We start from the raw sequence: 121,896 nt of genomic DNA, 5'->3' as shown, positions 1-121,896 counted from the left end.
ACTTATAAATTGTATGAAGATTTGTAAATAATATAATATTTAAATTATTATATAGAAATATTAATATTTAAAAGGTAAATGAGGAAATTACCCTCTAAATTTTAGGTCAAGTAGCACTATAAATTTTAAACTTATTTATTATATAAATTATTCTTTCAACTTTAAAAAACAGTGCAATCTAGCTTTTATTGTTAATGAAAGTTAACTTTAATTAATCATTAATTGACCAAAAAATGATATAAAATGATCTCAAAAATTATAATAAAAGATTCAAAAATTAGAAACAAGGACCCAAAATAGTATAGAGACGGATAAGAAATTTTTTTATTTTTGAAATCCCTTCTTGTCATTTTTTAATCAATTAATAGTCAAAATTAACTTTTATTAACAATAATAGATAGATTGCATCATTTTTAAAAGTTAAGAGAATAATTTGTACGGTAAATAAAATTATGGCCTACAGTGCTACTAAATTTAAAGTTCAAAAGTAATTTGTTTATTTATCCATATTTAAATAAGATATTATTAAAACAAATATAACATTCTTTTAGTTATTTACGGATGTTGTTGACCATAATAATGATCTGATAACCACCCAATAGTTAGTCAAAAGTGGTTGGATAAAATTGTATTTTAGTCTTTTATATAGGTAAGGAATAACATTAATCTCTTGCAATTTAATAAACTTAATTAATATTAATTTTTTTTGTATGGTGCTTATTGTATAATTTTGGAGGCATTTTCTCTAATTGTTTATATTAATTGTTTGTAAAAGTTAACTTTGTTAACTATAATGATCACATTGTATTGTTTTTAAATATTAAAAAAGAATACTATATAAAAAAAAGAACTTGACTTGGGTATTTCAGTTTTCTATACTTAATATAATTATATCTAATTAAATTAAAACAAATGAATTTTAATATATTAATAATATTAATAATAATAGTTTGTTGTAGAATAAATAATATATAAATAATCTAAATATCTTGATTTAATTGAAAATAAACACTTTAAATATAAAATCACATAATTTTTTAATAATTAATGTTAATATAATTAATATAAAACTCTACCAAATCACTGTATTTAAAATATAAAATAAAAATACTAAGTATTTTTACTATTTATTCCCTCCAATCCTCCATTTCTTTTTACATGATGAAATTATCTAATTCTCACCTACCAATTAAACTAGCTTAACTAATTCATGTCTTAAACTTACACCCATTTTGCCAAAAAAAAAAACATAGATTTTTTTAAAAATATTAAATACTTCTCAATTTTAATTCATCTGATTAATGGAAACAAACTATTCTTAAAAAAAATCAAAATTTTGTCCTATAAATTAAACAAAAAAGGTAAGAGAATTAGATATATTTTTTATTTTTCATAATAAAAAATAATAATACTGTTACTATTTAGCAGTATTTATCCTTTCTCCCTCTTCAAGCCCAACGTCATCAACCTTCGCTTTGAACGGAGCGCCGAGCAATACACAAAGCCCCCAACACCTCACTCGTTTTCAAGATATTTTCTCAATTTCTGAATTCAGAGCATACTTCACTACCCTCTTAGCTTCAAGAGAGCCTTATAGAGCTTGCCGATAGGGAAAATCGTTGCTTCATTGTTCATTGCCGATAGAGCTTGCCGTCACCTGCCGTCCATTTCTCGCCGTCGCCGTTTTCCTTCAGGTTTCGTCGCCGCCCCCATCTGTTCTGTTTTTCTCCTCTACTGTTGCTGCTCTCATTCTTGCATTATCATTGTTCGCTATGCAATTTCTCTGGTTATAGTTGAATAATGGTAGTGCTGCTGAACAGTTGTTTGTGGCTGGAAGAAAATTTTTTCTGTTCTTGCGTGGTGTTCGACTGGTATTATATATAAGGAAAGAATTTGATTTTCTCATGCAATGGGTTTAGTTCATATAAGTTCATATAAGGAAAGCTTGGTCCACATTGATTCTTTAAATTCTAATTCACAGCATTTATATTATAAATTACTAGTTCTGTCCAAACACCCAAAAAAAAAAAAGAAAAAAATATTTTTGTTTTTCCAGATTTCATGAGAGAAAATAAATATCATTTGTAGAAATGCTATGAATCTGATTTGTGTATATCTTGTTGCAAAGCATCTGAGATTACTTGAAAAAATTATAGCTATGTAGATCTCTGCAATATGAAAATGTGATTCTACGGTTCTTCTTTCTAAGTCCAAGTCCTATGTAATGTGTATGTGATTGTTTTAATAAAAAGTAGAAGAATCTCACATGAAATCTGTGCTTCAATGGATCATTACTTGCTTTTCTATAATGACAGTGCATCACACACCCTCTTTTTCCTCTGCTTTTCTGACATTTTTTGTGATTTCACATCTGATTCCTGGAGATAAAAGTTAATTGTCCATGAATTATTATTTTCCCTCTCTCCCCTCTTGAACTAGATAAGGTAATATTAAAATCCCTCCCCTCCATTAAAATCTTCTAAATTTGAGATTTGGATTGTTGCTAAATTGTGTCTGCTTTTCTAAGTCCAAGTCCTATTGGGTCTTTGATGCTTGCTTTTGGTTTGTTGAAAGTACCTACAGTAAGTAAGTAGGTCCCTGAAACAATAACCTTGTTAACTTTTGTCCTTAGTCAAGTTGGTGCAGGAGTTACAAACTTTGAGGATTAATCTTGTAGAGTTATAAATTCAACGAATAAAATGATAGGAGTTATATTTTTCAGAGGCCAAATTGTGTATTTACTCAATGTCAAAGTTCTTCCCTTTGAATAATGCATGGCTTCATGTTATTATATGTTCATACATCATTGGCTGTTCATGTTTGCGTCAGGATGGATTTTGTGCTCAGAGTTGTGCCCTTGTTTGTCAAATTTTGTCTTTTCTGTTTTGAACTACCTTTAAACATTTTAGACATAAGTTGGGTTAGATTCTTTTAGAGGATTCCGGTCTTATGTTTCTTAACAATAACACATGGTAGGATTTGAAGTCCAGTGTGGAAGATGGTTTATCATATACTATCATTTTGCTTGATCATTACACTCCATCCAGTATACCTGCCATAGCTGATTGAAGATGGGATTTACATTGTGAGTGACATTGAACATAATATGGTTGATTTTAACAGAAATAATTCAGCACCATTTTCCTAGATGCTACAAAGCTGTCTGCATGATTGGACAGAGCTTTGTGTTGAAATTAATGGGAAGGCTAGGACATGATCTTATTACTGCAAAGACAAGATGTTTGTTCTCCCTTGCTTATGGACCTTGTGAGCTGCATCCATTCTTAAAAAGATTCCAAATTCATAGGGGAAAATCCTTCTTTTCATTCTCTGATCTCCTAGAGAAAAGAGATCAAATTGTGATTGCAACTGCACTTTCGCTTTCTGAAGACTTGAAATCATGTTCTCTTGGTGCTCAAATCCATTCTCATGTCATCAAGTTGGGGTTTTCTAATGACATTTTCTCACAGAATAATCTGATTAAGACGTATTTCAAAGTTGGAGCTTTGTCCAATGGCTGTAAGGTGTTTGAGGAAATGGATGAAAAGAATCTGGTGTCATGGACTATAATGATTTCAGGTGCAATTCAAAATAGTGATTTTGAATTAGGTTTAAAAATTTATCTGGAAATGTTACGAGCTGGGATGAAGCCAAATGAGTTTGCTCTTGGCAGTGTGATGAAGGCATGTGCTAGTCTGGGAGGGCACACACTTGTTGTAGCCATTCACTGTTCTGCTTTGAAAATTGGGGTGGAGCAGAATCCATTTGTAAGCACATCAATTCTTAACATGTATGTTGAGTTAAAGGATATTGAATCTGCTGAACTGGTTTTTCATTGTGTGAAAAACCTAGATGCTGGTTGTTGGAATTCTATGATTGGAGGATATATCAAATGTAAACGTGACTTTAAAGCCTTGCAGTTGCTGACATTGATGCCATATGCAGGTTTGAAAATGGACATGTATACCTTTGTAAGTGCTCTTAGGGGATGTTCAAGTATGGGAACTTTGCAATGCGTAAAACAAATTCATGGATTTATTATTCAAAGTAAAGTGGAAAGTATTACTTCCATAATGAATGCTCTTATGGATGTGTATTTTAAAAATGGTGATGAGGACTCTGCTTTGAGGGTTTTTAATCGGATTCAAGAGAAAGACATTATCACATGGAACACTGTATTTTCAGGCTTTTCTCAGGATGGAAATGCAAGAGAGCTTGTTACTTTATATCATAATCTAATGATAATAGGTGGGGAACCTAATAATGTCACTTTTACAGTGTTGCTTAGAAAATGCGGAGAGTTGCATAATCTCAACCTTGGGCTTCAGTTCTATTGTGTTTCCTTACGTGTTGGATTATTTGATGAAGTCAGCATCATAAATTCAGCAATCAGTATGTTCTCTAAATGTGGGAAAATGGATATGGCATACACTGCATTTTGCACTGCATCTTTTATTAACGTAAATACTTGGAATGAATTAATTTCTGGATGTATTATAAATGGTTTTTACGAAGAAGGAATTAAAAACTTAAATAATCTACGAGAATTGGGTTTTGAAGCAGATGAATACACCTACTCAAACACTCTAGAAGCTTGTTGCAGATCTGAAAACCAAGAGATTGGCAGACAACTTCATTGTGACCTCCTCAAATCCGGATTCCATTCTCATAACTATGTTTGCGGTTCATTAATTAAATGTTATAGTTCGTTTGGGCTACTAGATGATGATTGCTACAAGTTTTTCAGTGAACCTGAGAAATTAGATTTAATTTCTTGGGGAACCATGATTTCTTCACTGGCTCACCAAGGCCTTAATCATGAAGCTATCAATTTTTTACAACTGCTTATGAAAGCTGGTGAAAGGCCTGATGATTTTATTTTGGCCAGCATTTTAAATAGTTGTGCTAATATTGCAGCTTATCGACAAGTGAAATGTTTTCATGCTTTAGTTATAAAATTGGGATGTTGTGTGTATCCATTTGTTGCAAGTGCTCTAGTAGATGCCTATGCAAAATGCTCAGACATAGAGGATGCAAGAGTGGCTTTTGACCAGTCTTTCAAATTGCGTGATGTTGTTATATATAACACCATGATCATGGCTTATGCACACCAAGGTCTTGTTGTCAAAGCTATGGATATCTTTGAGATGATGAAATCAGCTAATATACATCCTAGCCAAGCTACATTCATCTCGTTGATATCAGCTTGCAGTCATAATGGTCTTATCAATCTAGGCTGTTCCCTCTTTGAATCAATGGGTTTAGATTATGGCTTGAGACCATCTCCTGAAATTTATGGTTGTTTAGTTGATATGCTCTCAAGAAATGGTTACCTTGAAGATGCTAAATGTGTGATCGAAGCGATGCCATTTCCTACTTGGCCAGCTATTTGGAGAACCTTAATCAGCGGTTGTAGGATATACGAAAATAGAGCATTAGGGGAATGGGCTGCTGGGAGGTTACTTCAGTTATTTCCAGAAAATGAGGCAGGTTATGTACTGCTAGGAAAGGTTTACTCTGAAGGTGGTAGTTGGGAGGATGCTACTAACTTGAGGAGGAAAATGACTGAAGGAGGTATTGCAAAAGTTCTGGGGTATAGTTGGATTGAGACATAAACTGAGTTCAGAGTTTTTGAAGAAGCTAGAGCTGTGTAGGCCTGTGTCATTGCAGACTTGTGAGAAGGTTGTATAATCCTTTCTATTTTTTCAAGGAAATTTGTTAACAGTAGTGTGAGGAATTTTAGAAGTCATACTATATGCTATTGTAATCTTATAGGAAGAGGGGATGGAAAATAAGACTAGTAGGATATTTATAATTTAAAAATTTCTGGTAAAAGTATTTCTAGATTGGGAACAATCAACTGGATAAGTGGTTGCTTAAATCTATATATGATTAACCTGTTAGGTGCTAGTTTCGTTAGGACCATGATTTAGATCACCAATCCTTTGACTTTTTGGATTTTGATATTTTTTTCAATTTTATTCTTGATTTTTAAACCTCTTAGATTGTGCGGGTTGGAATATAAACCATAAATGCTGTTCAACCCGGGGACAGGGAAATTGCATATTTGTCAAACTGACTCAACCACAATGGAAATTGGTAGAGGTTTGTGCTTCTATTATTTTTGAAACTTCAAGATATCTGAAATTTTCAAAATTTATGCCACTGTTTTGGCCTTCCCTAGCTGTCTATTCCTTTGTTATGTATCCTCATCTATTGAAATTTTGAAAATTGCATCAGAGTGAATGCGGAAAAGTGATAATTTGATCAAAGTTACATTTCATTCATTTTTCAGCATTAATGTGGTTTCTTTGTGTAGCACAAATAATCATTAATCAATGATCTGATAAACTTATTTAAATGCCAGGGAACAAAGCGGCTATGGCTTCCTATTGCTGTAATTCTTTTCCAACAATATCTCATTTCATTCCATCAGATTTCTTCAGTCCGTTCAAAGCTCCACAGCTTCTCTACGGGGTAAATCTCAGTTACTGATATTCATTCTTTGGTTAACTTATTGTCCTTTCATGTTATTCAACTTGCTTTACCTTAAAGCTACGGACAATTATTGCACTAAATGTATATCGTCAGTATTTAGTTCTCATGTTTCATAGTTGTCTTTTGACTAGTATTGGTAAATGGAGTTTTGTGTATTTTTTTCAAAGAATACAATAGTAATTCAGCCATTTTTAGTTTTTTTTTTTTTTAAGATGTAGTGTGAAGTTGTTGAACAAGATCTCTTGGTTAGCAATATTCCTAAAAGCTTGGTTAATGATTGAGCACAATGGTGTCTTTCAATACATCTAGCTTACCCCACCTAGTGGAATAAGGTTGGTTGTTGTTGTATATAGTGTGAAGCAATCTTTATGTTTTGCATGACAATGCATGTAAAATTGTTTCATGTCATAGAAATTTAAGTTGTTGGGTAACCCTAAGAAATTAGGATTTAGAAGTGAAAATTTATTTTCATGGGCAGGATTTCTGTTATGGAATTTCTACAATTATTGAAATCAAAAATTGTTGTTATTTTATCATTGAAGGAGAATAAGTTACCAATAAGCATTTGCTTTGAGAACAGTGGTTAATGTTGGTCGCTAGTTGACTAGTGCACATGGAAATTTTTTAATATTGGGAGACCATATTAATCTTTCCTTGAAAATGAAATTACTCCTTGAGGATTTACTGCAATGGTAGTTGACTGAGCAAAGTGGTTTTCTGCATTTGCTCTGGACTACTGTTATATCAATAAAATTATCTTTATGTCATATGTTATGAGAGAATCATCCTTGTGGCAACTTCCTATCTAGCTTGTGCTTATTTATTTCCATTTTACATTACGAACACAGGCAAAAAGAAGGTTTGACATATCTCCAAGATCTTCAAAAGTCACTGCATTTTATGGCTTAAAGACCCCTCCCTATAAACTTGTGAGTGAATAATCACAGTTATTTAAATCTTGTTTGTGCATGTACATGTACGAAGATAGTTATATTGTGCTGGCGCATGCATCAACTGGCACTACAATGAGCATATGCTTTCATTTTACACATGATTTGTTGGCTGAGGCGTTAATAGTTTACCCAAAGTAGAAGTGTCTTTATTTGGTTAGAAAATTATTATTTTAGATAACTATCTCCAACTTTCTCTCCGCTTATTTTTTTCTCCCACTCTTCTATGCATTGTCTCTCTCTCTCTCTCCTTATTTTCCACTGTTTGTTTGCACTCATTCTGAACATCAAAACTTAATCAACCTGCGTAATATTTCTTTTCTTTGACTACCATATTAATAATATGAAATTTGATATGTTTAGGCGAGGTGTTTTCTTGTTTGGGTTATGGTTGTTATTTTGGTTTGAGTTTTGTTCGTGTTCACTTTTTCCCCTGTCTTGTAAGTGATTTTATCATCATCAACATCATCATTATTTTGCTGCCTTTTAGGTGTTTGAATGACGATAAAAACTTAAATGTGACCTGACTTATATTCATCTTCAGGCAACACCTTTCGACAAACAAGCTAGTTCTTCTCCCAATCATGCATTATCTGCTCAATCAACCAATTATTTGCAAATATCAAATTCAACCTTGTACAAACAATTGATCAATCAATTCTGACTTGTTCATTTACTTTGCGGCTTCAATGTTCTTAGGATGCATTAGAGCCATATATGAGTAAAAGAACAATTGATGTACACTGGGGGGAAATTCATCGGAACTTTGTGGAAAGTTTGAATGAGCAATTGGAGAAGGATGACATACTATATGGCTATACCATGGATGAACTTGTCAAAGAAACATACAACAATGGAAATCCCTTGCCAGAATTCAACAATACAGCCGAGGTACTTATATTACATTTAGTATATTGGCTTTGATGAATTTTTTAAGCTGTTTGAGGCTTATCCCCACCTAGTGGGATAAGGCTTGTTATTGTTGTACATAGCTTTATGAGCTTATTGAAATTTGATTCAATGTATTTTAGCCAAATTCTTTTTTAATTGCCGTAGGACTGTATGAGTTTACATTTCTAAAGAAGATATCTCCCTTTTGGTCTTATTTTAAAATTCTCTTTAATTACAAGGCTGTGATTGTTACGTGGACTTGTAAGAGAGAACTTCTCCCTCACATCAACGTAATGAATTTGTTTTCGCTCCATTTTCTGATATATCTGTTAGCATATCTGATACTCATAAAAGGAGAAAATAGGCTAAGAAAGTAAAATATAATTCACTAGATGGGGAATACATATCTGCTGGCCCTATTTATGGAGAATATAATTAAATTTCCAAACTACACTTTTACCCATAATTCCCCCAATTACCTTACGATTCCTCATTCCCGTGTATCAATATCCTATCTTGTTCATCTCATCGACAATAAACAAAAGAAACCTTATTTACTTTCCACAATATCTAGTGAGGAAATTATGACTGAGGCAGCTATTACAATGTCTTATCTAGGATTAGTGTCATTAAGACGTGAAACTTACGTGGGGCCTTCATACGCAGGTTTGGAATCATGACTTCTTTTGGGAATCTATGCAACCAGGAGGGGGTGAGATGCCCAGACTAGGTCTCCTTCAACAGATTGAAAAGGATTTCGGTTCATTTACAAATTGTAGAGAGAAGTTCATTGAAGCTGCCCTCACATTGTTTGGCTCTGGCTGGGTTTGGCTTGTTTGTAAGTCCCCTCCAAATTGACTGCTTCTTCTCAAAAAGAATGTGTGTGTGTAGTACGTTCGGGGAGAAAAGAGAGAGAAGGAGGAAGCCAAACAAAATTTATATTATTGAAATATTATTATTATATCCTTCTTCTTAAAATTTATAATATCTATACTAAACTAATATAGCCACACAGTACTACATATATCCTTTTATTTTGGATGTACGACAAGTAACTATTTCTGAAACCTACTGGACTTTTCCTTATTTCTTTATATCTCTTGACCAGTCTATTTTTTTGAACCACATTTTCCTTAAGACGCTATTTTCTATGTAAGAAAATTAATGTTCAACATGCTTAATGAATATGAAAGTTTAAATTCAGTGTTGTCTAATGCTCTAAATAATATAGGAGTAAATACTTTTTTTTTTTAAATATATCTCAAGCACATAGCACAGACGCCTGAAAACGGAGCCACATACATGTTCGATAGATGTAGAACAGTCTTGCTGGACACAAAATAATTAAATTATATTTAGATATTTCAGATATGTCAGCATGTCCATGTCTGTGCCATGTTCAATGTCCATGTCAGTGTCTATGATTCCCCAAAAGCAGATGTTGAGAATTTCCAAGTCCTGGAAAATTAAGATATTCACCATTCAAATGCCTCCTAAATCATCAGTACCTCTTGAAACTTATAATCCAAAATTAAATTGTGCCAAGAATTATAGCATGTTAAATGCACCTCTATTGTCAAGTATTTTGCTTTATGCTGATGAATTTTTCTAATCTTTATGGCATGGTTGTTTCAGTGAAGAGAGAAGAGAGACGACTCGAAATCCTGAAAACATCTAATGCCATTTGCCCAGTTGTGTGGGATGACATAGTAAGTCAATTTTACTTCCCTCCATCACTTGTTTGAGTTGATATTATTAGTATCAGAGTTGATAATCTTTCTCTCGTGCAGCCCATAATCAATTTGGATTTGTGGGAGGTATACTCCTCTCTCTCTCTCTCTCTCTCTCACTCATTTTGTGATTTGTAGCCATCATGAGCTGACTTTGCTTCCTTCTCTGCAGCATGCATATTATCTGGATTACAAGGTACGTTGCAATATTCATGCCTGGTGGAGGAGCTACACGTGGGCTTGACCAGCCCATGCGCATACTTAACCCTATATGATGAATTCTAGTCCATCTCATTTATGGTCAAGTTGGGCTTGGCCCAAGTCGATCAACAACATTCATCAATTTTTGTTACCTCTTTTAAATTTGCATTACCATTCATCATGTATCTTCATTCTTCATATCCTTTTTGTCATTCCTCGGTTTTCAATTTTCACCTAAGGACAAAAGTTCACTTAGTTTTAAAACTGTAACTAAATTGACTATAAACTTTTATTTTGGTCATTTCTTATATGGAAGAAGTTACTTATTTATGATACATGTTAAATTCACTTGAGCTCTTTTTCTCAAATCTGAACAATACAGTTATGACACTACAGGTTCATATTAAAGGCTATGTGCGATGCTCAGAGGACCCGTATCTAGTTTTATTTTTAATGTATACTTGTGCCTTACTTTCCTTTGAAGATATCTTCCTTACAATGCTTGTGTAACCTGTTGGACAGAATGACAGAGCAAAGTATGTGAATGTCTTCATGGATCACCTTGTCTCTTGGGATGCCGCAATGGGGCGCTTGGCGCGAGCCGAGGCTTTCGTGAACTTGGGAGAGCCTGAAATTCCTGTTGCATGAAATGGTTCAAGTGGTAGTTGATTTGAGCATGTTTGGGAAGCTTTGAGTTTGAAATGAAGGACTTCTTAGGTTTGGATAAGTTAAGGTCATTATTTAAGTAGAAACATGATTGTGGTGTTGCAGAGCCCGCAGAGCCCCCACATGATGCTTCTTTTTGTTTATCCAGTTTTGGTATATTAATGTGGGATTGCAGACAAGTTGGCATCTGGGGAGATTTTGAGCGTATACAGAAGCAGGAGGCAAACAAGTAGTTCAAACCTTTACTAGAGAGAAAAGGAATTAAGTGTAGTATGTTGGATTATATTTAACCTCTAAATTTATGCCACTCTTCTAATTTTTGTTTGTTCTTGTTTAAAAAAATATAATCATTAGTCCTTATAATTTCATCAGATTTTATTTTTAGTCTTTGTAGTTTTTTTCAATATTTTCAATCCCTATAGTTTTATCAAGATTGGGTGGCATTTGTTCTTTAAGTCCCCAATGATGTTAAATTATGGAGATTATAAAAATTAAAAATATTGAAAACCAACTACAAGGATTAAAAGTAAAACTTGATAACCTTTTAAGGATTAATGATTGTATTTTTCCTCCTCCTTTTTTTCAAACTTCTGTAATTTGGTATGTAGAGGATGGAAAGAAATGAAATGAAGAAAAAAAGAGAAGATTGCAAGAGTGAAAAATGGTCTTCGTGTCTCTGCTTTCAACTATGAGCCTGGATTTGGATGGTGTGCTCATATATCACTGAGATAAAATGTGAAATTTGAGATTTAAAAATTTTTAATTTTTATTTATATTTTTTAAGCTTTAACGTAAATTTTTTGTACAATGACCATTAGAAGATTCATTGGAACAAAATATTTAAATTATTTTTACTCTATATTTTATTTTGGATTAAATAGTAATATATCCTTCAAACTATAGATTCAGAAGCATTTGTAATTTTAAACTCATATTTTATACAATATTTTTTTATAACTTTTAAAAATAGTGTAATATAATTCTATCATTAATAAAAGTTAATTTTAACTTTTAGAAGATCATAAAATGATAAAAAAGACTTTAAAAATTATAGAAAGGAACTAATAAAATATTCTTAATCCTTTTTTATAATTTTTGGATTCTTTCTATAATTTTTTTGTCTTTTTAATAAAATATTTTTAATCCTTTTTGTAATTTTTGGATTCTTTTTGTCATTTTTTGGTCCTTTTCTGTGGTTTTTTTAGTTTTTTTTTTGTCATTTTTTAATCAACTAATAGTTAAAGTTAATTTTTGATATAGATTATATTGTATTATTTTTAAAAGTTAAGAAAGACTATTAATTAAAAAATAAATTTAAGATCTCAAACGCTCATGAACTTATAATTTAAGAGCCAAATTATTATTTAACATTTTTATTTTGATTGTGGTAAAAGCTTAAAATTTCATAAATAGAATGTAATAAATTCAAACCATTTAATTTTAATTTAGACAATCTAAATTTATACTAATTCTGGTTCTATTTGTAAGGTAGGTAGAGATGATCCCCCCTAATTATGAGGTATGTTATTAATTTTTATCACAAGTTTTTTTTTTTTTTATCCTCTTTCATTAAATGTTGGTGTGTATTATTGAAAATTCATTTAGATTCCTCACTCTTTCCTTTGTGAATAAGGACAAAATTAAAAGCTCATTATATTTTTAAATAGAATTAATAAATTTTAATATTTTTAATTTTAATAAAATATGTTATAAATGACTTATTAACAAAATCGTGAAAATATGATCATTCCATGCTCATCTAAGCATGGGATTGAATCCTAGGCATCAAAAGAGTCATTTGTGTCTATTGGTTGAAAGATTTAGAGCCTGTTTGGATTATCATATTAATTGATTTTGAGGCCTAAATAATTGATTATTGAAGAAAAAATAGCCAAACAGCAAAAAAAAGTCAATAATTAATTATTGAACCAAAATCATTTTTTGAAATAAGCTCCAGAAGGTTACTTATAAATTTAATTTTATTGTTAAATAATATATTTTACTTCTAAAATAAAGTTGAACAAAATTAATAATATTAAATACAACTTTATCAATAATTTAATTTTAAAAAGTAATATCTTTTATGATAATTTAAATAACTAAAATTAATTTTAGTATTCAAACAGATTACATTATAATATAATTAATTATAATTAAAATAAATTATATTAATTAATTATTTTTATAATCAATTATATTTAATTAAAAATTCAAACGGGCACTTACAGAAAAGGAAAAATAAACCAGATGTTTTTCATGTGAAATGGATGATCTAATAGATTTTTTTCCTGAGTGTGTGTATGAAGAATTTTTTTTGGAAAAAAAAAAGAATATGAAAAACTTTTCTTAAAAACAAGATTGAAAATGCTACATCAATGTTGAGGCATGTTTACCTCCCCCGGGGTCTAGTACATGGTATAAAGAAGGAAAGGTGACAATAAAATTTTTTTAAAATATATAAATGATAATTTAATCCCTTAAAATGTCATAATTTTCTTAAAATTTTTAGAAACTTTTCTGTCATTGATGAATTTATATAAATTATCAAATTATCCTTGTTAAAAATAAAGGATTCACAAGTTTTTTTTAAATATTCACAACTTTTCTTCTTATATTCGCAACAATGCAATAGCAAATGAGAAATTTAACATGCAAAGTGATTTGCTGTTGTATTGTTGCGAATATAAGAAGAAAAGTTGTAAATATTTAAACAAAACTTGTGAATCCTTTATTTTCAACAAGGACAATTTAGTAATTTATATAAATTTATTAATGACAGAAAAGTCACAAGAAACTTTAAGAAAATTATGACATTTTAAAAAATTAAATTATTATTTATATATTTCAGAGAAATTTTATTATCATTTTTTTTATAAAAAACAAAATCAGATTGGTTGATTGAACTGGTAACTCGATGAACAGGTTACCTGCCCAGTCCTGTTAATGAGTTGAACCAAATAGGTATCGAATTGATCAACTCAAACTTCAACCTCGTCAGCCAGAATAGGATAATAGGTTAACCTGCATACTTTTATGATTTTTTTTTCTTTTCTTTCTCTCTCTCCTTTTCTAAATATTAAACCGTAAATCAAATCCAAATTCCTTAATTAATATTTTTAATGTTGTTGTATTTTATTATTTTTATAAACTTGTAATTAATATTTATATAAGGCATGTATAAGATGTTATTTGTATAAGACATGTATAAGATGTTATTTGTATAAGACATGTATAAGGACTTCTTTATTAGAATGTTACTGTTTTTTCATAATTAAATATGAATACTTTTGTATCTTTAAATTTAAATATGTTATTTTAATTATGATCAATCTAATTTTAGATTGACCTCTAGTTAGATCACTAACCATTAAATTATTGTCTCAATCAGCTTAATGATTAATTTAGTTTTCAATACCTTAATATGATGGATCATGCGTGTTTGCTTTTCAAAAGTTAAAAGAATATTTACTAAGTTAACAGTAAAAACAACTCTTATTTATGACTTTTACATAATTTTTAAGACTTGTGGATGGACTTTCAAAGCTCAAAATAATCTTTTTATTCACGTAAAATTTTTAAAGAATGTATTATTTAACGAGATTTTTGGATGTGTTAGAAGTATGTCTTAGCTTTGGTGAGTTTCTTATGCTCAACTCATTTAAACTTTTATCAATCAATCAAGAGATTAGATGTGGTATCCAAACACCTTCCATGTCTACATAAACTTGAAAAAAATAAAAAAAAAAAGAGCGGGAAAGGGCTAAAAAAAATGAAGAAGAAGAAGAAAGAAAGAAAGAAAGAAAGAAAGGCAACAATTATACTGTTTATAAATTGATTTAAAATTGTTGGCCAAAAAAACTTTTTTATTATGTAAAATTAATTTCAGAGTGTATCACTCTTTTCATCTGTATAGTTGTCTCTCTATAATCCTAATATTCTATTCAAAATTAGATGAAGTGTAAAAAGCAAATATGTTAAAGTAAAAAAATGGGGCAAGTGGTGAACCAAAAAAAAAAAAAACCTTGGGGCAAGTGAGTTTTTAAAATGACTCTTTTATTTTAACATATTAACTTTTTCTAAACAACAACTTTAGAAAAATAAAATTGCAAGAAGTAATTTTTTTTTTTTGGAATCACGCATAAAGTAAATTTTTCCCAATCAAGTTGTTTGGTTGCATGTGACTATTCAATCTACCAATTTCTAAACACAATTCAGAATCTAGAAAACCATATGGAGTATGTTTCCTTTGCTTTGTTATTTTAATTTCAAAAAGTTAAAGAATTAATTTTGTAGGATTTTTCTGTCCCAATATGTAGATTTTCAAAATATAGCAAAATCTGTTGCATTAAATGCTATTATAATTATTTTAATACTTTGTAAATAAATTTTTTCGTCAAAGCTAAATCTTCATTCATTATTCACTTTCCAAAACAAACCAAAAAAGAAAACTTACAGTTATATTTTTTCACTATAAATATGTACAAGATGAGCCGAGCCAATATTGCAGAAAGCACAATTACTTCTCCTAGTTTGGCATATATTTTCCATAAATTCTGAGAAAAAAAAAACTGAAACAAGTTTCCTTCATATCAGCTGTCTTTTTGGTCCTTCTTGCCACATCTGCATGTCATGGTAAATATTACTTTCCTTTGACAATACTCTCTCTTGTCCTATTTATAGGGTAGAAAGAAAAAAAATTATTTTAATCTTATTTATAAGTCAATATCATTAAATTTTTATTATAAACTTTTTTTACCCTTCATTTAATGTTGAAAAGAGAAATATATATTATTAAAATGTGTATATTTAATAGAGACAAAGTTAAAAATTTATTAAATTTTAAGATAGAATTAATGAATTTTAAGATTTTCCTTGATATTAATAAAACACGTTGAAAGTGACTTATAAAAAAAACTAGAGTAGCACTAGATATACACTCCTCTAGTCTTTATTATAGGGCGCTTTTAGAATAATTTTATTATCCTTGATATAAGATACTTAATGAGTGTTAATTACATTTTCTCAATATTACCTTTATTTAAAATTATTAATTATGAAAGGGGATGTAATACAAATTTAAAATTTTTCATTTAAATAGGGGTAAAATTAAAAGATTTTTTTATTTTCAAACAAATTTAATGATTTAACCATCTCTTTGGAATTAAGGAGAGATAATCAAGTCATTAACTTTGCAACAAAATCCTTAAATTTTCATAATCATATATAATAGGTCCTTATTTTGTTATTTCCCTTCACACCATATGACTAATTTTGTATGGTTATGAAATTTTAAAGACTTGACTGATAAATTTTAAATTTTAAGAACTAAATTCTTATTATTGATATTAACGGGGTGTGCATATGTATATTTTTTTATTGATTATACTATTCAATATACTATATACTTTAAAACCTAAAGTGAGACATGTATTGTACAAAATTTAAGATAGACCACGTGGGTCATCACTTGAGAATAGCATGGTTTTGATATGTTTATATTTTAGAAATTTTTAACCAAATCACGTATATTGAGAAAATTTTATAAAATCAGTTAGTTTACCCGTCTTGATTTTTCAAAAATCGTCAGAACATTTCAAAACTATTCTTACTCCCTATTTTATTGGATAATAATGAAGGGGAGTATATTTTAAAAAATTCTAAAAAATAGATAAATGAGGTTATAAAATTTTAATAAAAATATGCAAATTAAAACAGTAGGTAAAATTAATTAAAAGATCATTTTAACCCCACTTCTCAATTTCTTTTAAAATAAAAATTTATTAGAATCTCCAGTTCAATCTCTCCATTACCCTCCAATCAAACAGACTCACAATTTCTACTGCGACGTAATTTACATACCCTCTCTTTGAATTTGTGTTGAATAGGGAAAGAACATGTTAAATGCAATAGCAGTACTGATTGCAGTAGGCTTAATTGCATAGAAGGAGCCATGTGTGCTGGGGGGAATATGCCAATGTATTGGACAAAACAAACACAAATTAGTAAGGAATTGCACAAATGCCCATGATTGCCATCATTTAAAATGTATTCAACAGCCTTGTACTATCAAAAAATGTACCAAACAAGGGTATTGTGCCTGTGCCTGCTCTGCCCAAAACTAAATCTAATTCCAACTGTGTCATGTATTGTGTTCTCTCACACTTGTATCAGAACCATGAGTTCAATAAAATAGTCATGATTATAATTGGTTTTTAAACTTTTTTTTAATATGAATATCAATGCCCACTATAGGTTGTTTGTGAATTGCTTTCTTTTCTCTTTTTTTGTAATATAATGGGAGGCAAAAAGCCTAAACAAAGAAATAATATGGATCAACCTAGATTTGTGGTGGGTTCATTGCTACTATTGTAACCTATAATAGCTAAACACTCTACAGGCTTAGTTGTGGAAACACATAAAGTTTATATACATGTTAGTCACTAGTAAGTTTTTAGAGTCATACTTAAAAATATAAATAAATAAAACTTATAAATTTGAATTTGAGTCAAATCTATTGTTTGGGTAATTAAAAATATATAGATTTAAATTTGACCCATATTTAAATTCAAGTTATATATCAATCTGATCCTAGTGGAAATCGGCTGTCCAGTCCCAATCCTCACCAGTGGTACCGTCTTGATCGGTCCTTCGCTGTCTAGTCTTGATGGAAGTTGTTGTTCGAACTGTCAACTTTGACTAAGAACAAATCATTGACGTCTTCCAAGTTTCTTTTAAATTCAAATATAGATTTTATAATTTAAAATCTTACTTAAGATCCAAACCAAGAATTTTAATATATCATAAAAAAAGAATTTAGAATTTATAAATTTCAAATGTAATATTTCAAATACTCCCTTTATTAAAAAATGAAAGGCATTTTTTAAGGAGTTTGATGTTTAAAAATGTAAGGCATTTTGAGTCTTTCGAAGTGTAATCATTATCTTTTTTTCAAAAGTGCCTCTATTGATAATGGTTTTATATTTATTATAGGATATTTAATAGAGGTAAATATGAAAAGATAGAGTTAGTTTGAAAGTAAGTAAATAATTTATTGGAGGTAAGATTCAGTTAAAAATGCCTTATATTTTTTAATGGAGGGAGTATGAAATTTCAAATCTAAATTCATAACTCAAATTCATTCATCCAAATGTAACCTTAAAATTTAGAATAACAAAAAGAGCACATGGACTAATTAATGTGAAAACACATTAAAAAGTATAGGGATTAGTATTTATTTTTTTTCCTTTTAATTTAAAAAAGTTAAGGAATTAATTGTTTAGGATTTGTAGATTTTCAAATATACGAAGATCCGCTGCATCAAATGCTATTATAATTATTTTCTTAATTAAAGCTTTCATCAAAACTAATTAATTCATACATTGTCCACTCCCCCCAAAATAAAAGCCAACCATATCTATTTATGTTCTTTCCCTATAAATATACTCCCCCTCGTCCTAAGTATATGAATTAGTTGAGTATTCTAAATATAAAATATTAATCTCTTGTCTTTCATAGTATATTTATTATTTTTTTTTTCCCAAATTACCTCTATTGATCGCTAGCTTGAGGCTTCTAATGTCTTATTCTCTTGTGTAGTGACCCAATCCACTAATTGGTTTTTTCTTTCGATCATTAGATTTTAAATATATTTTGAATTTCTTGAAATAATAAAACGGTATAATTTTGTATTTTCTATGATTTTTTAAAAGAAAAGTATCCAAAAATTGTGCATTTTTTATTTTCTTTGAAAAAAAGTAATAAATTCAAAACTTTATCGTTTGATTACTGTAAGATATCAAAATATTTTTTATTTTATGTAAAAACTAATTATATTAAAAAAAAGAAAATTGAAAAATTGTAACATTATGAAGCAGATTAGAAGTCCCATGCTCATTGATTGCACACATTATGTTGAATGATTAAAAGAAGTGACATTTTAAGGAAACCATCAAATTTCTTTTACAAATGGATAATTTGACCCATTTTCTTAATCTATAGGAATCAGTTATTTGGCTCCTATATTTAGTAGCATAGAGAGTAATCATGTATAGAATAATCAAAATTGAAAAAATTTTTTGATAGACTCGATGTACTATGTCATCCATAGTCTAATCAATAAAATTACACAAATTCAATTAAAGAAAATATAATGTTTCATTATTTTAAATAAATTTATTTTTATAATAAAATGTCTATTTAATTTCTTACATTTTCTTTATTCACTATTATTAATAGTAAAATTAATTTATATTCAATATTATTTGAATGTTATATTTTTATTAAAGATTGACCATGAATGAGGTAGCATACCAAATTTACCAACAAGTAAAATTGATGATGTGATACACTTTTTTCCAAATCAGTCAACCCATTAGCACAATAATACATGATTGATAGTGAACAAAACCAACATTAAGCCTTTAAACTTCTCTAGCCAACAAATTGGAATTTAAGTTTTTTTCCCCAGTGACAGCCCAATATCGTTATTTTTTTCTGACATTATTAACCACAGCTATAGTTAAAATCACAATTATAATTGCCTTTTTATCCAATTAGTTTCACATTTCAATGGGACTTATTCGAGTTTGGTATTCTTTTTGGACCGTGAACTTCATATGTTATCCATGGTTCCGTTCTGTTTGGATACTTAAAAATAACCGATCATTGGAGGCTAAAAGTCATAATTTTATAAAAATAAATCTAAACACCTTTATATTTATATGTGTGTGTGTCAAAATCAACTATGAATCCAAAATTATAATTTTTTTAATAATATCTAAATGCCCCTAATATATGTTAAAATCAAGGGTAATAGAGTAAATTAACTCTTAAATTATAGGTCAAAGAGTATAGATTCTAAACTCATTTTTTGCCCAACGTTTCTCTCTCTCTCTCTCTCTTTTGAAAACAATGCAATTTGACTCTTATCATTAATAAAAGTTAACTTTAATTATTAGTTAATTAAAAAATAATAGTAAATGATGACAAAAATTACAAAAAAGGACTAGAAAAATTTTCTTGGTCCTTTTATGTAATTTTGAGATTCTTATTATTTGTAATTTTTGGATTCCTTATTGCAATTTTTTGTTCTTTTATGTAATTTTTATTTTTTTTCTATCATTTTTTGATCAACCAATCATTAAAGTTAACTTTTATTAACAATAAATTTAAATTATATCTTTTTTAAAAGTTGAAGAAAAACATTATGTTAAAAAAAATAAGTTTATAATTCCAAACTCTCTTGGATCTATAATTTCCCATTTAACCATAAAATCAATTATAAACCCAAAATCACAATTTTCTTAAAATATCCAAACACGCTTGTATAAGATATTTATGTACATGTTAGTCATCGTTAATTTTTTATAGTCATAATTAAAGGAAAAAATTAATTATTTAGTGTTTGTAGTTTTGACTCAACTGTAACTTAATTTTTAAAATTTGACTCATTATAACTTAATTTTTAAAGTTTTAACTTAATTATAACTCAGTCTCTAAACTTTAACTTTTATAACTTAGTCCTTGTATTTATTTTTAATTAGTTAAATATTGGTCCTTATATCTTAAAAATAAAAATATAAAAATTAAAATTATGTTAAAATTTATTACTAATATTTTAAATTAATAAAACCTTTTACTCTTTGTCAATATTATAAATGTTAAAATGTTAAAATGTTAAAATATTTTTAAATTTTTAAATTTTATTTTTTAAAATATAGGGACTAATATTTAAATAATTAAAGCTATAGAAATTGAGTTGGAAGAAGAAAAATTTAGAAACTGAGTTATAAATGAATTAAAATTATAAAAATTAAATTACAATGAATTAAAATTTAGGATTAAGTTATAACTAGATCAAAACTATAAAAATTATTATTTTTTTTTGATTAAAAATATACGAATTAACGTTGCTAACACATGAAACTTAAAGAACTTGGAGTAATGAAACAAGTACATGGACTAATAGAAAAACACAATAAAAGTATATGGGCCATTATTTATATTTACATTTTTAATTTGCAAAAGTTAAGGAATTAATTACGTAGGATTTTTCTTTACTGATATGTAGATTTTCAAATATACCAAGATCATACAATATTATTCACTTCCGTTAAAAAAGGAAGAAGAAGAAGAAGCTTACATATGTATTTATATTCTCATCATAATATATGTATAAAATGAGCTCAACCAGTTTGCAAAAAGCACAATTACTTCTCTAGTTTAGCAAATATTTTCCATAAATTTAGAAAACAAAGAAATCATGAAACAAGTTTCCTTCATCTCAGCTCTCTTTTTGGTTCTTCTTGCCACATCTGCATGTCATGGTAAATATCACTTTCTTTGACTTGGCAATACTAGACATCTTATTATTGTATAGAGTTTAAGCAATGCGACTTATTCTTTATTTGAGTTGTATATAATACAATGTTTTATAGATTTTATATTTTATATATTGATTGATATTTGTAAGTGTATGTATTTTTTTTTTTTTGGTTGGTTATACTATTCAATCACACCATAGCACGATATACATTTTAAAACCTGAAGTGAGACATGTATTTGTACAAAATTTAAGACAAATAACATTGTTCATCGCTTGAGAATGGTATAATTTTGATACTTTTATATATTTTACTTATATAACCGAATCATATATATATATATATATATAAACAATTTTATAATATTATTTTAATAATCTTGGATTTTCAAAAAGTATCACAACGTATCAAAAGTACAGCATACTCTCTATTTGGTTGGAGGGTAATGGAGGGAAGAAAATATTTCAATAAATTTAATTTCTAAAAAATGAATAAATGGGATTCTAAAATTTTAATAAATAGAATAGGTAAATTTAAATGGTAAGTAAAATTAAATTTTGTAACCCTATTTTTCCATTTTTTTAAAAATAATTGAATTCATTATAATCTCACATTTTCTTTATTCCTTTCCAACCAAACATACTTCTAAAAGTTTCTTTGGTCCTGCCATCTCACTTTTTCACCATGACATAGTTTATCACAACATTTCAAAACTGCTATTACTCCCTGCTTGGTTGGAAGGTAATGGGAAGGAGGGAAAATTTTAATAAATTTAGTTTCTAAAAAATGAATAAATGGTATTTTAAAATTTTAATAATTGAATAAAATATGTAAATTAAATTACTAGGTAAAATTAGTCAAAATCTTTTTAACCCCATTTCTCCATTTCTTTTAAAATTGAATTCATTAGAATCTCTCATTCCCTCAATTTCCTTCCAACCAAACAGATCCTTAAAGCCTACACGTGGCTCTATGCTCCATGTTATTTTCTTTTTTTTTTATTTATTTATGCAATTATTCATTATTCATGGATCAAGTCATGTAGGATTATATTAACAGTAAAGCTTTTCTAACAGGTATTTAACACAACTGCATACTTAAAATTCGAGCTAAAAATTACTAGTTAAACTAACAAATCTCTTAACAGTTGAACTATGTGCTCCATGCCACATTTCTACCATGACATAATTTATATCCTCTCTCTGAATTTGCGTAAAATGACCATGCAGGCATTTCAATAGGACAAGAAATTGCTCAATGTCGTAGAGATATTGATTGTTCAGGGTTGATTAATTGCCCAAAAGCTGTGTGTATTTTGGGAAAGTGCGATTGTAATGGACAAAACCCACACAACTTGGTGCAAAATTGCAAAAATGGCCATGATTGCAAAAGTTTAATATGTGTTCATAATCAGCCTTGTACTATCAAACAATGTAGTAAACAAGGGTATTGTATTTGTGCCTGTCCTGCGCAAAACTAAATCTAATCCCAATTATGTCATGTATTGTGCTCTCACTCTTGTACTAGAACCATGAGTTCAATAAAATAATATCATTATTGTAATTGGCTTTTTAACCTCTTTTTTTATCGAAATACATATCAATGCTCAATTTAATTTGGTTGTTTGTGAATTGTTTTCATTTTCTTTTTACGTGAAGAGTTATGGTAGAATAATATATTCCTCTCGTCTTAAATGTATGAACTAGTTGGGTAGTTTGTTTTTATTCTAAATATAAGGTCTCAATCTTATTTCAATTGCCTTTCACAAATTTTTTTTTTCCAAACTACCTCTATATTTTGTAGTTGGGTTAATTGAGGCTTCTAATCACATTCCCTCACACCTTTTAATTTGAAATGATCCCACCAACTGATTGATTTTTTCTTCTTTTTTTTATTTTTGATCATTAGATTTTAAATTGAAGACATTTTGATATCTTACCATGATGAAATGGTGTACTTTTATATTTTCTATGATTTTTAAAAAAAAAACCCAAAAATTGTGCGTTTTTTATTTTTTTAAAAAAACATAAAAAAGTGCAAAACTTTACCAATTGATCACTATAAGATATCAAAATATCTTTATTTTATGTAGAAACTAAGGATCATAAGAAAAAGAAAAAACTATTAAAGATCAAGACATTACAAAGCACATTGAAAGTCTCATGCCCATTGATTGCAAAAATATGTAAAATGATTAAAAGAAATTACATTTAAAGGAAACGATCAATTTTTTTTTTTTAACAAATAACTCACCCAACCAATTTTTTTAATCTAGCTCCTATATTTAGTAGGACAGAAAGTTACTATGTATAAACCAAAATTGATGATGTGAAGCATTCTATTGGTCCAAATCGATAAACCCTGTGCCTCTGAGACATATTATCAGGGATTAGCTTTTTTTATTCATAAAAATACATCTTTCATTAAACATGAATGATAATTGACACGAATTCAAGGGGTAGAAAGTTTTATTATCAAATACATCTCATTTTATCACTGACGTAGTGACGTTGGTCTGCTAAAAAAAAAAACGTTGAAAAAAAAAAAATCTGTAATATCTGATGCTTTCCTGCTTCTTGGCAATGGAAAGGGTCGAATTCGATGCCGCTTAGCTCCCTTGGTGCAGATTTCAGGTTGGCATTAAATTTCCTCTCCAAAGTTTCGCTTTTTCTGCAAAAAATTTCGGTTCGTAATGGATAGTTTCAACGCCGAAGATCTTTCAACTATCGGTGGAATCGCTACTGTTTCGATTCTACATTCCTTCATTCCCACCCACTGGCTTCCTTTCTCCATTGTCGGTCGCGCCCAGAAATGGACTCTCTCTCGGACTGTGCTCGTCAGTACGTTTCTCAATTCCTGATCTCGCACGTGCTTGATTTAGAATTTGATGTTTAGATCTCGTTTTCACGAGGAAGTTATCGTTCCAGTTTTCTGGGTACCGGGAAAATAGTGGGAAATTGGGATCTTAATGTGAAGTTGTATCGCTTACATTTGAACTGGTTTGTGTTCTGTTTTTGGTGATGTTTATGGAATCAGTCTATTTTTGTTTTTTTCACAAATTTTGCAAGGAAGATATATGTGCTAGCCTTCATGAGGGTCTCGGAATTACGATTTTCTTCTACCTTTACCAGCATCATTTGTTCCTTAAGGAAGAGCAAATGTCCTCATTCAGAGACTTGATTTCTGTAAACATACGCTAGATTTGGTGATGGGATTCTGTTGAACTTCCATATCTTTATTTTTTTAGGATTTTTTTATTTCGATCTGATATAATTAGGTGCCCTTTGTTTGATTTAATTCGATAAATATTTTACTTCAAATATCTCATAGCTTATGACCGACAGTCTTAGAATCTATCAAACTGATAACTGTTATATATATTGCTATTCTATCTCGCTGAAAGGCTGTACTTAAACGAGGCCTTCTATCAAGTATAGTAATATTTTACTCAAAAGTCTAAGGATGTTCTTTTTTTTTTTCTCTATCAACTCAATAAAGGCAATTAGATTTGTAGTGTCATCTGACAAATGCATATGCGAGCATTATTTTCAAATATTATTTACAGATCGCCTTTCAATATCCTTACTCTGTCACTTTATTCTTGCAGCTGCACTTGGAGCAATTTTGCATGTAATATCCACTTCACTTCTTGGAATAACAGCAATCACCATGGCAAATACTATTGCTGGTGAAGAAACAGTGCATAAGCTTGCTTCACTTTTGCTCATATTTCTTGGTGGTGGCTATGTTATTCTGTTTTTGTCTGGGAAGGGTGGCCATAATCATTCTCACAACCAACCCATGGAGAAAATGGCTGTTGCTGGACTCATTCTTGTTCCCGCATTATCTCCTTGTGCAACAACACTTCCAGTATTTCTAGCCGTTGGAAATTCATCTTCCATGATGGTTCTTGCCATCATAGTGCTGCTACTCAGGTTTCCTTATTTTTTATTCATTAAGATTTGGCATCTCCTTTTTATATTTGCATGGACGATGCTTCTGTGTTTGCTGTCAATCAGTCAATGTGTGATTATTTAGTTTGTTTATTTGAAAATTTTCCTATGATTAAGTGATAATTTATGATATTGGTCCTTCTATTGAATCAACACCAAACAACAACAACAATAACAAGCCTTATCCTATTAGGTAGAGTCGGCTATATGGATTGAATCGAGGGAACAAGAATTAAACTGCTTTCGCTTCATGACAATGTGTGTTTTGACACCCATAAAAGGAATATATGAATTACACTGACCAAATATGATGGAGGAAAGAACTCAGATTATTACAACTATAGACACGAAGAGCATGAAACAAAATGACTGACTACCCTTCTCTAACATTCAAGAGGGTGGGGAACTCCCCCATTGACACACTGTCACTAAGTGATAGTTTGCTTCCTTCTAACCTCAATCCCCACCATTTATATCCCATTCCCTCTCTCACTTTTACATTTCAGAGCCCATAGTGACTTACTTGGCCCATTAGTAATGGGCCCATCAAAATGCCATTTATTGCTTTAACATTTGCCTTATATAAACAAAAGTTTCAAAATTTAATTTACACCAGCATGGTTTGTAGCATTTAGGAAGCAAGTTTGGCAAACTTTCAAACTAAATACCTTAAGTTGATATTGAAAGTTCAGGTGACTTATGAGAGTCATGTTATCGGTCATGCTTTTTACTGCTTCTCTGTAGACCGGAAATGCACAATATTTCAAGTCCCATAACGTTTGAAAGTCATGTTTGAATATGTTTCATTGCCATCAAGCTTTCCTCATGACGTTGCTTTTTCAGCACTATATCTGTGATGACGTCACTTGTAGCATTGTCATTCTATGGGGCCAGTCAGCTAAAGTTTCACTGGGTGGAGCGGTATGACAAACTTCTTGTTGGTTCAGTGCTGTGTTTGGTTGGAGTTCTGACCCTAATTTTCCACGATCATGATCATGATGGACGGTTAAGCTCTTTTGGAGGGCACTCACACAGGAAAATGATTTCCCTATGAGAATCATGCATGCCCTGTTATTATGAAGCTTTTGGGCATTGCCACTGTTGCTACTTGCCATGCAAAGAATTGACCAGTTTGGTCTAGTTAATAGTGGGACGTGGAAACTTGATTTGCAGCTCTAAAGCGGCAGTTGGTGGATGAATTGCTTTGTTTTTTCTGGGGTATATTACAATTTACCCTCACGTGGTTGTCAGAAATTAGTTTTCCCCCATTTGATTAAAGTGTGTTATTCAGCCCACCTGTGGATTGGTCAGTTTCCACTTGGCCACCTGAGTCGAAAGTATGTTTCACTATTATTTTAAACAATTTCATGGTCTCATAGTTTTTGTCAATATTTGGATAGAAAATACTGCTGAATAGTTAAGTTGTTATAAACTAGACATGTTGCCTTGAATGACACCCTAAACCAGAGCCAGCTAATTTCATTGTCAATCACATATGTAATTACTCCTTCCTTTCTTGTTTAAATTGTATTGCATTTACAGTTGCTGACCTCACCGTAATTTGACAGATCACTATGGTATGCAATTTTGTTCCCTATTTCTTTTATGTTGCCAGGGAAGGAAAGCTCAATTTGTATCCCTACTATCAACAGCTATCATTCAAAAGAAAAGAAGTGTGTGCCCTTTTATTGATATCTGTGTGACTTGCATTATTTGCAGTTTTTCTGTGTTATTCAATTGGGTGATCAAATGGTACAGATGAAACTTGAGCTTCGAAAAAAATGAAGGTGTCTTTCAAACAAAAAAATTCTCTCCCTGACGGCCAAAAATTTGGACTTTGTCCTGAACTTCATGAGAGTGACATATAAATGTTTGAAATGTCCAGACGACCAGACATATGGTTTAAAATATAAGAAATTTTCATGTCTTGTGATTTTTTTTTAGGTGAGTACAAGGAATTGATCCTACTGACGTCAGAAATTTTCTCCTTCAGGGTACTATGGACATAGGGTAGACCTCTCCCAACTCTCAACTATTTATTTGAGTAATAAGAGTCCTTACTACTTATGTCAACTTAAGTTGGTCATGATTTATGATTTTATCAAGATAAGTCAACGGTGAACATCTAAATGGTGTCCTGAAATTTTATTGAGGACTCGTTAAGATTCCATTGCGAAGGGTTACTATGTAAATAAGTTGATGTGCAGGGAATCCATTTGTCAGCAGTCAGCCTGTCACTTAATTTGCTATGGAGGTTTCAATTTCTCCAATTTCAAGGGCTTGAATAGATTTCCATTTATTGATACTAAACATGGTATTTTTATGTTGATGATTTTCCGTGTTGCTTGTCCATGAGTCAGGGTTATTTATCCTTGTTCTCCTTGCATTTTTGGGTGGTATTATGATTGAATTTCCTTGTTTTTGAGAACCCAGGAGATTGTGAAAAGATTTGATTATTTGTTCATTTTCAAATGGCAATCATCAATACAAACTATAAATATCAAAATTATGGGCAGGAGTAATTTTATTCTATCATTTAATATTCTAGAAAATCTGGAGATATTATCACTATTTAGCTAGACTAATCCAGACTCTAATTGTGTGGGATTGTTCTTATCAAGAGCGGCCATACAGGACTCTCTTGACGCCTCTTGATTATGGGGAGAATTATTAATAAGTCATGAATAATACACAAATCATCTTATTTTATCAATTTTATCATGCTATATTGCTATTTAGGACCCATGCCAGGTTTTCTTTTAGAGGCATGCAACATCACGAAGCCTACTCTGTTTTTTTATTTTTTTTTATCCCAACGTTTGACTTCTTTTCCTCAATACAACATTTTAAGATCTATTATATATATATATATATATATATGAAAATTTATAAATTTGTAAAAATATTTATAAAATTAAACAGAGTAATACAAAATACTAAATGCCTAATTTCGTTTATTTTACAAGCAATTTTTATTTTAAAAATATTTTAATAAGTTTACATTTTAAAGAATCTAAATTCGAAACTGAATCTTGGGCCAAAACAATGAAATCTTATGTCTATAATGAAGTGGATGATTTTTGTTTCTTGGTCCCTCTCAACCATAGGGGCTGGTTGTGGAGGGGTACTTAGACAGCATAATGGATACTGAATAGCAAGCTTCTATCATCATTTGGGGAGCTGTAGTGCTTATGAAGCAGAGGAATGGGAAGTTCTTAAGGGTCTCTGTCTTGTATGAGACTCTGGTTTTAAAAAGGTTGTGCTAGAATCAGATTGCAATAGTGGAACAAATTGACAGAGGAAGAAGCTGCAGCAATTCGGGCAGTATGGTTTTCGTTGAAATCATGAACATGCTTCAGTGGAATTGAGAAATTAAGAGTTTGTTTGTTTTCTATTTTTAAAAACTGTTTTTTGTTTTCGAAAACAGAAAAATTTTAAAACTTATTTCGATAAATGTCTTGTTTTTAAAACTTTTCATTTTTTTATTTTTTAAAATAAAAAATAAATTTAAGTTGTTTTCATTTTATTTTTTTTCATTTTCAGAATACACTTTATTTGATTATTGAAAATTATAATTATCTTAACTAAATTTTATTATAAATTACCACTACTAATCATCTATAACCATCACTATTGTTCTATTTTTAATTTTAAAATTATTTTTAAATTAATATAACCAAATGAATTTTTATTTTATTTTGTTTTGAAAAATAATTTTAAAAATTGTATTACAAGATGATTTTTTTTAAAAAAAAAAAAGAAACAAAAACCAAACAGACCTTAAGATTCAGCGAGTGGACGTGGAGTAGAATCAGGTGGCAGATAAAATTGCTAAGGAAGGGCTATGTTATTCTTTTTTATTCAATATCGCTCCTACATTCGTACAGAGTCTAGTGTCTTATTTGTATTTCTCACTTAAATATTAGGGCTCTGCCCTCTCTTTTACCAAAAGAAAAAAAAAATATGGTTTTCGTTTCTTTGTTTTCGTTATTCTGAACCAGCAAGTGTAATAATGTTTCATGATAAATAAAAATGAATTTCTTTTATCCGAGATAAAAAGAAGAAAGAAGAACTCAATCTTGGGCTTAAACTCATCGGGCCTAATAAATATATGGTCTTAATTGCCCAAACCAATAAGCATTTTAATAGAGTTCCTAAAAGGCCAACTTTGACAAAAATTAAGAATAGACAAGAAGACAAAGTTTGATCACGGAGAGTACAATCTTAAATAGCATTTACACTTCTGAAGTAATTAGTTTTACGATCACTAGCTGTGCGAATATCTTAGTAACAAAAACAATATTTGGTTTAGTTAATAAAGCTTTGATTCATATTCTTAATTTCTTTTTATAAGTCTTTCTTAGTAATCTCACTAATACCAATATAAAAAAATTATAAAATTTTAAGTATGTTTCTATATAAAAAAAAATATAGCTTTGAATTCTTACACTTTATTCAAATTTTGTTATAGATAAGTACTTATTTTTTAATATTTTAGATTTTTATATTTTATTTTTCAGTATTTTATAATTTTAAAAATATTTTTTAATCAAATCAAATCAAATTAAATAGTATCTGAAAAGCGTACCATAACTGATAAAACCAATTAAAATTTTTTAAATGTAGCCTGTAAACGCGACTAGAGAGAGTAGGAGAATATGAAGATCTGTAATTATTAATTTCCTGCGAGCGGTAACTCGCTTAAATTTTTGTTCCACTGAGATAAATATGAGTAGGGGAAAAAAAAGTGGTAGTAAAATACACTCCCGCCGGACATTTTCCCGCCATCAAAATCTCCGAAGCCTTCTTCGATGTTGAAAACCTAAATAGTGTTTGGTTGGAGCGTTTCTTCTTAATTCCCACCATTGCTTTGCTCAACTTCACCATCCCCAGTTTGCTCTTCAGTGCTGCTTTGCTCATCTTCAGGTATAATCTTCTCCCTTTTGTCTAATGCTGTTCTTTTTGCCCCCACTTTTCTTTCCTGAATTTCGTGTCCCTTTTCCCCTCAAAGCTCCAATGTTTACTGTATATGCATTGTATTTGGTTATTTTGAAGTCCGCCTCTCGTTTGCCGTGTGCCGCAGAATTTTCGCTGTTGTTATTGCAATTGGAAACCCGTTCCTGCTTTCTTGAATACGACGTTGGTAAATATATTAAGGAAGTTGGAATCAAATTGTTTGGGGACTCAGCGTTTAATTAAGGGTTGAAAATGTTATGTCAAATTGTTTGGGGGTGATTGAGGAATGTTGTTCTGTTTTTTTAATGGATTCCCGCGTCATTATTTTCCCTCTCAGTGTTTTACTTCTACACGAGATGTACCTTTTTTTCTCCCTTTTTGGGCTCACTGAGTTATGATGGAGTGCCTTGCCCTTTACCTGAATATTAGCCTTCGAAATTATTTGAGGCCTTTGAGCGCGTGGATTTTCTGATTATATGCTCATGACTTGAAAATTATAGATGGTGGGATTTCTGATTTGAAAATTTTAGGCTCATGACATCGAATTAATTAAGTCTAAAATTTCTCAGTATTTGTGAAGGACCATGGATAGAAGGTAATAAATAATATTCCAACCTCAGGGTAGCAGTCTTACCTCGTTTACTCAACGAAGTTCAGCATTTGTACAATGTAAATAGCCAAGTAAGACAAAAATAAGTTACAGGACGTACAATCTGATTAGATTCTTGTGGCGATGGTTATAACAAAAATTTGATCTTTGTTTTGACTTTCACTGTTCTGTCACTTTCTAATACAAGTTATTCTCTTATTTGCTTCATTTATCTAATTCAATTATATCGCCAAAAAAAGAAAAAGAAAAAAAGATGAAGCTTAGAATCAATCTGCAATTGTTGTTATCCAAGAGATTCAGCAGCTTCGAAATTAAGTGAAAAGTTGGTGGTTGAAGTTAAATATCGATCCAGTAAAAGAAATAGCAACATTTAGAAGCTACTTAAGAAGAATCACTTCACCTGAAAATAATACTCAGCTTGGCCCTTAATCTTTTTCTGTGACATAAAAGGTCTTGCAAAGGAAAAATATGATTATGAAGAGACAAGTGGAACTCATGTAAGTGATAAGGCATCTGAACTTCTTAGAAATGGTTTGAGTGGGTTTTCTTTGAACCCATCAACTCAATTGTGGGATGTTGATGTTAGTTCATTGCATTTTGTATATTGTTAATTTGTTATTATTGACTAGTTGTCTAACTTGAAATGTTGTGTGCAACCTTTTATTATTAACTCTGAAATTTCCAAAGGTTTCCAGCAATATCAAGCTCTAACTCCTTATTTCAATGGGTTTGTACTGGGGATTTTGAAGTAAATGAGTCAACAATCATGCCTCTAAATTCCTGATCTCATCTAGAGTTTTCTTATATACTTGGACAAACATGACGGAGTTAAGCTGGAAGCATCATGCCATAATTCAAGCTCTATTGTCACGTGGGCCGTTGAAGGAAAAGGACTTCTACTCAATGTTCAATGACCTCACAGGGAAAAACCCAGGTTCCGAAAATATGATTTCTTTCCTCTGTAACTCCTAGAAGCTTGATTATCTGAGCCCATATATTTATTTTTCTGGACTTGGGTGTTATGTTGTTGATTCTTGAAAGGGGAGTCTAGTTCCAAAATTCTTCACAAGAGCTGCTTTCCATGAATTAAGATGTTGACATCCAAGAGGGAACGTTTGTGTTTTGATTGGTATTTTGGTATAAATAAGAGCTGATTGTAGAAGTCAAGTATTTGTTAACTTTGAATATGCATCTAGACAAAGTGCCTTTGACAAGTTATGGTGGTGGTAGCAATTTCTGTTTTAGGGCTTGATTGGAGGTGGGTTGGGGTGGAGTGAAGTGGGATGCAACCCTTTCCTAAAAGAAAATTGAATAAAATTATTGATAATTTCCTCACTCTACAGTCTACACTTTCCTCTGATTGGATGTTACATTGCCATTTATAGGGTGGATAAAATTGGAGGTAAAATTATGCTCTTGATGCTTATTTGGAGAGGGTTAAAAAAAAGGGAGAAGAAATGTTAATTAATATATAACCCAAACCATCCTATTCGGAATGATTTAAAAATTTGGGTGTGGGTTGGGTTAGTATGGTTTCAAAATCATCCTGATCAATCCACCCGCCACTCTCAAATCATCCTTCCAATCAAGGCCTTAGAAATGTTCTTTGTCATTTTACTTTTACTTTCAAGGAAGTTTTGCATGATAAGTTCTGAAAATCGAATCTGATATGGTATGATAACCATTAATGGCTCAACTGTTGAAGTGATGAAAATGGAAATAAGTTAAGAACTGTATGATCGTGAAGAAGTTTTTATTTTTATGACTGAGAAAAGGCTTGTTACATGTATTCCTTTGGCAGCTTTTGGTCAAGTTATTGATTGCTGTTGTCTTAATTGATAGTACAGGCACTGATCAACGTAAACTCCAAGAGTATCTTCTGAAGATAAACAAAGAACTTTCTTCTGTTCATTTAGAGCTGCGGCGCTGCATGAATCAATATGATGGTCAAGTTTATTATGGAGTGGTCAATACTGTTTCAGATGAACAGTCCAAATTGGGCACAAAATACACAGTTCCACAAATTGCTTTTTATAAGGCCATTGTAAGTATTGTTACATTTGATTCTGATTTTCTTTGTGTCTGCTGCACGTGGAAAAAAGTATTCATCTTGACTAACTACTTTGTCAAGGCCATTGGTTCATATGAACAATCTAAGCAGGGAATAATGCATATGACATCCTTGAATTTGTTGAAGATTATGAATGGTTTGGTCAATAACTTGGGATATTAATTTAAAATGGGTAAGGTGATGGTGTATGGGACTTAGTAGTATGGTTTTTATAGGATAATCGGACATGTATAAAGTTCTAAGCGCATACTGTGTTATAGGGAAAATTTTGATAGTAGTAGTGAAGTGTAGTATAAGTAGCAATATAGCATCCTCATTTGCACTTTCCAGAAAGGAGACTAGGGGGAAATGTTCTTAGGCATTCAACTATCTTTTTACTACATTCTCATTTCTTTTTCTTCCAAATCTTATTATTCAGAAACTGATGGAGATACACCTAGAAGGAAGAGTAATAATCTTAACCTAGATGGAACTTCTAGAATAGGCAGATTTAGGAAAGAAATGTCTTCAACCTCCACTGTTAAATCATTTTCCATTGATCCTTATGCAAACTAACTACAATATCTGCATGGAAAGTTTGCTTACATGTATCTATGCGCTTTGATAATAGAAGGTCCTCCACCCCTTATTTCTTATAAATTTTGTTGGGGAAAAAACTTGGTGCATGTTCTGTATTAAAGTGTATTTTTTTTCTGAGAACTCAGGAAAATAATTCATACTTAAAATTGGTTCACAGTAATTCATCTCATATTGTTTTTTTGCTTCTCTCTTCCTCCCTTTCCCTCTATTTGTGCTTATTGCACAGCGTATGCATGTTTGCAACTATGTGTGCAAAATTTTCCCCGAGAATACCAGAATTTTTTTGCAGATTAATAAATTGACCTATAATATTATGGCATTTGACACAACAGTTTATTTGGTTATTTTATGACAGATTGAAGCGATAGTACAAGATGCTACAGCTCAAGGTGTTGTCTCCAACATTGATGCTCTGAATTTTAAATTGGAGAGTCAGGTTATACATTTTTACTTCTCTGCATTTCTCTGTCCATAATTAATTGACTCGTTTTAATTTGTTGGTGGTTGATGACCAAGTATGATCAAGCATGGAAAAATTTGTTTAAAATGAAGTTTATGAAAAGAGTTCAAGCCACTGGATAAGAACTCTTGGATTTGGAAGAACACAATTTCTTAGTATTTTTCATCTATGTTGTCCTTATTTGTTCAACTTGATTTTAAATGTTTTGATGGAACATATTCAAGAGGAAATCCCGAAATGTATGCTCTTCGCGGATGATATAGTTCTTATAGCAGAGACAAGAGAAGAGGTTAATTGCAAACTTGAGTTATGGAGGAGGACATTGGAGTCGAAAGGTTTTCGTCTGAGTAGGAGTAAGGCGGAATATTTATATTGTAAATTTGGTAAAGGACTATTCGACAATAATTTGGAAGTGAAATTGGGAGATCAAATTATACCTCAAGTGGAAAAGTTTAGATATTTGCGAGCCATTATTCAAAATGATGGCGAAATCAGTGGAGATATTTCACATAGAATTCAAGCTGGGTGGTCTAATTGGAGAAAAGCTAAAGGAGTTATTTATGATCGTAAGGTGCCTAATAAACTTAAAGGAAAGTTTTATCGTACTGCTATCAGACCAGCAATGTTATATAGTAGTGAATGCTAGGCTCTAACGGGACAACAAGAACATAAAGTTGGAGTAGCAGAGATGAGAATGTTATGATGGATGTGCGGACATACACGTAAAGATAAAATTCGAAATGAGCACGTACGCGAAAAAGTTAGGGTGGCACCTATTGAGGAAAAAATGGTAGAAAATCGGTTGAGATGGTTTGGGCATGTCCAAAGAAGACCAAGAGAGGCACCAGTGAGAAGAGTGGAATATATAACTTTGAGTCCGATTAAGAGAGGTAGAGGAAGGCCTAAGAGAACACTCTTGGAAGTTGTTGAACGCGATCTCTTAATTAATAATATTCCTAAAAGCTTGATAAATGATAGAGCACAATGGCGTCTTGCAATCCATGTAGCCGACCCCACCTAATGGGATAAAGGCTTGTTGTTGTTGTTGTTACAGACCTGCGCTAAGCCATGTGGGTGAACTATCCTCTTTTAGGGAGCTGAATCCTCAAATGTATTGGCGTGAAGTATTTGTATTTTTCCCTTTTAACTTGATTGCTGTTATCTTTCTGTTGGAAAGTAAGAATGTGGTTAATTATGGATGCAATCAACAGCAATCCACATTAAATTTCTATTTCAGCTAATATCTGAAGTAATGAGATTTTTTTAGTTGAAATTATTCATACGAGTGTGGTTTTGGGAGTAATATCTTATTATAATTTTTGTTTCCTGGTAACCATATATGTCATCAGATTCTGCTGTGAGAAAAGTTTTGGCTGATGAAACTTGTGCAAAAAACATATATTCATTGTTTGGAAAAATCGACGGAAAGCTGATCAAGTTTTTATGCCCTTTACTCGAATAGGGAATGTCTTGGTACATCTGATGAAACATACACAACACTTTAAGGTACTACAAATGTTGACTATTCTATTGTGCTTGACAAATTTTATGGTTTGAGCATGTTCAGGTTATAGTTGCATCACAATCTCAAGGAGGCCAGCATCAAGTCCCACCTGCATTGAAGTATTTCTCAATTTCTCAGAAGGAAAAAACTCTTGATGAACTTGTGAGGGACCAGTGGCTTAATTTGACAGCAGATGGTAACATTTCACTTGGTGTGAAATCATTTCTTGATCTCCGTAGTTGGTTTCGAAATAACGAAGTTCCATCATGTCATGTTTGCAATGAAGCTGGGGTGAAGGTTGTTCCTGTTGCATTGCTTCCAAGTTTTTTTTTTTGGTTTATATTTCGATTATTCTGATTCATTAGTGGATTTTCGATTTTCCTTTTCCCTTATTCATGGCCTTTTATACTTAAAATATTTGACTAACCAGCTGTCCTGTATGCACTGAGTGAATATCACTAGGTATTTTGTCTGAAGTAGGAGTTGGAAAAATTCATATCTGATTCCTAGTTTTGAGTCTGGAATTCCTTTTTTTTTTTTTAATTGGTTTCACAGGCAGAGTTATGCAAAAATGAAGCTTGTACAGTTCGAATTCATCACTACTGCCTGAAGCAGCTTTTCGCTCGAAAACAGGTATAACTCTTGTTGGATAAATGTCTTCCTACATCTAGAAAATGCAGTATTTCTCTGATTATGAATATTAACTGGTTCCAGTCAGAGAAAGTTTGCCCAAGCTGTGGCAAACACTGGCCATATACAGTACCTAAGGAAGAAGCTATCCAGATTGAAGACAACAACGAACCTAGAGCGAGCCAAGTGGCTACTGGTTCTAGAGGAAAAAAGCGTAGAAATGATAGGACTCTTGAGGAAGATGATGTTGCAAGCAGCAATGTGGATGAGCAAAATGAAGCAACAGGAAGCCAGCATGGTTCAGGGCTTGCACGAAAGAGGCGTAAAAGCAATAGAACCAATGATGCAGATATGGTTGGATCAGGTGTGTCTCAATCTTCATCATCTACTTCTGACTTCAGAAGAGTAACTCGAAGGTCTGCTCGTTTAATGTAAATACTGGCACCTTTCTCTGAACTGTATATTTTGTTGCTGACATCTGCATATTCTGATTTTTAAACTTTGCTGTGTCATGGAGATGTTCCCTTAATTAAGTTACGGTGAATATTTGAAAATCCAGAATATGCTCATCACATGTTAGAACAGTCCTTTGAAAATTTATTTACCTTCTAGCTATCAAGTTCAAAATCTTTTATTGTTAGGCTTACTTTGATATTGACTGAATATTTTGCTTGACTCATTTTGACATGTCCTGGAAAACAACATATTACATATCCATTGGTCTGATGAAAACCAATGCTTAGTAGTTACAGATTATTGCTAACATGATATAGTGAATCGGCATTTCATGATACACTTCTGCTCCAAATTGTAAGACATTTCCTATCATATTTTACGTATCAATAGAAGTAGTTATTTCCTTATTTTCATGAAAAAAATGGCATGTCTTCATTTTTTTTGACCCTTAATCCCTTTATTATGAAGAGTGAGAAGAAGTATTTAATCATCTTATATATTTCATGCTTACATTAATTAATACAAAGATAAATTTAGAAAATAATTTCAAAAAGTACTGTGTCTTAGGGCTTAGTTAGGAAAAAATATCTTATAATTTGGACTCAAGGGAGTAATTAGTTAGGACTAGTTTGAATTTATATACACCCACACCACACACATAAAAGAATAGCCTTTGCTTATGAAGTGGGGTTTAGTTTTGCTTGGTATCTTTGACTTGCTGTGTTACCTAGAGATGGAAAATGGGCAAGCTCAACCTTTAAGAGCTCAAGCCTTTGAGTTCAGTTTTCCAAAAAATGATCGGTTTGAAATTGTAGTTTTTTCCAATCCATGCATTGGAAAAGAAATTTCACAAATACTAATAGTTTTACCTTTCATACATTGTATAGAATACAAATTACTCACTCTAGTTTTATTTATAAGTCACTTTCATGTTTTACCAAAGTTAAGGAAAATTTTAAATTTTATTAATTTTGTCTTAAACTTTAACAAGTTTTCACTTTTATCCTTAATAACTATTCTTAAATTTTATTATCGGTATTTTTATTCAAAACATTTAATAAGAGCAAAAATGTAGAGAAGAGCATTAGAAATTAGTAAATGCTTTATAAATAAGATCATTTTTTTCTCTATTTTATAAATAGGATTGTAGGAGTATGAAATTAATAAGGCCTCTTTAATATTCTTGGTGAAGCATTGAAGCTTATGTGGTCCAGAATCCAGATTCACTTATTAATCTCACCATAATTTTCTGCCTTTTTCCTTTTCTAGCCAATAAGCAAATACTATTAAATGCTTGTGTAATTATCATAGTACAGCTGATTCTATTTCGTCTTCAATGCTTGTGTTATGTGGTGTTAAACTGGTGATTTCTCAATCTGTCATTCCCAACATAAGTTATTGTATTTGTGTTTAAATAAAATATAATTATTATTGTTTTACATATCTAGGTTAGTTATTGTCATAAAAATTAGAAAAATAAAGATATTAATTAACTTAAATGTGAATTATTTAAACTTGGTTTATTTTGAGCTCAAATTTAAAATGGAACACTCAAGAAAGTTTATATTCTAAATCTAAAACGTGTTATGCATATACACGTCGTACATGCATGTCTCTGTGTTTGAATTTTAAATCTTAGAATATTTTGAAGAATTTCGGACAAAAAACTAACTAGACAAAAAAAAAATACTCCTGATGAGATTATAAAAGATGGAGGTGGTGTTTTTTTGACACACATGATGGGGAATGCACTATATAGAAAATAGCTATAATTTACCCATATTCTCATGTCCTTTAAATGGAGTCAAGAGTATGGGCTTAATTTGAAGAGTCATTCTTTTAAACTCTATTTTTATAAGAATTTGAGTTTAAAAGATTGAGAATTTAGTATAATCAAACTTTTAAGTCAAGTTTTGTTAGGCCTTGTAAAAAAAGGCTCAAATTCAAGTGGTCCATTTAGATATTTTTTTATTTTACTCTTAAAATTAAAATATTTTTTATTTTTAAATTAAATTTAGACTTTAAAATATATATTTATATTTTAAAATGGGAATTTATATTACTCATTTTTAATTTTTGATCATTATAATTTATCATTTAGATAAAAAAACATGTAATATTATAATATAAAATTTATTTAAAAAATTTAAAAAAATAAAAAATGCTTATAGTCATGACCCCTGAATCTTGTGATTAAGGGAGGACTTTAAAAAACATTTATTTTTTTAAAAAAAGAAATCAGGCTTATGGGCCTGGGTTTATATTAACCAATTTCATATGGGTTAGGCCCACTAATTTCTACATTATGTCCTTATATTTATATTTTAAAAGTAATTTACCCAAATGCTAGGAAATGACGACAAATCACGTGAAAGAGAGCTGGAATGAATTTTGAATAGCATGAATAAAGGAGGAAATAAAGGACAGTGGGCATATTTCCCACCACCAAGTACCTTGCATGCTAAGGATTTGACAGGAAGATAAGATATCTATTATTTTAATTTATATCTAAACTCATCCAATTGTGTATTTTATTTACAATATTTATTAACATTGCGTTTTGTGGGATGCTGATCGATATTTTGAACTTGACTGCAAGTTCAAAATTTGTAATTATTTACTGAATAAATTGCAAGTTTTTTAAAATTTTATAAAAAAACACAATTTCTATATTTAAATGTGTAGCATTTTTTTAAATTGAGTTTTTTTATCCTTTTAGTTCAAATGATTATCTAATATAGAAAACTTAATTTCCAAATATAAATTATATGTACACTAATTTTAAATTTATTTTTCTATATAGTTTAAAAGATTATATACTAAATTGTTTGTAGATAAAAATGGGGAGAATACACTTAAAAGTTAATGTTCAACTTTTAATAACAAACAATATCCAATTTAAAATTGATAAGCCTTTATTGTAATAAATTTTTTTGAAAGGGCCTCAAATATCATTCTTTCTAAAAAAAAATAATTCAAATAAAATTAACTAAATATAGTAGGAGCTAGTCTCTCACCAAATTGCACACAAGCTATGAAAAAGTCAGGTTCCACTCAAGCCGATGCCTAACCCAATATGCATATTCAAGCATTAGGCCACCCTAAGATTTGAGCCTGGTTTTGGCTCGATTTTTAAAAATTATTTTAAAAATAATTTTATTAACTAACAAAAATTAAAATTATTTATAATGGACTTTTTTAATAGAACTCATGTTAGAATTTAAAGGAATGATTTTTTAAATTGTATATAATTAACAATTATTCATTATTTTTAAATGATATAAAGTAAAAAAGTCAATTTCAAACATTTAAAAAGATTAGAAAAATTGAAATCATAAAAAATATCCATTATAAACATAAAATTAATACAATGTATAAAAAATATTAAGTAAAATAATACTATAATATAATTACATTTTTAAAAAAAATTTAAAAAATAAAATTATATAAATATCTTCAGACCAGGCAAGGTTAGATTAAGATTAACTTCAACTTGGTGCCCAACTCGACCAGCTCAAGTAGGAGCCGACTGACCTCACCACCTAACAACTTTTTTTACGTGATAAATTAATATTTGAATTCTCAATGAAATTGTGTCTCTTCAATCATATTTTAAATAGAATTACCTCTTTTTATAAGGGAAAAAAATTACTTCTAATAAAAAAAATACCTTGCGCAATCAGAAGATAATGATTCAAATAAAACAGACATAATTATAAATTGTATTTTATTACAAATGGACATGTGCAGAAAAGTGTAACTTATGTTTGTTGTCCCTACAAGTTCCGAAGTTGCGCCTCTTCCTTGCATGTTTTGAGCACCAACAATAATAATTGACATAATTATATAAAATATACAATGTAGTACATTGGAAAACCAAATATAAAATTAAAATTATTTATAATGGACTTTTTTTATAAAACTCATGTTAAAATTTAAAGAAATAATTTTTTAAATTGTATATAATTAACAATTATTCATTATTTTTAAATGATATAAAGTAAAAAAGTCAATTTCAAACATTTAAAAAGATTAGAAAAATTGAAATCATAAAAAATGTCCATTATAAACATAAAATTAATACAATGTATAAAAAATATTAAGTAAAATAATACTATAATATAATTAAGTTTTTAAAAAAATTAAAAAATAAAAATATATAAATATCTTTGGTAGCTTGGTGCCCCACTCGACCAGCTCAAGTAGGACCCAACTGACCACGCCACCTAACAACTTGCACAGTTATATACTACGAGATAAATTAATATTTAAATTTTCAATGAAATTATGTCTCTTCAAACATATCTCAAATAGAATTATCTTTGTTTATAAAAAAAATTACCTCTAATAAAAAATATCTTGCACAATCAAAAGATAATGATTCAAATAAAACAGATATGATTATAAATTGTATTTCATTACAAATGGACATGTGCAGAAAAGTGTAACTTTTCATGTTTGTTTTCCCTGCAAGTTGTGAAGTTGCGCCTCTCCCTTACATGTTATGAGCACCGACAATAATAATTGACATAATTATTTAAAATATACAATGTAATACATTGGAAAACCAAATATTTGTCAAAAGCTTGCTTTTACATATTATATTTACAAATATAAAATTGAAAAGAAAATATTAAAAGCTTTTACTTTGCAGAAATTATTTAGAAATTATAAATAGCTGTGAGAAAGGGATTGGAATTAGCCAAGAACTTTTGAAGCTTTTTTTCATCATGCATAAATTTGTTGTTACCCTGCAAAGAATCTTTGTGCATGTGTCACTCACACACATGGCATTTCTCACAACTTTTTCTCCATTTTTTTATTTTATTTTTATTAAATTATATGTATTTTTAAATATTATGAAAACTATATATATTATTTTAAAATCTACGCAAAATTTTCAGAAAATAAAAAATATACAGTTCAGTCATTTTCTTCATTTGTATCCACACAAGGGATTTTCTTTTCATTGCATAAAATAAAAGAGATGACTGTGTACTTTTATTAAAAAAATATTTTTATTGAGCTATACGAGATACTTGCTGGAAGAATCTTAAGCTAAACAAAACAAATTTATTTGAGGGAACCATAATTGAAGACCTTGTAAAAAAATTAATATAAAATAAAGATGTTTTATTTGTAAATTTTTTAAGTTTTATTTGTAAATTTCTAATATCTTAGTTGTAAAAGTTCTATGTATTTTTTAAGGGTCCTTATTTTTTATTTTTCAATTTATTTTCAGCTTATTTTGATAAGCTAATCAAAATAAATTAAAAACAGATTTTCTTCTAACAACCCTATGTAACTTAGTCAAAACCTTTTTTTTTTTGGATTAAACTTAAACAAACGGACCAATAGTTAAGATGTAAAATATTAGTGCCAACTTGATTATGTAAAGTATCACATGGAATAAGATTGAATTTAATAATATATACTCTCTCCAATTCTAACTTCTACTTATAAAGCAAAGTTAATTAATTTTACTATTCTTAAAAAATGATAGTTATTGAGATTAATAATCCCAAGAAGGCGTGTTAAGAAATTAAAAGTTTATCAACGAATTGGTGCAATTAAAGAAGAGTAATATTAGAAAAATAAATTAACTACTACATATTTATCTTATATTTAGGATCAACTAAAATTTTAAAGTTTTGTTTTATAATTAGGACTTGAGGGAGTATATATACATATATACACATACGTCAATGTGAAAATATTTATAAACTTAAACTTTTGGATTTTAAATTAACATACATGTCTTTCCCTGTATTCCATTCCACTTCTGTGCCTCTAGCAAATCTTATTAGAGATAAGTTTTCCCTAGGATTTGTGTGAACAAGGTCATTTACGAAATCATGGTTGAAACTTGAAAGTGTACAATTTTTTTTCTCTATTTTTAAATACGATTAAACTTTACTCAAAAGTGTTGAATTATGTAATTTAACATACTTGAGAAATGACTTTATAACCAAGGGTCTTTTAGTAGCTAATCAAGAAAATTGAATCAACTAATTATAATATTTCAAATTCAAGTTATGGGATGCATAGTCATATTGAATAAATATGTCAAAGGCATTATTGAATCCAAAGCTGGTAATTGAGAGAGGCAAGTTTATTCAGGCCGATCTCAATTTGATTTTAGCTAGCCTGAATAAGCCCGAGCTTATAAAAACCCTATATAGCCAAGCTCAATGCAAATACCCTCAGGCTTCATGCATATTCAAATACTTGAATTATTGAATATTTATTTTAAAATTAATGATTTCATTATTTAAAAATATAAAATATACTCTTTTAAAAAATGTAAAATGTTATTCGAGTATTCAGGTTAAGCTTGATGGGATTAGGCTTGGCCCGAACATAAAAAATACATTATTTTATTAAGCCTAGTTCTTAATTTTTTTTGGAACTTATTAAGGCTGGTCCGAATCACTGGTTCTACCCAAGGTACCTATTGAACTATTGTTAGTAATAATAGTTCCACATAATCGGTGGGGTGGAGCTTGAAAGTAGTAATACCCTAGATTTTTAAAGATACCAAATGATGGAATAAAAAGACACACGAGGACTCTAGGTCCTTAAATCAGCTACCAAAGTTTTACGAATACACTCTAGATATGCATAATTTTAACAAGCTCAAATAAATTAATTTTAGGAAGAATTATAATCAAGTTTCACATAAAAAAATTAATCACTATAAAGTTCATTAATAATTGAACTAAGCTGCATTGACAATCGATTGCATTGTCAATGCAGTTTGTTTCAGCTATCAATAAACTTTGTAGTAATTAATTTTTTTTGTGGGATTTCACTATAATTTTTCTAATTTTATTTGTAATTTTTGAAAATAAAAAGGATGTTTATGTAACTTCATATTTTTTTGTAAAAAATGACTTTGAAAATAGAAAAAATATTTTTAATGCAGTTTTAAAAATTAAATTAGCATTCCCTCCCTCCCTCCCTCCCTCGGCCATAAATACTAATTTTTTGCAATATTCGAAGTACAGGGTAGATTGCTCCATTTATATTCAAGGCTTTAAAAAAGTAAAATATTCTTTTTCTTTCTCATGTACTTTCTTTTTAGAATTGATTGGGTGACAGTTTTGTCATTGTTGTGGACTCCCTTCCAAAATGAGTGATGCCATTTAAACCATGAATTATAAACAACTTTATTTAAGATATATAACATTAATATTAATATTATTGATATATCAATGTAAATATGTAATATAAATTTTAAAAATAGCATTGTCTTAAACAGGTTAATATGCAAATCTACCATTAAAGTTTTTTTTAAGGTGTAATTGATATTATTAATTATTTAAATGTGCAATGTTGCTCCTAATATTTTTTAGACAGAAGCAAAATGTTAACCGTTAGTTGACTTTTTGTGCTGATGTGGCAACCCCATGTGACATTCAATTCACTTTTTTTTAATCTTTTAAGAAATAGTTTTGACCTTTCCAAACATTGTGTTTGTCGAATTCAGTACTCCTTGTGCCAGCGTATATAGGCAACAAAGAAAGAACCCATAAATCAATATGGTTTAACTTCATTGCCTTCCTTCAAAGTTCTTGTGGTCAAAACACTTAATTGCTTGAATATCACCTGTTCGAATAACCAGAATTAACGTCAAACCCAGAAATTAAAGGTTGGCCCAGAACCTAGAGCACATGAAAACTTTGAACAAAACTCACACCCATAAATTGAATCCAGAATTGAACAAAAAATTGGAAAACCAACCAGAACAAAGCAATCAAACATGAAACAAGATTGAAGGTATAAGAAATAGCAAAATCGAAATCCCAAAAAAAAAATCAAAATTGAATAGATTCTCAACTCTCAAGTAAAATCATAGCAGAACAAACTAATGAAACCAAGCCACTCTAATCAAGATCGAAACAGAGCAAAACCCAAAAGGAAACTCAGAAAAAAAAATTAATGAAGAATAATTAACAATTAGAGTAACTCCTAGATGATGAAATCAAGAAATTAGAAATGACGAAATCATGAAATCAAACCCTATTGCTTCTTGAGATCGGGAGAGACGGGTGGTGGTGAGGCGAGATTGGGAAGAAGAATGGTACAACATATACAAGCTTCTGAGAGGGAGAGAGGGGTGATGGTGAGGCGAGATTGAGAAGAAGAAGAATGGTACAGTAGATATGAGCTTCAGAGAGGAAGAAGAAGAAAGCAGAGGCGAGTTTGTGCATGGCCTGGATTGAGACACCGCAAGGAATTTGACCTGTTTGACCAAAGCTTTTACAGGAGAAAAATTTTTCTGGTGTGTGATGAACAACGCTTCGGCGAAGTAGGTCGCAATCTTGTGCATGGCTCCAGCCTAAGACAACTTGAGGAATCCAATTTGTTGGTGGTAAAAGACCTAAGCATCAAAGAGCAGCAGCATTGATCTAAACAAGAAGTAGAAGATGGGAGGTCATTATTGAAAATTATACCCTAGCTCAATCATTGTATCGTATACATTGTTATCTAATGAATTTTTCTTTTATTATCACATCAATTGTATATTTATTATGATAACTGTATCTTTAGACAAATTATAGTGATTGTCCTAAATGTCTCTAGTCGATCATTTGTGAGGGATTATAGATGAAATAAAATTAGTATGACTTTAATTAATTATAAGTATATAAATCAAAATAGTAGACATTTAAAAGAGTACAAGGTGCTAGATCGACCAATTATGAGAAACTTGCATGGTACAAGTCATAAGCTTATCTCATATATAACTATATTACTAAACCCTTTGACTTGAGATCATCATGGATTCCTACATGATGACTCTAAACTTTGACCTAGTCAAAAGTCACATTTGATCGAGTGATCATAAAGGTTATAATTGAGTTTTAGTTATATTCGCATAGAGGAATATGAGTGATCAAGATGAAATTTGTTTCTCATGTTAATTGAAAAATATTATTAGGCCCCTCGATGAGTAAGACTAAGAAAATATATAGCTATATTACAATGAAAAGAGTTTCTCCATTGTTATGTCAACCACTAAGAGATCAAGAAAATAATGGCTAAATAAAGGAGAACGATAATTTCATGTCTCACACTTGACTAAAATATCGCATAACAAAAGGGATGTAATATAGTTATATAATAGATTATATTAGATCATCAATCCCCGTATGAATTGGGTAGTTACAATATCTTACTAGAGGCTAATTGTGACTTGTGGACTAGTAACATAATTAGCTTACAGAGTCACACACAAGATAGCTCAACTCGAGCTACAATGTTCAAGTTCACTCAATCTGAAATGTATTTAGATTCAATGAATGTCATGTTTTTCCAGGTTGAACGAATTATATATATATATATATATATATATTTGAATATTTATCAAATATATATATATATATTTATATGAAATATAAAATTTAAAATATAATATAATATATATATATATATATTTGAATATATTTATACACACACATATGTGTATTTTCATGTACACATGTATATACATATATATATATATATAATATAATATGTATATCTAATATATATTATAAATTATTATATTATGTTAGTTTTAAATTTAATTTTATGTGATAGATTAAATTTAATAATTAAATTATATGAGAGAATATCATATCAGTTTTACAATATAAATTTATAAGATAAATTTAAATTAGATATGATATCATAAATTAAATTTATGAGATAAATTTAATTAAATTTTCATGAACTCTTCAAGTGGAAGGTAAAAATCCTAATTTATATATTATATAGAGATAGGAATGTGCTTCATACTTTGGTGTAAGTAAGAAAATTTTTGACAGCAAAACACATTAAGAACCACAGCAAAACCTTAGAGAAGAGTAGTTCAATGTTTAAGAAAACGGATGAAAGTTTCAAGCGCTAGCATATCATTTAAGTTGAAAACTATTCGTGTAAATATTGGTAGAGGAGTAGATCTACATTGTCAGCTTTTGAGATTCAGTTATTTGAAGACAACACATGTGGAGCTTAGAATTAAAAGATAATTATTCTATCTACATTGATTTAAATGAGTTTGTTTAATTTATATCAAAATAGGAATTTAAAATTTTTAATCTTTCATTATGCCTCCTTATTCAACAATCATGAGGAGGAAGGGAAGAGAAAAATGGAAGGGTATGGCTTATGGTGAAAGTGGTGGGACCCACCACATGATAAAAAGTGACATGGATGCTTTATAGGAATAGCACTTAAGTAGAAAAAAAGTCAACTAACAATTAACATTTTATTTCCGTCAAGTCAAGGTGACATTACACTATTTTTAAAACATTAGGGGGCAACATTGAGTCTTTAAATATTTAAAAATACCAATTGTATGTCAAGAAATAATTTAAGGGTGGATTTGCACTTTAATCCTATCTTAAACTGTATGACCTTTGTCATGCTCGTTATAATGCAAAACATGTTTAGTAAATTTTATGAATTGCATTATTTTCAATTGAATTCAACAATTCCCGAATCTAATTTAATCATATAGTTATATCAAAAAAATTCCAAGTTAATTGTAGTGCCATTTTCATAAAATTTATGAAATACTCCGTAATAATAGTTGTGACAAAATCTTACATAAATTTGATGTAACACATCATCTGTAATTCATTCAATAAAATTACTCCAATTTAATCATATAAAATCTTATACATTATTATTTTTAATAATTTTATTTTTAAAATAAAATATTTTTTAATTGATTACCTTTTCTCTCTTGCGATTGTCAATGATAGAATCCATTTATATTTAAAGCCACCTAAGTGATATATTTTTATTTGATAGATAACGTGATATTTAATAATTTCTCGCTATGTTCATGTTTAAACCTCCACTTTTTACTAATTTATTATAAAACACAGGTGTACAGGAGGACATGGAAGATTCCCAAATATTAAATATTTGATTAATTAAATATTCAATTTGATTACCTTAATTAAGAATAAACTGTATCCTTGGATCCTATTCACATGCACGCCCGTTGAATATTCAGAACCCTCATTTCTTGATTCATTATTTTATTTGACCAACCAAGAGGTTTCAACTTTTCTTTGCTACATTCATGCTGGTTTGACACATATACAGTGTACAATCAATTTTTTAAGATAAATAAGTAAGTTGAACTCTAAATTTTATATGTAGAAATCTAAAACTTATTTTTTATACAACATCTTCTTTAATTTTTAAAATAATATAATTTAATTTTTATTATTAATAAAAATTAATTTTAATAATTAGTTGATTAAAAAATTATCTCATTAATTATAAAAAAGACCCAAAAACTTCATACAAAACTTCAAAAATTACAGACCATGAAAAAAAAAATTACATACATCACTAATTACTGCCTCCCAAACACCCTGTTCTCCAAGTTATCAAACATCTCTAAAATATAATATATATATATATATATATATATATATATATTCTATACTATATTGTTTACAGTACAACATAGTAAATCAATTGAAAAAAAAAAAAAACAGGGAAAAAGCATATGATTCAGTATTCTGTTATAACTTTATCTTTTTTTCTACGATCGAAAACTTATCAAGTCCACATGCATCAATAGCCTTCAAAGGTAAGGCAAAAAAAAAAAGATACGTACATGTGTTTCCTCGTCAGAGCAATTATGATAAGCATACTCAAGTCTCTCTATCATCGTAGGACAGAAAAGTCTGATGCTAACGCAAGATTCTGGAACCTTTTTTTTCTTGGAAGATGACATTTCCACGTACTTCAATTCTCCTTTACTGTGATTACTGTATAAATTCTTAATAAAAAAAACATGGATGCTAATTATATAGCCAAGCGTGCACTACCACTGCCTCCTAATCTTCATTTTTTTTTTTTACCTGCAGAGAATCTTTGTAGCAGCGTTTTTTTTTTTAGTTTTTTCTATTTATTAAAAAAATATATACACTCACGTATTAATTAACGGTGGATTGGACCTAACAAAAGAGCCAGTCTATTATAATAATATAACAAATTAATGTTTGAATATTCATTAAAAAGAATATTTATATTTAATATTTTATTGTGCCTCAAATATCATTAGCTTTAATAAAAGAATACGTATAAATAATAAAAAAATTCTAATCCTATTAAGGTTTTTTTTTTTTTAAGTTTCTATTTTTTATAGGCCAACCTATTCCTACATGCTAAGCTTTGACTACAGTCTTGAGTACCAAGTCAATCCAGGGGATTGAAATAGCGAATTGTTGAATTAATTGCTTGACTAGTTTAATATCAATGAAATGGATTATTTATGATTAATTTGATTATAATTCAACCACAGTTGTGAACATTAACTCTTAAATAAATGTATTGACCAGTTTAATAATTCATCTGGTTTTTAATACTTTGCCTATGACTATCCTTAGTATCAATAAATAACTTACAAAAAAAAATTATATATTTTTATTTTGAATGTAATCAAAATATGTGAATTTTTATGTAATATTAATTTATAGTAAATTATTTGTCATTAATATTATTATAAACTTTTAAGATTCATGTATTTTGATTTAATTGAACAAAAGTATATTGAACATATAAGATTAAGTGCCTAAGTCTTGTTCTAAATAACATATGCATTTCCCTCAAATATTTGTCATTAATATTATTCATTATTTAAAATCCATTTGTTCTGATTTAAGTTCCTTAATTTTTTAGGTTCTTCTCTATAATTTTTTTAATCAACTAATAGTTTTCCTCCAAAATATTGCAACAATGAGTTTAATATTTTGATATTTTACAACTTTAAATTAAAAATGAAGGGAATGAACCTCCAAATTAATAGACTCACCTCCCCATCATTCTCTTATTAAACAACTTTTTTGTAGCACATTAATGGGACAGTTGATATCTTCTAAATAAGCATTATTGTTGGTTTGTTATTCCCTGATCTGTCATGTTTTTGATTGTATCTTTAACATTGCAGCGTACGAAAAATACTAAATTTGGGTGGTGTAGTATTTTAAAGAAAGATTATTGGTTGACCAACAAAGTTACAGAGAAGGACCTAAAAATTTAAAAAACTTAATTGGTATAAAAAATATAATTGATGTATAAAAAAACACAAGTCATTTATACATTTATGAAAAACTAGTTTGAATCTTTAATATTTAAAAAATAATTTACAAATTTATATGAATATTTATAAATAATAATATTTAAATTATTAAATATAAATATTTATTAAATTTTATTTTCACAAGACTTTAGGATTCTCAACGTTTTTAGAAAAGATTTCAAGATGCCCAATGCTTTTAGAAAAAAAGTTCAGAGGCAAATTAACATTAAAGAACATAATCAGAGTCCTACTTGTTAGTATGTGTGGGTCTCACACACATGTCACATTAGTAGAAAATGACAAAATTAATGATTGACTAACATAAGGAGGGAAATTCTTAGGTGGATTGAATACATCACGCCATGTACAATTTATTTAATAAAAACATGATATTCAGATGGTATTGAACATAAATTGATTCTGACATCAATGATAGTAAAGAGAGAAAAGATAATAAATTATATATACATTCTATTATAATAATAAAATTAATAAAATAATGTCACATAATATTTTATTTAGATAACTTGAAACATTTTAATTGGGCAAACCACAAATGTCATGATGCACCCAGTTGACCTAAGAATTTCTTGAGAATAGTTTTTTTGTTTGTTGAAAAAATAGTTCAAACAAAAATTGTCCCACTTATCAATATAAATGCCCAGCATTGCTTGAAAAAAATTCAAGAATAAAAATAGGTATTAACTCTAGTTATTAAAACGAACTTTATTCGAGGTAAAATATTTTACATTGGATTAGATTGGTGTGGTACACACAACTTCTTACTGTAATTTAGATCAATCTTGTTTTTTTGGACTCAGACTTATGTGAAGTATTGAACCCACGTCTTCCACCTAAAAGAAAGTAAATTGGCAAATCGTGAACGTTACTTTAAAAATGTAACCGTGACTCATTGTAACTGGGGGAAAAAAATTACAGCGGCTCACTCATAGTTTCTCTCCATTTTTTCTTCTTTTTTTTTCAACCTCTATTTTTTCTGTATTTCAAGCTGGCTAATTAAAATTTACGAGGTCTTACATCCCTTCATAATAATTTTTCATCTTTATTATATGGTCAGCCTAATATCAAATTCATTTCAATTTTTCTAATATGTTGATCACATAAATATCTTAACATGATGATAATATACCTAGACGCATATTGACTGTCAATTTTGTCATGTTTTATGCACCGGTACTAAAGAATTTCTCACCTTCATGATCATATGTAATGCCAATTTTTTTTTATACTCTGTTTGCTCAGTACTATAAGACAATTTTAATCATATTACACCTTTCAATTAGTTAGTAAATTATTTTTAAAATTAAACACTCTTTTTTCATATTTATCCTTATTAAATAAGGTGTCTTAATTAAAAAATTTTATTGATTACACTCCTAATTAAAGATATTTTTGAAGGAAAAAAATTTATTAATTGTATCTTAAAATATTCAAAATGGCTTATATTTTTGATATGATATTTTTTTAAAAAATATCTTATAATATTAAATGATGGACGATATAACTACTTTTATACGATTTGTTACTTTAATTTTTATTGACCAGCAGATACAACTTACTTTAATTAATGATCAATTACGCAACCAGCAACATTATATCATCTTCATTAATCCCCTCATAGTATATATTTTGAGCTATAAGATGCTGACACACACTCTGTCTCTACGTTAAAAATAATTACTTGATAGGTTGTATTGGTCCTTTACAATAATATTCCTGTGTACATTCTTAGGAAATATTTAAATGGGTTTGCTCCAAAGGTAAGAGAATATTAGGTAAATCTTTTCATTCAATGGACACAAAATAGTTAAGCATCTATTATAAAAGCAGTCTTGCCAGAAGCCAACATAACGGCCCCACCATCCTTTTTTTGCCCTTTCCATCTAAAACTTTTTAAGGCGGTTCGAATTTTATATATGATAATGTTTTATATTAAAATATTAAAATTATAAAATAAAGGATAAATGAACAAATTAATTCCTAAATTATATATCTACAAGTGTTTAAAATCATAAAATTATTTTTAACTTTTAAAAATAGTGTAATTTGACTTCTGTTATCTTTAGCAAAAGTTTATTTTAATTGTTAGTTGACAAAAAAAAATCAAAAATAATTTAAAAAATTCTGGAAAATGACCACATTTTTTGTCATTAATGGTCAAAATTAATTTTTATTAATTACATGAGTTAGATTGTGTACTTTTTAAAAAGTTGAAGGTGAATATTGTATAAAAGATAAGTTAGGGTCTCAAACTTTTTTTTAATCTATAGTTTATGGACCAATTTGCTCATTTCTCTAAAAAAAATAATTTTATAGCAAAATTATAAAATCAATCTTGCAGCATGTGTGTTCCATGAAATTCAAGATTAAAAGCCATATAGCATTCATGATTCTATACTCTACATTACATAAGTTACATAGCATAATATTCAGAACATTAAAAAGTGACCAATAAACGTTAGTTTTAGTAGTTAAGCATGTGTTCTTAGGTTTAAATTTGAAAGAATGCAGAAAATAATTTTGGAAGAATTATCTTTAATTAAGTTTGATAATTCTCAAATCTAATTCAATTAGATAGCCATATTTAAAAAAACAATAACAAATGAGTATATTTGACTATTCAAATTAAATTCCTTTAATTTTGGAAAAAGAGAGACACTGTAAATAATAGTGTGTTTTTTTTTTGTACATAGAGTTATAGAATATTTGAATGTAATGTTTAGATTTTTACTTGCTGGCTCAAAAAAAAAAAAAGATTTTTACTTACTTTAATTTAAGAGATTTTTATGATTTATTTTTATTTCCTATTTGTCATCCCATCTCATCACATCATCTATTGCACCAGGGGGAACAATCCTAATGTGAAGTAGAGGATAATGAATCAAAACAAACTATGATAATATTTCCAATAATTTATGGGTGTGTGTATATTGATCACTCAAATTAAATTCTTCTTAAGCTTGTAAAGAAAAGACACGGTAAATCAAAGTATATGTTGTGCAATTAAAAATGACCTGAAATGATTCTACATATTCCCTCTATTTAAAAATGTAAAACATTTTTTGAAAAGTTAAATATTAAAAAATGTAAGATATTTTTAATCTTTTAAAGTGTAATAATTATTTTTTTTAAAGTGTCCTTATTGATAATAATTTTATATTTATTATAAAGTGTTTAATAAAAATAAATATAAAAAAATAAAATTTATTTAAAAATAAATAATTATTTTATTAAAAATAAAATTTAATTAAAAATATTTTATATTTTTTAAAAGGAGAAGTACAATCTTTAGATTTTTACCCTGATTTTAATGAAAGAAAATTTTATGATATATTTCATCTGTCATTTGTCATAGCATCCACATCACATATGGGATGTTAAGCTGAGTTGGATGATGTGACACAACCCAGATGTTGTTGATATGATGATGAATCCAAACGAACAATGATAATCTTTCCAACAAGACTGAACTACACTCCATTGTTCTCTCATTCTATTTTCACTTACATTTCCATTTTTACCCACTCATTTCAATTGAGTTCATATCAGAAATATTTTGTAGGGTTCTCAATTCAATGAAAATGATGTAAATTTTCAATCCATTGCAAAAGCTTTGAAAGATTTGCAATTCTTCGTACCGGATATTTGTAGAGTGATGCTTGATGCTTTTACGATAAAGCAACAAAATTTCTCGCAGTAATGAACCTTTCATCAGCGCGTGAGGCTCACGCTTCCTTCGTTATTCGATCGGCTCCGGTCGCAGCGTGGGACCCGGTGGAAGTGGGCTCCACTGTTCACACTAAAGATGTCTGCGTTTCTAGTTTCTATGTGCGTTTTGCATGGAATCGACCATAGACCGGAGAGATGCGTCTCCTTCTTTCTTTATCAATCTAGTTTCTCTCTCTAAAATCTGTTTCTGTCAATGATTCTCTAACATGCGTCTTCGCTGAAATCCAGGTCCTTGGCGTGCCACTCTGATTCACTGCGCGCTGAAATTTTCCCTACTTTATCGAATTCCCTTCTTTAATTCCTTTTCTCTTAAGCTTTTGGGTTCACTTAACACTTGCTTTTTTGGGAATTCGGCCTGTTCTTGCTATCTGAACTGTATCTGAATTTTATTCAACTCGCTGGAATTTCTCGAGGTTTTTCCAACTAGCCGCTACCGATTTGTGATTTGAGTTTTCTATCCCTTGCTCGAAATTCTTCTATTTTTTCTTCAATAAGTTGTTTCTGCTTTATTTCTTTGCTTACTGCATCTGTACTGTGACTCCCATTGGGACTATATTGTATTTTCGTTTTTTTTTCCTGTGTAATCTCTCTACCAAAAACCTGGAGGACTTGGTTTAATGGGGTGAAGATCCTGTTTTGGCGGTGTGCAGCGATGGTTCAATCCGATGCCTTTTGTAGGTTCGACTCTTGTTTCATGCCTGAGGGAAAAAGAGTGGGTGAAAGTTCGTTCTTGAATTTTGTAGGATTCTCTTGCCTTTTTAATCCGCAGTTTGGATCTTTTTTCGGAGGGCTTGATTTTGATGTTAAACACTAAACCATCACCCCGCCATGTCCAACTGGTTTCTGTATCTTGGTAGCATGAAATACTTGATAATTGGAGCATGCTGTCTGATTTCATGCCTTGATCCTTACATTTCTCATTTAGAACCTTTTCAAGTATTCTTTTTCCCCTTTTTCTACTTTCTTCATTCCCTTCTCTTCCCCCTCAACCCTCCTCTTATCCAGATGGGATAGGGCCTGCAAAAATGCTTGGGATTTGGTCGGATTCCCCTTTTCTCATGTGATATATTGAAGATTGGATGGTCTTACTTAAGCGATTGTTGGTGCCGTTTGGGCTGTGATGGTTTCATTAACTTGGCTTCAATGTTCCCAGTCAGATGCATTTGGATTGCTTGTATCCTGATTAAGATTGATGGAGACATCTCGGATGTGAACATAACATATCCATCTAACTAACCTTCAATGGCGATGCAACTGTTTTTATTATCTTTTAGAATCCTTTAAAGTAGTTATGGGGACTTTTTTAATTTAATGCTTTTTTGGCAATTCTTAACAGGTTAGCTGTCTTGTCTACTATCGTTTGATTAATGCCTCTTTGCTAATATATTTGATACTGATTACTTTTCAGATAGAGGCTCATCTAGTCATCTCCCTACAAGTCTTTACAAAGAAAAGGTTGAAGCTAGGTCTGTAGTAATGGGAACCTCAAGCTCTAAAATGGAGGATGATAAGGCATTGCAGCTCTGCCGTGAAAGGAAGAAGTTTGTTAGGCAAGCACTTGATGGCCGGTGCTCACTGGCAGCTGCTCATGTTTCATACGTCCAGTCACTGAAAAATACTGGAAAGGCATTGAGAAAATTCACTGAACCTGAAGTGCCAGTGGAGTCTTCATTATACACTTCCACTAATGCAACACCGGAGCCACTTGCATTAACTGAGAAGACCTTGTCCCAGCTCTCATTTTCTTCACCATCTGTGTCACAGCGAATAGATGTAACTGAGACCTTCTCTCCCGTGCCCTCCCCTCCTAGCTCTAGTAAATTCCAGGCAAATCATATGAAATTTGGCAGCAGCTTTTCTAGAAAAGTTGAAGAAAAACCACCTGAACCCATGATAGGTGTAGTGACATCATCAGGTACTCCACAAAGTGCCACACCTCATTCTACTGGAAGGACAGAAGCGTCTTTATTTGAAGATTCTTCTCTTCCAGCTGCAGCTTCACCATGGGATTTCTTTGGTCTTTACCATCCTATTGACCACCAATTTTCTTTTCAAGAAGGGAAAGCCATGTACCAAGAGATGGGGAATGGTGATGATATAACACAACTAAGGGAGGAGGAAGGAATTCCTGAGTTGGAAGATGATGAAGGGAATATTTCTTCTCATGGAAGTGAAGACTCTGAGGAATCTGAAGATGAGTTTGATGAAGAGCCTTCCACAGATACTTTAGTTCGAAGATTTGAGAATCTTAAAAATAGAGTTGGTGACAATGTTGTCGCTAATGCAGTACCTACCACAGTCAAGCCCCTCACCAAGGATCAACTTTCTGAGGAACTCACTAATGCAGAGAAGATCAACTCTGCTAGTCTATCACCATTAAAGGCAGCATCTACAGAGGCTAATCTTACTAAGGCAACAAACAAACCAGCAGAAAAAGAAAATCATAGTGAAGATAAAGTTGCTCCTAAGGATTTCTTTTCAAGCATGAAAGAAATTGAAATTCTGTTTGTAAAGGCTTCTGAATCTGGCAAAGAAGTTCCAAGAATGCTTGAAGCAAATAAGTTGCATTTTCGGCCAATGTTCCCAGCAAAAGAAAGTAATCTCTCTCTCTCTCTCTCTATATATATATATATATATATCTTTCTATCTATTCTTTTGCTCCCAAAACTATGTGTGTGGGAGAGAGAGTTATCATCTGGGTAATTTACAAGTGGTCAGTTCTTATAAACATATTGTTGAATTGCAATGGTGAGTTTATGAATGGTACTTGGGTGCTTTGCCATGCTGTTGACATCCATAGACTTTCTAAGGTAAGGCTTTTGTCAAAAAGAAATCATTAATGTGTGACTTTAGCATTTATCATATATATATATATATATCAGCTATAGTTTTGTAATTTGAAAATGTGAATATATTTGTATCAACTTGTGCTTAAGATTGGAATGGCATTCACTTTCCCTTCAAATTTATGCTTTTTGCTGAAAAGAATGTGTTTAAGATTCCTTAAACAACAACATGTTAACATGACTCCTTAAGATATATCCTACAGATAGTTCCTGTATGACACATTTATCGGATCAAGGTACATTTATATTACCAAAAATCTTCTTGTACTTCTGATTTACAAACCAGTTTTAGTATCAAGCTTGCAGTTACAGGGCTATTAAAGTTTTTGGTTATGCTTTCCCTTACCATGTTACTCGTTTATAGCTTAAAATGGTCAGAAGACTGACTAGAGACTCCTTGATTTTTGCAGAAGGTTCTGTGGCATCTTCATTTTGGAAGGCATGTTTCTTGTGTGGTGAAGACCCAAGTCAAAGTACAGAAGGTATTTTTCTCAGTTTTTATGTTTTCAATTTTCCATGAATGGCTGCTTGATTATTCAGAAAGTATTCCTTAGGACTTTATTGTCCATATCTGCCTCTATAAAAATTACTAATATTCTAGTGCTAAACCTAGGTATTTTGAAATTTATTAAAGAAATGATGGGGTAGTCTTGAATCTTTACCATGGTATAATTTCATATACGTGAGTAATTTGCAAGGAAATACAAATGGTGTTCTTTCTTTTTTATTTATGTTTTGTTTAATATTATAATAAGCTTTTTTGAAAAAATATTATAAAGTAGCATTTTTCATCTCATTCTCCAGAATATTAGTGAAAGTAGAACTCATTTTAGAAGACATGGTATTGTTAATTTTGATCTGTATAGAACATGTTGTACAAGGAATTTGCCTTTCAGCTCTGCCTGGTGAAAAATGTCAATTTTGAGGATTCATAATGAAACTAAGGATATGTTGTATTTTCTTAAATCATTTTGCCACTTGATTTCCATATAGTAATCTTCCGTTCCGTTCAGGTTACTCTTGCTTGGTGAATGTCTTTTTTTTTTTTTCCTTTTTTTTGCCAAAAACAAGTGAGCATGAGTTCCATCAAAACAAACACATGCGACTGGCGGCTCCCCGAAAAAGATTATTTTCAGATAGTTAATTTAGGCAGTCAAATAAGTAAAGAAAAAAGGTAGACACACAACATTAAATTTATTGGATCTTTTTACATGTTCTAAAATAATGGTGATGGATTTATAATTGGAGAGATTACTGAGTTAAGAAACATGATATTTCTGAATTTTGAAAGCTGCTTCTGGATGTCAATTTTAATTCTTTCTTTTTATCTTCCCAGAGCCTGCTCAAAACTCAGTTAAGTACTTAACATGGCATAGGACGGCATCATCTAGATCTTCTTCATCCAGGAATCCTTTAGCAGCAAACTCAAAAGATGATATGGAGGACGTCACAAGTAATCTCTTTGATAATTTCTGTATGAATTCTGGTAGTCATGCATCAACCTTGGATAGACTGTATGCATGGGAAAGGAAGCTCTATGACGAAGTCAAGGTAATTGTGTGTATTTTATGTTTTCAACAATTTCTGTGACTGTTATTGTTTTCTGCATGTTACCTTTTGGCAATAGAGTGTTTTGAACTCTGGTTCTAGATCTTAAACTAAGGCCTGAAGTCCTCTCTTAAAAAACTTTAATTGGCTTGGAAGGTGTTGTCAACTGAATAGCTTATATGATTTTGTTGATTTTCTTTTTCTTTTTCTTTTTCCTTTTCGAGCCTTGTTAAGAGGAGTAGAAGAAGGTCAAAGAGAACACTTATAAAAGTTGTTGACCGAGACCTTAGTTAACAACATTTCTAAAATTTTGGTGAATGATAGAACACAATGGCGTTGTACAATTCTTGTAATTGACCCCATCTAGTGAGATAAGGCTTGTTGCTGCTGTTGTTATTGTTTCCTTTTTAAGGAAAAAGTTACATGCTGTGGAAGAGCAGACATAATCTCTTTCTTGGTGGAAAAGTTAGGTTTTTTGATAGGTCTTCTTATTTCTCTGCTTCCAAAAAAGAAAAATTGTTAAAAGTCTGCTAAAGCAGGTAACGGAGTGAAAACAAGTATAATTGATACATTAATTTGCCATGATTTTGAAATATTATTCTTGATTTTCTTCCCTTCCTCTTGTCTCTCCCTGTTCTCCGATTCTTGAGTATTAACTTCAATTCTGTCCAAGTGTTAAGAGCTATGTAAATCATTCTCCGTGACATGCTTGAATGCATAAGGTGTTAATTGGTTACTTGATATGGTGGCAGAGTATCAGTCACCTTTTTATTTATTTATTTATTTATTTATTTATTTTGCCAGTTTGTGTTGCTGGCAAGATTGCATTGCAGACTACAATTTTTCAGTTTTAAATAGGATTGGGTTCCAAACCTCACCTAACATATTTCACTGCACACTACAATCTGAAGTTTATCTCTGTTTTTTTTTTTTTTTAACTGTAAAAGATTTTGTCTCTGTTGGTTAACCAACAATCTGAAGTGGCACAACTTTCAGTCCTTCACATCTCCGTAGGATTTGAAAATCCTTGGTCATGCCCGCACCTGTGAAATGCATTGTTTATTGTTTTTCTAAATTTATGGGCTGGCTCATTTCTTAACAAAATGGACAATGTATGATTTTAATCATTGAATTCAGTTGAAAAATGCAAAATGAAACTTTATTTGCGGAAGCCTTATGGCATACTCATGAGGTGAAAGCTTTAACTGTCCCACACAGATGATTGGTAATTATATTAAGTATTATTGGCCTAATGATTGGCTAAGGGGAGATGACTTCATTTTTTAAATTGAACAAGAAATTTCAGAAAGTTCCATCTGTTTGAATATGAGCAGATTGTCCCTTTGTTGACATAAAATTTTAACATAACTAATGCAACTTCAGATGTTTTTCTGTCAAAACTTCTCCATGGTAGGAGATCCCACACTAAAGCAGAGGAAGGCTAGTTTATTGCATGTAACATGTTCTGCTGATAAAATTGGACGAGCTACTATAATGGCCTACCAGCAGTTCTCCAGAAAGATTTATAAACAATTCTAGTTTCATTTTGATATCATCTCATTTTTAGAGATGTTTTTAGTACTAACCTAATTTTGAAAAGCAAAACAAGTTATCCTTTCTCATTGCAACGTCAACATGTTTGCTGTGTTGATGCTGCGTCTTAAAATTTTGACTTGTTGGAGAGATCACAGTAATGTGCTGTTTAAATTTTGTCTTTCAAGCTTCCTCTGGGTATTTGGCACCCATATCAAATCTTGTTGGCATTGAGCATTAACTAATATAGAATATTGATAGCTAGAATTTTGTTAACTTTGGTAAAATTTTCATGGTAATGGGGACTAACAAACCATTCACTGGGTTTTGTCCTGAACATATTCTGGTGTAAAGGTTTCGCTTGTACGGTACAGATAATAAAAGTGTCAAGTTAAGCAAGCAAATGCTTGCACTTCGTCTTATGGCAGATTAGATGTGATGCATGGGTATATACAAGCTTAAAAATATCAACAGCAGTTAAAAATTTAAGGGTAACTATTAGTCGGCTACTGCAAATTGAATCTTTCTGTTCCTTAGGATATGAATCTTTAGTCCTTATAAACAATACTTAATAAGATGCATTGTTAAGTTTTAAATAGATTAGACAAATGTCATAATTATCTGCAAAATATATTCTTGTAAGTAGTCTGATGAGCCACTTAATTATGTTTTGTGACGAAGGTCCTTTAAAATGGTATAGTAAAATAAATGCAAACCTTGAAAGAAAAAAGATTTTGTGGATTATTATGGGCCAATGGGAAACAATTTGAATTGAAAGGGGAAATAACCTCTTAGAAACCAGATGGCATCACTTGTCGCAGATTAATTTAACGTTCTTTTTATGTAGAGATCCAGATCCAGTCATGCCTATCAGGCTATTTGATCATTGTGGCTCTAATTACATGCATATTTGTCTGATTAATAGTTACATTGTTATTCGTAAGGCTCTCCTTTTCATGTAGAAGATGATAATTATAGCTTAAAACATGGACGTTTTCTTTGTCATGAGTAGGTTTCGTAGATAGCAAATGATCCAGATTTACAAATTATATGGAGTTCTATCTATGATATTTTAGTTGCCTGTTTGGGGTTGATCTAAAATCCACATAATCAGATCATAACTGCAGCAACATGTTGATAATCTTAATTATGCATTCAATGGACCGGACTGAGTCAGATCTTGAAAAGTTGTTTGATTTGGATTTTCTGCACATTTTAACAAGTCTGAGCTGCATCCAATGGGCATTTCAGGCAAGTGGGTTGGTCAGAAGGGAATATGACATGAAGTGCAAAATCTTAAGACACATGGAATCAAAAGAAGAGAAGACCGCCACAATTGATAAAACCCGTGCTGTAGTCAAGGATCTACATTCAAGAATTAGAGTTGCAATTCACCGGATAGACTCTATATCAAAGAGGATCGAGGAATTAAGGGACAAAGAGCTTCAGCCACAACTTGAGGAGTTGATTGAAGGGTACGACCCTGGTTTCTCTTTGTTCCTAAGGGCCTGTTTCATGCTATCATGATTTGGTTTTATCATACATTGCATATTTAGATTTGCTAATAACATTTGCATAAATTTTTCTTGATAAGTCTTTTTACCAGCAAATATTTTGTTGAAGGCTACGAATTTATCAAATGCAAATTTAATCAATGGTTTAAAAAGCTCGTTTACTGAAATTTAGGTTCTTAATTTTTGGCAGCCATTCAATATCTTGATCATGCAGCTGAAAATCTGAAATAGATTATTGTTAGAGGTCCATTATCAGTTTTCATTGTTAAATAGAATTGAAAAAGGTTAATGTTTTCAACATTATTCTCGTGTAAGAGACTACTTTCTGCATTTTCCTTTTCCACGTGTTGCTAGTATTTTTTGTTACTCTTTGCTCTTCAACACCAGCAGAAAAATTCTGTGGGGTCCAAAGTTCTGGTCTAGGGAAAAGATCCAAATGTTTACTGCCAACTTTTCTTTAAGAGTGAAAAGTCTGAACTTGTCTAAATTATGTCTACTGTAATCTTCTGGCTCAAATGCAATTGACAATCTGCCATGTTCTGGTATTAAGAAAGAGAATATCTGTAATAATTGATGATATTGGATTGCAGAAACATACCGGTGCAGTATTTCTGATCTTCTTCACGTATCATTTGAATAACTAGGATAAAATAAACTACTTATGTCATAAGATATACTGCTTCATATGTTATGTCTCTAATTTGAATTTCTTGCTTGTGTTCAAACTTTTGTTTCACTTTGATGGCAGGTTAAGTCGGATGTGGGAAGTGATGTTCGAATGCCACAAGCGTCAGTTTCAGATAATATCAGCAGCCTATAATAATAGTCATGCTACAACCACCCCTCAATCTGAGGTGCGGAGGCTGATAACTCCCTATCTAGAACATGAACTCCATGCTCTATCATCGAGTTTTGCCAAGTGGATTGAAGCTCAAAAGTCTTATCTCGCATCCATAGATGGATGGCTTGGCAAATGTGTTGTGCTTAAACAAAAATCATCCAAGAGAAAAAATCGACCGCCCCCCTTGAGAAACTATGGCCCTCCTATATATGCCACTTGTGGTGTCTGGCTGGAAAAGCTCCAGACATTACCTACTAAGGATGTTACAGATTCTATAAAGAGTTTAGCGGCTGAAACTGCCCGGTTTTTGCCACGTCAAGAGAAGAAAGGAGCAAATCATCCTCATACAACAACTTGGAAGGATGATAACGGTAGTGAGTCTCGAGACAATTTATTAGGAGATGATGCTTCAGAGGACTGGGTGTCAGGTTTTGATAGGTTTCGAGCAAGCTTGATCAGATTTCTTGGCCAGTTAAATGATTTTGCCGGGGCTTCTGTTAAAATGCACGGAGAACTTCGACAAGCAATTCAGGATCGTAAAAATCAATACCATCGGTTGAATTCTCTTTCTCAAGATGGCCATTTGAATTCTCAGCCTCAAGACAATCAATCGAAGGCACAATCTCAAGCTGTCTAGTCACAAGAAAAATTCTATACGATATCAGAGAACATGCATGAAAATTCTGTCAAACCCACGAATCAACTTTACTTTCAGAGACAGTCCCTTGGAGGTTGCATTCTTACGTGGAATGATATGGAAGGTAAGAAATAAAATGCTGATTGGCTATAGTTACTTTCCTCGTTTAACAATAAAAAGTAACTGATAGATATTTGCTTTGAGGAGTTCCTGGTAGAGAAGAGGGAAGAGGCGTGCATGCAAAGAGTCTGAACTTGTATGGTGCCAGTTTTGTAAAGAGTGGACTATCATACCAGTGAGATGCATGTTTCATCAATTTGGTCTCAGAAATAAATATCCTTTAATTTCTTTTCCTTTCTTTTTTGGGAAGAAAGGAGCTCATCAACATAGTCATGCTATGGACTTAAATGGATGGCTGACTGAAACCATAGCAATATCATATTGATGGGTATTCTCCAAATTTTTAGTCATACATGATGCCTATTTCTGAAAATTAAATTGATGAAACAAGTTTCTTCAAGCCTTCAATGGTAGTTTATTCATTTTGTAAACAGAGGATGCTTGGCAGGACTTCTCTCTTCCTTCATATTTTCCGTCACCAATAATTTCATTTTTTTTCATTGATGTATGTATGTATGTATATGCTTACAAGCCATGGGGATTGGAATTCCTTAAATTAGCTTTAGATCTTAATACATGTTATGCTTCTGGTTTCTGAACTCGATTCATCTTTATTGATTTCCAGCAGTTTCATTTTGGAATTCCGATAACTTCTGTGTGTTTGTATTATGATGGTTGTGAATCAGTAATTCCTTTACACTGAACTGTATGAAAGTCCTTTGTAGTATGAAGAATGATTTAGATATCATTTTATTCAACTACACAGCATAGACGCATACAGCTTCAGCTTCCCTGGGGATACTGATTTAATTTGCATGATCAGGGAATTTGGAACACGTCAATGAAGATTTCTATCCAAACCCCAAGTCAAAATTCTAAAGGCAAGACACAACAGTTGTTCTCTATATTTTGATTTTTTTTTTTTTTAAGTGGAATGTTTTTGTCTAGAAGTCTCAATTCAAACATTGATTTGGTTGAGATTAACTCTTTGTTAAGCCCAACCACATTGCAAACGGATCAAATTAAAGTGCATGGAAAGAATAAAATAAAACTATAAGGATTAAAAGCAAAATGCAAACAAAATTTAGGGACTTACATTTTTCTGATTCTAAATTATATTGAACAGATGCCTTTTCTCTATTACTAAGCAAAAAGATTGCCTTGTTTGGCACGGAAGCTTGGAGCTTTGAACATGAATAGAAGACTGCTGGATCAACCTAGAGAGATTCTCATTCACAAGGAACATATCATGAAATTAAGCGTCAGTGCCACCAAAAGATGGCAATGATCTGTCCTTTCAGCAAGTGCATCATGCTCATAATTGGGTTGGCTGGACACTAGAGATCCCAAGCTTTAATTCAATATTTCAAGTTGGAGATCTTTGATTTCTATCATGTTTTGATGATCAATTGTTAAATGCTTTAATCAAAACTAACTTTTTTCAAAAGAGGGGGAGGGGGTGGGAAATGAAAAGCTTATCTAGAGGAACAAGTTTACGTTAGAAAGTATTAATATGGATGGAATTCGTGAAAAATGTTGGATATATTTATCTTATATGGTCCTAAAATGACAATTTTGAGAATGTGAAGACATTATATGATATACATTCATGAGTAAACTATAATTTTGAAGTGATAGGTGTGTAGTTGGCCAAATAAAAAAAGTGATAAAACTCTTGATAAAAATGTTGCTACGAATCCTTATGTCAATGCAAGGACTTAAGATAATAGTTTGATCTCATGAAATATAATAATGATAACAAGGTCTTAAGGAATTTTTTTGAAATTAAATTTTTATGTGAAATTATTTTTATACCTTTCTGTGATTTAAAAAGTTGTAATTTTTTAAACTGTTTTAATCATTAATGAAACCAAACTTGTGAATATATATATCAAACTTGTAAATGATATAAAATTAGGTGGACTTTACTTATAAAAAATTGTGATTTTTAAGATCATTTTAGTCATTAGTAGAACCAAATTCACAGATACTTATGAGTCCATTTGGATTTCAGTTGGGTAATTTTATAGTTAAATTTAATTATAATTGATTATATTATAATGCAATCTGTTTAGAAATTATTTTTTTAAAATTAATTTTAACATAATTGAATGTGTTTGAATAATTTAGTCAGAATTAATTTTATCTATATATATTACTGTAAAGAACATTACTTTTCAAAATTAAACGAAATTATTAATAAATTTGTATTTAATATTATTAAATTTGTCAAATTTTATTTAAGAAGTAAAATATATTATTTCAATTATATATCTGATTAATTATAAAATTTAAATTAAACGTGTAACAACACAAGGGTAAATTTTGGCAGTTTAGAGATGCCGACAAATAATTAATGTTTTGACGGTAAAATTGAATTGATAAGTAGCCCCTCTCCAACTGATGTCAAAACAACATTTTGCCTCAATAATCAATTATTCAAATTTTTGGCTGTTTGAAAAAATTTTGTTGATAATGGTTATTTGGCCCAAATAATCAATTAATTATTCAATCCAAACAGGCTGTATATCATACTTGTAAATCATATAAAATTAGTTAGCCTTTGCTAAATGAATAAAATTGTTGATAGAAATTGTGATTTCCTCAATCATTTTAGTTATTGGTAGCACCAAACTTGCAAAAATTTATACCAAACTTGTGAAACATATAAAGTTAATTAAAGATGGGTATTAAAATAATTTTACATAAAAATTTAACTTCAAAGAAATCCCTTGGAACATCATTGTTATTATCACAATTCGTGAAACCAAATTATCATCTTTTATTTAAGAAAAATTTATCTGTCATTCTCCCATAATTTTTTTGGATAAAAAACCAACTGCAAATTAAATTAGATAACAAAAATTACAACAGAAAAGTAAGTGAACACCATTCTTTTTTTTGCAAAGGCAGCAAAAGCCATGGTGTCTTCTTTAGTCCATTAACAGAAGAAACATGACAAGATTTGATCAAATCTAATTCCTATGGCAGATTAGTTATGTTGTGAGCAAGAATTTCAAATTGTTCATCTAAGAAGAGGAATATTCTCTCAAACGACCCATTTAATTCACCAGACACAAAAAAAAAATTGACAGCCTTTAACATAAATATAAAATCCTAATTTAAATTCTTAAAATTCTGCAGGCAACCATTTGGAATTAAATTGTTCGTGCTAGAAAAAAAAATAACAAATCTGATGTTTGATCAAAGCCCGGCCCATTTCAAACAAAGAAAGCGACTCCTATGATTTAAAAAAAGAAACTTAAGAAACCGACTGTTTTGGGGAAAAAAAAAAAAATGGACAGCGAGTCTGTCTTGTATGTTTGATTGCTTTATGTTACATTCATTATTTTCATGCTAAGCTAATAGAATAGTAACACACTAACACAATTAATTGTATCCTGTTTATTCATCAAATACATGGATAGATAGATCAAACATATGATAATTAAATATGTCGAACATACCACCTTTATTGTTGTTGTTGTTCTTATTGTTATTGTTATTATTAAGATAAATGAGCAAATGATCCTTAAAACTATAGGTTCAAAAGAATTTGAGATCTTAAACTTATCTTTTATATAATACTCCTCTGTTCAAAAATATAAAGCATTTTTAATCAAATCTCACTCTCAGTAAAATAGTTACCTACTTTTCAACTAACTCTATTGTTTTATATTTATCCCTAATAAATACCCTATAATAAATATAAAGTCATTATCAATAGGAGCACTTTTAAAAAAAAGGCAATGATTATATCTCAAAAAACTAAAAATGTCTTACATTTTTTAACACCCAACTCCTCAAAAAATGCCTTATATTTTTAAAAAGAGGGAGTACTTTCTTTTAATTTTGAAAATAGTGCAATCTGATCCCTATATTAATAAAAATTAATTCTAACCATTAGTTGATTAGAAAATGATAAAAAAAATTCAAAAATTAAAAAAAAATCCAAAAATTACAGTAAAGAATTCAAAAATCATAGAAAAAGACAAAAAACTTTCTTGATTTATTTTTTGGTAATTTTTGGGTCTTCTTTATAATTTTGAAGGTATTTTTTTAATTACCTAATAATTAAAGTTAACTTTTATTAACAATAAAGGTTAGATTACACAATTTTCAACAATTAAAAAGAAATACTGTACAAAAGATGATGAGTTTAGGATCTTAAATGTTTCTAAACTTATAGTTTAAAGGATAATTTACTTATATACCCTTATTATTATATGGTCCATTTTCACGTCTAGAATATATTTTTCCATGAATAGTTTTATTTAAATCAACATCTCATGGAAATAAAGTAACATGAATTATCAATTGATGGGCTCATCTAAGCGACAAGGAGTTTAAATTTCTTAAGCGAAGTCACGATTTCAAATTTTATCAATAGATCATAAAATAAAAATCAGGAAATGTTAAGAGAGTTATTCTTTAAATAAAAAAAACAACATATATACGAATTGAATTCCCCGTAAATGTCTGGTATTTGATTGAGTTTTAAACTTTAATTGATTGATCATTTCAAAGAAAGAAAAATTAGGTCCTGATTAAGTTTCAATTCATTTGATACATGGACATAGCCTTTTTGTTTAGGTACAATATCCTTATCCTTCTTTATTAATTTTGCATAAACAAAGATTGAGTTATCAATCAATGGTGCTTGGTTCAACTGATTGATAAAGTTGAATCAGCTTTTTTGTGTGTCTTAAGTTAGAGTCTTGCAACATGTAATCGCGTTAAATAAAAATGTTAAAAATATTTTTAAGATTTCGGTTGTGCATGAATTTTATGAAAAAAAAAATTTAGTCCAAATCTTATAAGTGAAAAAAGTTATATTGCATAAAGTTTTAATTAGAGCCTAATCATAGTAAAATCTGAACTAGTTATATAGAACCAAACGCTAAAGTATGAGGAATTAGAGTTGAATTTAACTATATAAACTTTTTCTATACGGTAAGATATTTTAAGCCGATATAAATAAACCGGCTCGAATTAAACCTAACTCAAATAAACTTGGCCTATCTAAATTACTAACTCCAGAGTGGATACATCAAACAAATGAAATTAATTATTCAATCATCATTGTCTTTACCTGCTCTTCAGGAATAACTTCATCCAGTTTTGTTGACTATTGCCATTCAAGGCTGTAATTGAAAAATGATAAATGCCACCCACAAATTGATTTCATATGGGCTTAATTAGATGTTTTGAGTTTGGATTCAAAATATATAGTTGTGTAAATAATAGAATTTTCATCCAAGAGTTCTAACATGACTCGATCTAAATTATTTTGGTTTTCATTAAGTGCTTGGGATTCACATTCAACAAAACAAAAATCTTTATTTTTTAACCAAAAAGCAAAAGTCCTTTTTAAATGTAATTTAAACTAGAAAGTGGTTTGAATTTAAGTCACTTAAAGTAGTTGTGAGGCAAAGTTATAAAATTAATTTTAATAAGAGAGTAATGTATAATTTAACTTTAATTTTATGTTAATATCATCGTTTTGTCAAAAGTGTACGTGGCCATTACATCAACAATTAAATAAATTGACTCACATAATTTAAAAAGACTAAATTATTCTGTCACAGTGATTGCGCTCTTTCATTTTTTTTAGCTTTTGCATTTTCTCCATCCGTTAGAAAATATAAATTATTTTTGATAAAATTTTATCCTTCAATAAAGTAGTTATCTACTTTTAAACTAATCCTGTCTTTTTATATTTACTCATATTAAACACTCTACAATAAATATAAAGTCATGCATTAATAGAGACATTTAAAAAAAAAGTAATAATTACATCTTGAAAAATTAAAAATGCTTTATATTTTTTAATATCAAACTCTTTTAAAAAATGCTTTACATTTTTTAACGGAGGGAGTACCTTTTATTAAAAAAATTTCAATTATTCTTTTTACTTGTATTTTTTTAATTTTTTAATATAATAGTTTGATGTTTAGTGTTATTAGATAAAATTTAAATATTTTCATATTATTCAAAAGTAACTCTATTTTTAATTTCATCACCTAATCTCTTGTCTAGACTAATCCGGCCCCTTGATATATGTAATTGTTTTTACCAACATCAATCTTACATATTGCTACTTATTTAATACAGTTACGTATTCCATGACTTGAACCAGAAATGCTAAGATATAATAATTTAACTCCTTTTGAGTACATGAAGTTTAAAATTCTAAAATTTAAACCTAGATCATTAAATTCTAAAGGCTTACATACATATTTAATTCTTTAATTTTATACAATGCTTTATTTTAATTCCTTAACATTATAAAATATTTTTTTAATCCTATAACTCTAAAATTGTTAATTTCATCCCAATAAATTTTTACATGAACATTCAAATGTTAACAAAACATTCTTAAATTTTGATATATGAAATTTAATTTTTTTTTCAAAACAACTATGATTGACATAAAAAAAATCATTTAAAACTAATAGTATTAAGGTTAAAGGATTAAAAAAGTACTTTATATAATTAAGAGATCAAATTAAAACTTCATATAAAATTAGATGATTAAAAATATATTTTAACCGATTCTAAAATTATCTCAGAACTTCCTATGATAGATTTAATTCCAACAATAGATGACTCAGCAAATTGCAGACCTAATTTCCTTCGTTTTTTTTTTTTCTTTTTAAAGCTTGACTTTTTAATATACTACTTCCTAATTCCTATTGCTACTGTCACACTGCGTCACTTGTTCCCTGGACTTTTCCATGATTATATAAAATAAGTTAATTACAATTAACTAATATAAACATATTCACATGAGATTGTTAAAACATCATTTTATTTGTCTGCTTTTGTATGACTTAATCAAATTTTGTTGACTAATGTACTATTGGTTTCAGTTGTAGCGATTAGGTTGTGTTTGAAACCAAAAATGTTCGATTTTTTTCACCAACAGGTTGTAATTAACTATTGATTACATCATCATCATCATCATTATGTGACAGATTTTCCAGCCGTGAATTTTGCGTTATGCAACTTGGCATGTTTGGTTAGGTACAAGACAAGAGATTGCTTCCAAGTTAACTCAACCTTCCATTTATTCTAAAAATGCACATTCAATTCCAACCATCCAAACATGACTCAGTAACACGTAGACTTTTTCCTCTTTTTGCTCATTAATATACAAACAGCTGGAGGTGGTCGTGGAGCCTGCCCGGGAATCAAGCGTGCAGAATAATTTAATAAAAATTAATATTTTTTTTAAAAAATAATAATTATATTATAATTAAAATTATAATAACATAAATAAATTTATCATATTTTTCATTTAAAAAAACTCACACTAAACAACTTGATGTGATTTTTATTATAAATATATTTTTTATATTATATTTAAATTATTAAAATATTATATATTTAATAAATTTTTTAATTTAAATATTTTTTATTTTATCTCGAAGGTGAAAATATTAAGAATAAGGATATAAAGTTATAAAATTTATCTTTTTTATTTATAATTTTTTCTAAAGTGACTGCACTCCCTAGCTAAGCTTACAGCTGCCTAGTTCTAAACTCTATTTTTTGCTTCTACTTTAAAAATAAAATAAAATACCAACAGATTTTGATCCTAATTAAAGCTTCGAAGAGGTCATGGCCGTTTAAGAACAAGGTTTTAAATTTGAGTTCATGCAAATATAAAAAATATTTTTAAAAGAATTCTTCTTAATTGAGCCAACTAATACTCAAATTTAACCCAGTGTAATAACTATTCAAAAAATAATTAATTTTAGCTCTCCATATTCTGGGTAATTTTCAATTGTGCTTCCCACCCATGTGTATTTGGATTCACTTTGAAATGTTGAACAAGTGAACTAAACCTTGGGATTTGATAATAAATGTAAGAAATTATTTCATTGAAAGTGTTTTTGCTGTTAGATTTCAAAGAATAAAGTTCCAATATTATTTTTATTTATATGTATTCTTATGAAATAACAATAAAATAAGAGCATTGTTTTTTTTCCCCGGCCAGCAAGAGCATCTTGATTTATCCTATTCCACAACCTTCAATTTAAAAAATCGAGTAGGAAGAAATCAATGAGCCAAATAAAGTGTAGAGAACCATCAACATGAAATGTATTATTCTATCCCAAATATATCTATAAGATCTTTCTCTGTGCAAATAATATTATAACATCTGAAGCAACAAATATAATGCCAAACAAGTATGTCCCCAAAACGAGTTTATCCTAACCCTATACCCAAACATCTCCACTCTCATCACCATAGATCCACACCGTAATCACAATCCTTTGAAACCACCTTAGCCTGCGCCGTTAGATTGTCCACCGTTACATCGCAGTCAACTTTCACGGTAATCTTCCACGTCTTAACGGAACCAACCTTGATCTTCACTGGCGCCCTCAGTTTCAGCGTTATCGGCACGCTCCGTTTGCTCTGCGCATTCACTAAAGCCGTCGCATCCGTTGTCGTAAGCTCAATGTCAGACCCCTTTAACACCGTTTGAAACACCGTGACATTATTTGACGGCTGGTAAAACGCCGGCAGCGCGCCGTTACATAGCATCACCTTCTTGTAGTAAACTTCCACAGAGCTATCCTTCTCGTAGTAAATCCCGATCTTCTTGTTAGGGTTATCGGCGCGAACGGCGACGTCGAACTCCGGCGATATCGCCGACGACGCGGCCGCTACCGATGTGAGGTTAACTCCTTTGACGGAAATGCTGTTGATTGTATAGTCCGGCGCCTTCGGTCGGAAAACGAGGTACATAACACCAGCGGCAATACCGAGGAGGACGATGAGGATGAAGATGAGACCGATCAGCCAGCAGAGGCAGCAGCAGCAAGAACTACGGCGGCTCTTCCGACGACCGTACTGGCTCTGGCGGGGAGCATTCTCCGGCGGAGGAACGCGGTAGACTTGGTCCTTGGGGATCTGGATGACGTAGGTGCCAGTCTGCGGAGGCGGGACAGGCTTCGCCGGCGCTGGTGGGGTAGGTTTTCGGGGGACGCCGTGCTCCTGAGACGATGTTGGTTGGGATTCGCCGGAAACGGGAGGCGAATCGCGAGGGTGAACTCGGTCAGCCATTGAGTGAGTCAGGGACGAGTGCGGATGAGAGAGCTTCAAAGAATCAGAAGTCTGAGAGAGAGGAGAGAGTCAGTGAATGAATGAGAGATCTGATCAAATGAAGGAGTGTTAAGTACTACAGAGAAAAGAAACCGCGTGACGCGTGAAGGTAGCACAAAGTAATATTATACACGTAATGGGGGTAAATGTGGAATACGAAAGTGACATTAAACTTCCCAGTTCCCATTCCGAATGCTCATTCCGTTCAATATTATTATGAGATTTTTTTTTTCAAAATATCATGTTAGAGAAATATAAAATATTTTAAATCTTTTTAAGGTATAATTAATAAGATTTTTTTGATAATATCCTTAATTAAAAATTTAAATAATAATATTTTTAATTAAAATACTCTATTAAATAAAAATAAATATAAAAATAAATATAATTTTAAAAATAATTAACTATCTAATTGAAGTGTAGTTCAATAACAAGTGCCTTATAAAAAAGTATAAAATATATAATGTAAGCGTAATTTTAAATCTAACCCATTTTGTATTTTTTTGGTAATCAACTTATTTTGTATTTTAAAAAGCTTATATTTTTAGATGACAATGCTATAAGTAAGATTTATTAAATCTTAATTTAAAAATGTATCACTTTAAAAAATTAATGGAATTTATTTAATTAATTTTTATATAAGAAGGTTAGTTTTATGTTTTTTTTTTTAAAAAAAGTTGGTTGATTTGAGGGAATAATTTGTTCCTTTCGTTGTCTTGTTTGTGACGCGCACGTTATGAGCAGTGTACATCTATATCATGAGTTATGACTAATGACTATGTTATTATATTTAAAAATTAAGAACCTTCTTTGGTATGCCAAAGAAAAAGAAGAACTTTTAATGATTTTTCTATTTTAAAATTGGCCGTATAATCAGTAAAACACAATCATCAACGTTTATTTTCCCCCTTAAGTTTTGGCATTCAAATTTGTTATATTTTCGCTTCTTAAGATTATGATGTGTGTATATGAAATATAAAAAGTCCAAATTTTCTGCTTGAAGAAAAATAATATCATTCTATTAATTTTCATTCTATATATTAACATAAAAAATTTAATTAAAAACAACGAAGAATATCGTTTAAGACTTTTCTTAACAATGATTCAAAATATATATAAAAATTGTGCGTAATCCAAAAGAATAAAATTCACTTTATCTTTAATATTCATTCATATTTTTCCAATTTTACTACGAACAATTACTTTGTGGTTGTAAAAAGACTAAAATCAAAGAATGTATAAACCGCGGTTATAAAAATACTTCGAAAAACATGTAAACAAAATACTTCGAAAACAAAAATTCATGTATCCAGAAAAGTCTAATTAATGAACACAAAATTAAATTGGGAGAGAGAAATTTACATGAATGAACACTTGAAGTGGAAGATGAAGGCTAGAGAGAGACAGAGAGAAGTGAAGAGAAGAGAGGGAGAGTTTGTATATTTATAGTGTATGGGGGACACAACATGACAACATAAGGAAGGCAAATGGAATGTGTAGTCATTAACTATTAATTATTAATATTAAAAAATAAAATATAAAGTACTAAACTTTTAAGTTCTAATTCCTGAACCATTTTTTAAAAAACAAAGTTTGAAGTACAATATGAATTTTTTTTACATAAAAATATTTTTTTATTAAAAATAATTATATTCAAAACATAATCAAACGTTTCATCTAATAAAAATGTAAATTTTATCCATCATATTCACTGTGAAGGTCTAATTTCTTCTGCTAGATAGTCAAGCTAATTTTTTTATTTAGTACCATCCACATAATTTACATTTGACATTAACTAATTTGAATTAGGTCGATTTAAATTATACAAATTTAAAGTGCTCTCAATGATTTGTTTTTTCTTCATATAAGATGAAATCACTAGAATTAAGTGTTATCAATCGATTCTTTATTTTTGTCTATAAACTATTATTTGATGCCCTTTTTAATTTGGGTATTGCAATCGGTATCCTAAACATGTCTAATTCAAGTTGAAAAAATTTAATGAGACTCAAACTAATTTAAATAAAATACTTGTGAGACTATTCCAGATTAATCCGGACCGAGCACTTGTAAGATGCTGTCAAAATAAGTAGCATTGAAATGTGCCATTGATACCAAGTAGTACAGGTTTTTGACAAATTTTTATTATCAATTTAATTCTAAACTTTTAAAATACATTACTTGAATATTAATTTAACGTTAAATTAATGAACTATATGAATTATACTAATGTATAACCTTTTATTAAGAATTGAGAGTTTGAGACCACCGACCATCTCGACCACCACTAAACCAAACCTACTAACTCTAAATGCAAGAAATATACAGAGGTAACGAGGGGGAAAAAAAGTTAATATCCATTCAATCCACCATTTTATATACTCTCATCATTAAGGGATTGAATTTTAAAAAAATATAAAATATTTTTATCATTACTTGTTTTTTAAAAGTGTTCATGCTAAATAAATTACTTTATATTTATTTTAAATTAAAACATCATATAAAATAAAAATAAATATGAAAAGATATAATTATTTTAAAAATAAATAATTATTTTATTAAAAGTGAAAAAATTTAAAATACATTACATTTTTAAATAAATAAAATATTTATTTAAGAATAAAAACAAAGCTAAATCACCAAAATCCTTTTTCAATTATTATTATTTTTTGAAAAATAGGAAAAAGATATGGACATATGGTCATGGAAGGACGCAAGACAGACAGAAGGAAAGGCGTGTTTGGTTGTCATATTTTGACATTTCCGTTTTAACGAGTTTTTTCAACGCACACGCATGGTGACGTCACTGTCGTGACTCGATCGGAAATTCGGGATTAAATTCTCTGCGTGTTTTGTTGGCGCATGACATACGCGGTTTTATAAGGATACTGCTAGCTGCGCGCGGCTCACAAAATGACATTAATGCCCTCACCGTCAGATCTCCTTTCCTTTCCCTACTAACTCGCCTCCTACTCCTAGGCCATAGCTGTTAGTTTTGGAAGCAGAAAAGTGAAAAAAGCAAAATAGAATAAATATTTTTTTTCTTTTTCTTGCTCTTTTTTTAAAAAAAAAAACAAATAAGATCATGCAACAAAAACATGTGCTTTTTTTCTTCTTTTTCTGACATCATTTTAATAATTTTATCTTTTTTTATGTCCTCACCTTTAATCCAAGTATCTTATATATTTAGTACTCAGGTCATGTTTATATAGCCACAAGGCGTCTTATAAATTATATGCACGTTACCAAAATAAAAAATGTCTTACATTTTATGTTTATATTTTTATTTGGAAATTTACTATTGAAATATCGTCTTGTTAAGTTTTAGTTAAAAATTTATGCATTATTGTTTAATAAAAGATATTTTTTATTTATAAAAATTTAAATTAAAATGAAATGCAGATAGTTTTTTATTTTACAAGGACACTTCAAGGTCCTGAACATTTCAGTAAATCTTTGAGCAAGATGGATCAAATGAAAAAAAAAAAAAACAAATCTTTCAAATAAAATATGCTATCAAAAATTTAAAAAAATTAAACCAACATTGGTCCAAGTGAAAATGATTATGATTGTTACGGTGTAAGGTCTTAAATTCAAGTCCTTATAAATACAGTTTCAATAATATTTGAATCTAACCCGATTCATTAGAATTATAAAAAAAATAAAAAAAATGTATTCGGAACAATTTTAATGGCATTACAAATCTGAAAGACTTTATTGGCTATTTGGCTACTTTCTTGCGCGTGGATGAGGAGAAACAAACAAGAAATTTTTATCTGGATTATTAATTTTTAATTGAAGTATGATACATATATAATAGTTTTTTATACAAATAAAACATTACTAAATTATAAAATCATATTCACATGTTGATTAAATAATTGATATTACATTTCACTTTTTTATAAAAAAATTAAATTAATAAGAATATCGGTACGTTAGGTGCAAGCCTGTAGATTTTTCCTAATACTAACTACCTCACATGGTTATTAATTTATTTTAAGGAACTTTTGGTATCTTCATACTTACTCTTTAGGACTACCTAAAATAATTGACCATTTCGTCCGCCACGTAATGCCATTAGACTTTTCAATAAAAAAATAAAAATAAAAATATAATTTTCGATATACGACCTTAAAATAATGATATTTTTATTGAATGAGTATAAATTTTAAAATTATTCTAAAAGGTTCAAAGATACATAGAAGATTTTAAATCGTAGCAAATAATTGACAGTTCCTAATACAGGAAAATAGATTCATTACAGAAATCAATTTATGACCATCTTTATATTAATACCAAACTAATATATATATATATACATACATACATACAGATACATGTGCATAAACACATTACACATGTAAAGTAATAAAAAGACAATAGGTTGGGAACGCACATTCCAATTGGCAGTTGCCTAATTTCAGGACAAACTTTATATTCTTAATATACTTTTATCCAATAAGATAAGTGAATTTTAATATATTAATAATAAAAATTTATTATAAAATAAATAATATATAAAAAAATCTATGTGTTTTGATTTAATTAGAAATAAGTATTTTAAGTATATAAATTTTTTCCATTGCAAAAATTAAACCAAAAAACAAACAACCAACCCTGATGGGAAAATTAAATGTGTATTTAAAAAAAATATTTACAAACTTTTAATCTCAAATTTAACAACGGAGCTAGAATTAAGCATGAATTAAAAAAAAGTCTAAAAATGGGTCTGGGCCTTCTTTTTTTCTCTTCAAAAAGCTTGGCCCAAATTTTGGCAGGACCGAACATATGTGAGCAGACTGCTAGGCCCCACAATCTAGCCCGGCCCAATCCAAGTATGATATAGCTTAACTATGGAAGCCTGCTTCTCCAAAAGAAGCCACAAATGGTTTTTCTTTTGCTCTACAGTCTACACCATACAGAACAGATTTAGACAAACTTTTTTTTTTTTAACTTTGATTTTTTTAAATTTTTTTTAACTCTTAACAACTATCCACACCTCTCTTTCTCCCTGCTTGAGAAATTAAGATAACGTATTTTTTTAATTTACCGCACGGCAATACCTAGTATCCTAAACCTACTCATGTCAAGCTTAGGAGACTTAATGAGGCCTAAACTAATCTGAATTAAGCAAGGTAGGATCCTTTCGCGTGCCAAGCTCTGCTGCAAAGTTTTAACACCGTTGCATTCGCAGGGCTCAAACTCAAAACCCTTGGTTAAGCTGGAATAACCCTATGCCAATTGAGCCTAAACACTCAGTGACATGACATATCTTTTTTATTTGAATGAAGTAGAACACAAGGTGGTTTTTCAGTTGCCAACCTAAAAGAATGATGATTTAAAATCCAGAAAAGGGGGGGAAATATGGACGATCTTAATCAGATCCAAATAGTTCCAGATGTGAGAAGTTTCTTTGCTAACCAGGTTTGCCTAACCACTTCCCTATTTTGGAACCAAAAAGAAAGAGAAAAACAAAAACAAGATCTCTAGCAATATTATTCACTGGATAAAATAACACTAAATAACAATATACAATCTTCCACTTCAAGTGTTCTAAAGAATGAATTCACCTTCAAAAGAACTTTATTTTCCTAGGCTGGCATGCTACAATGCCTAGGGAGAGTTGTCACAGAGGGACTAAAAATTAATGAACGAACTAAAACACAAACAACAAAACAAAACCACTGGGGATAATCATGTTAGTGATCAATCAGAATTCCAAAACTCTACCTTAATGTTGAAAGATCCTCAAAAACAGTCTGCATGTCAGGCCTCTCTGATGCTGGAAGGATGCATCTAAGAGCCACCTTCAGCATTTGATCAAGAAGTCGGGGCCGGCATTCCCCACCACCGTGCCTGTCCAACAAGAGCAGCCTCTCGAAGCACTCACTGCCACGATTTTGCTCCGCCAAAAACTGAACCCAGTCTGCAAGGACAACAACTCCAGGGATCCCTGTAACAATGTCCCCAGAATTTCTTCCTGTTAGAAGCTCTAACAAGATCACCCCAAATGCATATACATCACTCTTCAAGGATGGGCATGGTTTGCTTGAGCATGCAAACTCGGGAGGCCGGTAACCAAGAATGCCTGAATTTTGAACTTGCTCGGCAGTACCGGCAGTGGTTAGAATCCGATGCAGGCTATAGTCAGTGAGCAGCACATTGTGGTTAGAAGTTTCAAGGAGGATGTTTGTGGATTTGAGATTGCCATGAGGTATGGCTTTCTCATTATGTAAGTAATGCAGACATTGTGCCACGGCTATGGCCACCCTGAACCTTTCATCAAGAGACATTGGATGAACATTCCTTCTATCTGCCTCAGTAAAATTTAAAATAAATTGATTAATTAATGAATAAAACCATGAATAGTCAGATTGACATTTGAAAATTCTGATGCTGCCGTTAAGTGAACAAGGATTGCAGGACGAAAGTGATTCTTACTTGTTGAACAGCATAACAGATATTAGTGTCTTCAAATTGAATCCCAAAAAGCAATATAACGTACATGTACGTGGTAGTCAATGTATAGTTATGAGACTCCAGTGGATTAATTTAGTGAACATTACAGATATATAATGCTTAAAAAGTTTGGGTGAACCTTATATATGAATTGTGTCAATGAGATTGAAGGACACTACAATCACCTTGCATTTAGATTAAATCTGCTTATGAGAATGGAGGTAGCAATTATTACTCCATAGAACACTACAAAACTTGATCACAAAGCTCTAATTAGTACCATATTAACAAACTAATCACCATATGAAGTAAAATATTGTTAAAAACAAATTACTTACATCTCATATAAAGAGACTTTGCTAAACAGTGCCAGATACATAATTGTTACACGCAAACATAATTAAGACACTAAAACAGTAAGGCACTATTTTGCCTTCCAAGATATCAAAAAACATAATCCATGTTATGAAAGTGTATATAGTAATGAACTCTTCATGATATCCAGATTGTACCTTTTTTTCTAATGCATGTGCATGACAGTTTTGGTAAAACAATGCGAGTCATTTATTGTTTTAACTACATCTTACCAGAAGGTATTATTGCTAATGCTAATATGAATAGAAAGCATGATCCAACTGCAGTTGCAGTCATACTTTGCAAATCAGACCCAAAAATTTTTCCCGAATAACCATGTAATAAATATACCAATTGCAACTTGGTCTCAAAATTGAATGGCCAACAATATTCTAGTTCATCATCAGAAAACTCGATTAATTCTATGGTCGCAACTTGCAAATCAAGTAGTAAGTATAATATTTTTTTTTTTACTTTTCATTTTCTGGTGATTCTCCAATAAACGTGCAGAAGAATCATTATGCGATAAACAAGCATACAAAGATAACATAAAACCAGAATCTTACCATGAAGATAAAAGTCCAAAGATTGTGCACTGACATAATTTGATATTATGAATTTGTCATTCTCCTTTGGACCCAAATAGTAACCCTGAAGAGAAACCAGACTTGGATGCTTGATGGTCCCAAGTTTTTTAACTTCCCTTGCAAAATCCTTCTTGTTTTTGGCTATTCCTTCCCTTAATGACTTGACAACCAATACATGACCTGAGTTTAGTGTAGCTTTATACAGCGTTCCATGACAGCTCCTACCAATAATTTCTGCTGTAGCACTAGAAAATTCTTCTGCAGTGAGCTCCAAGGCTCCATCAAATAGATTCAAATCCCCAAACAATTCATCTGGTGAGCATATTTTGAGAGCACTAGGATTCTCAAATGGATGGCTTCTAGAAGATGAAGGATTGGAAATTGAGAGAAAAGACATTGGAGATGATATTCCTTCCTCGTTCTTAACTAATTCAGAAAAGTCCAAATCTTTTGGCTTCTCTACAGCAGCATGAACATTTCTAACATCATCAGACCCCTTCTGGGTTGAAGATATTGCTTCTACGTGTCTTTTTGGTGCTTCACTGCCAGATGGAGAAGAACTATGATGAGAAATATCTTTGGTTCTATTTTCATGAGTAGCTGTTTGGTTTTGCCAGTGAACCCTATAAAAACTTATCACACTCAGAAGCACCATAACAAAAGCACCAGAAACCAAACTCACAATCAAGGCAATTTTGGTTGCAGATTTTATATGTGGTCTTTTTTCCTTCAGACCTAGTTCACCACCCTCTTCTGGTGAAGCAGGCAAATGTGGAAAGATCAGCAAGGAATTTCCGGGGTGAAATGCTGATTCAGGAAACTTCATTAACTTATCAGGCACAGCGCCAGAAAAATTATTGAAGGACACATTGAGTTCTCTTAGTTGATCAGAAAGATCATCAGGAATAATACCATCAAATTTGTTGTTACATAGGTTGAGACTTGCCAAATTGTGAAGCTTACTTATTTCTGCAGGTAGATGCCCGCTCAAGTTGTTGTATGAGAGATCAACGGACACTAGACTAGAATTTTCAGCATAAACCTGCGGGTTGTCTGGAATTTGTTGAAAATATATTGGCCCAGAAATGTTGTTGTGTGAGAGGTTAAGATCGGTCAATTTGGTCGAGGTGAAAAAACTTGAAAGGAGGACCCCAGAAAGTAGGTTGTGGCTAATATCAATCTCTTTGAGTTCTGGGTATGTTCCTAAGACCAAAGGGAGACTGCCCTCTAACAAGTTATTAGATATCTTAAGTTCAGTCAACCTCAAAAATTGTGTAGTTTGGTTAGGAAGCATTCCTGTCAATGAATTTGAACTAAGCTGAATCACCTCAACATAATTACCCCAATACTGAATCCTCGACAAGTTACCCGATAGCATGTTGTTACTTAAATCTATTATGGCACAGTGGCCCACCTTGAAAGGTAAGGGGCCTGACAGTTTGTTTGAAGATAAATTAAGCTTCTTCAGAGTTACAGAGGTAATGCTTCCAACAGGACCTGCAGACAAGAAAAGGAATGTTTTTAAGGAAGACAAGAAAGGAAAAAGGGAATCCAATAAAATATCTCAAACATTTTAAGGATAAGACATAGATAAAGTTCCTTAGGCTTTTTTATGGTCATGAAGTTCCTTATGCTTTATTACCAGATGCTCTAATAAAAGCATAGCATGTGAAGAAATAGTTTGAAAAATAATCAAGCATTTCAATAGTAAGAAAATTTTTTTATGCTGATTACTGGCCTTAATTATGCATTATGATGAAGTCACTACACTCATCAGAAACAAAACTTAAAAAATAAAAAATAAAAAAAAGAGCAAACTCAATTGGATCATAGTATAGGCATATTGCTATATGCTAAACTAAAATTTTCTACTTTGGCGAAAGAATATGATGGTATGCATGAAACTTCAAATCAAACTACCTTCAAGCTTGTTTTGACTAAGATCCAGTTCAGACAACATCATTGAACTCTCCTTCAATAGACCTTCTGGAAGAGAACCAGATAACTGGTTGCATCCAAGCCGAAGAATCCTCAGAGATACCACAAATGTGAAGGAAGGTATATTACCCACTAATTGATTATTACTAGCATCAAAGATCTCTAAACTGTCAAGGTATGGCATCCCATCATGAGCGAACAGATCACCAGTCAAGGAATTGTGACTAACATTTAAATACTGAATTGAGGAGAGAAAAGAGCTGTTTCCAAGTCCCAAATCCAGTGAACCAGAAAACCTGTTGGAGCTTAGGTCAACATGAACCACAGCACCCATATGAGAAAAGATATGCATAACATCCCCAGAAAAGTTATTAGAGCACATGTCTAAATACTTCAGCCGCTTGAGTTTGTCAAAGCCAATGGGAACTGTACCATCAAATTGATTTGTTGAAAGATTTAAATACACTAAATTACGTAACTCAAGCAAGTCAGAGGGTGCCATCCCATGAAACTTGTTGACTGAAAGATCAAGAAATTCCAATGACTCCATTGGACCAAAATGTAAGATGCTCCCTGTGAACTGATTGTTCGAAACTGACAAGTTTCGAAGCATTTTAAGGCCATTAATGGCAAGGAAATTAAACTCTCCAACCAAACCAGCATTATCCAGAGATATGGAGATGACATTGCCTTCAGCACAAGATATCCCATACCAATTCTGAGGGCATCCATCAGAAGCCAAAGACCTGGAATCCCAAGAATTAACTAGTCCAGAAGGGTCATTCTTAATGCTCTTCTTGAGTTCAAGCAGCGCATCAATATCTAAATTCCCTAACACAATTACTCCATGCAGGAATAATATTAAACAGATTGCCTGCATGCCTTCCCCAATAGCACCTACACCAAGCATCAACATCGATATGAGGAAAGTATAACAATACAACAACAATGAAGTTGAATGCACATTTACAACATTAATTAAGGACTGTGAAAAGTATTCAGAGGCGTTTGGATATCAAGAGGCATCCAAGAAGTCTGGTATCATCCAATATACCAGAGTCTACACCTCAAACAATAGGAATCTCACATCCCTACAATTTGGTCTTTGAACTTTCACTTCAATTCTCACGCCTAACATGAAAAATCTCAATTACCATGATGTACAAGAAAGCAAGGAACTGAGATGATAATGTACTCAACTGCTGCTCAAAGGCAATGCACGTTCAGGTAAAGGCCAAACAGTAGAAAAACCACACAAAGCATTCCTTTTTGCTCCTATAGTTATGAATCTAAACTACAAATTTTACAAAAATTGAAGCTTTTACTGGGTCAACTGCCCCATAAACTAGTTCGTCACTCTGAGCAACGAATCATAGTAATTAGAATGCCACCGAGAAATGTGCTCAAAAATAAACTTACTGCAAATTACAATGCAATAATCCTACCTCGTGGTTGAAATCCAGTGAAATTTAATGATGAAGCATACACGCGTGAAGAACAAACCCAGAAACCCACAGAGAACCCCAGTGAGAAAACAACGAGGAATCTACAAATCGTGAGGAGGAAAAGGTATAGTAATAGTACAATGCAGTGAGTGGAGAGTGAAGAAAAAGGAAGAATCTCGAGAGAAAGGCATGAGAAAGGAGTGAGAAGGAAAGAGCAAGAGGGACCAAAAATCTAAGTAGTTGGTGGGGTGGTGGTTTAGCTTTAGCATGATTGGCAAATACAAAACCGAATATTAAAAAAGGAGAAGAAGAAGGAGAAGAATTAAAAAAGGGTCAGCTCAAAGAGAGACTTGTCAAGATACCGTCTCTTTAGGGAAACTGCTTGGTCCCCTGGTTCAGAATGATTATTGTACTGTTTTACCTCACAGAGACTTTCTCAACTACCTCCTGGACTTCGTAGTAAAAGTACAGAACAAAAATGTTTTCTTAGGGTAGAAAAGTGTTTTTTTTTTTTCCTTTTCATACGTGAAAAAATTTAGGTCAGCTCCATCGTGGAGAGTGGAGACTTATCAAGTCATGATATGTTTTCTACATTTAAAATTTAAAAATACCTTTTTGGACATTTACAAATTACTTATTAATAAAATTCTTGACAGTAAAATTTGATTCTGTGATATGGATCATAGATCAAATTTTTACCATTGATCATTTTAGAAGTGTTCTTCCTTTCTTTTTCTTCTTCTTTTCGTTGCCAGAAAAGAACAAAAGTAGCTGGAATCCATACCTGTGGGGTTGGGCTCATGGAATTTTGAGGGAAGCTGCATAATTGCATATATGATTTATAGATAACGTGGATTTCTATTGATTATTTTCCGATACATCGGTGATTTGGATATGTCAAGACACATGTTGTCAAGTACTTTGTAAGGTACTATTAAGTGTTTTTTTGAATAGCTTATAAGTAGATTCTGTTTTTTTTATTTTTTTTAATGTAAGATTATGGCAAAGCCGTGCAGAAGTAACAAAAATTAAGTTCTTTTTTTTTCATATGAATCTACACGTAATAAATTTTTTAAAAAACAAAATCTTTAATTTTTATAATTTTATTGGGTTTTATTTTTAATTATTTTTGTTTTTTAATATTTTTAATCATTATAGTTTCAGAAAAATTGAGTTTCCTTTATTTTATAAGATCTTAAAACAAAATCCAATAAAACTATAAGAATCAAAAAATATATTTTTTTCTAAAATTTATAATTCGACTAGAAATATCTTTTTACAAGTTACATGGCATAAAAAGCTTAAAGGAGTAATATAAAGGATATTCTTTTCTGAAAATTTAACTATTATGGTGCAATAAGAAAATAATTTTAATATATGCGTCCATTATTTGGTAATCAAGTCTCATGTGTTAATTTATAACGAGTAATTTTGTATATATACTAAAATAAAAAGCTAATATACTTAATATTATATATTAAAAGTACTTATTTCCTATTAATTTAAAAAATGTGAAACTTTTATATACTATTTAGTTAATAATAATAAAATTTATTCATTTTGATTTGATTAGATAAAAACATATTAAATATATAAAATTAAGTTATGAGAATTGCCTTAACACACACACACAACATACAGAAAGTCAAATAGTTTATGAGTCATAAATATTACTATTCCAATTCAGTTTAGAATTTGTGTAAAACAAAAGCCTTGAATGTAATTATATTGTATTCTATCCCTTTTTTATTACATCAGTACATTGTATGCAATATACTCTTTTTTTTTTTTGCCAGTTATGCAATATACTTAAATGTTGGCAAAATACAAATAAAAATAAAGGTTTTGCTTTTTCATCTTTCTCGTAGAAAATATGTCATCATTAACCTCATCTATACGGAATGTTATAGTGTATATTGGTGCTTTAAAAAATATATTAAAAAATGTTATATGTACGTTGGTTAAATTTTGCTTTACAAAGAAATACAAGGAATGAGTTTTTGAAAATAATCAAATATTTTTTTGAAAAAACTTACTTCCTCCATTTAAAAATATAAGATATTTTTAATCAAATCTCACCTTCTAATAAAGTAGTTACCTATTTTCAAACTAACATTATATTTTCATATTTATCCCTATTAAATACCCTATAATAAGTATAAAGTTATTATTAATAGGAGCACTTTTTTTAAAAAAGATAATAATTACACTTTAAAAGATTAAAAATGCCTTATACTTTTAAACATCCATCTCCTCAAAAAATGCCTTATATTTTTAAATGAATGGAGTATATATTTAACCCAAGACACTTGTTTTTAATTAAATTAAGGTATATGAATTTTTAGAAATTATTTATTTCATGACAAACTCTTGGCAATAATATTAGTAAGGATAAATGAGCAAATTAGCCCCTAAGTTATAAGTCTAAAAGTGTCTAGAATATTAAACTTATTTTTTATATAATATTTCTTTTTAAATTTTAAAAACGATACAATATAATCTTATTATTAATAAAAGTTAACTTTTGATGGTTAGTTGATAATAAATGAACAGAAAAGCAACTCAAAAATTATAAAAAGATGACAAAAAAAATTTCTCTATCTTTTTCTATAATTGTTTGGATCCTTATCTGTGTTTTTGGTCCTTAACTCTAATTTTTCAGTCCATTTTTATAATTTTTTATGTCATTTTCTGTTTAATTAATTATAAAAAAAAATTTATTAATAGTATGTATCATATTATCTTACTCAAAAGCTGAAGAGAGAATATTGTATAAAAGATTAGTTTATGGTCACATACATTCTATAATTATAGTTTAAAAGTTAATTTACTCATTTACCCTATTACTAACACATTAAAATATACTTGTATTGATTTAATTAGATAAAGTATAATAAATATATAATATTAAGTACTTAAATTTTGTAAATATTTTTACATCTTCAAAAGCCAAATGCTACTTGTAGAAAAGAGCCATTGCGACTTTACGTATAATACAATCAACATGTCTCCCTAGACCAAGAAAATGAATAAATAAACTTCTCTGCCTGTCTACTAAAATGGATCAATTATTTTTTAGCACTATGATCACCTGAAGATTAGATGTATTTGTGCTTATGAGATTTTATATTTTTTCTTATTTCTTTATTGTTTTTTAAATTTCAATCAAGTGATTAATTTTTAATGAAAATATTACATTTATGTATGAGAAGTAAATAATACATAATATAATATTTATATATTTTCCAAAAGAAAATTTTTGAAGATTTTAAAAATAGAACAAAGTCGAGGTGATTTTAAAGAAACTGTAGATCTAAAGCTTGGTCTGAATGAAGAGAAAAAATAGGGAGAAAAAACTAAAAGAAGAAATTTTTAAAATTAAAAATTTATGTACTATTTTATTTATTTTTTATTTTTTACTATAATCGCTTCTTTTTTCATTCCGTGATTTTACCGCACCTATATAAACTTTTGGGAGAATTCTTCCAAGTTCCCACATAACAACTCAAAATAGGGAGAATGACAATTTAGTCTTGAAGAAGAGAATTAATGACAGTAATATCAATTCAAACAATAAAAAATTTTAAAGTTTTAATTGTAAATATGATATTTAAATTATAAATATAACAATTACTTTACAATTCAATCTTTATTTATAACTGTTTAAATTTATTTTTAATTTATTTTATAAAAAATTTTGTCGAAATCTAACTGTCATTAATTTATTCTTTTAAAATTTATTGTCAATCTCTCCCAAAAATATTCTAAAACCTCGCCAATTACACAAATTATTATGCAGTCTCAAGGTTCTTAGATGTAATTTTTTATGTACATTAACCAAAATACCCTCTCTCTTTTTTCAAAATAAAGCTCCCCCAACTGCACCAAAAGACAAAAACTGTACAGTAAACACACGCAAGATGATGTATGTGTATTTATATATAAAGAACTCAATGCCAACTGCAAAATATTAGTTGTCAACGTACTTTGCCCTATTAATTATCATTGTGTTGTAAGTAACTAGTATAACTTGTACATTTTATTTTCAACTTATTAGAGCACTTCAAATTATCTTAATTATCAATGTCTTTTGTCTTATTGTCAATACTTTCTAATATTAGAGCTGTGCAAAAGTCTTTCAATTTAGTTTGACCCAATCTAACTCAAAATGATCTGTCTTGTTCAGCCTTTATAAATACTAGTCCTTAAGGATCAAAAAAATTGAAAAGACTAGATTATTTCTTCAACTTGGATTAAATAGGAAACTGAGCATCTGAATCACTTAATCCAATTCAATCCTATTAATTTATTTAATATAATTATAATTAATTTATTTTTGATAAATGCTTCAAGTGTAATTGATATTAAGAAGATGATTGCATAAAGATTTGTTGAGTTTGTTTCTAAATTATTGTTGTAATGTAGTGTTGTTGAAGTTTGTTGAGTGTTATTTTTGTTGAAATTATAAATTTAAATCATTTGCACTGTAACTGAAATATTTATTTCTTGTTGATGGAAACTATTTTGGATTTATTATAATTATAAGTGATTTTATTATTTTAATTAAGTTTATTAAATTGAAATGAATTGTTGCTTTTTATATTGGAAAAAGAAAAAAAATAGCTAAAAGATTACTGGACTAACAGGACCAAGTCCTATAGATCAAATCCGGTCTTGTTATAATATTCAGGTTATCACTGAATAAGACCGAACTACAAGTTACTTAATCCAATTTTTTTCATGAAAAAGATCAAAGTTCGAGTTAGGTCGAAGTTTAATGATGTCCAATCTTTTGTACAACCTTAATTTCTACCTTGTTGTAAATAACCACTGTGGTACAACTTGTGTATTTTATCATAAGTATATTACATCTCGAATTATTTCAATTGTCAATGTTCTTTGCCCTGGTTTCATTTTCTATGTCTAGTACTTAGTGCCCTCTTCCTTGTTAGAAATAATTTCCTATAAATGTATAATGTAAAAATATTAATATATATTCTTTATGGTTTTATTTATAGGAAAGAGGAAAAGAATTTTTTGATCATATATACAAATCACCTTATTAAATTTTTATTATAAATTTTTCTTATTTAACCTTTATTGAATGTTGTAAAAAATATATATTAAATTATATATATTTAATGCAGTCAAAGCTGATAAATTATTAAATTTTAAATTTTTTTAGTTTTAATAAAATATGTTGAAAGTGCTTCATAAATAAAACTAAAGATGTATTATTATAAACTTCTTAAAATGATAGGTAAAATAAAATAAAAATTTCTAAAAAGCTTTTTTAATTTTTTATGAAGGGCAAATCAATATCACTAACAAAACAAATCCACCCCCACTCTGAACACACGGCTCCTGGCTTAGATTAGTGGCCCAATGAACAGTAACCTCCCGGAGCTATAGTATCGGCTCCAAGCTGGTGAAAGATGGCTCCTAGCATGGCTTAACGGACAAAGGGATCTTAAAGAAATTTTTTCTTTTTTTTCTTTTCTCAATGGCTCATGTCACGGCTACACAGATATATATATATATATATATATATATATTGGGCAAAAGCTACGTAGATATGAGGATCCTAAAATAAATGAGAGAGGATGATAATTAGGTATCAAAACATTAAATTAATAACATAGAGGTTTCTGACTTTTTTTTTTTAAATAAGTTGAAAATATCTCTTTAGATAATTGCAAGTTCAAGAATTTCAATTGTAAATAAGTATTTAAGTATTAAATATAACTATTAAATTGTAACAAAAATTTCTATCTATAACTATTTAAATTGATATTTATAATTCTTTTTTTTTTTGAAAATTTAGTCGGTCATTAATTCAATTATTTGGGATATAACTGTCATTTTTTGAAAAAGATTTGTTCGGTAATTTTGTTGCCGATTCAGAAGGAAGGAAGACAATTTCTTCTTCTATTGAACACCAACCTTACATATTGGATGACATCTACACCCATTTGTCTACATAAATTTAATCAATAAACTAACAGCGAAAGAATTGTCTACATAAATTTGCAAACTTAAAAGAATCATTATTTTGAAGGTTTTGCATTTGCATACTAAATATCAAATTCGATATTTTAAAAATTATTCATGATTTTTAATTGTATAAGTATAAAACTAAAATTACATACATACCACATCAAAGCTCGGAGTAAAGTAAAATATATTTAAAATCTTTATTTGGCTTTAATTTCCAAAATTTATGCTCTGCTAAAGTTATGCCTTTTATTATTTTATTTTCACCAAAAGGTTTATGACTGCCTAAAATTTAAAAAAAAAACATATAATATTACTCCCTCCATTCAAAAGTGTAAAACATTTTTTGAGGAGTTAGATGTTAAAAAATATAAAGCATTTTTAATCTTTTAAGATGTAATTATTACTTTTTTTAAATGCCCTTATTATTAATGACTTTATATTTATCGTAGGGTGTTTAATAAGGTTAAATATAAAAAGATAAGGTTAGTTAAAAGTAGATAACTACTTTATTAGGAGGTAAAATTCAATTAAAAATATCTTACATTTTTAAATGAAGAGAATATATAATAAGAAAGATAATATTCATTTCATCTTTTTCCAATATGTACATACTTTTTTCTTAATTTATAATTTCTAATTTTATAATTTATAAATAAATATTTTTTATGGGACTATTTATTTTTCTTCTTTTTCTGATACTTACTATGCATATAGAGGTATAAATTTTAGTTTAGAAACATGAATTAAAATAAAATAAAATAAAAATGACCGCTTCAACCTCCAATTCAATTGTTTTGCACAAATTGAAGCCAATTCTACCTGTTTTTAATTGACTCCCTAGCTCGTTAGTTTTCTCCTTCGACTGTACCGGATATCGGACCGATTCCAGATCAAACCCGAGTGGTCCAGTTCTCAGAATAACTGAGAAAAAAGGCTTGCCCAAAAAAGGTACGTTTAAAGCCTATGAGCTGTTGCTAGTCTTGGCTCTAGGCAAAGCTCTTTCACCGAAAAGACAAAAACATTTGGGGAAAAAAGATAACAATCAAAGTAAAGTATACAAATATTGGCAAATATCTTTTAGCTGTGTCCAGAAATAAATTTTACAGTCAAGAAAATCATGACCCAAAATTCATTCACAGGTTAGCAGAAACCCTAAAATATTTCCTCATATCCCTCAAGTGGAGCATCATGAATTCATGCAGAACCTTCCTCTCTAATTTTAAATACAAAGACTACAACTTCAAGCCATACAAAATAGACCGAGAGAGAGAGAGAGAGAGAGCAAACTAAGTAGAAGCAGGAACCTCAATACATCAAAGCAGCCAATAGAAGGTTTCTAAACCCCAAAAGACGAGCTTAGATTGTCCTATACTCGACATCCACGTGACGTGTCCGGCGAGTCAGCCAGCCAGCACAAAGTAGAACTTTCAAAATGTATGAAACCATGACAATAAAGTGAAGATCTCGGACACGGTGGTTCTTCAGCATCCTGACAAAATGTTCTATAACTCAAAAGTTTGAATGAATTGCAAATACAGAATAAAATAGACAAACATGCGCTACATTGCTTGATAAAAGCATAGTTTAACCACTTCTTGCAAGAGCTCCGGCTGCAAAAAGTAGATTCCTCCGAGAAAACTGCACCATGAACGAGAAATAATGCTAATAAAGGCTTCAATATGATTCAGAAGTGTCAATGGATAAACAAGAAATAATGCTAATAAAGAATTTGAACATTTACCCGTAACGACGAAACAGGAGTAGATTTAGTCGGCAGAGTTTTCAATGATCTGAGTCTGTTAGTATTCCCGCTCCTGCGAATTACATATGATGCAGTTGATTTTTGGAAGGAAAAAAATTTCTGAAGACAGACATTGAAAGGTTAGATTTGTTCAAATTAGATCAAAATACTTTTCGTCAGTCCTTGGAAGTTTTGCACTGGTAGTCACATCCCATAACTTCACAGTAGAATCAGCAGATCCAGATGCAAGAAGGGTACCTTCACAGCTGACACATCCGACAACAATGTTAGAGGGCAAAAGCAGGATTAGGACGTGGATGTGCCTGAAAAACCTTAAATCCATGATCACATCTGAAATATATAATAATTTGAGCAATGGATCACCTGAAAGCGAGTGTCCAGACACATGAGGTGTGACCAACCAGAGGCGTGAGGCAGCTACCACTAGAGAGGTCCCACATCATGATTGTACCATCTTCATCACCAGATGCCATATAGCGACCATCAGGAGACATTGCCAAAGACAAAATCATGCTCCTATGACCAATGAAAATCCGGACACACTCCCCACTCTGCACATCCCATAATCGAACTGTTTTGTCGCTGGAGCCAGTAGCAATGTAGTTGCAGTTGGCATGCCATTGCACACACTAAACAAGAGAATAAAACAGGTAAGCATTCCTATGTAACAGATTAAAGAATTTTTCTGACTTGGCAACAATAAATCCAAGAGCTTTGATTGAAACTGAGATTTGCCAAATCAAGTCAGAAAGCAAGAGAATGAAAGGGTATTGGACTTCATAACTCACATCAACGTCTGACAAATGCCCTGCCATTATTCTTAAAGGCTGTATCCTGTCCATGGACCAAATTCTAGCAGTTCTATCATGTGAAGCACTGGCAAAATAATGCCCCACAGGACTAAACTGCACCAAAAGAAAAGCAGCATTTTAGAATGTGCATTACAATAATTCCCCAACGGTGCAAGAGTAGGAAAAAAGAATGAAACAAATATAACGAACAAAAACAAAAAGAAGAAAATCATGCATATATGTGATCATATTAAGGAAAGCTGCAGCACATGAAGGGGCCTCCAATTGATTCCAAAGATCAGATACATTTAAGTATATCTAAACCTACTAGAAGCTTGGTAAATGAAAACTATGAAATTTGTTTCCCTCCCAAATAATATTGGATTATAAGAATGCCGCATATTTTATCTAGCATTCAACAAGATCCATGGGATCTATCTCATAATGTAGGAGACTGCATATGGAGGAACGCACTAGCCAAAACTAAGGACTCATCATAGAGAGGTAACTGGGAAAGAGAGAAGCCGCACAAATATTAAGATTATCATTAATAAATGGGAAAAAAAACTTGTATGATGAAGGAAAGCAAAGATGCACAAGATGATGTGAACCACCTTTTCCACAGTATGCAGGCACTACAATTATTCTACATGTCATCAGAATACACAGGTGAAAAATCAGCTGAATTTAGAAAAGCTTAGAAAAAAGAGCCCTTACCTGAACATCCCAGACAGGGTAGTTGTGGCCCTTATAGCAAACAAGATTTGAATTAAGCTTTGTGTTCCATAATCTAACTGCATAATCCATCTATGATTTAGAGCCCACAGCTGAAAATTCTGAAGAAACAAAGTGAAGCTAAATACCAAAAGCAAAGAAGAACAGTCCATATTAACATACTAGTTGAGTCTGCTGAAGAGGAAATAATAAAATCCCCAACAGGACTAAAACTGGCTGCATAAACTGGCCCTGAATGACCTTGAAATAATGTATACTGTCTTCTCCCACCACTTTGCCCAAGTATTTGTTCATTTTGAGATGAGTCATTCTCACCCTGTGAAAGAGCTGATAACAAAGGAATTAATTAGTGGACTATTACATCCAGTAAAACTTAATATAAGCATATTATGTTGCTCTAGACACACACAATCTTCCCTCCATTCTTCTACCAAGCTCACTTTTGCAAATAGCACCAATATCTTGCTCAATTTTGTTATATATTTTTCCCATTTTTGGTTGCATAACTTGTATTAGGACACCAAAGCACATTACAGGCTTTAAAAAATAAGCAGATATCTTTTTCTCATACAATTCACCGGAGAAATATTGTATGTATTGAAACAAGTGGGCAAATAGAAAACAAAAATTTGCACATAGCACAATGAAATGTGTGGAGAATTTTTTTTTTTTTTTAAAAAGCTATACAGTGCTCAAAAGGAACCTCACTATTGATGATTTATCAATAATATAGCTCCCTATAAATTCATTTTTTATCACATAAATTTATATTTTTATATTGACAATGATGATTCCTCAAAACTATCGATGTTCTTTCTACACTTACCCACAAATGTTCAGCAAAGAATGAGACATGCACAGTTAAATATAAAACTTAAATCTGATAACTACTATCTTACAACTGACAGTCTGTTGTCCAAGCTTTGCCATATCCCAAACCTTCAGTGATGAGTCAGAAAACCCTCCAGCAACCAATGAACCATCATGGGATATTGATGAGCAGCTTAAACTGTAACAGTTTACCAAAAAATAAGCATTTAGCAATTGAATTCAAAGCATAATCAAATAAGGTTGATCTGCCAAGTATTAGTACATTACCCATTATGCGTATTGAGAAACGTGTAAAAGCTAACTGAAGGCAGTGCAACACTACTCAATTGTACACGGTTCCTTAAATCTTCAAGGATAGACTGCTCTACTTCTGTTGGACTGCAATAATGAAACATTGTATAATTCAATGGAATGTAATTAGAAGATTTACTAGTTTATAGTGAAAAATCAGCCCTCCAATACATATTAACACCTAGTTTTTCTTTGTACAAATATTAACACCTTCACATGGCTAACATTTGACAGCATAATAACTACAAAAATGTAGAAATGAAGTATGGAAAAACTCATTGCTGGGTCTTGGGTAACTGTCTTCATTTAATATTTTGAAATAAAAACACTACTTGGGTTTTGCAATTATTCCAACCGAAAAGGACAAACAGTACGGCCTTCTGCGTTGATGCACAGCCTACATGTAAATTTAATGAGGTTGAATGAAGAAGTGAACTTTCAGAAGTTAATACATTATGGGCAAGGGGAGTTCTGGTTTAACACGTGGCGCTGCAGGCACAGTATTAGCATCAGGTTTTGCACTTTTCCCTGATGCAGTCCCACCCTTGTCCTTCTTTACTTTCTTGATTGAAGCACCTTGCTTTCCTCCTTCAATTGATCTTTTCTAAATGCAAACAAGTAAAATACAAGAGTTAAAAATTATTCAAAATAACTTGAGAAGAACAACAAAAATAAATTCATACTTGATATTAAGTGAAGTAATAAAAGATGTATTCAACGAAAAACTCATGCATCAGAAAGTGCTTGAATGCTGTTCAATAATGCAATATCATCTTTCCAGAGGAGAGGCCTGATAATTAGAAGTATTGAGGTTTAAAAATAACAAGCACCTTATTCTCTTCATTCTCCCCTTCTTTGGCTTCCCCTTCCCCCTTTTCAGAATCTGAAAGCAAAGCACCAGCCTTCTCCAGGCGTTCTTCTAGAGAGTCTTCAAGCAACTGGGCAGGATCACATTTTACAACCAATTAGTTACCCTATAAGCGAGTAATAATCAACACAGCCAGCTCAACATAACGTCATACCAAGCATGATGACTATAAATTTGAGTTTAAACTGGACACTGAATCAGTTACACACCAATTTTTTACAGTTCAAGTTTTCTCTTGCTACTCTAAACCATGGCAAATTTTGGGTCATTTCGTGAAATAGCAGAGACAACCAAAGTAACAGCATGTGATATTTGCACTTCATTTCTGGGGAATCTCAATGCGTATAATGTTGAGTTTGTATCAATAGTGGAGCTAAAATATGTAGTTTTCAACAAAAATACATACATATGTACGTACGTGTATATATATATTCATATGCTTTTTTTCCAAGCAACAAAGCTGGTCATTTACTTTATATAATGAGTTAATTTCTGGTGTCACCCTCAATAACTTTGCCCCCTTCCCCCTCATGAAGCAGAAGACTACACATCTGGTATGAGTATATGCTAAGCAAATATCTTCACAGCACAAATTATTTTATCCTCCCATGTTAGTTTTTTTTTCCACATTATAGGAACCAAGGGCTTGCCCAGCAAAGTTTATGTGTCGGTTTACAATTAGACCTTGAATGCTAATATCATGCATCATTCAAACTTCCAAGCACCATGAAGGCACAATCATAACAAGGAATGGAACCATGTATTAGAAGACAGAACAATTGATTTGAGTGCTTCCTAAGTTAAAGTTTTCACAGAAAAAATGACTCTCTCATCCTATTGTTGTACACTGATATCCAGACCAAAGAACTAGGTCCAGAGAAGATTGCATCAGATCATCATTGGAACTAAAATTATTCCAAGTAGAATGGCAATTGGGATCACATAAATAAAATTATCATAAACAGAATAATTTCTAACATGGCCATGTTTCGTATACATAAGTTAACTAACTCACCCCCCAATGTATTTCTTTCTGATTTATCTGATTTGCTGCATCCTGGCTGCTTCCAGCAAGAGTAACAGCCTCTGGATCATCAGAAATTGAGCTAGGTTGTCCAGGAGTAACTGCAAATGTGGGAAGAATTGAACACCCATGCCAGCAATCTTAACAAGTACAACTGAACAGATAAACTTAACCTGAAGAGAAGTACCTTGGAAGTCAATATGCTCATTAATTATACCAAGTATGGTGGTGGACTGCGTACTGTGGAGATGTTGCAATAGAAGTTCATAGGAATACTGGCAAAACATTAACTCATATCATCTTTCCCAGGAATATAGCTCAACCATTTTAGTTAAAAAATGAAAGGACCATTCCTTATAATGGAAATTACAAAACAACAGATACATGTATTAAAGAAAAGGGAAATAAAGAATGATTAATCAATATCAGCAGATTTCAAGATTTATTGTGTCATTAAAAATAAAGCAACCTGCTATTGGAATCAAATGCTAAATTGCTGCCAAGATCCTTTAACCAATCAGGGAAAAAAATGTTGGACAAATTTAAATTACAGCATAACTGACAGATTAACCCAGAAGAATCAAGAAATTACCTCACATATCTTTATGTTAAATTTGATCTGTCTAAGGGAATGAGCGAATTCCATTTCCTGAGAAACAACATTGTCTGATTATTTAAAGCTATTTATCCAACAACAGAAGAATTGAAAAATGATAAATTTTAGATGGTAGCCAACCTCCAGATGAGAAGGAGAAAGAACACCTTCCAACTTCTGAAGGTCTCGTAAGTGCATCATATCATGGTCTTCACGGAAGGTATTAAAAAAGTTCCGAGCTGAGGATATCAACCACAAGCATGTAAACAAAAAGCATAAGAATATATATTAAATGGCCAGCTCATAACGGAAAATTTGCAATCTGGGTAACAAACAAAAAACTAGTGCATATATCAATTTATCTATACCTTCTTGAATATGCCCTTTTGCCACAAGATCCATAAAACAATGAATAAACACCGGATAAAGCACACGCAATAATTCATGCTGCAAGGACAAGGCAAAACACATAATAACAGAAGAAAATGAAATAGAATGATTTCAAAAGTGAAATTCAGATGAGAGAGCACGTAATTGACATTTTACCTTGTACAAATCCAATGAACTATATGCCCATGATCTGAGCCTGCTATACCCATCATGAAATCTTGCAGGACCACTTTCTAACCTATAAATTAAAGGATATTCATTGAACTATATCAATGACAACAATTTGGAATGTAATCTAGTAGGTAGGATTCACTCAATTGGATGGCTATGTCCCGAGAATATGTCAACCTAACCTTTAGCAGATGAATTTTGTTTAGGAAAACATTCCAGTTCAAAAATTATCTTTGTGCAATCGTTACCATGACAAACACTGAAAATGTCAAGACCATTTATAACTACCGGTATAAAAGCACATCATCAGTATGGAAATGCATAGGCCTACTGGAATAGTAATCCATTTGATCCTCTTACAGTTTACTTCAGCTAAATAATAAATTTATCTTTTTCTTTTTCATATCATAACTTGTTGGCACAAAGATATACTGTTTCCTTTTCTGTAGGGGATCCAAACTATATTTTTTATGGCACACTTGCATTGATGTTTGAGTCACTCAGATGGGCAACCAAGTAGGTTTGGACACCTAATCCAGTACAAATTAGTGTTGTTCATAGAAAGCAGTCCAATCTCAAACCTTTAAATATCCAACTTTTCAACAAACATTGCCAGCAGTCTGGGAGGGCATCTTGATTATGCGAAAAGACAATAAAAATTCTCATACACATGCCCAAAGTCTCATTCTTCGTAACTGAATGATACTTCTTCAAGGCCGTCAAGCATATATTCGAAGGGACTAAAACAGTGAGAATCTGAAAAGTTGGGTGCGATGTATTACAAGAATCAGAGAAATGGTATGAACTGTATTATATCTATTGAACTCAACTCATCAAGGTACAGTATGTGTCTTTCATACAAGTCAGTTATTGATATCCTCTAGACCAAGTGTAACTGAGACTAATGTATCTGACTAAGTTTGAAGGGCCAGGGCTAAGTTTATTGACTAATCCTTATCATTATACTGACAGTGTGAACACTTGCATTAACTGTAACACAGCTAAATTAATACTTGTACCCAAATCCGAGCAAGTTTCTTGGGTTGAAAACCTCAAAGATGTAATATCAACAGCACATAAATTTTGCAAATCCACAACAATGTAAAATTATTACGAATAAATTAACTTTCTAACATGTCCTATCCTAAAATCCACAACCCTTAAGTAATGCTGCTAACACAACTAGTATTTAAACAAAGTTGAAAACTGGCTTCGCAGACCGCGTGATGCTTGATTACATATCATTAAGATGGCCAAGAGAGGCAGTTGCCGATTTTTATATGGAAGTTTATTACGCGCGCAGCATATCTCTATCAGAGTAGCCGTTAAGAGCAAACAAAATCCTATGCAAAGAAAGATTGCCTCAAGGAACCTGCAACTCTTACAAGAGCAAAGTCCATAACCATCCGCAAGTTCAAATCAGCAACCCGCTAACGCGTAAATTAGGGGCAGCAAACAAGATGAAATGAAATAAAATTGAGATGGAGAAAAAAGGAAAAATACTTGGAGAAGGCAAGGATGTGCTTGGCAATGTCAGGTTCGATAAGAGAATTAGCGGAGGAAGTGTTCTTATTCTGTTGCAGCTCCTCCTGAAATGCGTGCTCTGTTTGCGTAAACCCTTTCTTCCTCAGGTACGTAGTAACAAATCCCAGAATTTGATCTTCGTCCATCCGTCTCTCTTAGCTATTGCAAAACCCTCACTCTCCTTTCGCACTTGTGGGGCAGAGTTACGGTTACGTTTTCGCTCCGGAGAAACCTTTTTGGACTCGGTTAGTTAAGCGAAAGTTTGGGTCAGAAAACGAAAAGAAGCCTCTTTTGCATCAGCTCGAGTGTTTGGTTGCATTGCGGGACAGAGCAGGGCAGCAGCTAGGGAGCAGAAAGAACCCTCCCTTGGATCTCAATTCGCAGGAGCACCGTTGGGGAAGACCAGGTAACGGGGAAGAGGAGGGAGATAAATTTGCAGAACTGTCCTTTTTCTTTTCTTTTTTTTTTTTTTGGGGACCTGGAGAGGACTATCCTTTTTCGAATTCTTATAATTATAATTATCTATAATCTATAATTTTAATTTAATTAAAGAAAAATATAATTGTTGGTAATTATATTTTTAAGGTGTTTTGATATTAATTTTGTATACTATTTTCATTGTTTCAAGCCCTTTCAAATCTTATATGCTTGCAATTTTAGTCTTGATATTTTTAAATATGACTATAAAAACTTATGATTAACATGTATATAAACATTATTTCTTTTTGTACTCACTTGTTAAAATTATGTTGAGTTGTGTAAAAAATAAATATCAAGCAAAAAAAAAAAGACAAACAAAATATTAAATCAAAATCTTTAAATACAAAGCCTCAAAAAGGGGGGAAAAAACATAACAAATAGAGGTGTACAAAAAAGTTAGTAGCTATTTTGTTCATATAATGCACAACTCATTATAATTTTATTGATTCAATAATAAAATTAATAGGATTATATTATACACAATAGCAGATTTAATTGGGAAAAAAAATATGGAGACTAATACTAATCAAACAAACTTATGAAAAATGTGCCCTTATTATAAGGTGCCTTCTTATAGATACTTTCCTTAACTTATTAACTCATTTTGGAGAGCGGCTTGCCTTGGCTCGTTTTGAATTGGGAAGGTTTGATAAATCTAAAATTAACCCAAAAACCCAGAACAAGTTTGCTAAGGCAAATCTTGAGTAAAGGAAAAATTGGCACTTGAAAGATCTAAATCCTTCAATCTTACATATTGTGGTGTTATTGTGTTGGCAACTAAGACACATTGTGGATTTGTGATATTATCATTTTAATAATTTGATATATTGTGTTTTCTTGCCAAATTAACGTTACATATAAATGTGTGCATATCAACGTCATTTTTTATTTAATTATTATCATCGATTTAACCAATGATTGGACCGTGAAAGAATTGTGACGTTTAAAACATTAACTCCAATGCAAAGACTTCATTAACCGGTGACTTGCAAATTAATTTTATGAAGACTTTTTTTTTTTAAAAAAAAAGTATAACTTTTGTAAACCCTATTTGAGTGGTGACCATGCATTAAAGAGAGGGAAAAAAATGAAAAAATGACAATAAAAATCCTCTTAAGTATTTAAATGATAATTTGATTACTCAAAATGTCATAATTCTTATAAAGTTTTTAAAGACTTTTTTATCATTAATGAATTTATATAAATTATCAAATTATCTTTTTTAAAAATAAATAATTTACAAGTTTTGTTTAAATATTTATAACTTTCTTTTTTATATTTACAACAATACAACAGCAATGAAAGAAAAGTTGCGAATATTTAAACAAAATTTGTGAAGATTGGATGGTCACTTTTAATCACTTTTTTAGATAAGCAAATAAATGTGCAGATTGGTTGGCTCACCAAGCTTCTATCAGAAGCTCTAGATTTCATATTTTTGATACTTCGCCTCTTGGTTGTATAAATTTTTTATACGCTAATATGATAGCACGGTTTTCCTATAGCTTTTTATTAAAAAAACAAAATTGATAAATCATTTATTTTCAATAAAAATAATTTAATAATTTAAATAAATTCATTAATGATAAAAAATTCTTAGAGACTTCAAAAAAAATTATAGCATCTTAAGATATTAAATTATCATTTACATATTTTAAAGGAATTTTGTTATTATTTTTCAAAAAAACAAACTTTAGTCTTTGTTTTGGGTCAAGGCCTCAAAAGTTTGTTGGGCAATGACCAAAAATATTTAAGAACAAATTGGACCCATAAAAGAAAATTTAAAAGCCCAAAATGAGATTTCTTCCCAAAAAACAATGAGATAAGATGAGATAGAAGAGGAATCAAAATAATATGATAATGATGATAGAAATTTTAAAATGATAAGAAATTGAGATACAGGAATCTCATGGGAATGGATTGGTGCAACATTCTACGCTGTTCAACTTAGAAGTTGCATTGCGGTCCCTTTTATAGTTTTATTTTTGTTTGCTTGCTTGCTTGTTTCTTTGAATCCTCTACTTGGTTTAGGGCAAAATATAACTAACTTTTTCAACTCTATAATTTTAATTCAAAATATAAGTAATTTAATAAATGTAAAAAAAATATCATTTTACCCCATATATTTATTATGTATTTATGAATATAATTTTTTTTTATAAATTTATCTATCACTAATCATAAAATGCATTGATGATTGAAACTAAGGGTAAAATATATATATATATATATATATATATATGAGAATTTAGACTTTATTGGCATGTATATTTAAAAAAAATACTTATATTTTGAACCGGAGAGAGTAGTATTTTAAGTTCACAGCAATATTTTACAATTTAAATTTTAAGGTAATTATGACACTCACTAACATGAAAAATTATAATTGCCAACAAAAATCAATTAAACAAAAGAAAAGCATTGAAGTAAGTGATATTCATCAAATCCTATCACTATTCATAAACAATCAACTTCCTACAAAGATTATATAACAATTGATTGATTATGATTATTTTTTATTTTATAGCTATACACGAATTACAAATGAGTGAATCGTTTCACATTTGTAGTGTGTAATGTTTTGAGAAATCCATGGAAAGAGGGCAATGATTTAGTCCAACGGTATGACTGACTAATTTATTCACGAACAAGTATTGTATCAATTATATTAGTTACATTTTTTTTAATTACCTAGAAGTATTTTTTTTTATTGAAGACAGTTATATTTAAAGTATGGTCAGATGTTAAATATAAGATCCTCTACTAATAAGATATTGGTCCAGTACATTATGAGAGACTAACCATTTTTGCTATGCCCAACTTCATTATTATCAATACCAATTACATTACTTTTAATAACTGACATTTTCATATGTTAATTCAGTATAGTTGATATTTCTTCATTACTATAACAGTCTCCATGGCTCCCTCTTTTAAATTTACTCATATTGTTATAATTCATGTATTTTTTTATTGTTTACAAGTATCTGCTTCTTCATATTGAAAATAATCATATTGAAGACACTGTTAGACAAATGTCAATATTTCTCTTGAGAAGAATTGAATTTTGATTTATCATATTGTGAGAAACTAATTTATTATGTTAGATCTAACTCATGTTAGTTAATATTCATGTATTCGTTATATTACTTTTTTTTTGCTTTTTTTAGTAAATTTTCTCACATGACTTGGCTAAATTTTAACTGATCTAAATAGACAAGTCGAAAGCATATGCAAATGGAAGTCCCTAGAGATTTGGGGACAAAAGGATTTTTCACAAAGTCTTCTGTGAATAATGCATCATAGAAATAGAGTATTTTTAAATGCTTGTAGTATAAAGCATAGATTTGATTGCAAACATATGTAAGTTGATAAATGTTTGCAGTCGAAATTAAAATAATGAATTTATTTTTTATTTAGATAGGCTTCCATAAATGATAAATTAATTTTTTTATAAAAAAGTGTTAATTTTAAATTCTGCATCTATTACTATAAAAATATTGAAAACGTAAAAATTAAATTAAATATAAATTTGAATGATCCATGAGATTGATGAGCTCGATTGGTATTTAAAAAAAGAAGAAGAAGAAGAAGATAAAGTCATTGCCTTAGTTAGGTCCAATGTATTTTCTTAGTTGTGCATCAAAAAATGACCAAAGGTAACACAGCTTATTAGGTATGATTTGATTGATTTATTGCTCAGTTAACTGCGCATACAAAGCTATTGAAAAGGTTTGTACCAAAAAAAAAGTTATTAAAAAGGCTTCCATAGGAACGCTTATTTTGTACTTTTTTTATTTTTTTATATATTTGATCTTTTTAAAATAAAGGTTATGCTTACATTGTGCATGCTCAAAACAAAATTCAATAAAAATATGAGATAGAAATTATTATTTACATGAGTAAAGAACGAAATAAAAATACCAATTTATTTTACTTTTGCACATCCAATCGATGGTTTATAATGAATGATATTATGGAATATGATATGAATTCTACAATTGTCCTAAAATTTCTCATCTATTGAGTGTTTACACTATAATCGTGAGATTTCATCAAGGCTTGAAAATTCATACTTGATCAAGAATAAATGAAACGATGAGTTAAAAGGCAATTCTATAAGAATGTATTTCAATAATTTCTATGTAGTCATGTAAATTATTGGATTAATATATAGGAAATAACAAAAGGTAACGTTGTGATTTAGTATTCTCTCCATATCTTGTACCAACATCTTCGGCAACCGTTAGATTCAATTGACAAACTCTATAATGACACATGAGATGTTCATTGATAAGAAGATTTGAGAGACTCATCAAATTCAAATCTAAATGATTGACATATTGTCCACAGTGAGAGGAATATTAAACAAAGAGTCAATAAATAAATTTAAAAATTTATTGGTAGAGATATATTATCATTAAGTTTTAAATTGATTTTAAGTTCAGATTTTATGTATGAAAAAAATAGTTTAGGGAGAATTATTATTATTTATTTGAAACCAAACTATATTTAAATCTGCTGGTCAAAAAACTATATTTAAATCTAAATTAGTAACCATGTTTGGGTACGGTATGCATATAAACAAGATTTAAATTAGTGAAACTAATAATATTTCACAACCTAAATTAATTCCTTTAAGGTTAATGACAGTTATTGCAGGATATTATTGTTTTAGGTGTGCACCAACCACTATCAACATCAACTTTATGTTTCTCTTCGGATTGTATTATTTCGTCCTCAAGAAGAATTCATTTAAGTATATTTTGTTCTTCAATGCTCAATTTGATTAATTTGAATATTTCAATTTATTTTCCAAATTGATATCATTAATTGTAGAAAGAAATATACACGTTTCAACAGCAAATCCCATATGGCATATTTGTATTTGTTTATTTAAAACAAAATAAATCTCCATGTACATTGTACAGAATTTGAAAAATAGGTTACACTGTTATTAAATTATGATAAATTACGTGAATTATTACAAATGGTTTTACAAAATTAAAAGTATTCAAATATGTAAAAATTTTACCATGATAATGTTTGACTCAATTTGATTTCACTTCTAACATAAATTCATCTCAGCCTAATTAATCAAATTTTGTTTTGAGATTTTAAGAGTAGCTTTTTTTGTTGATATATGGGGTAAAGACTAAAGACATTCATTTCAAAACTAATTGAAAGCGTTATTTTTAATACTCGTTTAATTGAAAACGATAAAAAAAAATTAAGTTTGGGTAATAATTTTAATTTTTCATCAATCTAGTAATCAACTGTACACCCAACTTACTCATAATTAGATTGATGAACTACGAGAGCATGAAAACGAGTTTGAATAATTGAGATTCACATATTATTACGAAGTAAAAAAAACATTGGGATTCAAACAAAAATATGTCGGCAATGGTGCCTTTTTTTTATTGGACATTTTCAAGAGGATGATGCAATAAATTAATGCATGTAATATAGTACAAAGTTCACATCTAAAGTAAATATATATAAAGAAACTTTTATTTTTATTGATTTGATCTCTTAACTTTAAAATTTATTTAAAATTATTTTTATTTTATTGTTTTGAGAACTGTTATTTTATATAACATGTTTTAAGAAAAAAATAAAAATAATTTTTTTTATTTTTTTATTCTCCAGAACAATATTACCAAAACACTTAAAAAATATTTTTATTTTTCTTTTTTTAAAATAATATGTTATTTTTTTATTTTTCAAAACACTTTTTAAAGATATGTTACTAAATAATTTTATTTTTTTTATTTTGAAGAACGGAAAATCATTTTCAAAATAAGTTGCCAAACATTCCCTTGATTTATGTCATTTTAATCCTTCATGTTTATTAAGCTATTCCTTTAAATTTTGTAAGATAAAATAAACTTTAAAAAAAGGTGATGTGAAAATTAAATTACTGACGTGTAACACGTGAATTAAATAAAACGTATCATTTAAATATCTCTCAAGTTTTAATTACTTTTATGTTATTTATTTTATTATGTTATTATATTATCATCACTATCATGGATTTTGATAAGTAATTAGGACTTGTCAGATTTGGTTGATGTGTTTTATTTAATCCATGTGTATATTCCATATCAATAATCTAATTTTCACATTAATTTTTTTAGGGTTATTTTATCTAACAAAACTTAGAAGAGTAACTTGATTACTGAAACAAATGTTAAGAATTGAAATAATAGAAATTAAAGTTAAACAACTAAATTGATGGAACTTCAAAACGTGAAAGACTAAAAACTGCTTTACCTCTATTTAATATATATATATATATATATACATACATATACATACATATATATATATATATATGATAAAATAATCTAGGTCCTTTCAGCCTTTAGTAAAATGAGTTACGGTTGTTCAAGTATAAAGTTTAGTATTTGAATATGTGTGAATAAAAATATCTTTGATACAATTACCTCTAATTAAACACTAACAATATTAAAATCCAATCAAATCAAACTAGGTATATATATATATATATATATAGAGAGAGAGAGAGAGAGAGAGAGACATGCATGTTGGAATCTATTACCAATTGTTAACTATTACATAATTGAATTGCAATGTAAAGTCTATGATATGTTTTTTTTTTATTATATATTGAATCAATAATATCTTACATATTAACCTAAATGAGTGAAGGAATCATATGCAATGCCCTTATGAGTAATAGATATTATATTTGAACAACTATTGTACGGTTCAATCATGCATTTTAAATCGTTAGTTTATGCATCGCATGGGTATCTTTTCAAAATGTGATTTTACGAACATTAGATTTGTTGACATAACAAATTACAATAACTGATAAAATAAGCGTTTAAAAACTAATACAAAAAAAAAAGTAATTCAAGGCAAATCATATTCATTAAATCATACTACTATTCATAAACCATCAATTTCATATAAAAAATTATATGATGATTAATTATTTATTATTATTTTAATTTTAATTTTTAGTTTCTATTTTGGAAACAAAAAATTGTCACATTTATAATATTACTTTTTTTATCTATTTTTTTATTTTTTATTTAACATATCAAGCAAACCTACAGATAAAACTTCTTGTTTAACAACATTTATTTTAAAATATTATATTTCTATGACTATTATTTTAAATTTTAATTTTTATTTACAAATACAAATGACTTTTCACATTTATGATATTACCTTTTTCGTTCTATTTTTTATTTTTTATTAAACAAATTAGGCTAGCCCTAGATAAATTTTTTGCGTGGCAAATATGCGTATTTTAAAGAAAGTTAGAAACAATATGGGATGAAGCCATGAAGGGCTTTACTAGTATTTACTCCCTTTTTTTATGCTTTTTTAAATGTAAGGCACAGAGAATCATGCAAGGAAAAAAAAAAAGATAATTAGATCATGTCAGAAATCATACACACCAAGAGAGTAGATCACAAAAATTTTAATATCAAGATAGTCATCTAAAACTTGACATACAAATCAATCCACATATTTGTTAAATTTTCAAAACACATGTTCAAAGATTATTATCCAATCTCAATATGCTCATTTTGTCTCAAATTATAAAACATTTTTAAAAAAATTTTGTTATCCTAAAATATACAATTTGAAAAAATATTTTATTAATAATACCTTTTCAATATTACTTTTCATGTGGACAAAGAATTAAAATAATATTTCAGTATAATAATTAAGTATATAAAAATATTTTAAAAGTCGTTTTGAAAAAGTAAATTTGCAAACTCATTAGTGTGATAATTTGAGATGGAAATAATACTTTATATCAAATTGACACAGAACACCTAAAGTGAATATATGTCATGATTCTTCCTAGTCATTTTTTATTTCATTTCTCTAAACTTGGACTTGACATTTACTTGCTAAATGCCGAGAAAGTGAGAACTCAGGTCCACAAATATTAGCACTAGGATTTAAAAGAGAAGGAGTAAAAGGTAAAAACAAGAAAACAAAACAAAAGCAGAAAAAAGAAAGAAAGAGAAGAGAAGAAATGAACAGCAACACGTGGGGTGGGGTAAAATAAGCACTCAAAGGAAGGAAGGAAGAAGGCGCAGCCGCCTAGGACCAAGGAAGAGATGTGCCATTTTCTCTGGTCCCATGAATGTGACACACTTAATTTCACCAAAGTGGAAAGGAAATGGAAGACATCATGTGAAAAATAAAAAGAAGGTTTGCTAGGACATTGACCAATGACACTCACATACATTACAATACAAACAGACAGACAAGACAAGTCCCTTCCGTGGACCCCACCACCACCCCAACACTGGTCTCCAATTCCATCACGCAACCAAACAGCTCTCAACTTGGCACGTCCCATTTCTGGGGTCCCATACTCACATGCCAGAGGATAAGCTCAAGTGAAAAACAGAAAAAGGGTGATAACAAGGACAAAACTTTCTTCAATCCATATCCCTTCCCAACCAATTTACCCACACCAAATTCTCTCCAGATTGCTTAACCTGTTATATCATCTACCAGTTCTACCTATAGACCAATCAGATAACAATATATGGCAGGGTTCACTGAATCATGTGTCATAAACAGTATTCATGATCTTCACTTGCAAACCAGCAAGTCTGCATACAGTAGAGTCCACTGATCAGTAATTTGTAAGTATCAAATAATGAAAAGCATCTTGTAACACAATGGAGCCCACATAGTCATGCGTGACAAGAACTGATAGTTTGGCCCATTAAGGCAGAACTAACAATTTCCGGCCATGATTAAGGGAGAAACTAAAATCCAAAGAGAGAATTATAATTATAAATCTTATTTATATCACAGTCTTGCATAAAGTTTTAGGACAACAGGGCTACACTGATAACATACACATAATACAGGGTTATATAATGGGAGCATCCATTGTTTATAAATCCCATATACCAGACCTGCCAAGCACATAATATCTAGATCTACAGGGACTTTTTTGGCCATAACCTACTATTACATGTGAAGAAAAATGCAATAAACTACCTTTCTCTTAGACACGGGAACTTCCCATGATTTGAAGGGGAAAAAATGAGACTCCCATGATACATGTGATTTCCACAAGTCATTTCAATGGTGATACCATATTGATGACATGTCTGACTGTTTGTGAAGAGATTCCATTCCTCCTACGCCTGCTTGCATCTCATCCTTAAAATCAAAAGATGCCAAATCACAAGGGGACCCAAACATTAAATGGAAATTGTTGTTGTTGCTACTGCTGTTGCTGTTGTGGTGCTGATGGTTGCTTTCAAAAGGAGAGTTAAAAGCCTTGAACGGGTCAAAATGACCTTCCTCGCGGGCAAACATCTGCTGATTATTGGACATGTTGGAGTCTTCAAAGAAGTTTCCATCCATCACGACTCCTTGATTAGGGAAGAAATTGTTCTGTTGCTGCTGAATGCTGGGTTGGGAAAGGTTTTCATTTTCTACAGTTACACAGTTACTGGAATTCATGTTCTTGCTCCCTTGAACATTTGTATCATAAACCGACATAAGGTCACTTATCAATTTCTGGCCATCTTCAGGAACTCCGAGCCCTGATAGATTTAACGAAGGTGGAACTAAATTAACAGACTGAGCAGTGGGTTTGGGTTGGGCGAAAGATTGAGGGAAGATAACCGGCTTGACTTCATTAACATGAAAATTTGGCCCACCAAAATCTGAAGAACTGCCTCTGTATGGACAATTAAGTTGATGATTATCCCTTGAAGTCCGGTCAGAAAATGCAAGGCGAACTTCGCTATAAGGGCATTGAGGGTGCTCACATATGTAGATTTGCTGATTTATCATGTTAAAGTCATTAGGAGCCTTCCTCTTCCGAATGAAATCTAAGTTGGTGACAATCTCTCCCTTGATTGGAAAAGAAGGTTGCTGAATTGGCAACCTTCCTCTCATTCTATCCATCCCAAGATTGGACGGATTGAGGCTATCAGGTTTTTGGTCATCCACATCAAAATTTGGCTCATCCTCAGCCCCTTCAACATCATACTCACTGCAGTCATTGATAACCAAAGATCCACTACCTCCAGATGAAGACAACGGAGGGCAATAGTCAGGGTACAGCTCTCGTGCCAAAGCCTCCTCTTGGTTAATGATCGCAAGCCAAGTGGCGCTTTCCTTGGCTGTCATTTTATCTTGAAGACATTTTGACTGCCTCACTAGCTTGCGAATCTTGGCAATATCAGGAGACATGTGCTTTATAACAGCAGTTAAAACACCCACCTTCCATGCCTTCTTCAGGTCATGTGGTTTCTTGTATGGCGGAGGGCCTTGATCTTTAGGTAAACCAATTTGAGGCCACCAATCTTCATTCCCTGTGGGCCACCATGGTGGAGGAACTCCCTTCTCTAATGGAAATCGTCTCTGAGGTGGATCACAGTGCTGCATCAGTGCTGACAAGAGAGAACCCAACGTTGTGTCCTGAAGCTCTTGCAGGGTGTGTGGAGTTGGACCAAGAGAGCTGCACCCATCATTCTTGCCTGGAATCGAATTATCTGCTTGATATTTGGCTATGGCAGCTGGGCCATTTCTATCAAATCTGACTTTATCTTTCCACCATTCACGAAGATTGTCAGAAGCACCAGTCACAGGTTTCCCCTTCTCTGGAATTATCCCATAAACAAATCCTTGAGCCTTGCAAACCTCCATCATCTTTAGCATGTACTTCAAGATTCCGTCTTGGGCTCTTGACATCTTTTTCCTCCTCGCTTGTTCTTGAGACTGCCTTTGTTTTACTGCATCTATTCCTTCCTTAGATTTACTCTGTTCCTTCAACCTTTTCAGACGCAACTTGTCTCTCCACATCCTCTTCTCCAGCTCATCCATATCAATGTCTTCATCAGTGTAATCATCATCAACCACCACCTCTGGTTCAGTCTGCCGGGTGACAGCATCACCTTCCCCCAGGGGAGCAGATAACGTATCCAAATCACCACAAAACCCCATCTCTTCAAACATCATCATCATTCCTCACCAATGAAAATACCCCTAAAATATTGCCTGAATGTTCAGAACAAAATGGATTCCACCAATGAAAGCTTGAGGACTAGGGTTCCAAGCTTTTGCCCTTCTTTATACACAGATAAAAGTCGACAATTTCTCCACTATCTAGACCTTTTAGCTGCCAAAAGACATAAAACATAGAATAATTAAACCCAGTAAAACAAAGCATATTAAATACTTTTCATGTAAATAGGGCCTTAAAAAACGGAATTGTCATGAGTAGACTCTTCTTTTTCAAGCGCAGAAATATCAGATAAAGGCTAAAATCGCACTAAAAAAATAGTAAATATCCTAATCTCCAATAAATATTCAACCGGACCTTATCTAAAATCTTTACTCCGTCAATATATCAATTAAGTGCTCAGGACTTAAATGATTGCACAGATCTAAACGAGCCACACGTAAACTACGACAATAGAAACCTCCACAAGCTTAAATTTCAGGTCGATTTTCAAGATTATCTCATCAACCAATAATCAAAAGGATACCTGCCGAGAGAGACAGGCAAGAGAGAGAGAGAGAGAGAGAGACAGAGCGAGATACAAAAATATAAGCAAAACTTGCAGGGAAACCTTCCAAGTGAGGTTATCTAAAGAGGAACCAAGACCAAACCAATCACTCAGACAATCGATATCAAGTTCAAAAGCTATAAACAGAGCAGAAATCCAACAACGTATAGAAGAACCCAATGTTAAGACTCATACAGATCCACCTGGAAACAAAACCATCATCAATTCAACCAACACCAAAAGGAAACTAAAAAAACCCCACAGATCGGGTTGAGCAATCAGAAGCAAAGACGGAAGAAACAACACAACATCAAAAGCATGCAAGCAAAAGTAGGTAAAGGAATCTCACCAGAAGATCCAAACACTTGAACTTTCTCTTCTTCTGAAGAAGTCGGCACAAGTCAATAAGCGAGAGCAGAGAAGATGGGTTTCTGAGAGTTGACCACAGAGCGAAGGAAGAGGAGAGGAAGGAGAGGAAGAAGTGGGAGGGAGAGAGAGGAAGAGAGAGAGGAGGGAAGTGATGATGAATGTGGAATTGGGAGTGCGTCCACATCTATTTTGGGAGCGGCAATGGGAACGGTGATTGGCAAATCCCATCCCTTCATGTCATCCTATGGAAAAGATATTGCCACGTTATAGAAAGCATTTTGCCCGGTCTTTAGCTAAATTACATTTACAGACATTTGCACGTACGTGTGTGCCTATAGTTTACATCATTATCTGTATAATTATATATTATATATTATATGAGTTATGAGTGAGTACAATATGTTGCAAACAAAGCATACTTCCTCCGCAGGAAAATATACAATATTTTTAATTAAATTTTATCTTAATAAAGTAATTAATTATTTTTAAATTAATACTGTCTTTTCATATTTATTCCTATTAAACATCCTACAATAAATATAAAGTTATTATTAATAAGGATACTTTAAAAAAAAGACAATGATTACACCTCAAAAAACTAAAATATCTTACATTTTTTAACATTCAACTCCTCAAAAAATATTTTATATTTTTAAACAGAAGGAGTATCTTATAAGGATTTGAACAAAAATATATTCCAAATTTAATTTATGTTAAATTTTATAGTCATCAATATGTACACAACCAAATTTTATGAAAAAAACGGTAATCATATACTATAAATTAATTATTAATTATATTACTTATCTTAGATTCTATGTAACGAATTAACATAAAAGCTCGCATCTTATCTCATTATTTTTAAGAAAAACAACTTATAATTTAATTTTATATATTTAATATGTTTGTTTTTAATTAAATCAAAACATGTAAATTTTTGTATAAATTATATATTCTATAACAAATTTTTATTATTAATATTATCAACACTTTAAAAAAAAGCTCATGTCTTATCTCATTATTTTTAAGAAAAACATGGCAACTTAATTTTATATATTTAATATGTTTGCTTTTGATAAAATCAAAACATGTAAATTTTTTATAAATTATATATTCTATAAAAAATTATTATTAATATTATCAATACTTTAAAATACACTTGTCTTGATTAGATTGAATAAAAATATATTAAATATATAACAAATAAGTCTTGCCATATTTTAAAATACTTAAATTATTATTAACTTTTACGATTTTTTTTTTTACATTTCAGCAAAACTGTTACTTTAATTATTTTTATGTTATCAATATGAAATTTTTATTTATAAGGTGTCTTAACTATTTTAAAATTATTAGTAAATGCAACTTCATTCTCTAATGTAATGGTAGCATATTTAAGTTCTCACCCTCATTTTTTTTTACAAGTGTTGGCCATCATATACTTAAGGTGGGATAATATTTTTTTAAACAATTTTTTAAGAACAAAATCATCTTTTCATCAAAAACCCATCATTTTTTCTATTACTTATTTACATGAAATAGTTGTCAAGCCGCACGTAGTTATAGCAAGATATTTTGTTGCTAAAACCAAGCTTGATTTTTGCTATTGTCACAATCACTTCTAACCCATTTGGCCATGCTTGATAGTCAAGATGGGATAGAATGTGTATTGTTATCACTACAATGAAATTATTCCACATCAATAAATAACAAAGAAAATGATATGTCTAATGGAACAATAATTTTGCTCTTAAAAAATTGTTTAAATTATTTTTTTTACCTTCACTTTGGCATCGCAATTGGTTTTTGACCCAAACTAATTTGGTCAATAACTTATAGGCACTTCTTTAAAAAAAATACCTTCCATCAAGAATTTAATCATTGCTGTATGTTTAGGGCTTGTAATTTTTTTAAAAAAATAACTGAAAAATTAATACTACAATCATTTTCATATATCTGTATTTTAGAGATATTATTATCTAATCAAAATTAAATGTTCACTTTTTTCATGTCATACCAAATGGAATTATTTTTTTAGCCAAAATAATTATTTTATTTCATTAAATCTTAATTCGTATTTTCATTTCCACTTTCATTTGAAATGTTCGTTTTTATACCTGAAATTTTCATTTTTCATTCTTATCAAAACATTCCACGAATCAAAGGGCAAATAATAAGATAGTGAAGTATTTTCACAATTGTTTTTTTTTTTTGCCAACAATTGTTTTTAATCGATTAATCTTCCGTGTCCATGTCATTAGGACTAATCCATAACTTAATTCATTATTCTCGGTACTAGCTATATACTAAGATTTTCTTTCTTTCTTTATTTTTTCAATTTTAATAGATTTAATTTAATTTTTATTATCAAAACTAGATCTGGTCTTAAATTTGTTCCTATCTATATTTAATTATTGTAATTCAATCATAATAAATGCACATCAATTTTGTTAAAGTAGTTTCAATGTTTGTAGATTTGGATAAGATGTGACGTTACAGTGCATGTTGCATGCTCTAGGTTGCATGAAATGGCCCAATCTGAAGATAAGATAGTTATCTATGAGTACAATTATTTCATACAAAGTTGATAACGATCCCAATGTGGGGAAATTAGAGTTCAGGGCCCAAAATTTAGAGATACTTGCTCTGGATGACCGTGAGTTTTAAAAAAAGTACACTAAGTTCCCTAAATGTGTTAATATTATAATGAAAATTTTCGTTCTAGAATTTACACAATTTTACTCAAATGAATTTGCCCGTTAACTGAAAAAAAAAATCTTATGCCTAAAATATGAATACCTAATTTTTGAAAATTTAAAAGTATGGTCAATTCATACTTATATATAAAGAGTTTATCATTAAAAATTTAAAAATTTACAAAGGATTTATCATTGATATACAACAATATATCACTGACAAATATAATAAACTGATCATAATGTAAAATATAATAAATATTGAGCTGTTTAATTGATTTGACCTTAGTTATATTAGCAAAAGCCTCATTTTACTTTATCCTCAAAATAAAAATTGAATTGAATTTTTACTAGAAGAGATGTTTATTTTTAATGTTCAACCTTGTCCTAAACATGGTTATTTCCAATATGAGAAATCTTGTATGCAATAATAAAAAAAAAGTAAAATTGTGCCGTAAAGCACATGGCACAATGCCAAACAAGATATCTTTGTTGATGAAAAATCTTAAGGTTTAAGCCTTGGTTTGTTGCATACCATATCGCAATTTACCTTCTCCGTAAGGCTCCCACGTAAGAATGGTGGTGGCTCCAGACATCAATGATATAGAGTCAGTCAAAAACAAGTAAATTAAAGGATGTATTCTTGTTGACAAAAAAGTCTAAGGTTTGAACCTCGACTAAAGAATTACATGTCTTACAATTCACCTTCCTTCACAAAGTCCCAAGCCATAAGGATGGTTGGGGCGTTTGTGTTAGAGTTAAAGTCATACATTAACAAAGAGATTTAAGTCATAAATTAATAACTATAAGGAGTTATGTGAAAGTAGTGAAGTGTCCTTAGTTCATCTATAACTAATTTAAGAAGTAGCCCAATGTTTTCATGAGTTACATTTCAAATTATAAGTCTAGGTCTAAAGGGATCCATCAACTAGTTTTATAGTCTGTTGGCACTCTCCCAAGCTGCTAGCAATGTATGTGAATTCAACAATGATGATATCATGTATAAAGAAGAGTAAATATTCCCAAGAATAAATATGAATAAAAATATATGACCAAATCATGCATGCCATTAGAAATAAAAATAAATAGGTGTTGGATTGTTTTTGAGATTTAGAATCAAAGTATCGTGCTCCTTGAGGATTTGTTGAGCATGCTAGAGGAGTATGTCCTCAAAATGAGAGTTAAATCAAATGATTGTATGGGTTACTAACGTCATTTACCACAATTTTCTTATAACATCAAAATGAAATGAGAAACTAAGAATACACCAAATAATGCACAAGGTTTGATTCAGTACTTATGAGTAAATACAAAGAGCGCTTTGTTAGACAAAAGAAAAGATAAACCAAAATAGCCTAAGGAGCCTAAGCTAGCTATAATGATGAAGAGAATCATGTTGGGCAAACTTGAGATGATGCTAAATGAGTTGTATGAGTATTACGTTGGGCAAATTGATTTGATTGAGTTGAATTTGCAAAGTGTCAATAGAGAAAGTCGATTACGTACTCCTTTTCTATCTAGAAAATAGCAAGGGTGCACTCATTTGAATTTGAAGCTTGACACTAGGAAGAATAAATAACTATCCATGCTATCAAACCATCAATGATGCACTTTATCCTGTAGAGCGGTAAAAGTGAGTCGGTTGTATAATTTAGACAATGGAAGGAGCATGTGAGATTGGATCGTTGAGCACCTTAAATGTAATTAATGTTTCACTTAATTTCCGCAATGCTAGTTAGCTATAACCTATAAGGGTATTTATGGGATGAGATGGGATCAAAACACCTTTATCTTTTGTCCTATCTCAATATGATTGGAATGAGATTAGGTCAATCAAGATAAGTATAAGATTGAACATCCCCAATTAGCTATTGTACATGTATTCCTATTAAATTGGATTGAGCCTAGGTAATTCCTCCTTCAAGCCAAGTGCACCAAATTCAATCCAAACAACTGGAAATATGGTTGCAATAAATGAAACCGCTAGGCTAAGGATGCGTTGGTTTGGAAATATTCGAATCAGAGTTAGGCAATTGCGGTGAAAAGGACAGAAAACACCTTCGCCAAAAAGACGCCGACAATGAGAAAAATGGGGGAAAAGATGACGCAAGCATTTGGAGACGATATTTAGCAAGAAGAAAAATGAGGAAGATATTTGTGTCGTGTTAATATGATTCCACGTTTGAATAGTTTCTTTTTTAATCGAAACTAAAAAGATATATTCAAAATAATGTCAACTCACAATTATAACACACAAAAAGAATCAATTTACGATATTTTATGTTTTTGTCCGAATCCATAATCCTTTTCCAGCAATAGGATTTTTACAACCAAACGAACCTTAAAGACTGAATTAATTAAATACTGATAATATGATTGAAAAAACTTGAAAATAATTATTATTGAGTAGTAATTATAAGAATAATAACAAATAAAAAGTATTGCATCTCCCCATTTTTATGTGCATGAAATGCGATCAATACGTATAAATTTAAACTACCAAATTAATGAAGTGCAATTGTATTTAATTAGTATTCACTATTAATTCTTCAAAAAAAAAAAAAGTCCAATAGCGGAACCACCAATTATTTTATGGCCAAACGGCTCTTGAATTAAAAAGAGATGCTTTTGGCTCTCAGAGTCCCAATTGAAAAGAGAGAAGGTTTGAGGGAATTTTCTCTTATTTAAGTAAAACCCTATATTTGACCGTAACTTAAATTAATCCAAAAAGTTGAATAACGTATACTTGTAGTCCCTTCATCCCCCTTTATTTATTATACCCGTTCTAATGTTATCCTTCCCAGCTCCCCCCCTGTGACACTCCCTCTGTGGCATTTTTTGAAAGATTTAATATTTAAAAATATAAGTCTGTATAATCATTATTTTTTTAAAGTATTTTTATTAAATAAATTATTTTAAATTTATTTAGAGTAAAATAATCTTTTAAATAGGGGTAAATATGAACATATAGGATTAATTTAAAGGCAAGTAACTATTTTATTAAGGATGAAATTTGATTAAAAATGCATCATACTTTTGAATTAAAGGAGTATTTTTTTTTCTTACTATTTGATATTTTACAAATAATGTTATATTAAATCAAAAGTATTTTTAAAAATTTATATTTACATTTTAAAAATCAAATTATAAAACATATTTAATAAATTTTACTGGAAAAATAAATATCTTATAAATTGAGATAAAAGAATAAAATTTCAAGTTAATTAAAAATTTTAATTTTAAATTTAGAAAATACAGTAACATTGATGATAGAGCTTTAACTTGGAATAATCTCAATCTAACTTGATCTCAATTACTTTAGACATCGATTAAAATTCCATCAACTTTTCACATGGTGTAGATTTAGGACACCGGGGGGCATCATAGACAAAAAAAAAAGATATTTTGTTTGTGATATTTAAGAAAAAAAAAAGGTTCTAATTTCCAGCTAATTTTAATTTTCATCAACCACCCACCCGTGCCTGACGCTGAAACCATTCAATTATTGATGGGGTTGAATATTCTTTCAAACAGTACCCGCCGCCATGGCATTGGCGCCATCCATGATACATGAGGGAAAAGGATATTTTATTTAATAATAATAATAATAATAAATAGTGACAGAGAGCAGAGACGTGACTGTGAATGATGGCTAGCTTGGACTTTTTCCAGTTTTTTCAAACTTCTACGTAATGTTTTGAAACCTCAATCTGATGTCGAGTTGAAAAAAGCAATGAGTCATGATTTTTGTAATTCAATAGTTAAATCGATGGTTGACTGATAACATAAAATTAAATAAAAATAATATTTATATATATAAATATATAAATAAAATACTATTTTATCAAAAAAAAAAAAAACAATGTATCAACAAACTTACATCGTGTTCTCTGCTCAATCAACTCAGCTTTGCTTACAATGAACTTGGGATCTTGACATTAAAGGATGGACTGTTGGAGTTGGAGGCACTGCTACATCAGCATAAGCTCGAGATCTTGATACAAAATGCAAGGTGAAAGGTATGTTGTCATGTTATGACTCATAAATTTTTAATTTCGATGTCAAAAGATAAATTGCTAGGGTTGGAGGTAGAAGCTGAAGGAAAAATTAAAGATTGAGCTTGGATCATGAAAAAAAATTTGAAAATTAGAGAAGAGAAGACAAAAAAAAATTAAAAATTAGAGGAGAAATCGAGAATCTGAAAAACTAAACTTAAGTTTCCTTTTTTTTCCTTTAAAACTTTGACCCACTTTAATTTTCAAGTTAAATTTGATTCTATTAAAATTTTTCGTGTCAACCTGATCCAAATGCCCACGTGGTCTAAATGGTTGAACTAAGCCATTTTGTTGAGTGATCAATGATTAGACTGTCCATTTGATCCGAGTTTCAGAACACTACTTCAGCATTACAGTTTTATTACCCCAACAAAACTTAAAAAATAATAATAAAAATCAGTATTCACAAATAATTAAAATGTAAATACATTAAATCTGATAATAAATTTAAAATTGAAAATAATTTAAAACTCGATCCTTTAAATGTAATTTTTTTAGTTTTAAAAATTATCGATCTTTACTTTTGTTTAAATTATAGTAATTTCTCTTAAGATAAAAATAGTATCAATTTGGTTTATTTAAAATTTAAAACTTAAGAGCACCCTTTATTTGAATATTTTTAATTAAGATTCTATTTTTAGGTTTCACAGAGAGTATTTTTGACAAAAATAATAAAATTAAACAAAAAATTTTAATGTGATTTTCTTCAGAAAAATATGTATTTTGTTTTTGTTAGCCCTCCTACTAGATTCAATCCTGTCAATAAAAAAGTATGTATTTTAATAAAATTTACAAAACATATTCACAATTTATACTATACAAGTATACACTGTATTTTTCACCTTTTTCCCCTTATTTTTAGCCTTCTCTTTCATTTGCCAATTTCTTTATTTCTTTCCTAGACAGTAGATGCCCTTTCAGTTTCAATAAATTAATTGAAAAACTGCACCACCCTTTTTAGGTTATGGAAGATCAAATTGTGGGACTATTTTTATTATTATTATTATTATTATATATAAATAGTACATACTAATTGACTTCTTAGTTATTTAAAAGAGATTAATTATTTATGAATTTTTTTTTTTGAAAAGGAAAAAGTAGTGCTCATTGGATATTGTCATGTTGGGGTCATGTTGAGGTGTGTGCATCCTAACTGTCAACTTACTTGAACACATAAAATAACATTAATTAGTTGGCTCCTTGATTATGATTAATAATTAAAAAAATAAAAAGATACTCCTCCTTAATTGGCACCATTTAAGGGCGATGTCTTGTTTACAACTCACAAGGTTCATGAAGTTTTCAATTAAGTTTAATTTTTTTAATAATAACAAAAAAAGTAAATTAAATCAATATTTTGCAAATAACTAGAATTGTCCCTTCTGCATCAAGTAATTGAATAATACTGGCTCACCAAGGGGAAATAGTAAAATAACACCAAGGTTTGCAGATTAAGATATCATGGGTGCTATTGAGCTATTGCATTTGAGTCAACCAGTAAGAAAGTTGATCCAGTTTAATTAAATATTTTAAATTTGAGTCTTGAGTATGCAATATTGATTATTTTTAATAGAGGACATGTCATTATAAGCTGCTTACCGGATTAATTTGGGTTAAAAACATGTAAAAAAAATTATATTGTGTGTTGGCAAGCATAATATATATACATACATATATATATTATATAACAATTACAATAAAATAATAATTACTCTCCATTTTGACTGGACCTGATTTGGTAGTGGTTAGTTTTAACCACTTTGGCTTTTGGCCTATGTTAGTTTAAAAAAATTTCAAAATCTTAATTAAAAAAAAAATCTGCAAGTGTTTATTGAGCTCAAATATAGATTCTAATTCTGGTGGGGTCTCCAATTTATACAAACTTTTAACAACCATAACACCCTATTCATTAGTGATCCAACTCAAACACCTTTTTTTTATTCCCCCCAACCCTATTTGAATTTGGATTGATTAAATGTATTGGATAATTGCTCAATTTTAGCACTCGTCCTAGTGAAATAAAATGATATATATTTATTTGTTAATAATAAGTGAATAATGTATAGGTTAAAATCTACAAAACTCCCATGCATTTTGGGCAGTTGCAAAAAATCCCTCACATTTAAAAATTTAAAATTAAGCTCCACAACCTTTTTTGTTTTTTACCATAGACTCTCTTATTGTTATTTTTTATTTATTTTACTGGCAGAAGTTGTCATGTTAAATTAAGAAAAAATATGTAGCAGATTATGTAACATCCAATATAAGCTAATTATAGCTTTATAAAATTTTGAAAAAAACATAATCATTAATCCTATATAGTTTTATTGGATTTTGTTTTAGTCAATGTAGTTTGTTTTAAGCCCTTATAGGGGCTAAAAACATTGAAGGAATTGAAAATATAGGGACTTAATTAACAAACATCACATAATCTTGTTGAAACTGGAGGGACTAAAAATATTAAAAAAATTACATGGACTAAAAGTAAAACTCAATGAAATTATAGGGATTGATAATTATTTTTTTCCTAAAAAATTTATTCATATTTTTATGTTATTATTATCTTATATCAGATGCCACATAAGCTGCTGTATATGTATTTTTTTTTAATATGACATGATAACTTATGTTAGTAAAATATTTAAAAAGTAATAGAAGGGGAATTTGTGTTAAAAAAAATAAAAAGGTTAGTGAGGTCAATTTAAGGGTTTTAAAGGTGATAGGAGTTCTCTGGCTTGGAAGTTCATGAAAGTTATGTATATTTTAACCTAATATAGATATACATTATAAAGATGTAGATATACAAAAGTGTCATCGCATATCTTGTGATCAAAATATGAACATACTAAACATTATTCGAGATAACAAAAGTGATCACAGTATTAGGAGATGCCTCTAGAGTTTGAGATACCAAAACATATACTGACATTTTTATTCTAAACTAAATTCATTTGCTAGTTTCAGAAATTAAAGAAACAATGGATTGTAAAAGGAAATGATTCTGATTCTCGAAAGCAACGTGTGATTAAATCAAGGCAATCTTATATAAAAGAATATATGAAAAGCACATGCAACCAGTAATAAACTTATTGACATGATGCATTGCATTGCACTTTAGCATACTTGCCTAATCTTGAGAATATATCTAGAAGCATTCTTCATGGATCTTAATAAATTGGCTAACTAGATAGCAAATAAATATTAACTAATGTTTGGATTGATAGATTTAAATTTAAATTTTAAATTTTAAATATAATAAATGGGCAAAGTATCCCTAAACTTTTAGTCAAGTAGCACTATAAACTTTGATTTTATTTATTATGTGAATTGCTCCCTCAACTTCTAAGAACAGTACAATCTAGCTTTTGCTATTTATAAAAAATTAACTTTAATTATTAGCTTATTAAAAAATAACATCAAAAATTATAGAAAAGGATAAAAATTATAATAAATAACCCAAAAATTCAGGGTTATTTTCTATGATTTTTGATATCCTTTTCTATTATTTTCTGATCAACTAATAGTTAAAGTTAACTTTTGTTAACGTCAGGGCTATATTGCATTGTTTTTAAAAGTTGAAAGAAGAACTTATACAATAAACGAGCTAAAGGTTTATAGTGCTACTGGACTTAAAGTTTACGAGATAATTTGCTCCTTTAACCTTTAAAATATTATATTTAAAATGCATGTATTTAAAATTTTTTATTTGAATAGCATAAATAAAAAATTTTAACATTAAAATAGAGAAAAGATAATATTCAAAGCCATAATAAAAAATTGAGAGTGACAGGTTTATCTTTATTTTTCAACTAGTGGGAGACAAAGATGAGAGATAAGAGGAGAGGTAAGAGTAAGAAAAGTACCAATTGTAAAAATACAAAGAAAACAAAATAATCAAAGTACTTGAAATTTTAAATAATTAAAGTTTAAAAAGAATTTGAAATTATAAAAAAATTATAATAAAATATATATTTTGATTTATATTAAATTCAAATTTATAAACTGTTATGTATCGATGTGATGTGAGAGATTTGATTTAAATTTAAATTTAAATCCTCACACATCCAAACCCCAACATTAATTTAATTAAATAAAAATGTGACTTGTAGTTCAGAATAATTTATGTTTGAACTTCACTGTTGATGAAAGGATTCCGCTAATACGTGATTTGTAAGTATCTTAACTTACGAACACTTTTTGAACCGCAAATTTAAGCACGTCCAACTTTAGTGAGCCATTGAAAATAATTCATCAGAACTTATTTGTATTAGAATATAAATAAAGGTAAAATGGTATATATTTGATGCTCTTTGAATATCATGATAATACTTTGTTCAAATTGATGAGTTAAAGAAAATAAATTATTTTTTTAGATACTTGTTACACTGTTTTAACACACACTATGAAAGGTAGAATTCAAGGGGAATTATGGTTAAGAACCAAGATGGTAAGCCTTTTTTTTAAAAAAAGGACATTAAATTTATGAAATTATTTTGTTGGACCAATATTCTTCTACAAAAAAATTGTAATGACTAAAATGTCCACACAAAAAATAATTTACCTGGTTTAAATAGTCACAACAGGGAATTTAATTAATATCAAAATAAGGAAATTATACGACCATGTATAGGATAAGAGTTCTAAATTTTCTGTGTGATTATTTTAACTTATCTTCTGGGTATTTTAGTCGCTACACGTTTTCTTTTCAAAGAAGGATATTGTTCTTGCAAATAGTTTTAGGAATTGAATGTTCTTTTCAAAGAAGGATCCCTAAAATGTAATTTATTATTTTCTTGGAGGCAAAACTTTTTTTTAATCGAAGCCCTGAAGGTTGGTTAACGGGTTGGCCCTTTTTTTTTGGTAATTTGAAATTTTAAATTTTTATAATACTTTTTAACAACATTTTTACAATACCAATGAATTATTTATCTATCACAAGCACCATACTATTTAAGATATATAGAAAGATAATTCCATGCTATTTAATATTTCTTTAATTCTATTTATAAATCACTTCCAACATATTTTACAAGTATCAAGAAAAATCTTAAAATTTATTAACTTTGTCTTAAAATTTAATAAATTTTTAATATTGTCTCTATTAAATATACATACTTTAATAATATATTTTCTCTCTCCAATATCCAATGGAGGATAAAAGAGAAAATTTATAATAAAAATTTAATGATATAACTTATAAATAGGACAAAAGATTCTTCTTTCTCTGCCCTATAAATAGGATCAAAGGGAGCATAATAACAAAAAAAAGACATTTAAAAAAAATGCTAACATAACTATAAAAAAATAATGATGACAAAATAATGAAAGCAGGAAAGTTAAATCTATAATCTATAAATATTAGTACTTCATTAATCAAGAACTAAAAGATAAGTTAAGCAAACATTAGCCAAAACAATTAAGAGTAACAAACAAGCTAAACCAGTTGGACCACAGGCTTGACAAATTAGGAGGGGCTGGCCAAATGATGGCCTAGCTTCTTTTTTAAGCCCATTTT

The 121,896-nt window shown here is 30.2% G+C and overlaps 8 protein-coding genes across 29 annotated transcripts; 4 read left to right on the top strand and 4 right to left on the bottom strand.

Moving 5' to 3' along the window:
* Nucleotides 1–1,467: 1,467 nt before the first annotated feature.
* LOC129318468 (superoxide dismutase [Fe] 3, chloroplastic) lies at nucleotides 1,468–11,320 on the top strand. Of its 8 annotated transcripts, none has more exons than XM_054963244.1 (10): nucleotides 1,468–1,694; nucleotides 6,005–6,105; nucleotides 6,368–6,477; nucleotides 7,347–7,427; nucleotides 8,148–8,339; nucleotides 9,006–9,177; nucleotides 9,975–10,048; nucleotides 10,130–10,156; nucleotides 10,242–10,265; nucleotides 10,793–11,320. In XM_054963244.1, the coding sequence occupies exons 2-10, from the start codon at nucleotides 6,033–6,035 to the stop codon at nucleotides 10,916–10,918; spliced, it is 879 nt and encodes a 292-aa protein (XP_054819219.1). In that variant the 5' UTR covers nucleotides 1,468–1,694; nucleotides 6,005–6,032; the 3' UTR covers nucleotides 10,919–11,320. The 8 variants fall into 8 exon arrangements, 5 of the variants coding, with proteins under 5 accessions (XP_054819219.1, XP_054819222.1, XP_054819221.1 ...); XM_054963245.1 differs by lacking the exon at nucleotides 1,468–1,694 and adding an exon at nucleotides 5,577–5,682; XM_054963247.1 differs by lacking the exon at nucleotides 6,005–6,105.
* A 12,436-nt stretch (nucleotides 11,321–23,756) lies between these two features.
* On the top strand, nucleotides 23,757–26,700 carry LOC129317696 (uncharacterized). Its single transcript, XM_054962047.1, has 3 exons — nucleotides 23,757–24,098; nucleotides 24,866–25,193; nucleotides 26,055–26,700. The coding sequence occupies exons 1-3, from the start codon at nucleotides 23,951–23,953 to the stop codon at nucleotides 26,263–26,265; spliced, it is 687 nt and encodes a 228-aa protein (XP_054818022.1). The 5' UTR covers nucleotides 23,757–23,950; the 3' UTR covers nucleotides 26,266–26,700.
* A 3,241-nt stretch (nucleotides 26,701–29,941) lies between these two features.
* On the top strand, nucleotides 29,942–36,640 carry LOC129317104 (uncharacterized). Of its 7 annotated transcripts, none has more exons than XM_054961449.1 (7): nucleotides 29,942–30,137; nucleotides 31,572–31,711; nucleotides 32,625–32,821; nucleotides 33,783–33,863; nucleotides 35,455–35,688; nucleotides 35,947–36,024; nucleotides 36,106–36,640. In XM_054961449.1, the coding sequence occupies exons 2-7, from the start codon at nucleotides 31,597–31,599 to the stop codon at nucleotides 36,454–36,456; spliced, it is 1,056 nt and encodes a 351-aa protein (XP_054817424.1). In that variant the 5' UTR covers nucleotides 29,942–30,137; nucleotides 31,572–31,596; the 3' UTR covers nucleotides 36,457–36,640. The 7 variants fall into 7 exon arrangements, with proteins under 7 accessions (XP_054817424.1, XP_054817422.1, XP_054817423.1 ...); XM_054961447.1 differs by having other exon boundaries at nucleotides 31,527–31,711; XM_054961448.1 differs by having other exon boundaries at nucleotides 31,473–31,711.
* Nucleotides 36,641–53,419: 16,779 nt separating this feature from the next.
* On the top strand, nucleotides 53,420–63,824 carry LOC129318135 (protein ALTERED PHOSPHATE STARVATION RESPONSE 1). 7 transcript variants are annotated; one of them, XM_054962738.1, is made up of 6 exons: nucleotides 53,420–53,548; nucleotides 54,729–55,916; nucleotides 56,577–56,648; nucleotides 57,503–57,717; nucleotides 60,499–60,722; nucleotides 61,510–62,954. In XM_054962738.1, the coding sequence occupies exons 2-6, from the start codon at nucleotides 54,797–54,799 to the stop codon at nucleotides 62,237–62,239; spliced, it is 2,361 nt and encodes a 786-aa protein (XP_054818713.1). In that variant the 5' UTR covers nucleotides 53,420–53,548; nucleotides 54,729–54,796; the 3' UTR covers nucleotides 62,240–62,954. The 7 variants fall into 7 exon arrangements, 3 of the variants coding, with proteins under 3 accessions (XP_054818713.1, XP_054818712.1, XP_054818711.1); XM_054962737.1 differs by having other exon boundaries at nucleotides 53,427–53,733; XM_054962736.1 differs by having other exon boundaries at nucleotides 53,427–53,998.
* A 6,617-nt stretch (nucleotides 63,825–70,441) lies between these two features.
* LOC129318659 (NDR1/HIN1-like protein 13) lies at nucleotides 70,442–71,549 on the bottom strand. The gene has a single exon (XM_054963546.1). The coding sequence runs from the start codon at nucleotides 71,435–71,437 to the stop codon at nucleotides 70,610–70,612; it is 828 nt and encodes a 275-aa protein (XP_054819521.1). The 5' UTR covers nucleotides 71,438–71,549; the 3' UTR covers nucleotides 70,442–70,609.
* Nucleotides 71,550–76,974: 5,425 nt separating this feature from the next.
* LOC129319089 (probable inactive receptor kinase At5g10020) lies at nucleotides 76,975–82,611 on the bottom strand. Its single transcript, XM_054964134.1, has 4 exons — nucleotides 82,263–82,611; nucleotides 80,800–81,714; nucleotides 78,859–80,376; nucleotides 76,975–77,792 (listed from the first exon to the last, which is right to left on the bottom strand). Exons 2-4 carry the CDS (start codon nucleotides 81,695–81,697, stop codon nucleotides 77,206–77,208), a joined length of 3,003 nt encoding a protein of 1,000 aa, XP_054820109.1. The 5' UTR covers nucleotides 81,698–81,714; nucleotides 82,263–82,611; the 3' UTR covers nucleotides 76,975–77,205.
* Nucleotides 82,612–89,295: 6,684 nt separating this feature from the next.
* On the bottom strand, nucleotides 89,296–97,674 carry LOC129318790 (transcription initiation factor TFIID subunit 5). Of its 2 annotated transcripts, none has more exons than XM_054963742.1 (19): nucleotides 97,221–97,674; nucleotides 95,703–95,784; nucleotides 95,525–95,603; nucleotides 95,298–95,395; nucleotides 95,154–95,210; nucleotides 94,749–94,836; nucleotides 94,553–94,662; nucleotides 93,500–93,607; nucleotides 93,122–93,273; nucleotides 92,646–92,756; nucleotides 92,447–92,556; nucleotides 91,710–91,874; nucleotides 91,530–91,606; nucleotides 90,810–90,926; nucleotides 90,385–90,650; nucleotides 90,171–90,266; nucleotides 90,001–90,073; nucleotides 89,823–89,897; nucleotides 89,296–89,761 (listed from the first exon to the last, which is right to left on the bottom strand). In XM_054963742.1, the coding sequence occupies exons 1-18, from the start codon at nucleotides 97,385–97,387 to the stop codon at nucleotides 89,844–89,846; spliced, it is 2,010 nt and encodes a 669-aa protein (XP_054819717.1). In that variant the 5' UTR covers nucleotides 97,388–97,674; the 3' UTR covers nucleotides 89,296–89,761; nucleotides 89,823–89,843. The 2 variants fall into 2 exon arrangements, with proteins under 2 accessions (XP_054819717.1, XP_054819716.1); XM_054963741.1 differs by having other exon boundaries at nucleotides 89,296–89,748.
* An 8,088-nt stretch (nucleotides 97,675–105,762) lies between these two features.
* LOC129318193 (protein ETHYLENE INSENSITIVE 3-like) lies at nucleotides 105,763–109,799 on the bottom strand. 2 transcript variants are annotated; one of them, XR_008595189.1, is made up of 3 exons: nucleotides 109,611–109,799; nucleotides 106,734–108,870; nucleotides 105,763–106,336 (listed from the first exon to the last, which is right to left on the bottom strand). XR_008595189.1 is itself a non-coding variant. In XM_054962823.1 (2 exons), the coding sequence occupies exon 2, from the start codon at nucleotides 108,714–108,716 to the stop codon at nucleotides 106,818–106,820; it is 1,899 nt and encodes a 632-aa protein (XP_054818798.1). In that variant the 5' UTR covers nucleotides 108,717–108,870; nucleotides 109,611–109,799; the 3' UTR covers nucleotides 106,512–106,817. The 2 variants fall into 2 exon arrangements, 1 of the variants encoding a protein (XP_054818798.1); XM_054962823.1 differs by lacking the exon at nucleotides 105,763–106,336 and having other exon boundaries at nucleotides 106,512–108,870.
* Nucleotides 109,800–121,896: the final 12,097 nt, after the last annotated feature.

The sequence above is a fragment of the Prosopis cineraria genome, unplaced genomic scaffold, assembly GCF_029017545.1.
Source record: "Prosopis cineraria cultivar Desert tree isolate PC_DT_omini unplaced genomic scaffold, ASM2901754v1 PC8, whole genome shotgun sequence".
Lineage (NCBI taxonomy): Eukaryota > Viridiplantae > Streptophyta > Magnoliopsida > Fabales > Fabaceae > Prosopis > Prosopis cineraria.
The sequence above is the reverse complement of the archived record's forward strand: the minus strand, read 5'-3'. Positions and strand labels throughout refer to the sequence as shown.

Coding starts and splice junctions, on each gene's coding strand:
- LOC129318193 (XM_054962823.1), bottom strand. CDS start 108,716: ATGATGATGATGTTTGAAGAGATGGGGTTTTGTGGTGATTTGGATACG.
- LOC129319089 (XM_054964134.1), bottom strand. CDS start 81,697: ATGCAGGCAATCTGTTTAATATTATTCCTGCATGGAGTAATTGTGTTA. Junction 80,377..80,799: donor TAGTCAAAACAAGCTTGAAG/GTAGTTTGATTT, acceptor TCTTGTCTGCAG/GTCCTGTTGGAAGCATTACC. Junction 77,793..78,858: donor TTTGGACTTTTATCTTCATG/GTAAGATTCTGG, acceptor TTACTGAGGCAG/ATAGAAGGAATGTTCATCCA.
- LOC129318659 (XM_054963546.1), bottom strand. CDS start 71,437: ATGGCTGACCGAGTTCACCCTCGCGATTCGCCTCCCGTTTCCGGCGAA.
- LOC129317696 (XM_054962047.1), top strand. CDS start 23,951: ATGGATAGTTTCAACGCCGAAGATCTTTCAACTATCGGTGGAATCGCT. Junction 24,099..24,865: donor CTCTCGGACTGTGCTCGTCA/GTACGTTTCTCA, acceptor TTATTCTTGCAG/CTGCACTTGGAGCAATTTTG. Junction 25,194..26,054: donor ATCATAGTGCTGCTACTCAG/GTTTCCTTATTT, acceptor TTGCTTTTTCAG/CACTATATCTGTGATGACGT.
- LOC129318468 (XM_054963244.1), top strand. CDS start 6,033: ATGCTGTTCAACCCGGGGACAGGGAAATTGCATATTTGTCAAACTGAC. Junction 7,428..8,147: donor AGACCCCTCCCTATAAACTT/GTGAGTGAATAA, acceptor CAATGTTCTTAG/GATGCATTAGAGCCATATAT. Junction 10,049..10,129: donor CAGTTGTGTGGGATGACATA/GTAAGTCAATTT, acceptor TCTCTCGTGCAG/CCCATAATCAATTTGGATTT.
- LOC129317104 (XM_054961449.1), top strand. CDS start 31,597: ATGACGGAGTTAAGCTGGAAGCATCATGCCATAATTCAAGCTCTATTG. Junction 31,712..32,624: donor CCTCACAGGGAAAAACCCAG/GTTCCGAAAATA, acceptor TTGATAGTACAG/GCACTGATCAACGTAAACTC. Junction 36,025..36,105: donor AGCTTTTCGCTCGAAAACAG/GTATAACTCTTG, acceptor AACTGGTTCCAG/TCAGAGAAAGTTTGCCCAAG.
- LOC129318790 (XM_054963742.1), bottom strand. CDS start 97,387: ATGGACGAAGATCAAATTCTGGGATTTGTTACTACGTACCTGAGGAAG. Junction 93,274..93,499: donor GGGAGAATGAAGAGAATAAG/GTGCTTGTTATT, acceptor GTTTGCATTTAG/AAAAGATCAATTGAAGGAGG. Junction 91,607..91,709: donor CTCTTCAGCAGACTCAACTA/GTATGTTAATAT, acceptor TGGATTATGCAG/TTAGATTATGGAACACAAAG.
- LOC129318135 (XM_054962736.1), top strand. Junction 57,718..60,498: donor AGCTCTATGACGAAGTCAAG/GTAATTGTGTGT, acceptor TGGGCATTTCAG/GCAAGTGGGTTGGTCAGAAG. Junction 60,723..61,509: donor CTTGAGGAGTTGATTGAAGG/GTACGACCCTGG, acceptor CTTTGATGGCAG/GTTAAGTCGGATGTGGGAAG.